This window comes from Erinaceus europaeus, chromosome 1 (assembly GCF_950295315.1).
Source record: "Erinaceus europaeus chromosome 1, mEriEur2.1, whole genome shotgun sequence".
In the NCBI taxonomy this organism is placed as follows: domain Eukaryota; kingdom Metazoa; phylum Chordata; class Mammalia; order Eulipotyphla; family Erinaceidae; genus Erinaceus; species Erinaceus europaeus.
The window spans coordinates 194,845,084-194,989,262 of record NC_080162.1 but is presented as its reverse complement, the minus strand read 5'-3'; the positions used below and the strand labels follow the sequence as shown (position 1 = coordinate 194,989,262).

Genomic DNA, 144,179 nt, shown 5'->3' with positions numbered 1-144,179 from the left:
CCAATTAAAATATCTTCATTTTGGAAAATAAAGACTTTTCTCTGAAAACCTGAAGTACAGTTTTTGCTACATATACATTCATTGACTAATTTACACACAAAAAAAAAACAGTTGTGCTTCTAAAACCTGGAGCCAGTCTGAGACACCATCTGGAAACTGTCACCAAAATGTTAAGATTCACAAGCCAACATCAGTGAACAGAATGGAACTTAATCAGTTCCACTATCACTAAATGTGTCTGTCTGTCCAAAGAAAATGAATAATGGTGTGTTTCAGTCCTGTCACATCACCTACTATCCCCCCTTTCCAACCATATGCTCACAGATGTTTGAATTTATATTTAAACTCAACATCATTTAATGGTGGCAAAATACCCAAGCCAGCACGAGACTGATCCAAAGGGGGACATTTAACATGGCTCTCCACGAGCTCCAGTTCAAAACAGGTAAGCATCAGAATCAAAAATTGTTTGATTTCATGGACAGCAAATAATCTTCCAGGACACATTGTAGCTCCTGATCCAAAAGGCATATAGTAATACTTTAACTTGATTCCATTTCTATAGAAGTTGGTCTTTGTCTTCCCATCCTCATCCAGATAGCGATCATATTTAAAAGCCTACAATAAAAATACAAAGGATACAAGCCTCTAAGTTAGTTTTTTTATGACTTATTTTTATTGCATTTTTAATAAGAGAGATACAGAGTGAGGAAAGACAGCAAGGAAGAAAAAATACCAGGGCACTGCTCAGCTCTGACTTAAAGCGGTTGGATCTGTGACTTCAGAGTCTCAGGCAGGCAGGAACATCTTTTCCATAACCATATGCCATCTATGCATCCCCACCTCTCCATTACTGGTTAAAGGAATTTTTCTCTTTCTGACAGGAAGGTGCTAAGTCATTTTCTTTTCTTATCCAATCTATCCGAAAGATGGCAAATACCACCCCCTCAGTGCTTAGTGATAATTGATGGGAACAGGAACACTTTATTACTTTTCAGTTCCTGCTGGGATGGCCAATGTCTGACTAAAAGTTAGACAGAACGTGACAGAAGGGTTCAGAGACTAAATTAGACATCAATATATGGGCTGTTAAATTTCTGGAATTGGCTGAGAGCAAGCACATTTTAAAGAAAAAAGAAAAGCAACATTTTCATACCAGAAACTGCAAACATAGCTCAGTAGAGAATACGTGATATTAAATATCAGGAATAAAAAACTGAAATGTCAGGTTTCCCCCAGATTTGGAAAAATATTTTTAAAAATATTTAACATAGAGACCAGGCGATGGTGCACCTGGTTAAGTGCACACACTACAGTGCACTCGGTTCAGGTCTATAATCCCCACCTGCAGGGGGAAAGCTTCGCGAGTGCTGAAGTATAGTTACAGATGTCTCTCTGTCTCTTTTCCTCTTTCTCTCTCCCTTCCCCCTCTCAATTTCTCTCCCTGTCTCTATCCAATAACAAGTAAATAAAATTTTTAAAAAAAGATCTGACATAATATTTGTCAAATACAATACTTGACATAACAACCACATCAGTTCTGCTGTAGGACACTTCCTCTTTACTTCTATTTGAACAGATATCACGTGGGTCTGGGTCTTCGAGAATCACTTACCAAAGGGTCTGGGTAAATTTCTGGATCTAAGTGCATTAACTGTGGATAGAGAGCGATGATGTCATCTTTGCGAATATTAAAGGAGCCTTCCTGGAGGTGCAAAGTGAAATCCTCCTTGGCAGTCCTAATGTTGAGGGAGGCACTGGAAAGTCTCAGAGACTCCTTGATGATACTATCTAAATATTTGAAAAGGAAAACGGGGAGGGGAGGGAAGAACAAAGCAAGTATTAAGAAACTACATGCTATAGAGTCTGAAATACTTCTAGCAGGCAACAACAGACCACAACACAAAGGTCAACAGACTGCTGGGAGCCAGTCAGCCAAAACTCCCCAGACTTTTTTCTGTTACCACTATACTGTGGTCAGTGATTCAGTTAAAGATACTTTTTAATCCGATAATCTGAGTCAGCAATGACCTTGGTAGTAATTAAAACAAACAAAAATAGAATATCATATTCTCATTAAATATCAAATTACTGGTAAGAATGATAAAGAGAGAGAGACAGGCAGAGTAGGGTCCCACAGAGAAGTAGTTGCGAGTGTGGGCACGAATCGCGTATCAGCTCTCAGGAGTTTGTGCAGCAAGACGGTAGCAGCACTTACAGGAAAGAGGTCCTGAGTTCAAACCTTGATACTTCTTGTGCCAGACTCATACTCTCGTTCTTTCTCTTATCAATAAATATATAAATCTTTAAAAACATATATTACCGGGAGTCGGGCTGTAGCGCAGCGGGTTAAGCGCAGGTGGCGCAAAGCACAAGGACCGGCATAAGGATCCTGGTTTGAACCCCGGCTCCCCACCTGCAGGGCAGTCGCTTCACAGGCGGTGAAGCAGGTCTGCAGGTGTCTATCTTTCTCTCCCCCTCTCTGTCTTCCCCTCCTCTCTCCGTTTCTCTCTGTCCTATCCAACAACAACGACAACAACAATAATAACTACAACAATAAAACAACAAGGGCAACAAAAGGGAATAAATAAATAAAAAATAAAAAATAAACAACATATATTACCAGGGGAGGAGTTGGGCGGTAGCGCAATGAGTCAAGCAAGCATAGTGTGAAGCGTAAGGACCAGCTTCCCTAACAAGGATCCCGGTTTGAACCCCCGGCTCCCCACCTGCAGGGGGGTCGCTTCACAAGTGGTGATGCAGGTCTGCAGGTGTCTATCTTTCTCTCCCCCTCTCTGTCTTCTCCTCCTCTCTCAATTTCTCTCTGTCCTATCCAACAACGACGGCAATAACAACAATAAAAGTTAGCAACGATAAACAACAATAAAAGTTAACAACGATAAATAACAATAAAAATTAACAACGATAAACAACAAAGGCAACAAAAGGAAAAAAAACAGCCTCCAGTAGCAATGGATTCGTAATGCAAGCACCACGCCCCAGTGATAACTCTGCAGGCAAATATATATATGTAGATATTACCAGGGGCAGGGCGGTAGCACAGCAGATTAAATGCACAGGGCGTAACGCGCAAGGACCAACACAAAGATCCCGGTTTGAGCCCCCGGCTCCCCACCTGCAGGGGGGTCGCAAGTGGTGAAGCAGGTCTGCAGGTGTCTTTATCTCCCCCCTCTGTCTTTCCTTCCTCTCTTGATTTTTCTTTGTCCTATCCAACAATAATGACATCAATAACAATAATAACAACAAGGGCAAAAAAACGGGCAAAAAATGGCCTCCAGGAGCAGTGGATTCGTAGTACAGGCACCGAGCCCCAGCGATAACCCTAGAGGCAGAAATAAAATAAAATAAAATAAAATAAAATAAAATAAAATAAAATAAAATAAAATGAAGATTATTACCACATTGACACTATAATTGGTCCCAACATTCAATGCTAGGTAGTATCTTGACTGCTCTCCCACTGACTTGTTAGAAAAAGCTCACTAGTCACAGAATTACTGTAAGGTCAAATAGACTACTCATACAAAATATTTAGCACCATCTCTAGTCCAAGGAAATGCATAATATATAAGGGTGATTATTTTTAGCGAGACGGTAAATGAACTAGCATAGTATGAGTGTACCTAGTACAGGCATGTCATTTAGTTGCACTGGATTCAAACAAATAGGACTGTGTTCAGAACTGATTTCCTGACCAGCATTCTTTAGAGTTAAGTTCACTTCTTCCATAGCTGCTTTCATTGCTTCAGGACTCCTATTGAACAATAAGAAAAAGGAAAAATGTAGATTAAATAGTTCTGTTTTGTTTTTTCCTACACTGAATGGTCTACTAACAAAAAGGCCTTTCCTGCCTTTAAAATTGGGTGGCTAGTTGCCAGGAAGTGAGGAGAAGGGATACTTCCACATACTAATTACTCTATTTTGGTAACTGTTTTTCAAGACATAGAAATTAGCAAGAATTAGTGCGTTAAAGGGTGTTTACTATATACAAGTATAACTTTGACCAAGTTTTTTTTATATAAGTAAATTTTTCTACTAAGGATTAAATGGTAAAATGTATCATATATATCTAGCAATCAAGAAAGAGCTAGAATATAAGATAGCAATTATAAAGGTCTGGTTAAATTACAAATGGAAATTTGAATTGCCTCACAAAATTCAGACTATGTTTTTAGGTAAAACCCAAAGCTTTTCCACTGATGTTATAATTTATTGTTATAGCACTCTCATTCATGAAATATTTCAAGTTCAGTACTAAGGATCCAGCTCCCCACCTGCAGGGGGAGTCACTTTGCAAGCAGTGAAGCAGGTCTGTAGGTGTCTATCTTTCTCTCCCCTCTTTGTCTTTCCCTACTCTCTTGATTTCTCTCTATCCTTATTCAATGGCTACAACAACAAAAAATAAAAAACCATTATACTTTACAGTGTTTTAAATGAATGCTGCAACCTCACTATAGATATGGAACTTTGTGTCAAGATTTCACAAGTAAGAATTTCGGAAGTAGTTACCCCTTGAGAGAGATTAGTAATTAGTTTCCATACTTTGGACTGTGTTAAAGTACTTTTATATTAGAGCTATAAACTTACTCTTACTTAGTACTTCCAATCATACACAGTAGTAGTTTTATACCTCTAAGATACCAAATATCTACGTAAGGAAAGACTGAATGAACCATTTGAAAGTCAAATTCTCAAAAGACTCTTTGGAAGAAATTAGGTAAAATGTCACAGCCTTTTGTCATCACTGCATTTTGTTGTAACAGCTGTCAGGTGAAATCTAGGTGGTGGCACACTCAGTTAAGTATGCATATTACCATGCACAAGGACCCATGTTCAAGCCCTCGCTCCCCACCTGCAGTGGCAATGCTTCATGAATGGCGAGGCATCTCACCCTATCCATCTCCCTTTCCTCTCTCAATTTCTCTCTGTCCTGTCAAATATAATAGAAAGAAAGAAAAAAAAGAGGAAAAAATGATATGCTGAGAATGGTGGATTTGTTGTGCCAGCATGAAGCCCCAGAGATAACCCTGGTGGCAAAAAATGTGAAATTTAGTTAAGATCTGTTTTTTTAAAAAATGTGATGCTTGATCAATAGCTATCAGAGTTGGTCAGAACTATAAGACAGCAATTAACCATTTTTCTTTTAAATCAAACTGTTAAATGTCCAAATGAACAGGATAGTCACTGCCCTTTTAGCTGTCAGCAAGTCAGTAATTACTTAATTTTATAGTTTTGAAGTTTTCTAATTATGAAGGCTGAATGCATGCATTTGAGGTATCCTAAGGGAGAGCCTATAGTTATGGCAGTGACATCAGGGCCAGCGGCCTGAGTTGACCCCATTCCTTGCCTTAGACAGTCTACTTCTGTAAGATGTATGTGCCAGTGACAGCTGTTGATGTGTGAGAATTGCTCATGTGAGCTGACAGTGTGTTCATTTCAATCTTGAAGGTTCCACAGATATATTTTTCTAGTGAAAAATGTTGAATCTTTGTTTTCACAAAAGTGGATAAGTTGTCAGTTACCTAATCATTTGAAATAAGCTCCAGAAAGTTGCTGGGATGGTATTTGCCAGTGATGCCCAGAGGAGAGCAAGGTGTGACTTGGCCTTCTCCATGTCGTCTAAGGTATAGAGCGTGTCATTCATGAACCTAATAAGTTCTGAGATGTGGTATCTCTTCCCAAGGTTCTGGTTCTTTAAGCCCTCTGCCAGTTTTTCCCGGGCATGGTGGGCGGTCTTGAACACATGAATGGGAAGACCTGCTACCAAGGCTGGAAATATTTTATCAAATTGCTTGAAATTATCAAGGTTACTTAGGATAAGTGTTTTCTGTGCATCTTGCCCTGAAAGATCTCTTCCAAAGAGGGTTAAGTACCCAGCTTCAAACATTACTCGGTAGCAGAAGGAATACATCCCTTCTGTCACCCAGACAGGCATCTTTGACTTAGAAACAACCAGAAGTTTCATGACAAGTTGAAGATTTTCCATCATGACTTCCGAGAGGGAATTCAAGGCATCACCTTGCAAGGTTTTTATGAAAGTTTTGTTTATATTTTCAGTGGTATTTCCATCGCTTGGGTCAATGCTTCTGTGACCAAATGCCTGTTAGTAAAGAAAACCCGTTGAGAATAATTACACCTATCTGATACTCGCAAGTGACTGCAAAACACTACATTATTTCAAAGTTCTCTACTTGTTAAAAAGAGAGGGAATTCAGAACCATGGTGGTGGGAACTGGGTAGAATTGTACACTTATTATCTTGTCATTTTGTAAATCAATATTCAAGCACTAATAAAAATGTAAAAGAAAAAAATTAATTTTAGTCCTAATTTTTTTAATTAAAAAAAATTTAAGAGAAAGGGAATTGGTCTTCCTAGCTACAATTTCACAAAACTATACAAACAGATGACCAAACCATAACCCATGTAAGACCAAATGTAAATCCCTGCTCTTCAGTGAAAGTGAGCTCAACTATTTAGGTCATCTGTTTCTTATTGTTCCTGCCTCACTGCATTCACTGGCATAATCTGCTATCAATCAATATGCTGGGTTTTTTTTTTCCAAAACACTTGGGATTGAACTTGAGTCCTCAATACCTCAGGTATGGAAGAGTGTTTATATTGCCTTTAGTCTATTCCCCCCCACCATCAATAGCATTTTTTAACCACTAATTTTCTTTTTTATATAATTTTTAATATTTATTTATTTCCCCTTTTGTTGCCCTAGTTGTTTTAATTATTGTTGTTATTGTTATTGATGTCATCATTGTTGGATAGGACAGAGAGAAATGGAGAGAGGAGGGGAAGACAGAGAGGGCGAGAGAAAGATAGACACCTGCAGACCTGCTTCACCAATTGTGAAGCGACTCCTCCCCCGCAGGTGGGGAGCCGGGGGCTCGAATCGGGATCTTTACAGTGGTCCTTGCGTTTTGCACCACCTGAGCTGAACCCGCTGGGCTACCAACCGACTCCCAGTATATTCTTTTTCCAAGCATTTCCATGTTGGAGTAATTCATTATAATGTACTCTTTAAATATAACCAAGTGACTTAAATAGAATCACATATCCAAAGGGTGGAAAACAAATGAACAAGATGCTATATAAATGCAAAACTAGTGACCTTTGCAGAAGTAGTGAAATGAAATTTTTTCCAATCAAAGTATTTTCCATGGCACAATACTTTCTGGTATGACAAGGGATTTGTAATAAAGTGAACATAGTTCCCCATGAGTTTGCAGGTGAAAATATGACCATGCTTCTTCTGGTTTGCTCTCAGGAACTCAAGAGGATTGGCACCAAACTGCAGAGCGCATCCCAAGTACGGAACCAGTCCATTCTCCAGAGGTGGTTCACCCATTTGTCTACAGACACAAACATACAACAGATGTGGAAAGAATGACATTACTTATTATTCACATCAAGTTCTAAAACTTACTACTAATTTTAATTATCCAAGTTCTATATCCTTATTTGCTGGAAAGGATCTGCTCTCTTACTAAAATAATGTCTCTTATTAGCTTAGGAACAGGATGTGTTGGTAAAAATGACAATGGCTCCTCGACTGGGAGACAGCATAATGGTTATGTAAAAGACTGTTATGCCTGAGGTTCCAAGGTCACAGTTTCAATCCCCACATTCACCATAAGCCAGAACTCACAGTGCTATGGTCTCTTTCTCTCTGCATCCCTCTTATTAAAATAAAGAAGACATTAAAAAGAGAAACTTTAAACCAACACTTTTTTATGTATGTCCAGTATATGCTGGGGACTTTTCCCAATAATGAGAATAAAAGCATCAACAAGACAGAGGACCAGGAGTCTGCTAGAGTCCCTGGCCATCTGTCTGCAGGGAGCTTCATGGATGTTGGAGCAGTGGTATGGTGTCTCTTCTTTTATCTCTGTTTCTGTCTCTTTCTTTTCTATCTAAACAAAAATAAAAGAGAAGGAGAGTCCACAAGGATCAGTGGAATCATGCAAGCCATAGAGATAACCTTGGTTGGGGAAAAAAAAAAAAGTCAAAGGCTCAGTGAGACCAAAGAACCCTTGTTTTTAGTGTAGAGATAAAGTTATAGTCTAAGACATATAGTTGTAAGTGCATATCTATATATACTTAGGACAGAGGCAGAGAGGGAAGGGAGAGGGAGAGGGAGGGGGAGAGAAAGAGAGGACATAGAACTGAAGCTTCCTTCAATAAGGTGGCACTGGAGTCAAACCTGGGCTGTGCACTTGGCAACACAGCACACGAAGTGACCTATTCTTCTGCCAGCCCATGTTCCTATATTCTCTAAGCATCATTAGCAGAGACGTCTCTAACTGCTTTGTTTTCTTCACAGAATACTACCCCATCTAATAATTATTCTTTCTTCAGACATACAAATAAATAGCTTAATTTAAACTAGTAACTATCAGGCCTAAATTAAAATATCCTAGGGAACAAAAAAACTTGCAAAATGTGGACAAAATATAGTGATCGATTTAGCTAAGAAGATAACTGTCAGTAACTTATCTTTTGGAGGTGACGTAACACAATATTGTATAACCACACCCAAATATTCTTTCAGCTGCTCAGAATTTAAACTCTAGCTGTGTATTTACAATTCAGGGCAGTGTGTAACCAATCATAAAAACTAAATGCAAAGTAAAAGTGCTGTCCCAAATACTTAGCAATTTCTCAGGTCACCATGGTTGGTTCTCATTAAGAGGGACAGACAGACTAATGCAGGATCCAGATCCCTGTTCAAAGTTAAGTTGAGACCATACAGTGCACAAATTACAACATCTTTGCATCACCATGGACATATGACAATAATAAAAATGAAACACCGCTATTGTGCCTTTAGAGCTAATAAAAATAGATGTCACTTTTAAAGCTTAAAATCTCAAAAATATTTAGACAACCTAAAGAAGGCAAAGCAGTCTATACCTCTGTAAGTACAGGCAACTGAGCGAATCGTACAGCAAGGAAAGTTAAAGGACACCTAGTGAATAAACTAAAGCACAATTTAAAGATAAACTTTTCTTACCTTCTCCTCATTCCAAGAATAAGCCACAAACAACAGCACAATACTATAACAACCCCCCATATCAGAGAGATGGTCATCATTTTGCAAATCTAATGCTAAATTCCTGAGGAGGAGAATCGATGCTGAAGAACGATGTTACTGAACAGAGGCTTCGGCTAGACTTTTTATACAGAGAAGTCTTGCTCTCCGGTGACTAAAGCAAACAATTACTTGCTTATCCTATTAGAAAAGAAAAAAAAAAAAAGAACCCTGATAACTGGCCTTGAACTAAGTCCACAGATGTCAGAAGAGGTTCCAAAACAATCACAGATCTGCAATACTTAATCAGTTGAAGGTCTCTGAAATGCATGTTGACTTAACATTAGGACAGAGATCACTCCATTTGCAAGTTTTGTATGTCTATAAAAATGAACAAAACCTGTTGAAGAGAAGCATGCCAAATGTAGATGTAAACTAGAATAATTTAAAGAAAATCAAACATAAGCTACCTATCAAACTAGTGATCTTGATACCTTCTGAAGAATAAATCAATTTAAATGATCTATACGAGACACAGTAGTGAAGTTCAAAGGATAGAGAACTAGGTGAAATGGTTCTGCTGCTTCATGTTTTAGGCTTTCACAAAATCATGGACCTTTTACTATTTATAGCAATACGGTACTGGCTTTGTACCTCAAGAAACAAAAGTACCCTATATAAATAATTTCCACATAAAAGCACAGCTTATTTTAAAGATCAAAACTTGGTCAATCATTTTTTCCCCTAACTAAATGTTTGTTGCTTTCTTAATATTTAGAGTAACATAATTTCATTTTATGTTATTTAAGACTACCAGAAACATAACTTGGTAGAAGGTGCAAGTCAACTGTAATTTGCATGCTTACTCAGAAGAATCCATGATAAACTGTTTGGTTTTTACTCATTCATTCTTTATTTCTAAATCCATATGTATATTAATGGAGTACATTTCTGAACACAGAAATCTTCAAAGGTATTCTGGTTACAGGTGTTAACAAGATAACAAATTGTGATATTAGAGATTGTATTTCACTATAAAGGCTAAACTAAAAGAAGATGTAGAGTTTTTGAGTTAGGAGAAGAACAATTTTAGATATGGTGATCAAGAACTATATCTGCAAGGAAGTGCTATTTGCAATATGACAGTTACCAAATGAGATTAACCAAGTTAAAAAAAAAAAAAACATTTAAGGGACATTCTAGGAAGAGGAACAGCAAATGCAAAGGCCCAGAGAACTGAGTTAACTTGCTGTATCTGGAAACAGAAGGAAGATAAGATAGATCATGGCAGAGTAAACAAGGGAAAAATTCGTTAAGATGCAAAGACAAGGCAAGGGTAGATAGCATAATGGTTATGCAAGGAGACTCTCATGTCTGAGGCTTCTAAGTCCTAGGTTCTATCCCCTGCACCACTATAAGTTAGAGTTGTGCTGCACTCTATTTGAAAAAAAAAAAAGACAAAGAAGAAGTACGCAAGAATTGTTTGTAGACAGATGCATAATAGAGAAGACATGTTTTGGAGTGGAACAATTCAAAATACTATTTTAGACATTTAAAAGTTGAGACCTTGTGGTACGGGAGGTGGCACAGTGGATAAAGCATTGGACTCTCAAGCATGAGGTCCTGAGTTCAATCCCCAGCAGCACATGTACCAGAGTGATGTTTGGTTCTTTCTCTCTCTCCTATCTTTCTCATGAATAAATAAAAAAAAAAGTCTTAAAAAAAAAAAGTTGGGACCATTGTAGTTAGTCCAGGATCAATGTCAAATTGATAGTTGAGCAACAGTCTCCAGTTAGGGTTAAAGACCAGGGTCAGAGCAGAAATCCCAACTTATCAACATGTAGATAGTATTCAGAGACAAAAGAATTTCTATAGTCATCTGGAAAGACATTAGAAAGACATCGCCCAGGAGTCAGGTGGTAGTGCAGCAGGTTAAGCACACCTGGCATAAAGCACAAGGACCGGCGTAAGGATCCCAGTTTGAGCCCCCGGCTCCCCACTTGCAGGGGAGTCGCTTCACAGGCAGTGAAGCAGGTCTGCAGGTGTCTGTCTTTCTCTCCCCCTCTCTGTCTTCCCCTCCTCTCTCCATTTCTCTCTGTCCTATTCAACAACGATAACTACAACAACAATAAAAACAAGGGCAACAAAAAGAAAATAAATAAATATTTTTAAAAACTTAAAAAAAAAAAAAGACATTGCCCTTCCATGACAACCTCAATTATAATCATCAAATAAGTAAAATGCAAAAACCTAAGGTTAACTTAAATCCTAAATCTATTCATTCCCTAACTTGAGGCTAGATTCCATAACCCAATACCAATTTGGATAGAAGAGATATTCAGTGATGTAACAATTGTTAGAAAGTCCAAGGTCGTCAGATAAAGACCTTTCTACAAAAACTTGGAAAGGGCAAGAGAATGGCTCACTTAAATGATGTCCTCTTTGGTCAACACCAGGACACCCTATTATCTGGAGCTCTAGTCAGGGAATTCTCGGATTTCGACATAGATATGATGGACCTAGACCACTAATAGATCCCTCTTTCCACCATTACTGGTCACTCCCATCAGGAATGTCATCATAAGTCCTTTTGCGGGCCTCTACAGGACCTTGCCCTGACTGTAGGGCAGCAATGGTAGGGACTGTCCCACTCTCTGAAGAGAAGTTGGGTCAGCCTACTCTGCCACTGGAGGAAGACTGGCTCTTTAATGAGTACAGCCTAGAATGTTTCCAGCTGTGACCATGGACTGCAAGCTCAGACTGACAGTGACTCAGAGGTCACACAGGCTCCTGTGCTAAATATGAATATATATGGGCCCTAGGTCAGATCAATGGGGTAAACAGTTACTGGTATTTATATACTTACCTCATGTTTGGGAGCTACTCTCTGCCCTAATCCAACTTTCTAGCCCTCTTCTCAACTCTGACACCATCTTTCCAAACAATATTTTCAGTCTACCTGCATGTTAGCTATCAGGCTCTTGCAAAAAATTCTAAAGTCATGGGCCCCTTGGAACAGACCCAGAATAGACTTCCTAGCTTTTCCCCACCTGCTCTCTTCCTACCTTTGGGTTCCTGTTTATTAAATGATTTGTCCTGCTATATATCTTACTGCCTTTCAGCCACCACTTTCCAGATACTGCTATGATTCCACCCTGACTTCCTTGGGCAGAGACTGCATCAATGTGTCCTGAAATCTCACCTCTCCAGAGCTCTATCCCCTTAGGGAAAGATAGAAATAGGGTGGGGAGGGGATCCGGTGGTAGTGCAGTGGGTTAAGCGCACATGGCACAAAGCAAATGGACTGGCACAAGGACCCACGTAAGGATCCCGGTTCCATACCCCTGGCTCTCCACCTGCAGGGGAGTCGCTTTACAGGCGGTGAAGCAGGTCTGCAGGTGTCTGTCTTTCTTTCCCCCTCTGTCTTCCCCTCCTCTCTCCATTTCTCTCCGTCCTATTCAACAATGATGACATCAATAACAACAAAAATAACAACTACAACAATAAAGAAAAAAACAAGGGCAACAAAACGGGGGGAAAGCAAAATTAAAATAAAAAAAGAAATAAAAAAATAGGCTGGGGGCATGGATTGACCTGCCACTACCCATGTCCAGCAGAGAAGTAACTGTACGAACCAGACCTTCCACCTTCTTCATCCCATAAAGAATTTTGGTCCATACTCCCAGAGGGATAAAGAATAGGGAAGTTTCCAATGGAGGGGATGGGACACAGAACTCTGGTGGTGGGAAGTGTATGGAATTATGCTCCTGTTATCTTACAATCCTGTTAACCATTATTAAATCAGTAATAATTAAAAAAGAAGAAGAAGAAGAAGAAGAAGAAGAAGAAGAACACACACTCCCAACAACCTGGAAAAGCAAAGCAGAGAACGGAATGGAATAGGGGTTGGGTGGTGGTGTCCCTGGTTAAGTGGACAGATTCCATGTGCAAGGAACTCAGCTCCAGTCTGAAGTTCCCACCTGCAGCATGGAATGACGAAACAACTGGGAGAGCGTTTTGCAAACAGTAAAGCAGTGTTTTACTCTGACTTTCTCAACTTGCCCAGACACAGCTGTGCAGGAATGATAACAATAACTAAGGCAACCAGACCCTGAACAACGGGTCCAAGTCCCACCCCTTAGCCTCGCAGCCTCTGCCTCTCCAACGGCCCTTTTTGCTCTCAGTCCTGCACCCCCTATATAAGCTCGTGCCACTCCTTTTGGTTGGCGCCAGAGTTAACAGAACGAGCTGAGCTCTTGGCCCGCACATAAATAAAAGATTCCTTTCTTCCTCCACTTACCTTGGCTTCAGCCTGTTGCTGAGGAGTTATTCTGATGCAGTCTCTGCCCCCAGGTTTTCCTATGCCCCGCAAAATCCTAGAGTGCCCCCTTCAACCAATCCTGGCCCTACACGGCACCCCTGGTTGTCGCCCAATAAAAAGCCCCCTCACCCCCCCCCCCTCTCTCTGGGCTCTCGGCTCTCCCTCTCTGAGGTCTCGCTCCCTGCTCTCCCCCCTGGTCAGGTAGTCTGGACGGCCGGCTGGCTCCACGTGGTCTGAACCAAACCCCCCCATCCTATAATAAAGATTTGTGTACCCCTTTGCTCTGGACGTCCACTCTCTTCTCCGCGGTGCAGCCCGACACCAGACCGCCACAACAACATCAGCCATCTTGATTATTAATAGAGTTCCTTAACACTCTCTCTTTTCTTTAACTTTTTATGTTTATTTAGTTATTTTCCCCTTTGTTGCCCTTGTTGTTTAACATTGTTGTGGTTATTGATGTGGTTGTTGTTGGATAGGACAGAGAGAAATGGAGAGAGGAGGGGAAGACAGAGGGGGAGAAAAACATAGACACCTGCAGACCTGCTTCACCGCTTGTAAAGCGACTCCCCTGCAGGTGGGGAGCGGGCGGCTCAAACCCTGGTCCTTGCTCTTTGCGCCATGTGTGCTTAACCCGCTGCACTACCGTCCAGCTCCCAACACTCTCCCTTTCTATCTCTTCTCCTCTCAATTTCTCTGTCTCTATCCAATAATGAATAAATAAATATATATTTAAAAAAACAAAGCTAGGGTTATATTAAAATAAGTTTGAGTATTCGTAAACTGTGAGCACAGACTTACAGGGACTAGGAGGTTATACAGGCTCCTATGCTAAATATAAGTAGGTATGGATGGGTCCCAGGTCAGATGGGCATGGGAAATAGTTCATTGTATTTCTATATGTGATTTATGTTTGGGAGCTAGTCTGCCATGATCCAGCTTTCTAGCCCTATTTTCAACTTTGGCACTATCTTCCCAGACAGTATTTTCAGTCCAACTGCAGCTTAGTTATCAAGCTCCAGCAAAAATTACTAGTCATAGGCCCTTGGGAACATAGCTAAAATAGACTTGCTATCTTCTATCCACCCTAAAGTCCCTAGTCCCATCTGCTCTAGTCCTACTTTGTGGCTCCTGTTCATTAAACATTTTGCCCTGCACCAATTTGACTTCTCTGGACAGAGGACCTCACCAGTGAGACCTGGAAGCCCACCACTCCAGAGCCCTACCCCAGTAGGGAAAGAGAGAAATAGGCCAGGGTTATGGATGGACTTGTCAATGCCCATGTCCAGCAGAGAAACAATTACAGAAGCCAAACCTTCCATCTGCTGCACCCCATAAAGAATTTTGATCCATATTCCCAGATGTATAAAAGTTAGGAGAAGATGACCAGAGAGTTCTGAACTCCAATTCCCTTAGGACTTGGAGAGAGAAGTGGGGGGTGGGGTGATGGGAAGACACTCAGAAGTAGTAGATGTGACTTAGAAAGGAAAAGAAGGCAAGATCATTGAAAAAAATGCCCAAGAATGTATAAATACAGATAGATAAAGAAATAACAGTGAACCCATATCTGTGATCTTGAGAGAACTAATGCAGGTTCCAATGGAGAGGATGGGGACACAGAACTCTGGTGGTGGTAGAAAAAATCTGGAATGATACCACTGTTAGTTTATAATTTTGTAAATCAAGTATTAAATCACTAATAAAAAAAGGTATTATAAAGACAACAACAAAGAGTCTGGGGCGATAACATAGATTTATGCAACAGATACTCATTCTTGGGGCATCAGAAGTACCAGGTTCAATTCTCAGCACCTCCCTAAACCAAAAACGAATTTAAATTATTTTAAGAATTAAGTTTTTGAAAAGAATTCACATGTGCCACCCAACAAAGCCAACATCTAGATATCCTTACAGATAAAGGCATTAGGAATGAGTCTACCTACTCCTGGCTCGTCTACTGGGTGACCTCATGCCTGTGTGCTGCCTAAGTAAACAAAATGGACAGCTGACAAAGTTAAACATGAAGAAACCCTCTATGTCTGATTGCAGATGGGAGATGAACAAAAGGAGGACAGTCTATAGGGAGATTCCCACTGTACTCTGAGTGAAATGTGCTAACCTAATTTGAGGAGTTGTGAAATATACCCCACACACACACACACACATGCCCCAAGACATCCACAGTTCTACAAAACAATGTTATCTCAGCAACAACTTTTTTTTTTTGCCTTCAGGGTTATTGCTGGGGCTTGATGCCTGCACTATGAATCCACTGCTCCTAGAGGCTATTTTTTCCCTTTTGTTGCCCTTGTTGTTTATCATTGTTATTGTTATTGTTGTTGTTGCCGTTGTTGGATAGGACAGAGAGAAATAGGACAGAGGATGGGAGGACAGAGAGGAGGAGAGAAATATAGACATCTGCAGACCTGCTTCACTGCTCATGAAGACTCCCCTGCAGGTGGGGAGCCAGGGGCTCGAACCAGGATCCTTATGCTGGGTCCTTGCACATTGTGCCATGTGCGCTTAACCTGCTGTGCTACCACCCAGCCCCCAGTATCAACTTTTTAAAAAATGGGTGCACTGGGAGTCGGGCAGTAGCACAGCTAGTTAAGCGCAGGTGGCACCAATCATAAGGACTGGAGTAAGGATCCTGGTTCAAGCCCCGGCTCCCCGCCTGCAGGGGAGTCTCTCCACAGGCAGTGAAGCAGGTCTGCAGGTGTCTGTCTTTCTCTCTCCCTCTCTGTCTTCCCCTCCTCTCTCCATTTCTCTCTGTCCTATGTAGCAACAATGACATCAATAACAACAACAACAATAACTACAACAATTTAAAAAATGGGTGCAGCCAGGTAAGCACACAAAGTACTGAGCACAAGGACCGGGGTTTGAGTCCTTGCTCCCCGCCTGCAGCAGACATGCTTCACAAGCTGTGAAGCAGGTCTGCAGGTGTCTACTTTTCCTTTCTTCTAGTCTATCTCCCCATCCATTCCCTTGCAACTTCTCTCTGTCCTATTGAATAAAATGGAAAAGGACAACAAAAAGGGGGGGGGTGGTCACTAGGAGCAGTGGATTCATAGTGCTGGCACTGAATCCCAGCTGATGTGGAAGAAAGAAAGAAAGACGATGCTAAACAGACTTCCCTGGACAAACAACCCCACCAATGTGTCCTGGAGCTCCGCTTCCCAGAGCCTTTCCCCACTGGGGAGAAAGAGAGACAGTCTGGGAGTATGGATCGACCTGTCAATGCCCATGTTCGGTGGGGAAGCAATTACAGAAGCCAGACCTTCCACCTTCTGCATCCCACAATGACCTTGGGTCCATACTCCCAGAGGGATAAAGAATAGGAAAGCTATCAGGGGAGGGGATGGGATACAGAGTTCTGGTGGTGGGAATTGTGTGGAGTTGTACCCCTCTTATCCTATGGTCTTGTCAGTGTTTCCATTTTATAAATAAAAATTTTTAATTTTTTTCTATCAAAAAATATAATAAAAGGTAAAAACAAAGGGAACATAATAAATGAGAAATGCTTCTCTCTCTCTCTCCTCTCTTTTTCTCTCTCCCTTTCTCATGGGATTAAACTAATGCCCTGCCGGCAGGGCGGGTCTCAGGTAAAACAGTGATTATGTAAATAGACAACAGCGTTAAGCGGGGGGTAGCTGGTGTACTGCCCAACAACCCCCAAGTTACATAATAAATCACAGGCAAAACAACAACAACAAAAGGTGTGAACTCTGTCTAAACAAACAAAATCATGGAACAAATTTGTTGATTCTATAGTCAAAAGCTGGAACCAAACAAATGTCCATCAGTAGGGCACTGGTTAATTAAATTGAATTTTTAATTAATGGCAGACTATTGGATAGTAACCTTGATTGGATGTATATATTTATCTTCCATTCATCAATCAATCTATTCATCCACCTACAGGAAATATCTGCAATGTGATATTATTTTTAAATGCTCTTGAAAAAATTAATACTTTAATTATTTATCTATTAGTTATTTCCAAGCCTCTAAAATAGCAGGGGTATAATTCTTCACCACTCCCACCACCAAAATTCTGTGCACCTACCCTCTCCAGTGGTGACCATCATAGTTCTCCCAAGGGTTACAGGTTGAGTTTTCCCAATAGAAATAGAGGGAAAGGAAAATATTCCACTAGCACCAAACTGTACCCATGACGAAACTGACACACTGTCTTGGTGAGCTATTATACAGACCTGCTATTGGAGTTTTCTACCTACAAGTCAAAAAACACCTACATGAACTTGCCAAAGGAAATAAAACCCAAACAAGACAGATGCAAGTAAGCTGTTTGTGAGACTCATGAGAACTATGGTGGTGATCTTTGGGAGGTGTGAGGGTGGGGATACAGAACTTTGGTGGTAGGTGTGGTATGGAATTATAGACATTGTAATTTTACAATCTTGTAACTATTAATAACAAATAAAAATTATAAAATGATAATAATGGTATGCCTCGTCCTATCAGACTCCCTGCCTCACAAAGTGCCCCACATTCCTGATATTATGGCCTTTAGATACAAACAAAGGGGGAGATGTCAGACATTAAGCCAGCTCCCCTTGCTCCACCCTGCATTGCTGATACTATGGCCTATTGACATAATCATTGTTTTGCCTGAAAGATCCCCACCCATTCCACTCCTTTGATCTATCTTCTTCAAGACCCACCCTGCCTGCAGGGCAACATTAATCCCACCAGTTAAAACCATTGCAACAGTTGCTAAGGAAGTTTATACCTTCCCAGCCCACTTTTGCCTTTCTCCACCCCCTTTCCTAGCCATTTCTGTTTCCGACTTGCCACTTCCGGTTCTATCCTATAAAAGTGTTGTCTCTGATCAATAAAGGCTGCATTACCTCACACCACGTGTTTGGTTCCTGAGTCATCTATCTCCTGCATCACTGAGTGAGTAGCAGCACAGGCTGGCTCCAATTGAGTTCTCTCCAACCCAAAGAGTATACGCCTGGGAAAAAGCACCCACACGCTAGCTCAGCATATAGCTCCACACTACACCTACCACCAAAGTTCTGAGTCTCTACCCTTCCACCTCCCAGAGAAAGCCACCACTGTTCTCACAAGCCTTTGAAACAGTCTGTAGTTGTGTTTCATCTCTTTACTTATTTCTCAAAGCATAGTCACCTACAGTTCCATCCAACTTGTCTTTAAGGACACAATATCATCTCTTTTGATTGTAGAGAAGTATTCCACGGAGTATATATCTCCTCACTTCTTTAGCCAGTCATCTATGGATAGGCATTTAGGCTGCTTCCATTCATAGGCTATTGTGAATAATGCAGCTATGAACATAGAGGTGTATATGTCCCTTCAAATTAGTGTTTGAGTGTCCATTGGATAAATGCCTAAGAGTGATATAGCTGGATCATAAGGTAATTCCATTTGTATTTGTTAAAGGACTCTCCATACAGTCTTCCAAAGGGGCTGTACCAGTTTGCATGCCCACCAGCAATGTAGCAGTCTCTTTTTCTCCACAATCTTGACAACACCTGTCATTTCCTGTGTTGTTGATGTAGGCCATTCTTACAGATATGAGATGAAATCTCAATGCAGTTTTAATTTGCATTTCTCTAATGATAAGTGAAGTGGAGCATTGCTTCATATGCCTGTGGGCCATATGTAGCCATCTCTTTTTTAGAAAACTCTGTTTAGCTCTCTGGCCTGATTTTTTATTGGTTATTTTTATTTGTTTTGTAAAGCTGTACCAATTTTGTATAGATGTTTGCTATCAGTCCGTTGTCAGAAGTGTGATGTATAAATATCTTCTCCCATTTACTCAGTTTCCTGGTTATCCTTGTGTAGCTTGCTTTTGAATTGTAGAAGCTTTTTAGTTTCATGTAGTCCCATTTATCTATTCTTGTTTTCATTTCTTTTCTATTTTTATTTTAATGAGAGAGATACAGAGAAAGAGAGAGACCAAAGCACTGCTCAACTCTGGTTTATTATGGTGCTGGGGATTGAATAAGGGAGCTCAGAGTCTCAGGCACAAAAGTTATTTGCATAATCGTCATATTGTTTTCCCGGCCTCTCTTGTTTTCATTTCTTATGAAAACAGTCTCTACTCTCAGAGTATATGAACAATGGACAGGAAGACAAATTCACAGATTTCTAATAAAGGAACATTCTTCCTAGTATGAGGAAAAAGTCAATGCATCAATGTTCTATGCCAAGATCTTTACCTGTTTCTCTCATTCAATCCACAATGAGAAGCTCTGGCTCAAGTCCATTACAGAACCTGCTATGCTGTGCTGTACCACAAAGTGAGTTCCTTTTGCTTAAATTAGAGGCATGCTGAGTAGTACTCAGAATCAACAAGAAATAAGTGACTCTGACAAGTCTCAGTTGAGTCTGAACATTTTGGAACTTATTTCAAAAAATAATAGCTAAACTAGATAGTGAAAAAAAAAAAGTAAGTGATCTGGGAGGTGGCGCAGTGGATAAAAGCATTGGGCTCTCAAGCATGAGGTCCTGAGTTCAATCCCCAGCAGCACATGTACCAGAGCGATGTCTGGTTCTTTTTCTCTCCCCCTATCTTTATCATGAATAAATAAATAAATTCTTTTTTTAAAAAGTTGCTTCGAGCCCCCAGCTCCCCGCCTGCAGGGAAGTCACTTCACAGGCAGTGAAGCAGGTCTGCAGGTATCTATCTTTCTCTCCTGCTCTCTGTCTTCCTCTCCTCTCTCCATTTCTCTCTGTCCTATCCAATGACAACAATAATAACTACAACAATAAAACAACCAGGGCAACAAAAGGGAATAAATAAATAAATATTAAAAAAAAAAAGTAAAAGCAATGGCTCTTTGGTTTCACTGAACCCAGTCAACCTCAGCATGAAGTTAAGAAAGTTCAAGAAGAGAGAGAGGTCATAAAAGGAACTGTGACTTCTGAAGCTTGAGATTGTCTGTCCATCTGATTATATATGTTATAACTTCTTTCAGAATGACTCTTTTTTTAATCATTTTATTGTGGATTAATGGCTTACCATACACATGAGTTCAGTCCCTCATCTTCCTTTGATAGGTGTCTACATAACACTGTCAACCCCATGTTGGCTCCATTTCCACCACCACCTTCCAGGAGCACCAGCCCATCTATATCCCCTCCTTCCCTTCCTTTCCCAGAGGAATAAACCTCACCCAGCCCAAGTTTCACTTTGTGTTTTTCTTTGCTCCCCTTCTTTCTTAAATTCCACCTGTGGGTGAGATCCTTTAGTACTCCTCCTTCGTTTTTGGTTTATCTCACTTAACATGATACCTTCAAGTCCTATCTAAGATGAGGCAAAGTGCCAGACTAGCTTCATGGGAGAGAGACCAGGAACTCGTGGTGGCATGGTAATACAATTCTTTATTCATGTGGTAGCCCCAGAGTTGGGTGTGAGCATAGCAGGTTAAGCCATGCAGTGCCAAACTGCAATGGCTGCCTCCCATTCTGCACATCAGCCCTTCTCCAGGTCGGGACTTGGGAGAAAAAAGAGAGTGAAAACAGAAACAGAAGTGGGCTTTATAGGGTAAAACTGGAAGTGGCAAGTCCAGAATGGAGATGGCTAGGAAAGGGGATGGAGAAAAGGAAGAGCAAAGAGCAGGAAGATAGAAAAGCTTCCGTGGCAATGGTTGCTAGGGTTTTAACTGGCGGGATTAATGTACCCTGCAGGCAGGGCAGGTCTCGATGTAGAAAGAAGATAGATCAAAGGAATGGGTGGGGAATATTTCAGGCAAAATAATGATTATGTAAATAGACCATTGTGTCAGCAATGGAGGATGAAGCGGGGGGGGGGGGGGGGGGCTGGCTTAAGGCCTGACAGCAAAGAAGATAACTTTGTCATTTTTAACAGCTGGGTTTTGTTCCATTGTGTGTGTGTGTGTGTGTGTGTGTGTGTGTATGTATATATATCATCACTTTCTTATCCAGTCCTCTTGTCTTTGAGCATCTGTGTTGCTTCTGAGTTTGGGCTAATATGAAAGATGCTTCTGGGAGTCAGGCAGTAGAGCAGTGGGTTAAGCGCAGGTGGCACAAAGCACAAGGACCTGCATGAGGATCCCCGTTCCAGCCCCCGGCTCCCCACCTGCACGGGAGTTGCTTCACAAGTGGTGAAGTAGGTCTGCAGGTGTCTATCTTTCTCTTCTCCTCCTCTCTCCATTTTTCTCTGTCCTATCCAACAGTGACGACATCAATAACAACAACAACAACAACTACAACAATAAAACAACAAGGGCAACAAAAGAGAATAAATAAAATAAATATTTTTTTTAAAGATGCTTCTGTGAACATAGGTGTCCTTAGATATCTTTAGATAACTTCTTTTGTGTCCTTTGGATGAATTCCTGGGAGAGAAATTTCTAGTGTTCTGAGAAATCTCAGGAAAGTTTTCCACAAGGGTTAGTCCAACTGACATTCCCTCCAACAATGTAGAAATATCCATTTTCTCTTCCACACACTTTTGCCAACATCTGTTGTTTCTGTCCTTACTAATGCATGACATTCTTGCAAATTGACTCTTAAATTAGGGAATGATCTTGGTCTCTAGCAACAATTTTGTTTTCATTATATTGATTATTTCTACTTGTCACATAATTATTAACAAGTTGCAATTATTTCAAAAACTAAATGATAGCACAAAATGAGTTAAATTTTGAGTGTTTTAGAACTGACTCATTTTTTTGTTTTTTTCCTAAACGTATGAATGTACTTGTGGTATGAATCTGAGTGGGTACCCTACTTAGAGAAGTAAGTGCACATACTGCCCTCTAGTGTACACTGACATATGCCCACTGACACTTCCTACCTGGTTAAGAAACTAGAAGGACGCAGCCTTAACTCACTGATGTTAGAATCATCAGCTATAACTCTAAAAATACTGTATACGTGGAACTCATAGAAGCAAACACTTTGTGTTTATTGGTTCATTTTCTTTGGAGTCATTAGAGAAAATTTTCCTGTCCTCTTGAACCATCTGTCTATTTTCAATCTTTCAAGTTTTCTTTCTTTTTAATATGTATTTATTTATTGGATAGACAGAGAAAAGCCGAGAGGAGGAGGAGAATATAGAAAGAGTGACAGAGACACCTGCAGCATCACTTCACCGCTCATGAAGCTTTCCCCCTGCAGATGGGGACTAGAGGCTTGAACCTTGGTCCTTACACATTAGTGTGCCGCCACATGACCCCTTCAGTTTTCTAATATTCTGAGGGTTTTAGGGCCTATTTTAGTTTAATACTGTTGTAGTAGAGTTTCAATATGTTCTTGACAAAATAATAGGGAGATATTCTTTTTCTTCTATAGTGCTATTTTTTTCACTTGAGATTCAGAATACCAATAAACAGATTTCAGATGATATAGCTTTTCAAAATAGTCCCCTGTATTATTATTTTATTTACTAACACTTAAGCAATTAGATATTCTGCTTCTCAGTCACCTTATATTTACATTTCACCCAAACAGTTTCAGAGTTCTGAATTATAAAAAAGAAATTTCAGGGAGTTGGGCGGTAGAGCAGAGGATTAGGCGCATGTGGCGCAAAGCCCCCAGCTCCCCACCTGCAGGGCTGTGGCTTCACAGGCAGTGAAGCAGGTCTGCAGGTGTCTGTCTTTCTCTCCCCCTCTCTGTCTTCCCTTCCTCTTTTCATTTCTCTCTGTCCTATCCAACAACAATGACATCAATAATAATTACTACAACAATAAAACAACAAGGGGAAAAAATGGTCTCCAGGAGCAGTGGATTCGTGGTGCAGGCACTGAGCCCCAGTAATAACCCTAGAGGAAAAAAAAAAAAAAAAAGAAACTTTAAGTTTATGCCTTAGTAGGCACAAAAATATAAAAAGTATCCTCATAGACTAGTTTTTAAAAATTTTTTAATAGTGGTCTAATAATGACTAGCATGATTGTAAGATAAGAGGGGTACAATTCCACACAGTTCCTACCACCAGAGCTCTGTGTCCATCTCCTCCATTGAAATTTTCCTTATTCTTGATCTCTCTCTGGGAGTATGGACCAAAGTTCTTTTTGGGTGCAGAAGCTGGAAAGTCTGGCTTCTGTAATTGCTTCTCTGCTGGACATGGATGTTGGCAGATCGATCCATACCCCCAGCCCCCAGCCTGTTTCTATCTTTCCCTAGTGAGGCAGGGCTCTGAAGAGGTGAGACACACTGGTAAGGAAGGTTGATAGACTAGGGTGGTGGTGTTGTTGTTGGTTTTTTTTTTTTTTTTTTTTTTTCCTCCAGGGTTATTGCTGGGCTCGGTGCCTGCACTATGAATCCACCGCTCCTGGAGGCCATTTTTCCCTTTTTTTGTTGCCCTAGTTGTTGCAGCCTCATTGCGATTATTATTGCCATTGTTGACATTGCTTTGTTGTTGGATAGGACAGAGAGAAATGGAGAGAGGAGGGGAAGACAGAGAGAGAGGGGGAGAGAAAGATAGACACCTGCAGACCCGCTTCACCGCCTGTGAAGCGACTCCTCTGCAGGTGGGGAGCCCGGGGCTGGAACCGGGATCCTTACGCCGGTCCCTGCGCTTTGCGCCACGTGCGCTTAACCCACTGAGCCACCGCCCGACCCCCTGTTGTTGTTTTTTTTACAAGAGCACTGCTTAATTGCTCAGCTTGGGCTTATGGTGGTGGTGCTGGGGATTGAACCTGGGACCTCAGAGCCTCAGGCATAAGAGACTGTTTGCATATCCATTATGCTATCTCCGCCACCCCATAGACTAGTTGTTTTTTTTTTAATCAAACTGATGGAATTTACAGTTAACAATATTTATAGACTTTTCCCATATTGGGGAGCTAGTCTCTTCCCTGATGCAGCTTTTAGTCCTTTTTCTAACTATGACACCATCTCCCAGACAATAACTTAGGTCACCTGCATATTAGATGTCAGGCTCAGGCAAAAACTAGTAGGGTCACGGGCCTCTTGGAATATACTTAAAATAGACCTACTAGCTTTTTCCAAAACAGAGAGCCCAAATCTTCATCTGCAATATTCCAGCCTTTAAATTCATGATTAGTCAACAATTTGCTCTGCTTTTTATCTTAACTCTTTTTCAGCCACCAGGTTCCAGGTGCTATCCTGATGTCAACTTGATTTCCCTGGGCAGAGGACCCCACCAATGTGTTCTGGAGCCCTGCTTCCACAGAGCCCTGCCCCACTAGGGAAAGACAGAAGCAGACTGGGAGTATGGATCGACCTGCCAATGCCCATGTTCAATGGGGAAGCAATTACAGAAGCCAGACCTTCCACCTTCTGCATCCCACAATGACCTTGGGTCCATACTCCCAGAGGGATAAAGAACAGGAAAGCTATCAGGGGAGGGGATGGGATACGGAGTTCTGGTGGTGGGAACTGTGTGGAGTTGTACCCCTCTTATCCTATGGTCTTCTCAGTGTTTCCATTTTATAAATAATTTTGTTTTAAATATCATTTTATTGTGAGGTGATAGCTTATAGTACAGTTGTTGACACATGGGTACAACTTCTCATGTCCCCATGAGAGGTGTCTGCAGAACATTCTCAGCCCCACTTTGGTCCTTTAACATCATTATACAGCAGGACCCCAAAATCTACCTGCTCTTCCCTCATTCTGGCCCCTCCCACCCTCCTTCTCCAGAGTGCTTTGCATTAGTTCCATACACTAAGCCCACGGTTTTTGTTTGTTTGTTTGTTTAACTTTTCAGTATTTTCCACAGGAGCAACCAAAAAGGTTAGGAAGCTTCCAATTCTAGGTCATTGACAATTATATTAATAACGTTTTTGCTCGATACCCTGGGTTCTTTGCAGAGAAGTTCCCAATGACAAGGCACTCTGGAATAAGTAGCTGGCTTTTCCTCAAAGCTCCAGAGGGCTGCTGACAGGGCAGAGGGTCATGGGAGCAGATTGTTGCTTTTGAAGGTGCAGCCAAAAGAATCAGCAGATAGGAAGAAGCAGATGCAAGACCGCACCCACCCACCCTGTCCGCCTCCCCTCCCTCCCAGGGCCCAGTTTCCCCTCGGAGGCCGGTTCATGCAGAGGCAAGCCTTTTGCCTCTACTGATTTGGAAGTGGCAGGGTGCATCTGGCCTGTCTCCTCAGGCTCCACACCCCTGGGACTTGGGCTCCGTTCTATCTGGCATAAACCGAAGTTTTTTTTTTAAGGGTTATTATAAATATTTATTATTTTCCCCCTTTGTTGCCCTTGTTGTTTTTCACTGTTGTAGTTATTATTGTTGTTGTTGTTGATGGTGTTATCGTTGTTAGATAGGACAGAGAGAAATGGAGAGAGGAGAGGAAGACAGAGAGGGGGAGAGAGAGACACCTGCAGACCTGCTTCACCGCCTGTGGCTCGAACCTGGATCCTTACGCCAGTCCTTGCATTTTGCGCCACATGTGCTTAACCTGCTGTGCTACTGCCCGACTCTCAAATACATATAGATTTTTAAAGAAATGGTCCAGGTCCGGTGACATAGCTCACCTAGGTAGTGTGCGGCCTTGTCACGTATGAGACCTAGGTTCAAACCCAACCCTCATCACACTAAAAGAAGCTTTGGTGCTCAGGTCTCTTTCATTCTTTCTTTTGTTGCCTGTCTCTATCTAGAAAAAAAATGGGGGGGTCGGGTGGTAGTGCAGGAGGTTAAGCCCACGTGGCGTCAAGCACAAGGACGGACGTAAGGATCCCGGTTAGAGTCCCCGGCTCCCCACCTGCAGCGGGCTGGCTTCACAAGTGGTGTAGCAGGTCTGCAGGTGTCTGTCTTTCTCTCCCCCTCTCTGTCTTCCCCTCCTCTCTTTATTTCTCTCTGCCCATCCAACAACGACACTAATAACAACAATAATAATAATCACAACAAAGATAAAACAACAAGGGCAACAAAAGGAGAGGAAAAAAAAGGCCTCCAGGAGCAGTGGATTCGCGGTGCAGCACTTAGCCCCAGCAATAACCCTGGAGGCGAAAACAAAAACAAAGAACCAAATCACCAAGCTGTGTCAATTTCTATTGCTTAGAGCAAGCAATAATGATCCGTTCTATTTTTCCTCCATTGTAATAGTTTCTTTACTTTTTTTTTCTGGGAAAATTTATGGTTTGAAATCTTATAGAACTATGTTATCCTAAATAAAAATACATCTACAATACTATCCCTCCCACCCCCATTGAAGAAATTTTTGTAACAAACTGTCAAGAAGCCACAGCTCCCAAGGGCTGTTCCTTGGCGTGTTCAGCTTTACGGCACTTCTTTTTATATATTTATTTATTTATTCCCTTTTGTTGCTCTTGTTGTAGTTATTATTGTTGTTATTGATGTCGTTGTTGGATAGGACAGAGAGATATGGAGACAGGAGGGGAAGACAGAGAGGGCGAGAGGAAGACACCTGTAGACCTGCTTCACTGCTTGTGAAGTGACTCCCCTGAGGTGGGGATCCGGGGGGCTCGAACTGGGATCCTTGCTCAGGTCCTTGCGTTTTGCGCCACATGTGCTTATCCCACTGCACTATCACCCGACTCCCGACAGCACTTCTTATTGTATGGAAATCAACGAGTGTATATTTAGGGCACAGTAAATCCTTGTATTTGGTCATGATTCAAGACAGAGAGGAAAAAGTTGTCCGATTCAGATGCAACAGAGGCTTTTGTGAAATGACAGCACACTGAGCCAGCGCTGTCCTTCACGGGCAGATTTATCCAGCGGCTTAGAGGTCACTATTTACAAGTTCTAAAATGTTCACTAGTTTGCACAACATGTCTCTCCTGTTGTTACGTTTGCTTAAGAAATCGTTTTATGATTTCTTTGTCTTGTATTGACGTTTTGTACAGCATTCGACGACACCATTCTATTTTGGTGTTAAATTGAGAAAAAAAAAAAAAGGTGATCTAGATTTTAGGCTAGTGGCCCCAGTGGTGTTATTTCTGGCTCTTATAATAAGCTTCTTTTCTTGAGGTGATCTGTTTTTCTTCATCCACCAGAGGTGCTTTCCAAAGCAAATGTCTGTATCCTTCAAACATTTTATTTTAGCTTTCTACACGTAGCTGAATGTAATGTTAACCAAACGAAAAACTTTTGCCTTACTTTTAAAGAAGAAATATAATATCATGCATATTCTTTCGTAATTGTAGAGAAAAGAGGAAGCCAGTAAGAAGAGAAATTTAAGACACAGAAAGATAACAACTACAATAGCAAACAATAGTTTTAGAGTTTTAAGAGTGATGTACCCCCTAAAGTCTATCAAAGAGTAAAACATTGCAGTCTGTTCTGTTATCATATGTGTTTCAGCTCTGCAAGTTTGCTCAGGCACAGTTGGTAAGTGAAGAAAATATAAGGAAAACAATGTTGAATTTGTTTTGGTTTATGTGGTTTCCTCTTGGGATCAGGAGAAAATATGATCGTAAATGGTGTTCCTCCTCTCCACTCCTTAAATATAACCACCTACAGATTAACTTCAGATCCACAAGGATACCTCCAATCACCCCTCCAAGACACCAGAGAGAGACTTAAAGTAGGTAAGAATAGGCATTGAAGAATGGTGGTACTGGGGGAAGGGGTGGAGTTGACAGCAGGGAATAGAGAGCAGACAGAACAAAGATACCCATTGTCTTGGGACCAGTGAATCCTGGGACTGTGGAGTGGAGGGACTCCACATAAACAGGGTCCCAGTGAGAGTGAAACAGAGAATGTGCTCCTAGTTCCCTCATCCCTGCTGACATGTGTAGAACAACTTAGTACTAGCGCCCTGAGGTTTACAGACAGGAGGTCTCAGAGGACACCAACACCTGGGGTAACAGTGGGCCACACACAGAGACTAGGCCTCCCCAAGTCTGTTCACAGAAGCAGTTTACCCCCTAGATGGCTTGCTCCTCTCTTCCCCCCAACACAGCAGAGGCAAAAACCACCATTTCTGGGTTGCCTGAAGTAACAAACAAACGCAACTAGCAGTCACCACAAATAACAGAATAAACGAGTGACTTTTAAATTAAAAGGAGTTGGGCAGTAGCGCAGCGGGTTAATCACACGTGGCACGAAGCACAAGCACCAGTGTGAGGATCCCAGTTCCAGCCCCCGGCTCCCCACCTGCAGGGGAGTCATTTCACAAGCAGTGAAGCAGGTCTGCAGGTGTCTGTCTTTCTCTCCCCCTCTCTGTCTTCCTCTCCTGTCTCCATTTCTCACTATCCTATACAAGAACGACGACATCAATAATAATAACAATAATAACTACAATAATAAAAAACAAGGACAACACAAGGAAATAAAAATGAAACAAAAGATAAATAAAAAGGCAATTAAAAACTAAGTAGCTGATCTCTATTTCAAACAAAAGCAGCAGAAATGTTTCAAGACCACACCAATGAGCAACTTGAGATTTCAAAGCACTAGAATGCAAAAGAATGACTACTTTCCAGAAATCAGACCTGAAACATGGAAGTTTGCTACCTAATGCATACAGAATTTTATTTATATACTTGTAATTTATTTTTATTAAATCTTTGGATGGGAACTGACAGTGAAGGAGAGAAAGAGAGACACCTGCAGCACTGCTTCTCCACTCACGTAGTTTTCCTCTTTCTGGCAAGGACACAGGGCTTGAACCCGCGTGCTTGCTCATTGTAAAATGCATAATTTACCAGGTGTGCTACCACCTACCTGACCCCAAAGTGGAGAAAGTATCTGTTATGAAGAAAACAAAGAAGATTAAATAAAATTAACTTGGGAATTAAATTAACCAACAAAATTATTTTAACCAAGTGACTGCAGCTATAAATAAAAAAAACAGATTCAGAATGTGACAGATCCAGTCCATGAGATGAAGATTGCTAATGAGTGCTATGGTGGGTGTGGGAGATAGCATAATGGTTATGCAAACAGACTCTCATGCCTGAGGCTCCAAAGTCTCAGGTTCAATCTTCCACACCACCATAAGCCAGAGCTGAACAGTGCTTTGGTGTTTGTCTCTGTGTCTCCATCTGCATCTCTCTCAAAAGTAAAATAAATAGAATATTTTTTAAAAGAATGCTATGGAAATAGAATAGGTCAAATGGAGAAATGAATTCATGAACCCAAAAGAACCTACAATTATTATTATCTAATCTTACTTCAACTAAAATAGAAAAAGTCCTTAGCAACGTACCTTAAAACAAATCCTACACACGCAGCTTTCTTCAGTGAAAGCAGTGGCCGACTGAGTTGCTTAAGCACATCTGTGTGTTTCACAATAATAAGCTATGTGGTGAAATCATAAAGACAGTTAAGGAAGTTCCCAAAATATTTTCTTCTGTGTTTACAAAAATGATGACTTTTGAATCAGCTTATAAATTTTAACAAATCTGATCCCTTGGAAGCAAATATCCCTATATCTCAAAGAAGAAAGTGAATGGCCTCAAGTTCAAAAGCTGTGCAGGAGGGGCCAGGTGGTGGCACACCTGGTTGAGCGCACATGTTACAGTGCCCAAGGACCCTGGTTCGAGCCCCCGGCCCCCACCTGCAGGGGGATAGCTTCACGAGTGGTGAAGCAGGACTGCAGGTGTCTATCTCTCTCTCCCCTCTCCATTTCTGACTATCTCTATCCATAAATAAAGACAATCAAAAGCTGTGCAGGGCAGGCTACTAGTGGAAATTGTTTGTTTAAAGGAAAAAAAGTGAAGGTTTTAAAAACTTCTTATTATCTTTATTTATTTATTGGCTAGAGACAACCGGATTTCAGGGGGAAGGAGGTGGTGGAGAGTGAGAGACAGGGGCCCGGTGTAGGTGCAATGCACCTGGTTGAATGCACATACTGACAATGCATAGGTCTGGTCCCCACCTGCAGGGGAAAAGCTTTGCAGTGGTGAAGCAAAGTTGCGGGCATCTCTCTGTCTCTCGCCCTCCCTATCTCCCCCTCCCCTTAGGATTTTTGGCTGTCTCTATCTATCCAATAAATAGAGATAAGAAAAAGAAAGAAAGGGAAAAAAGAGAGTGAGAAAGAGACACACCTGTATCCATGCTTTACCGCTTGCAAAGCTTTCCCCCCTGCACATGGAGACTGGTGTCTTGAACCTGCATCCTTGTGCCCTGTAATGTGCACTCACACAAGTGCACCACCATCTGGCCTGGGTGTTTGGTTTTTTATTGTTGGTACTCCTTATAATGTTAGCAGTGTGGTCTACCTCCAGCCACACTCAGCTCATGTGACCGTTACATCTAGCATATGCTATTAAATGCTATTATAGAATGGTAACCATTATATAAATTGGTTTACAATTTTGTAAACAATTTGCTATACTAAGAAAGCAAGAAGAATAACTTCAGAACAAAGTAACAGATAACATTTTTCCTTGCCTATCGTGACACAAGTTCTTCAAAGTTCATGTACCAGACTGCTAACTTCTATCATTTTATCTTCTTTAATCATCTAGAAATATATTTTGTATAATGTGAAGCTTTAAATGTTTCACTTCTACGTTTTATGTCTGAGGGAACTATTAGAAGACACACAAATTAAACTCTCCCAAGAGAAGAGAAAGATGAGGCAATGTTCAAGCCAGAGACTCAGTGGAGGAGTAGTAAGTGGGGTCACAGTGATGGGAAGTCTCTGAAAAACATCTGTGTACAGAGAGAAGAACAAACTGTTCAGATGGGGTTCTGGATGAAGACATTTCAGGAGAGGTCTGAGAGACAGCATAATGATGTACAAAGGACTCTTTTGCCTGAGGCTCTGAAGTCCCAGGTTCAATCCTGGCACTACCATAAGAGAGCTGAGCAGGTCTTTCTCTGTGTCTTTCTCTCTCTGTCTCTCTCATTAAAAAACAGACAAAAACCTTAACACATTTTTTTAAAAGAAATTTCAAGGGAAACAGAACTGAGACTATATTTAATATGCTTGACCAAATGAGAAAGTAGCATCTAAAAATATATTACATATCTGTTAGGGACACCAGCAACAAAGAGCAGAACATGGAACCAATTCTTACTTGATACAAGAAACAACAGATACAACAAAATTTGCAAATTCTCCACCACCACTATATAAATTGCAACTTTTTAATGCACAGACCATAGGCTGAATCTTTGATAGGTTGACTCTCTTAAAAACTTAGACCAGGGAGAACAGAAGCAACCGGTGGCACAACTATATACAAATAATGTCAAAGGGCATAAATTATAGTGATGTTGTATATGACACAGCAAATCCTAACAAAGGGATATTTCAAAAATAACCCAGTTGCCAAATAATGTGATTATAGCAATAACTATCTATTGCCTTCTTAAACCCTAAGACAACAGGAACCTCCTGCTTCCTCTATAGAGCCTATATTTCCCCAGTCCTGGAATGTCTAGGGTGGGGCTTACTTTCTTGCATGCATCTCTCAATTTATACCAAATGATATTGCATCTGCTGATCCCATCCTAAATGAACCCAACGAGTACCACCTCAGCATGCTTCACTTCAGACTGTGTCCAAAGACATCAGGCTGCCAACCCTTCAGCCTCATTACTCGGGTGAGACCTTTCCTTTCATAGTATTCTCTAATTCCACTTTGGGTGGTTCACTTCCTAACAAAGTCCCAAAACCTAGATATAGACTAGGTCCCATGAGATAGAGCATATGTTCACATGTATCCATAAATCAGGGCAAAATATATATCTGAAAGCAAAAGTACACAACAGTCTACAGTGAGTCAGTATAAAGTTCATAATGAAATAGTGTCTACTTAGACTTAGATACCCTCCTCACCTACTTCCTATTACACTTCCCTCACTCACTCCAAAGCTAACCTTATCAAAGCAAGGACTGCAAAAACTGAATAAGGGCAAGAGACTGGCAGACTTTAAGGATGACTCTTTAGTCACTATCAGGCCACCCACCTCATCAGCTGGGACCCTAGTTGGGGAGTCCTGAGATTCCCAAATAGACATGATGGGCCTAGAACTCGAATAAATCCCTCTCTCCATTGTTACCGGTCATCTCTATCAAGAACAGCACAATAGACCCTTTTGTGGGCCCCCACAGGACCTTGCGCTCAACTTGAGAATGCTCCATCCTCCAAAGGGAGGCTGGACAACATACTCTATGCTACATCTGAGTAAGATGGGTCCTGATATTGGGGCAGCTTGGGATGTTCCTACTCATGACCACAGAATGCGAGCTTAGGTCTATAGGGATGCAGGGGTCACATAGGCTCCTAAGCTGAATATGGGCCCCAGATGACATCAGATCTATGGGGTTTACAGTCAACAATATTATACCCTTTTCCCATATTTGGGAGCTACTCTCTTCCCTGATCCAGCTGTCTGGTCCTTTTTCTAGCCATGACATCATCTCCCCAGACAATAACTTGGATTCACCTGCATATTAGATTTCAGGCTCAGGGGAAAAAAAAAAAAAACTACTCCAGTCATGGCCCTTTGGAATACAACTAAAATATGCCGACTAGCTATCTAAAAACAGAGACACCCCCCCCCCCAACTCTTCATCTGCACAATTTCAGCCTTTAGGTTCATGATTAGTCAATAATTTGTTTGGCTTTATATGTTAACTCTCTTTTTAGCCACCAGGCTCCAGATGCTACCATGATGCCAACCAGAATTCCCTGGACAACCCCACCAATATGTCCTGGATCTCCAATTCCCCAGAACCCCACCCCACTAGGCAAAGAAAGAGGCAGGCTGGGAGTATGGATAGACCTGTCAATGCCCATGTTCAATAGGGAAGCAATTACAGAAGCCAGGCCTTCCACCTTCTGCATCCCACAATGACCCTGGGCCCATCCTCCCAGAGGGATAAAGAATAGGAAAACTGTCAGGGGAGGGGATGGGATATGGAGTTCTGGTGTTGGAAATTGTGGAGTTGTACCCCTCTTATCCTATGGTTTTGTCAGTGTTTCCATTTTATAAATAAAATAAAAATAATAAATTGCATCACACATCCCTACATTGGGTGTTTAGGATTTAAGGATTAAATCTTCTAATTACTTTTCAAGATTCAAGTAACCTCAGGCACATTCTGTAGATCAGCATGTGCTAAGTTAACATAATATGTTTTGCTTCTATAGCAGCGACATATCTCAGAGGGCTGCCGTTGGAAATCCCAGTTAGAAAGAGATTATATTAGTCTCTTGTCTGATGTTTGGCATGTGAAGATCTTCTCCCATTCTGTGAGGGGTCTCTGTTTGTGTGATAGTTTCTTTGGCTGTGCAGAAGCTTTTCAATTTAATGTAGTCCCATTGGTTTGTTTCTGCTTTAGTCTTCCTTGCAATTGGGTTTGTTTCATCAAAGATGCCCTTGAGGTTTAGGTGGGAAAGTGTTCCACCAATGTTTTCCTCTAAGTATTTGATAGTTTCCAGTCTGACATCCAGGTCCTTAATCCATTTGGAGTTGATTTTTGTTTCTGGTGAGATAAAGTGGTTCAATTTCATTCTTCTGCATGTTACAACCTATTTTTCCCAGCACCATTTATTGAAGAGAGCCTCCTTCTTCCATGTAATACTTTGTGTCCCCTTATCAAAGGTTAGATGTCCATAGGTGTGGGGGTTTGGATCTGGGCTTTCAATTCTGTTCCACTGGTCTGTGTGCCTGTTTTTGTTCTAGTCCCAGGCTGTTTTGATGATGATGGCCTTATAATATAGCTAGAGATCCGGGAGTGTGATGCCTCCATTTCTGTTTCTTTTCCTCAAGATGGTTTTGGCAATTCTAGGTGTTTTATGGTTCCAGATAAATGATTGTAGCTTTTGTTCTATTTTCTTAAAGAAGCTTGGTGGAACTTTGATGGGTATTGCATTGAATTTCTATATGGCTCTGGAGAGAATATTCATTTTGATGATATTTATTCTTTCAATCCATGAACGTTGGATGTCTTTCCATTTCTTGGTATCAGTTTCTATTTCCTTGAATAGTGACTCATAGTTTTCAGTATACAAGTCTTTCACTTCTTTGGTCAGCTTTACTTGTAGGTATTTTATTGATTTTTCTGCGACAGTGAATGGGAGTGATTTCTGGATGTCTTCTTCAGTTTTAGAGTTTGTGTAGAGAAATGCCACTGATTTTTGTACATTGATTTTGTAGCCTGACACCTTGCTATATTGCCTAATAACTTCCAGTAGTCTTCTACTGGATTCTAAGTCTTTCTATGTATACTATCATATCATCTGCAGATAGTGAGAGTTTGACTTCTTCCCTTCCAATCTGTATTCCTTTGATTTCTTAAAACATAGACTGAGTCTTTTTAATACATAGGCTGTCTTTGATATGTTGACTCTCTCAAAAGCCTAGACCAGGGAGAACAGAAGCAACTGGTAGCACAGCTATATACAAGATGCTGGGTATTATACCCTAAACCCTAACAAAGGGACTTTTCAAAGTTAACCCAATCACCAAATAATGTGACGATAATAATAACTATCCACTGTCTTCTTGAACCCTAAGACAGCAGTGTTGATATGCTTCTAAATTTTGCTTCTAAGACCCCCTTCTGTTTCATTGGTTTAATCCCCCCTGCTTAACACTGTATTCTATTTACATAACCACTGTTAACTAAGTACCGCCCTGCCTCCAGGACATTGGTTTAATCCTCACTGTTTTGCCCGCTTTTTCCTTCTCCATACCCCCTGTCCTATGTACATCCTCTTCAGACCTGACTCTTCCACCTCAGGAGATATAAGGAAAGAATTGTGATTAGAGATAGCTTAGATTTGTGCTGCGTTCCACATGAATGAAGACTGAACTGCGTACCACTCAGCAATGAGTCCCTGGTCATCTCTCTCTCCCGCCCACGAAGCTAGCCCGCGAAGCTAGCCCAACACAGCGGGAACCTCACATTTCCACTATAGAGCCTATATTTCCCCCAGTCCTGGAACCTTCAGGTGGGGCCCACTTTCCTGCATGCTTCTCTCAATTCAAATCAAATAATATTGCATCCGCGGATCGCAACCCAATCAATGCAATGAGCGCCACCTCAGCTTGCTTCACTTCAGACCGTGTCCAGAGACTTCAGGTGTGGAATGACAACCCTTCAGCTTCATCAATTGGGTGAGACCTTTCCTTTCATAGTATTTTCTAACTCCATTCCAGGTGTTCCATCCAGCAGGATGCCAGCCAGACTTCCCTGGACTGACAACCCCACCAATGTGTCCTGGAGCTCTGCTTCCCCAGAGACCCACCTTACTAGGGAGAGAGGCAGACTGGGAGTATGGATCGACCAGTCAACATCCATGTACAGTGGGGAAGCAATTACAGAAGCCAGACCTTCCACCTTCTGCAACCCACAATGACCCTGGATCCATGCTCCCAGAGGGACAAAGAATTGAAAGCTATCAGGGGAGGGGATGGGATATGGAGATTGGGTGGTGGGAATTGTGTGGAACTGTACCCCTCTTATCCTATGGTTTTATTAATGTCTCCTTTCTTAAATAAATAAAAGGCAAAAAAAAAAAAAAAGAAAAGAGATTATAATCTTCATATCTGTCCTACCGGCATAAAACACAGTAAAAAGACCATGATTTTTACAGTGTGTGTGTGTCTCTGTGTGTGTCTGTGTATACACTTATCCAAGTCTGGCTGCCATTCACAGTAATAAGCTTTTTACTTCCAATTTACAGTCTAGCCAAGGATCTTGGGTCTGAAAGTTTACTCTGCTTATTTCACATATATCTTCAACGGTTGTTAGGCTTGTTGTGATGCAGGCCTCTCTTGGGACACTTCATAGGCTCAAGCACTGGATAAGAGGTTAATCCCCAGTGACTAAATACTTCAACTATGTGCATGTTGAGAAAAGCAAACCCCATCTCTTTCTGACATGGCTTTGTTTCCTTTCACTGCCCAGTAGTCTGCTTTTTACTGAGTGGTTTTGAGTTTTCTCCTTCTGTAATACTTTTGAAGATATTTTCAGTGACAATAAGGAATCCAAACTTAAGTTAAAAATGTAACACAGGGGGCTGGGCGGTAGCATAATGGGTTAAGCAAGCACACATGGCGTGAAGTGCAAGAACCGGCATAAGGATCCTAGTTCAAGCCCCCGGCTCCCCACCTGCAGGGGAGTCACTTCACAGGCAGTGAAGCAGATCTGCAGGTGTCTGTCTTTCTCTCCCCATCTTTGTATTCCCCTCCTCTCTCCATTTCTCTCTTTCCTATCCAACAACAATAACAACATTAATAATAACCACAACAACGATTAAAAAAAGGCAACAAAAGGGAAAATAAATAAATAAATATATAACAGAATGCTATGAATGCAAATAATGCAATGGAGGCAACAATTTGTGCCAAGGGTAACTTACGAGTGCACACGAGTAGAAAAATATTCTAAATTTTCACCCCGTGAATGTTTTTTTTTTTTTTTTTGACATTATCAGAAAGAATAATTAAGTTCTGAGTTGTTAAAATGTGGGTCCTGGGAAGAAGGAATTGTAGTGATTCTATATTCAAAAGTTTTCTGTTCCTCATACTTTGTGGCAGATATTAAATGCAGTTTAAAGCTTAGCCACAACCCTAAGGCTATTTCTATAAGGTGTAACAACAATTAATGCAGAAGAAACAGCAAGAATTAAAAAAAAGGGAGTCAGGTGGTAGTGCAGTGGGTTAAGCGCACATGCCGCAAAGCGCAAGGACCAGCGTAAGGATCCTGGTTCGAGCCCCCAGCTCCCCACCTGCAGGGGAATCGCTTCACAAGCGGTGAAGCAGGTCTGCAGATGTCTATCTTTCTCTCCCCCTCTCTGTCTTTCCCTCCTCTTTCCATTTCTCTCTGTCCTATCCAACAACAACGATATCAATAGTAACTACAACAATAAAACAACAAGGGCAACAAAAGGGAATAAATAATAAAAATAAATATTATTAAAAAAAAGAATAAAAAATATTCTGGTTCCTGTAAACATACATGGTCAGAATTGTAACAAAGGATGAAAGGAAGGTGAGGTTAAAGTCAAATCAATACAATCACCCAGTTATCCACACAGAGGAAGCTGAATGAGTAAAATGTTGGGGATTTCCATATGTGCACAGTTTAGAAAGTATGTATTTTCTTGGCTGTGTAAATATAACTAACATGGCTGATTTTTTACCATCTGGAACTTAAGAGTTATGTGTTATTTGAAAACAGCTCTTGGCATCTTTTTAAAGGGTGTATGTGTTCAAAATGTAGGGAGGAATCAAAAGTAGATTCCACAGTGAGAAGCAAAAAAGAAAAAAAGAAAAAAAGAAAGAAAGGAAAAATAACATACTGCAGGAGCCTCCCATGCGGTCAATAAAGACTTGCCAGTGAACAAGAGAAGCCGACAACCCTATGCGCATGCGTTATGAGGTGAGACTGTGTTCAGACTTCACTGATACTACTTCCCTAATTGAATCCAGCTGCTCTTCAAAGTTCCAGATGTTATTAAAAATAATACTGAATATAAGAGACCACAGCATATTGTAGCAGAGTTTTCATAAAACCTGCTGTGAACATTCAGAGTAGAAAGAATTAGACTCTGACCAGAATGGTTCTTTCAATTCTACTACAGAAAAGCCTGGAATCGGGACGCGCACATGGAGCAAAGCGCAAGGATCCTGGTTCAAGCCGCCCGCTCCCCACCTGCAGGGGAGTCGCTTCACAGGTGGTGAAGCAGGTCTGCAGGTGTCTTTCTCTCCCCCTCTCTGTCTTCCCTTCCTCTCCATTTCTCTCTGTCCTATCCAACAACGACGGCATCTATAATTACTACAATAAAACAAGGGCAACAAAAGGGAATAAATATTTTTTTAAAAAGTCTGGAATCCTATCAGTCACCCACATATTTGCTTTTTTTAAGGTTTTTTAAAATTTATTTTCCCTTTTGTTGCCCTTGTTGTTTTTTCATTGTTGTTGTAGTTATTATTGTTGTTGTTGATGTCGTCGTTGTTGGATAGGACAGAGAGAAATGGAGAAAGATGGGGAAGACAGAGAGGAGGAGAGAAAGATAGACACCTGCAGACCTGCTTCACCGCCTGTGAAGTGACCCCCCTGCAGGTGGGGAGCCGGGGCTCAAACGGTGATTCACGGGTCCTTGAGCTTTGGCCACATGCGGTTAACCCTCTGCGCTACTGCCCGACCCAGGTATTTTTTTTTTTTTTTGGCTTTTAATTTTAAAATATTTTAAAAATATTTTGTATTTCAAGTCTCAGTCCCAACTCTGACACCATCTCCCCATGCAATACCTTAGCCCACCTACATGTTAGCTGTCAGGCTCAAGCAAGTATTAATAAAGACATGGGCCCCTTGGAATATACCTCAGAATAGACTTCCTAACTTTTCCCAGAATGGAGAATCCAAATCTCATCTGCTCTATTCTTCCCTTTAGGTTCCTGTTTATTAAACTGTCTTTCTGTTTTATATCTTTTTTTTTTTTTTTAACTTTTTTTCCCTTTTGTTGCCCTTGTTTTTTATTGTTGTTGTAGTTACTGATGTTGTCGTTGTTGGATAGGACAGAGAGAAATTGAGAGAGGAGGGGAAGACAGAGAGGGGGAGAGAAAGACAGACACCTGCAGACCTGCTTCACCGCCTGTGAAGCGACTCCCCTGCAGGTGGGGAGCAAGGGGCTAGAACTCGGATCCTTATGCAGGTCCTAGTGCTTTGCACCACGTGTGCTTAACCCGCTGCCCTACCCGACTCCCTCTGTTTTATATCTTAATGCTTTTTTTAGCCACCAAGCTACATAATGCCAATGTGACTTCCCTGGGCAGACCTCACCGAAGAGTCTTGGAACCCCACCTCTCCAGAGTCCTGCTCCACTAGGGAAAGACAGAAACAGACTGGGAGTATGGATTGACCTGCTAATGCCCATGTCCAGCAGAGAAGCAATTCTAGAAGCCAGACCTTTCACCTTCAGCACCCCAAGATGATCCTGAGCCCATATTCCTAGAGGGATAAAGAATAGGAAAGCTTCCAATGGAGGGGGTGGGAAGGAGAACTCTGTTGGTGGAAACTGTGTGTAATTGTTTATCATCGTTATTATTGTTGTTTTTACTATCATTGTTGTTAGATAGGACAGAGAGAAATGGAGAGAGGAGGGGAAGACAGAGAGCGGGAGAGAAAGATAGACACCTGCAGACCTGCTTCACCACCTGTGAAGAGAGCACCCTTCAGGTGGGGGCTCGAACTGACATCCTTACGCCTGTCCTTGTGCTTTGCACCATGTGTGCTTAACCCGCTGCGTCACCGCCTGGCTCCCTAAGGACCTGTTAAGATCCGGGTTCGAGCCCCTAGCTCCCCACCTGCAAGGGGGTCACTTCACAAGCAGTGAAGCAGGTGTGCAGGTGTCTATCTTTCTCTCCTTCTCTCTGTCTTCCCCTCCTCTCTCCATTTCTCTCTGTCCTATCCAACAACAAGGACAGCAATAACAACAACAATAAAGAACAAGGGCAACAACAACAACAACAAAACTCTCCATGAAAGTGCAGGATGCTGGAAACCAGTACCTTAAAGTCAAACAAATGGCCCCGTTGGAAAGTGAAAAGACTTTTCTCCAAGGGTCATCACATTGCCTTTAGTTTTAAACTTTTCAGTACCCTCGTGAAATATTCCTCTATTATGAAAGAGCTTTCTAAATATGATGAAATTTTTTTCCTACAAAATAAAACCCTCTTCAGGAAAACAAATTTAACACAAATCTTTGGAACAAGAGCAAATGTACTGCAAGTTAGTTTGTCTTCTATTTACAAGTTATGTTTCAATTACTGATTGAAAAAATATATATATCTGCATCATTTCTACCACCCTCCACAGATACGGCTCATAACTTAGACAGACTTTGGTAGAAGTGAATCTGTTAGGTTTGTGTGGTAGTAAAGTGTTAGAGTTAAGAGATGTGAAATAAGTCAAGCAGAGTCTGAAGAACAGATAAAGGAAAGCTTTTAATCAGGGGAGAAGAGTCAAGAGTGGCAGACTCTCCATGGCTGGTTAGGGGGCCTAGAGGGCTGAGACCTAGAGTAGGCTGGGGGTTTCAGTGTATTGTTCAGGACTTATTTGCTTTCATACTGGAGGTCCCTGGAGGTCAGTATTGTCCCAAGTTTTATGGCCCAGTTCTAGTTGGAAATATCGGGTGTAGTCCTTTTGGCCTGGAGGTCAGTATTGTTTCAGTTCTGGTTGAAGATACCCAGCATAGGCAGAAGTGAATTCCTGTATGCATGAAGGGTTTACTGCCAGGCTAGTGTGAGGGTGTTTCTTCCTGGGCATGTGCTCTCTGGGTTGGAGAGAACTCAACCAGAGCCAACCTGGGCTGCTGCTTACTCAGCGAGGCAGGAGAGGAACCAGGAACTCGTGGCTGAGTGGAACGCAATGCAATGCCTTTACTGATCAGAGACAATGCTATATATATATATATATATATATATATATATATATATATATATATATATATATATATCCGGAAGTGGCAAGTGGGAAAAGTAAATGGCTAGGAGATGGGGTGGAGAAAAGAAAAGAGTGCAAATGTAGAAAGTTTCCATAGCAGCTATTTCGAAGATTCTAACCAATGGGATAAACCAATACCCTGCAGGCAGGGCGGGTCTCAGGCAAAACAAGGATTATGTAAATAGACCATAGTATCAACGATGGAGCAGGGCATAATGCCCAACAGTTTACTTTTCCTTTTTTTTTTAGCAAGATAAATTATTCCTGTGAGATTCGGAAATGAGGTCTCAGCATATTTCCTTCATAATCTCTTCACTGTAGCAAAAACATCTACAGTGGAAGAAATTTTTAAATAGATGGCTAAAAATTAAAGTGCTTAATTTAGCAACAGAAGTTGTTATTGTTTACAAGAGGTATTCTATTATAAAAACAAAACAACTAATTACAGTAAGTGCAAACTTGAGTAACACTTACTAGAGAGTGGTTATTTACCATTATAGGTCAGTAGGCTTTACAAAATCACTCCTGTACCCAGAGCTGAATCTTCCTGTATGCATATTTCTACAATTCTTGGGCTGATTTGTTTTCCATTCAGATGACAGACAGACAATAGACCAGACTGTCCCTTGACCCCCTGACACTCCCATAGGGTGCTAGGTCTTAAGTCTGGCCTATGCACAGGGCAGGCTTCCCCAGTAAGCTATGTCTCAGATCTCAAAATGACTTGTTTTGATGATCTTAACTAGGGAGAACCACTTCAACACTCAAAAGGTGACAGAACTGACAAAAGAAAATTTATGTAATTCTCAGACAATTATTGCTTTTAAGGGAGATTCACCAGCTCATCTAGAAACAAATGAGCTCCAGGGAGTTCAGCTGATGTTTTACGTGGTGGCTTCACTGTTCAACAAAACATTATTCATAATTTCTCGGATATAAACCCTGAGGAGGAAAATGTGTTCTGGAATAAAGGTTAGCATTCAAAGGGGTTTTAGGGCAGGCTAGTTTGTGATGTGGCTGAAAGTTTTAAAAGGAAGAGGAAATTACATAATTCAGTAGATGGTCTGTAAGTGACCAATGCTTTTATCTTTAAGGTTAAAAAAATGTTGCTAAATATGGTATTACTAGTAAATATTATTCAAGAATCTTAAAATGAAAAAAATCTTGATTCTAGAAACTGAATAAAGATATCTGATAATTATTTCATTTATTTATTTATTTTGCCTCCAGGGTTATTGCTGGGGCTCAGTGCCTGCACCATGAATCCACGGCTCCTGGAGGTCTCTTTTTCCCCCTCATTTGTTGCCCTTGTTGTTGTAGCCTTGTTGTGGTTATTATTGTTATTGTTGATGTCATTCGTTGCTGGATAGGAGAGAGACAAATGGAGAGAGGAGGACAAGACAGAGAGGGGGTGAGAAAGAGACACCTGGAGACCTGCTTCACTGCCTGTGATGTGACTCCCCTGCAGGTGGGGAGCTGGGAGCTCAAAACGGGATCCTTAAGCTGGTCCTTGAGCTTGGCGCCACAGGTGCTTAACCTGCTGCGCTACCACCCGACCTCATATATCTGGCAATTATTATCATCTTTATTATTGGCAAGAAGTAACATCACAGACCAATAAGAGTTCTACCTTAAGACGAATACTTCAATATGAAGTGCAGGGGCCAGACATGCACCTTGTAAAGTACATACATTGCCATGCACAAATACCCAGGTTCAAGCCAGCAGACCTTACCTGCAGGGAGGGGGGAGGGGAAGAGAAAGGATATGGGGAGGAGGGGGGGGGAAGAAGGAAGGGAAGGGGAAGGAATAAAAAAAGAAATGATGCCCGGTGTGGTGGATTAGTAGTGGAGGCACTAAGTCCCAGCAATAATCCTGGTGGCAATAAAATAAATAAATGAAAAAGCACAGTTACTTTTGACATAATAGATAATACTAAGAGATTTTAGGGCTGGTAAGATAGTTCACCCTGGATGGTGTCTGCTATGCTATGCTTATAACCCAGGTTTGAACTTGAATCTCACTGCACTCAAGGAAGCTTGGGTGTTGTGTTGTCTTTTCTCCTCTCCCTTTAACTCCTCTCTATTTGCAAAGGTCAGCTTAGGGAGTCTAGTGGTAGCGCAGGAGGTTAAGTGCATGTGGCGCCAAGCTCAAGGAGAGGCCTAAGGATACGGATTCGAGCCCCAGCTCCCCACCTGCAGGGGAGTCGCTTCACAGGCGGTGAAGCAGGTCTGCAGGTGTCTCTCTCTCCCCTTCTCTGTCTTCCCCATCTCTCTGAATTTCTCTCTGTCCTATCCAACAACGATGACATCAACAACAACAAAAATAACTACAATAAAAAAACAACAAGGGCAACAAAAGGGAATAAATAAAAGGTCAGCTTAGAGCAGTGAAGGCTCAGAGACAGTGGCAATACGGAAAAAGAGGTTTTGATATGTAGTAATGTCTGGTTAATCATACTGTACCCTGGTAATTATGAGTGGGCTTCTGTACTAGATCAGTAGAAGTCCCAAAGGTAGTAAGTAATGTGTGCTGGCAAATGACTACATCAGTGTCTGTAGTTAACCTGCAGTCACAATTTGGGCCTAAACTAAAAATATGTGACTCTTATTGTGCCTACATAAGTATTTTTCAAAAATGATCAGAGTGGTATGATTGCAATTTTTTTGGTTATTTTCTCCCATTATTATTTTATTATTTCATTCTTTAATACTCTTAAGTTCTTTTCACTAATTCCTTCCACCACTCCCCACCTGCCCCCATCCTGCACCAGCAAGAAGAATCCTTTCCTTCTTGTGGTATATTGATGCCTGTCACAGGGAGGTGTGTACATATACACTCATGATATTTTGCAAATTAATATTTCCCCAATAAAGTGATCTGTTTTTTCTATTGTCAAAAAATAATTCCTTCTTGTTAGAAAGATAAGACACAAATGAGGCAAGTAGAGTCAGGTGTGTAGACGAAGGAACTTTTTAATCTGGTAGCCAGAGGAGAGCTTGAGAAACCCAGCTAAAAGTAGCCAGGGGAATTTAGGAAGTGGCCTGGAAGTGAGAGAGCCCAGCCAGGTTGAGCCAAGGGGAGCTGAGGAGCCCACCCTGGGACAGGCTGGTGGGCCTGTATAGTGTCTTAGCTCAGGGATATTTGTGGCATGAGAACAGTTGGGGTCTTCACAGGATTATGATCTATTTCAGAAATATTTCTGGTTGGATGTGTCCAATGCAAGCAGGAGCAAGATGAAGTTTTTCTGGTGAGGGGTCTGTTTGTCCCCTGCACATCCCCCTTTAGTCTGGTTCAATGAGAGTTATTTTCTTGAGGGTAGGGGTCAGGTGTCAGGTTGCATCGCAGGGGAGAGAGAAGAGACCAGGAATTTGTGGCAGTTTGGAAAATCTTTATTCACACGGGTATTCACATGAGTGAGAGCACAACAGTTTGGGCCACGTGGAGCTAGCAAAATGGCCGCCTCCCGCTATGCACAGAAGCCCTTCTCTGGGTCATGGAAGAGGGAAAAAAGGCAAGAGAGAGAAAGGCAGAAGCAGGAGAGCTTTTATGGGAGAAATTCCGGAAGCGGCAAGTCAGGATGGGATTGGCTGGGAAAGGGGATAGAGAGAGGCAAAAGGCATGCTGGGAAGGTGGAAGCGTCCTAGCAACTAGCAGTACCCTGAGGGGATAACGTGGGGGCAGAGGAGTCACTTTAAAACAAGGCAGAAGATTGATATGTAAATAATAATACTCGCATGGAAATATGGTGGTTTGTGTGTCCTGCCTAACCCAACCACATCTGTACAATATCTCAACAGTCAGGCCTTCAGATATATTATTATTATTTGTCTTTGAAACAGTCCTTAAAAGATCCAAGGTTTTTGTTGTTGTTGTTGTCATAAGGGTTACTGCTGGGGCTCGGTGTCTGCACTACAAATCCACAAATCTCAGTGGCTATAAATATATATATATATATATTTTTTTTCCCTCCTTGTTTTCTTTTTGATGGAGACAGAGAGAAGTGGAAGTGGAAAGGGTAGAGATGGAGAGAGGCCTGTCATACTACTTAACTGCTTGTGAAGCTTTCCCCTTGTAGGTGGAGACTGGAGGTTTGAACCTGGATCCTTGTGCATGGTAATGTGTGTAGTCCATAGGTGTGCCACCACTGGGTCCTCAAGATCCCTGATCTTTTAACACATCCACTTTCCATCAATTTTTAATAGGTTTGCTGCTTTCCAGGGCTCTTGTACACTAATAACCCCAGGATCTCCTTCAATGTTACCCTTTAATAGTTACTGCCTCTCTTGCTCTGAAGCTTCTATTTTGTCAGAACACCATACACTTTTCCTTTTTCATACTGCATTGCTATTTTATTGCGGCAAATGCCTCATTAACGATCTGACAAAGGGAACTTGAGAGAAAACTGTCTAGTTCCTCCTATATGTAATCGCCTTTATTCTATCACACCTGGATATGATGGAGTGCAATAAGGCTTACAGCCAGGTAGGAGAAATGTCGGGCTAGTGTCTCGGGAGGGAGAGATAACCCTGGAAACAAGTTCGTGCTGGTAGCAATTCAAATCTTTATTCATATGGGCGCCCCAGAGTCGGGCATGTAGGCACCTGGTTAAAACCACTGCAATGGCTGGCATTGCCTCCCCCTGCACGCCCTGGCTTCTCCCCTCCCTGGGACCAGGAAGAGCCAAGCCTGACCCCTTCACATAGTTAGGAGAGGGGCAGAGAAAAATGGGAGGGGCTGGAAAGTTAGAACCTCCCTAGCAACCGTTGCTAGGGATTCAACTGGCGGGGAATTAGCAATACCCGGCAGGGATTTAGGAAGGAGACCTTTAGTCATTTGTAAGACAAGGCAGGAGATTGATATGTAAATAATAAAGGGAAGGGCCATACTAGCATGGAAATAAGGTAGTTTGTGAGCCCTGCCAAGCTCAACTACATGTGCACAATTTCCCAACAGAAAACCTTAGCCAGATGCCAGGACTCTGAGATGGGATGCCCTCCGGGTTGAGAGAAAATAACCTGACTACGGTTATTTAAGAAACTAACGTCATAGTTTATCTCAAGAGTCTGGAGGGACAGTACCTAGACACCTCAGAGATGGAAGAATGCCAGGTGTGCCAGTGATCAGATCTCAAGGCAGAGTACTTATTGAAAAACACATCAAAAAGAACAGGAAGATCAAAGATGCTTTTTGGTAAACACAATAGGAACAATTATCAAAGAACAAATTACTTCCAATGTATGGGAAAGATCAAGAATGTGTTAAGCTTTGATTACAATAGTCCTTGGCTGAATGCCATTAGTCAGGTGTAATTTTCTGATGCCTCAAAGAATATTCAGGTCACTCTATTGTGCACAAACCCCAAGCCTTTCGGTAAAGTACCAGAGGTTGGAGTTACAGATACATATTTTGCATAATCTCAAGGCCTGAGGCTGCCATTCTAACTCTCTGACACTTTTCATACTTCGGTTTTAAGGGGGAGGGAGCTGCGATGAAAGGAGTGTCTGAAGCCTTCCTTACTGGGCATCTACTAACATTCAACCAGGCACATACTGTAAACATGGAGGTTCTAGGTAAAATCAATAGAATTTCTTTTTTTATTTTTATTATTTTTAATATTTATTTATTTATTTTCCCTTTTGCTGTCCTTGTTGTGGTTATTGATGTCATTGTTGTTGGATAGGACAGAGAGAAATGAAGAGAGGAGGGGAAGACAGAGAGGGGGAAAGAAAGATATACACCTGCAGACCTGCTTCACCCCGTGAAGCGACTCCCCTGCAGGTGGGGAGCTGGGGGCTCAAACTGGGATCCTTACGACTAGTCCTTGCACTTTGCGCCACGTGCACTTAACCTGCTGCGCCACCACCCGACTCCTAGAATTTCTTTTTTTAATATTTATTTATTCCCTTTTGTTGCCCTTATTTTATTGTTGTAGATATTACTGTTGTTGTTATTGATGTGGTTGTTGTTGGATAGGACAGAGAGAAATGGAGAGAGGAGGGAAAGATAGAGAGGGGGTGAGAAAGACACCTGCAGACCTGCTTCACCACCTGTGAAGCGACTCCCCTGAGGTGGGGAGCCGGGGGCTCCAACCAGGATCCTTAGGACAATCCTTGCGCTTTGCACCACGTGCGCTTAACCTGCTGCGCTACCGCCCGACTCCCTAGAATTTCTACTAACAACAAATATCAAGAAAATTGGGATAAGAAAACTTCTTCAACAGTGCAATACATATAGACATCTAGGCTAAGAATCACTTCCTCTTATAAACTTGAAGGCATTCTTTCATTGTCCTCCAGTTTCATGTATTTCTCTTGAGAAATCTGATCTTCTAAATGGAACTTGTAATATTAAGCTGTAATATTACAATATTACAGCTTAATATTCCCTGTAATATTAACTTTTCACAGTGATATTCCTTATCCTTACTAATTTGTAGAAGCTGCCAGCATTCTTTGGTTCATGACCATATTACTTCTACCTGCTACTGGATCTATCCTCCAAGGATAATCAAGCAATCATTTTTCTACAAAACTAGTCGTTACTCTTCTCAGTAGCTTCTTTCTCTCTTTTTAAATATTTCATTTATTTATTAATTATTGGACAGAGGGAAATTAAAAGGGGGGAGATATGCCCTCTAAGTCTCCCTCCTCTAAATTTCTCGCTGTCTCTGTCAAGACAATAGAGGCTGCAGGGAAAGAGACAGAGAGACACCTGCAGCCCTACCTTACCACTCGTGAAGCTTTCCCTCTGTGTGTGTGTGGGGAGGACCAGGGCCTGGAACCCGGGTCCTTGTGCACTGTAATGTGAGCGCTTAATCAGGTGTGCCACGGGGGGGGGGGGGGGGGGGGGGCGGGGGGGGGGCGGGGGTGTCCCCTTCAGTAGCTTCTCTATATCTCCACGTAGTTCTCCAGCTCATCTCAAACCATTCCTCTCCTTATCGCTGTGTTCTAGTTACAGTGGTCGTTAGTCCCTGCAGCTCAGGAAGCTTCCATTTAACTTCACAGCTTTCTATTTGCTGCTCTCTGCCATTAACACTCATCTTCTTCTTGTCATGTCACGTGGATAACTTATTCTTCAGCTGGAAAGCCAAATTTTCAAGGGTTTCTTCCTCGAAGTTCTGCACTAATTTTGATTCCCTGATATCTTTCCAAGTCCTCTGAGTTTTTAATTTGAGCATCCCGCATGATGCCATTTGTGTGCTTATTATACCTTTCGTTAATAATCTTAGAAATGTTTTTGTAGCTACAGAAAAAAAAATGAACAAGTAGTACAGAGAACTTTCTTATGTCCCTACTTCCTTCAAAAGTTTACCCTACTATTTATTATCATCTCTTATCAGTGTGGTGCACGCTGATAATATTGATGAACCAATATTGAAATAGCATTATTAAATGAAGTTTTTGGTTTAGTGGATCTATTCTTAGTGTGTGTCATTCCATCAATAATTAAGTGGTAAGGGAGGTGGCGCAGTAGTAAAGCTTTGGACTCTCAAGCATGAGGTCCCTGAGTTCGATCCCCGGCAGCATATGTGCCAGAGTGATGTCTGGTTCTTTCTCTCTCCTCTTATCTTTCTCATAAATAAATAAAATCTTAAAGAAAATAATAATTGTTTTAAGAGTAACTAGGCATCCACAGTTCAATGCAGTTTAATTCAACTCCTTCAAAATCAAATTAGTTCGGATCCTACACTTAAAGGACAAAGCCTCCAACTGAGACTGCCCCATTTAAGACAGGAACCACAAATGGGTTCCTTGTTATATTTGCTTTTCTGTTAAACATGACTCCCAATTTTTTTGGGGGGGGGTTTACACAACCTCCTATTCAAGTTCTATAATTAGCTAGAATGACTCACTAAAAGCACTAACTCAAGACTATTTTTTTAAAAGGATACAAATAAACAGCCAGATGAAGAGGTGCACCGAGCAGGGTCTGGAAGAGCCCAAGTTTAGGAACTTCCAGTCTCTGTAGAACTGGGAATTTGTCATTCCGCAAGTACAGGGATACACCCACCAACCAGGAGGTCCCACAGAGCCCTGGTATTTGGAGATATTACTCATTATGCAAACATGACTAGCATATTTATGACCTTGTGCATAAACTCAGTCTGCCCTGTACTTGTCTCCTTGGAGAGAGTGTGACTGAAAAGTCCAGTCCTCTCTCTCCCCAGGACTTGGGCTTTCTAGCAAGCAGCAGCCTCACAGGGAAAGACGGGATCCCCCCTTAGTCATCACAGACATGCGATGTAAATGGTGCAAATATAGACACACAGCAAACTAAAAGGCAGTATACAATCAAGTTCTGGGGATAGCTTCTAAAAAAAGATAATTAGCCCTTAAGAAGCACAATTTGTAAGTTAGGGGCATCAGGATACAGCTATTACTACTGTGCAGTATCCCGCAGAACCAATAGCCAAGGAACCTTTGCTCAAAATATAACAAAGTCAAGAAAGGGGGAAAAAAAAAAGTTGCCACACACCAAGTACACAGGAGTTGAGTGAGGTTAGCGGAGGGAGGCGTGAAACACTGACGCGCGACATCACCAAGGTGGGTTTTCAGGGTCCTCTTGGCTTTGGGAGCGGGAGGGACGTGCACACGGACGCGCACACGGCGAGCAGGTGGCTCCCAGCCCCTGGGCCTCTGGGGGGGCGGGTGCCGAAGAGCGAAGCACAGCCCCAGATTCCGGGGTGTGTGTGTGTGGGGGGGGCGGGCAGCAAGGGCGCCCCCAGGCCCCGCCCCTCCCCCGCGGTCCCGTTACCATGGTGACGAGATCACCTGACCGGACGCCAGGCGCTTGCGCAGGCGGGGGGGGGGGGCGGCGGAAGAAGGGGGCGTTCGGTGACGCTCCTCGCGGGCGGGCGGTGCTCGGCGCGCGGCTCCCTCCCTCCGCGGGCGGCGGGTCTCGGGGAAGTGGCAGCCGGCGACCGAACGAGCGAAGGCGGCGGCCGCGAGCGGGGTGAGCGCCCCCGGGGTTCCTTCTGGCAGGGAAGCGGGTTGGGACGGAGCGCTGGGAGCGGGGAGCCGGGGGAGCGGAGATCGGGGAGCCCGGGGCGGGGAGCGGAGCGGGGAGCCGGGGGAGCGGAGATCGGGGAGCCCGGGGCGGGGAGCGGAGCGGGGAGCCGGGGGAGCGGAGATCGGGGAGCCCGGGGCGCCGCCTCCTCCCGCCGGCCGGGCCCCCAGTTTGCGGGCGCGGGGCTCCGAGACCGGCCGCGGGGGGACCCTGGCGGCAGCCCTCCCGCCCTGCTCGGGAGCCTCTCTCTGGGTCTCTGTCTCTGGGTCTCTGTCTTTGGGTGTCTGTCTCTCTGTCTGTCTCTTTCTCTGGGTCTCGATCTTTTTTTTGTTCTTGCTCCAGGTCTCCGGGCCGAGGGAGGAGGGGCCCCGGGCTGACTCGGAACAGACCCGCTTTGTACTGGGCGGGGGGAGCGCCACTGTGTCCGGGGAGGGTGTTGGGTGAGCGGCGGGGCCTGGGCTTTGCTGGGCGCTTCTTGCGGGAGAAGTTGGAGCAGGAGCGGGAGGAAGAGCTGGAGGAGGAGGAAGAGCTGGAGCAGCAGGAGCAGGAGGAGCAGGAGGAGGAGGAGGAAGAGCAGGAGGAGGAGGAGGAGGAGGAGCAGGAGGAGGAGGAGGAAGAGCAGGAGGAGGAGGAGGAGGAGGAGCAGGAGGAGGAGGAAGAAGCCTGCAGCCGGGTGTGTTCAGGAAACTGCCCGAGACGGCGTGACTCAGAGTTTTCGTTCCAGGATTTCCTGGCAATAGTGGAAAAGTCAAGCTGTGTGTTGCCTGCGAAAAGTTCTCATTCTCCTCCTCTCTCTCTCTCTCCCCTCTCTCTCCTCTTTCCCTCCCTCTCTCTCTCTCTCCATCTCTCTCTCTTCCCCCTCTTCTCTCCTCTCTCTCTCCCTCCCCTCTGTCTCCCCTCTCTCTCTCCTATCTGTTTCTCTCTCTCACCGGTGTGGAGATCGTTTAATCTTGGGATTTTTCTGTTGTGCTGAGTCTGGAAAAGCAATTCGAGGTTGCTCCAGTCCGTGTGTGTTTTATCTCCACCTACTGTTGTTATCTTTCTCTCTTAGGAGGCAAGTATGAAATGTTACTTGGAAGCGGTTAACCAAATTCTTTACATCCTTTTGTTAGAACAATAAAGAAAAGATGAATAAGGGGCATGATATTGAAAGCAGCTGCGGGCTGTTGCCTTTGTCACAAATGTGTGCAAGTGATTCAACTCAAGTTTGTCCGATCTTTTGTACCCTCTCCTATTTGAGTTGAGTACAAACTAGTGAATGTCTTGTCTCTTTTTCTTTCTTTCTTCCTTTCTCTCTGTCTCTCTTTTTTCTCCTCTTTTCTCTCAGGGTTATCCCTGGGGCTTGGAGCCAAATCCACTGCGCCTGAAGGCCTTTTCCCACATTTTTGTTGCCCTTGTTTTTGTTGGATAGGAGAGAAACCAAGAGAGGAGGGAGAGAAGAGGGCAAGACACAGAGGGGAGGGAAAGAAGCACCTGCAGACCTGCTTCACTGCCTGTGAAGAGACACCCACCACCCCCGTTGGTGGGGGCTCCAGGCCCCACCCAGAGCAGGTCCTTGTGCTTCATGTTGTGCTTAACTCCCTCCTTCCCTTCCTCCCTCTTCCCTCCCTCCTTCCTTTCTCTTTATTTCTCTCACTTCTTTTCTTCCTTCTTTCCTCCCTCCCTCCCTTAGCCCTGGTTTATGGTTATGGCGGGGATTGAACCAGGGACTTTTGGTGCCTCAGGCATGAGAGTCTCTCTTTATAACCATTATGCCATCTGCCTCCCCACCCCTGTATTCTATTTTTCTATTACCTACTTTTGAAACCTTTAGTGCTTTAAACAGTACACACACAATAAAATGCCACAGAAGAAAGGGAAATGGAATGGTTTTTAAAGTTCAGAAAATACTTGATATAGTCTAACTTAAACTCAGGCAAGATTGATTTTTTTTTTTTTTTATTTACCTTTGAACATTCTAAGCCTGGATATAAAACTCATGACCAAAAGATGAAGATTTAAAAAAAAAAATTATTTATTAATGAGAAGGCTATAGGAGAAGAGAGAAAGAACCAGATGTCACTCTGGTACATGTACTTCCCGGCATCCAGCTGAAGACCTCCTGCTAGAGAGTCCAGCACCTTGTCCACTGCTCCACCTCCCAGACCATTGAGGAAGAGTGACCCTTGACTAAATCAGTGCTTTAAGTTGAACATGACAACTGTCCGCCCCCCCCACCCCCTCCATTGGATTAGATACCTTCTTAAGCTAGAAATGCCAAGAGTTGTTTGCTTTCATGGAGCCAGGGCCTCATTGCCCAAGACCACGTTTTCATTCAGACAGAGAAGGAACCATCACAGCCCTTGGGGCTTCTTCCATTGCCGTTGCCCTGTCACTTCCCATCTGGAGTCAGTGCTTGTGGCAGGAGAGGCACTGTGCCCGGTGGGCTGGCTCTCCTGGCCGCCAAGAGTTTTTGCTGTTTTCCCAGATAGCTTAAAAATACCACCCACACCTAGTAATAGTTTTACTGGGTCATAGTATTTAATTTCTCCAAGTGCTGCCAACATTTTCTGTGAGTTTGTTTAGTATTTCAGATGGTTTTTCATTTCACATGAGTCCAGTTTGCATCACTGGGGGTACAGTGTAGTCTCCTTCTGTTTCTCCAGCCAAGTGTGTTTTTCCTCAGTGTCAGTTACTGAACGGTTGTTGGGGAGTGGTGACATGTCTCTCTGTGCAAAAATGTATCAAGACTTTTCTTTCTTTTTTTTTCTTTTTCTTTTTTGCCTCCAGGGTATCGCTGGGGCTCGGTGCCTGCACTACGAATCCACTGCTCCTGGAGGCCATTTTTTCCCTTTTGTAGCCCTTGTGGCTTATCGGTGTTGTTGTTACTATTATTGTCATCATTGTTGTTGGATAGAGAAATGGAGAGAGGAGGGGAAGACAGAGGGGGAGAGAAAGATGGACACCTGCAGACCTGCTTCACAGTCTGTGAAGCAACTCCCCTGCAGGTGGGGAGCTGGGGGCTCAAACCAGGATCCTTACGCTTGTCCTTGTGCTTTACGCCACCTGCGCTTAACCCGCTGCGCTACCGCCCGACTCCCAACATCAAGACTTTTCTAACAGTCCAGTGTTTGTTTCTTGTGAACACAAATGTTTCTGAGTAAGTTTTTTTTTTCTGAGTAAGTTTTTTTTTATATCTTTTATTGTGGTTTATACTAACTACAATAAAAAAAAGACAGAAATATTCTCAGAAAGTAAACTTACCATAAACTTACCATCTCAACTATTTTGAAGCCTACCCCTTAAGTGATAGTAAGTACATTTTTTTGTGCTACTATGACCACCGCCAACACTCATAACTTCTCATCTTGTGAAACAAAACTGTGCATTCGATCCTAAGTCACCATTAAGGCTTCCTCAGTCCGTAGAAATTGTCATTATGTATTTAGGAATTTGGTGACTGTAAGTACTCACGTAAGTGGAATCAATCAGTATTTGCCTTCTTGTGGTCAGCACATTTTCACTTTGCCTAACGTCATCAGCTTGCATCCCCGTCGAAGCATGTCGAATCTCCTTCCTCTTCCAGGCTGAGTAGGGTAGCATGGTTCCCATAAACAGCACATTTTGCTGCACTACTCCACTAGTCAAACTTTACCCCTGCAGGCGGGCAGCGGGGACTTGAACCCTGGCTTGGAGCACAAGATATAACCTGTGGGTTCTACCTGACGAGGTACATCCCAGTCCTGAAGCAACTGATTACACAAGCTGCCCATTGACTTCCAAGTTTTCACATCGCTTCGCGTTTTCACTATTCGAATTGAAACTCCTTAGACTTACATATCAATTAGTTAACAGTACATTTCTAATTGATACAGAAATGTTACTTATTTCTTTATTTTGCCTCCAGGGCTATTGCTGGGGCTCTCCACTGCTCCTGGAGGCTATTTTTCCCCCTTTTGTTGCCCTTGTTTTATCGCTGTTGTGGTTATTTTATTGCCATTATTGTTGTTGGATAGAACAGAAATCAAGAGAGGTGGGGGAGGGATAGACACCTGCAGACCTACTTCACCGCTTGTGAAGCAACCCCCCCCCCCCCGGAAAGTGGGGAGCTGGGGGCTCGAACCAGGATCCTTACGCTGGTCCTTGCACTTTGCGCCCGTCCTTGCACTTTGCGCCATGTGTGCTTAACCCACTGTGCCACTGCCCAGTCCCCACTTTCAGAAATGTTATTTTTAAGTGTAGTCGATCACTTAAAAGGAGAGATTTTATCAAACAATATTTTGAGACAGGTCCCTGTATATTGTTTAACTAAAAAGATAATGACCTTTTTTATTTGTTTGTTTCCCCGTCTCTTATAGTCTAATGTAGAGTCTTCTTGATAACTCCTTGTCAGTAGTCAGAGGAAGACAGGTTTTTCAAAGGGTAGTTGGAAGCAAAAATGATAGAGACATTTTTTTTTTTTTGGTGATTTTTATACGTATTTTAGGACCTGATGGTCTGTTTCTGTGAAAAAATGTCTTTGAAATTTTGATAGAGATTGTTGAATCTGCAGGTCACTTTGGGTAGTATGGACATTTTAACAGTATCAATTCTTCCAAAGCAAGAGCACACAGCATCTGTTCTTTGGGTTCTGTTTCTTTTCTCAGTATATATGGGTGTGTGTGTGTGTGTGTGTACACATACGTGTACTTTTTACTCTTGGTCAAAGTTATTCTTACATATTTTGATCTTTTTCAGCTATGGTAAGTGGATTTAAACTATGTCTTGCTCTGATGTTTTGTTGTTAGTGCACAGAAAGACAGTAGGTGTTTTTAAGGCTTCACATTTTGAATTTTTTTAGTTTTCCTATTTAGACAAATGATTGATAGACTTGTTTCTGTATCCTGAGACTTCACTGAGTTTATAGGTTCTGACATTTTTAAGGGTCGTTTGTCTTATATAAAATTATGCATTATACAGGTAGAAACAGCTTGATTTCATCCTTATCAATTGAATGTCTTTTATTCTATTTTCTTTCCTAATTGTTCTGGGTTGGATTTCAAGACTTTCAAGTGGGATGAAAGTGGTGAGGGTGGGTGTCTTTGTCTTGTTCCTGATCTTAGAGAGCTTTCAGGGTTTCACCATTGAATAGCAAGTGACATTAAGCTGTGTGGGCCTAATGACTGTCACTAAGTTGCTGTCTGCTTCCTCTGTTACCTCTGTATTGAACATGCTGCTGTCTTTTCTTTCCTCATTGGTATTTTCGCCTCTCTTTTACTGTTGCTTATCGCACTCACTTGCAGAGTTTGAACCATGCTCATATTCTTGGACTCTGTCCCACCTTATTGTGATGTAACATCTTTTAAATGTGTTGTCGAGTTCACTTTGCTGATACTTTTAAGTACTGTTGCATCAGTGTTCATTAGGGATATAGGCCTATAGTTTGCTTTTTGTTGATGCTGCCTGGCCTCAAAAAATGAACTGGGAAGTGTTCCTTTTTAAATTTGTTTTTCCTTTTAAGAGGTTGAGATGACTTGGTAGTCTTTAAACATCTAGTATAATTGGCCATTGTAACCATCTGGTCTTGGGCTTCTGCTCGTTGGGAATTTGCTAAAATTCCCTCAGTAGTATGTCTGTTCAGATGTTCTGTTTCATGATTTAGTTTTGGTACATTACTATTAGGAATTGCTCATTTCTTCTGGGTTTATTGGCATATACTTGTGGATGGTGGTGTCTTAAGATCTGTTGTGTAAAAACAGAGAGGATCCTTTGTGTTTCTGTGAACATTGCACTGCCTCTTCCATTGCTGACTTTATTAGTTACCCCCTCTTTTTTTTTTTTCTTGGTGAATTTGTCAATTATCTATTCTGACAACTAGCATATCCTAATTCGTTTTTTCTGTTGTCTTTACATTTTTTATATTTTAATTTTTTTACAAGAGCACTGCCCAGCTTTTGCTTATGGTGGTACCAGTGATTGAACCTGGGACTTCGGAGCCTCAGGCATGAGAATCTCTTTGCATAACCAATATGCACCTACCCTCCACTCCTGTTCTTGTCTTTTTTAGTTACTATTGCATTGATTTCCGCTTTGATTTTTTTGTTATTTCTTTCCTTCTAATTTTTGGGCTTAATCTTTTTCTTTTTAGTTGTAAAGTTAGTTATATTTCATGGGTTTGTTTGCCTCCAGGGTTATTACTGGGGCTCAGTGCCTGCACTATGAATCCACTGCTCTCGGAGGCCTTTTTTTTTCCATTTTGTTGTTGTTGTTATTACTATCGTTGTTGTTATTGCTGTTATTGTTAGATAAGTCAGAGAGAAATAGAGAAGACAAGGAAAGATACCTGCAGACCTGCTTCACTACTTGCAAAGCGATCCCCCTGAAAGTGGGGAGCTGGGGGCTCGAACTGGGATCCTTGCGCTTCATGACACATGCACTTAATCTGGCGCACTACCACTTGGCCCCCAATTTCATGTTTCTTAATATGAGTATTTATCAATATGTACTTTTTGCTGCATCTCCGTAGTATGTTTTAACTTACATTTTTATTGCAGAAAAACATTTTGTTTCTCCTTTTATTGTTTGACCCACTGGTTGTTCAGCGGCGCGTGTGTGCATGTATGTATACTCTACTCTCTTTCTTTTTCCTTTTTTTTCTTTTTTTGCCTTCAGGGTTATTTATTGCTGGGGCTCGGTGCCTACACTATGACGAATCCACTGCTCCTGGAGGCCATTTTTTCCCCTCGTAGTTGCCCTTGTTATTATTGTTGCCATTAATGTTGTTGTTGGATTGGACAGAGAGAAATCGAGAGAAGGGGAGACAGGGAGAGAAAGACACCCGCAGACCTGCTTTACCGCCTGTGAAGCAACCCCTCTGCAGGTGGGGAGCTGGAAGCTGGAACCAGGATCCTTGTACTTCATGCCGTGTGCACATAACCCACTGTGCTACTTACTGCCCAACCCCCCTCTAGTTTTTTCTTTAATGTTTATTTTATATTACTTTATAGGACAGAGAGAAATCAGAAGAGGTAGTAGACACCTGCAGCACTTGCTTCATAGCTTATGAAGCTTCCCCTGCAGGTGGGGACTTGGGGCTTGACCCTGGGGCTCGCACGCTGTATCCTGTGCTTTGCTGAGCACAGCCGTCCTCTGGTCTTATAATTGATTCTAGTTTCATACCACTGTTGTTGGTAAAGGTATCTGATATCATTTCTGTCCTCTTAATTTAGTAAGATTTCTTTTGTGGACCTGCATCGTATCTTATCTTGGAGAATGGTCTTTTGTGTGGTGAGAAGAATATGTTTGGGTTGCTTTTGGATGGGCAAGATGTGGGTCTTTATACCTATAAAGTATGCCTGAATGATCTCTCTCTCTCTTTTCATTTAGAGAGAGAGAGAGGGAGATGGAGAGAGAGAGAGACAACAGCACTGACTGACCATTCGTCGTGGTTCTTCAGATACTGTCTGTTGTGTTCTGTAGTGGCAGGGCTCAACTCAGAGCATCACACACATTAAGAGATGTGAGATATTTACTGTCTCCCTGACTAGCATATTGACAGCAATTCTGGAATAATATGTCAGGAGGATAAACTGGGCTTTGCAAAGATAAGGAGTGGTAGAACCACTTCACCTAGATGGGAAATAGCAAATGGTTTGTGGCAAGAACATAATGGTTGGAAAGATACTAGATGAAATGGAGCCAAGAAAATAGTTCCAATTGAGGAAGTCCTTTGTCTTTTAGAAAAATGGTGAGAGTTATGTAAGGTCAACTTATTTGGAACAGACCTAAAACTTTTTTTTTTTTAAGGCCTTAGTGTTGTTTGTTATTTTAAAATTTCCTGTTGTAAAGCTCTTCTCTTGCCTTTCAGTGTATGAGTACAAGTGAACCCAAGTGCTAAGACAACTTGAATTAATATCTCTTTGAAGAATTTGTGTGTGTATGTGTGCGCGTGAGCGCATATAGTTTACTGAGAACTGTGATCCTACAGAGAGGGTGGGTAGAACGGGAATGAAACTAGAAATAGAGGAAAATCAGTGCCGGCATACGTGTGTGAGCCCACTACCACAAGTCATTGTCTCTTGGTTCTGCGCCATCTTCTCAAAAGCCCTGAGGAATATAAGAATTCCCTATCCAGGGAACAAGATACATTTATTAATGAACTTTAGTCAGTGGGTATGGATTGACCTCACCATGAGTGTTTGTTTCCTGGTCTACATATGCAGATTTTCACCTGAGTAGTCGATCAGTAATTCACTTAGACCTGATATCACCGTATCTATAAGCTTAGGTACTGCTCTTCTCCACTGCCACCCCCGCACACACCCTCACGCTCACCACAGCATTCCGTTGTAGTCTCTCAACTATGGTTAACCAGTTGCCAAAGCCTTACGTCATCCTGATGTCTGATTTCCTCTTTAACATTTTAATCTAGTAAAGCACAGTGCTCCATTAAGCCTTATCTCCTGAATGGTTTTCAAGTTAATTTTAAAGAATAGTTTTTATGGGGGAAAAGATTTGTGTGATCACTCGTGGAGTTTGGAAGTGTGTCAAAACTCCTCTAGTTCATTTTTCATGAAGAAAATGGGGTCATGTAGTAAGCCAGTGGAAGACCCAAAACTCAAAGCCCTGACTGGAAATAGAGTACTGGATTACCAGTCAATATTTGTTCCCTTGGATTTTAAGTGCTTTTCTGTATAATTTTGATGAAATGGCTAACATTTTTAGTATCAAATAATATTAAAGGGGGAAGACCGCTAGGGAAATGATCATTTGAGACACAGCTGTCAAGGTCAAGACACCACATGGAGTACTAGGACCCTGGGAGGACACTTTGGTGATGCAAACACCCCTACCCCGTCTGCCCCCCCCCCCCCCCCCCCGCCTCCTAACCCCCGCTTATGTCTCTGTCTGAAAAAATTGGTTAGGGCCAGTCAAGCCCTGGCAACAACAAAAGACCAAGAGTGATTTGTATGGTATGCGTAGCATATCAGTTCGAGAACAGATACAGTTCAACATCTAAAAGGTAGAAACCTTTAGTAATTTGAAAAGTAAAAGTTTAATATATAAATAATTGACTTCAGTGTGATAAGACATAAGGATTGAGTAGTTAGAAACACAGAAAACTTGAATACATGCAGAAGGGCACATTTCAAAGAATGTTGAAATGAGGGGACTTTGATGAGTGGCTAAAAATATCTTGGTATATATACACAATGGAATACTACTCAGCTGTTAAAAACGAGGAAGTCATTTCCTTTGCATCCTCTTGGGTAAAACTGGAGGACACCATGTTGAATGTGAGAAGCCCAAAAGAGAAGGGCGGATACCAAATGATCTCACGTGTTAGTGGGACTTTAATAAATGGGTGTGGAGGGAGAACACAAAGTGAAACATGGGTCAGACACAACACACACCAGAAGCAAAGGACTCTGGGAAGAGGGAAGGTGGGGCCTAGTCTGTGAAGCATTAACACCCTAAAAAAAAAAAAAAAGATGATGTGGCCCTGGAGGTGGTGCAGTGGATAAAGCTCTGGACTCTCAAGCATGAAGTCCTGAGTTCAGTCCCCGGCAGCACATGAACCAGAGTGCTGTCTGGTTCTTTCTCTCGTCTTTCTCATGAATGAATAAATAAATAAATAAATAAATAAATAAATAAATAAATAAATAGAAGAGAAAAAGAAATGAGGGGACTTTCAAAGTACACTATAGCTAGTTTGGTAGAATTAGAAAGGGAAGGGGAAGTACTCTGTTAAGTGTTCCTTAGCCTAGATCTTCTTGCTTTTTCTATATGATTTGGAATTTAAGTGTCTCTCCATCTTAAACATGCTAGGTATATGTACAGTTCAATTTAAATGAAATATGAATTATAGAAAATTATTTATTTTAGGAAAACTGCAAAAATGTCTCTGTATCCATCCCTTGAAGACTTGAAGGTAGACAAAGTGATTCAGGTATGTTTCTGCATTTCAGTAACGTGTGTACATTCGACTAATACTTGACGGGAAGCACGGAATTTAGGTAGCAGTGCATTTGTTCACTTGCACTTCTTCTTCCTCTTATAGTGCATTTCAAAACAACAGAAAAGTTTGTGACTTTCATTTCATTGAATTAACAGGTATTAGATACTGATCTTAAAACTGGATTTCCTCTCTCGAGATAGCTTGATTTTGATTGAATTTAAACTAATTGAAGCACACTTAAATGGGTAAAATACGCTTTATCTTTTTTTGGCATTTGTTAAAACTGGCTAACCTTACCTTTCACCAAACTTGGAAAAAAAAAAAAAAGTCCCGTTTTTCTCTTTGAGATGAAGAAGCACAGAAAGAATAAAGTCATTAAAGCTGATGAGCCATCTGCTTAAAGTTTATCTTCAACTTGATGCCAGTGCTATGCAGTACAGTGGCCTAAATCAAATTAGCAGTTTCATAGACCATTATATTTTTAGTTTTTGACATGACTCCTTACATGAATATGGATGAACTGCTCTCAGACTATTCCATAAAACATCTTTCTTTGTAAAAGAATAATGTAAGTGTAGAATTTTGTAGCCATCATTTGATAAGGCACTTTGATTACAGTCATTAATTTGCAAGCATGCGATGAAATTTTGGTTATGAAGTGCAGAAGCAAGTTTCACTGATAATGTTAATTTGAATATGGAAATATTTTATTTAAAAATACACCGTTGAAACAGCTGAAAATTAACATTTTTGAATAAAACTTGTGTCTTAACTGCTTTTTGGAAGTATTTGAGTTATAATAACATATAAAAATTTAAGTGCATTGACATTAGAACTGGATTCTCTTTTAGGCTCAAACCGCATTTTCTGCAAACCCTGCCAACCCAGCAATTTTGTCTGAAGCTTCTGCTCCGATCCCTCAGGATGGAAGTAAGTTTATACTTGTGGATACACTCTTCTTGAACGGAAATATTTGCTAGACTTCTTTTTTTTTTTTTTTTTTTAGTAAGATAGAGAATGTAAGTTTTTTTTTTAAATTATGCAACATAAAATGGATGAAGGAAGTTCCAATAGTAACAATGTCTTATTTGAAACAGATTATCCTTTAGTCAAGAAAATGAGCTATGAATGTGAAGATGTGTCTTCTGGCATAATGAAAATTGTATCTTACTCCTAGTTTTTTTGACTGACTTATTTATAGAAAAACCTTACATGGGAGCCCCATGCTCCTGTTTTTGAACATCCTGAACTGCCTGCTGGGAGTGGAGAAGTGTGAGAAGAGGTGGCATAGAAATTTGTAACCACCTGCTTTTAATGGGGATTTTATCAAATTCTGAGCTCTCTGTTTTGTCTCCTTTTTTCTTTCTACCATTAGGGATTCAAGACAACATCCCTAAATATTAAAGGCAAGATACAGAGGGTATACTCAGTGGGATTATTAATAGAACTATCTTAATAATTCCTTTAGAAGATCCATTTTAAGTCACAAATGAGTCATATTAAAAAAAACTTTTGGAAATAGTAACTAATTCTAAGTTAAGTAATGCTAAGTTTTAAAATGCACTGTTTGCAAGATTTCATTGGAACTTTGTTAACACCTTGAAAAAGATCTGATTACATTCACAGTCTTGGATTTCTTATTTGCTACATTCACTAAGGAGAGTCATTTTATAGTCAAGTTTATTAAGTGAGTTACAAGTAGTTGACAAGTAGATATCTTGATCAGTTTTCCTGTTTGAGAATCAGTGGCATTCTTTAAAAATTCCTAGCCAAATGGGTTTATTTTAAGAAGAAGGAAAAACAAGATAATTCATTTGGGAAAAAAGACTTCTGAGTATTTGGAAATTTGACGTTGGTAAAGTTTCAATTTTCCTCTTTTTTTTTTTTCAGGTTTTTAATTAAAGGTTTTAATTTTCAAACTTAACTGTTCATCAGAGAGCTTTATCAACTGAAGGCATTTCTGTCTCTAATGGGGGGAGCTAATGGTTGAGTACAGTTGTTAATATAAAGCTAGATGTTCTCGTCTCTCCACAATAGGGTCAGCAAACATTGGCAACAACTTGGGTCATTTTCTACTGCCATAGATAAAAGCCTGTGCTGATGCGTTTTCATCATGAGTAAATCCTACAAATATATTTTCCTTTGTTCATTCACTTAGGTCTCTATCCTAAGCTGTATCCGGAGCTCTCTCAGTACATGGGTCTGAGTTTAAATGAAGAAGAAATTCATGCAAACATGGTCCTGGTCTCTGGAGCACCAGCTCAGGGGGTATGTATAGTGTAATGCATTTTAGATTCTATGCAGTCAGGCTTTATTTACTATGATCTTAGCACTGACCTTTCATTTCAGAAGTCTTAGATTGCCTTCTGGCTGCCACTTGTTAAATACTCTGTTGCTGTCTCTGCTATTACAGCTTTCTTACTTACTCGTTGTTAAAGCTTTTAGATGCCATTAGCTACTGCATTCTCATGTCTTTCCTGTGCAGTCCCAGGAAGACCTAACCAGCCTCCCGTTGTGTGGTAGCTGTCAGTCATTTCAGTGCTCAGAGTAGATGCTCCTCCTAGAACCAGGTCAACAGGGAAATAGTCGGAGTTATCAGAACCTGGAAGCTCGGGAGAAAAGCCCATCCCACACAGCCCCGCTGCTGCCAGAAATTGTACCTCTGAGGGTACAATTATGAGGCTGGGCTGGAGCGTCAGTAAAAGCTAAAGCACGGACTCAAGGTGGCTCTCAGGGTTAGGGGAACAGGAAACACTGTCCGGAAGTAGAAGGAACTAGGTGCTTGTCTCTCCTCTAGGGTGTCAGTTTCCCTTTAATGCCTCTGTGGTAAGTGCTAGCCAGAAACCCACTGGCAGCTATGTAGTTTGTGTGGTCTAAGCTCCCTCATCAGGGAGTAGGGTCTGTAAGGGTGAACCTGAAAGTTGGCATTTAGCTGGTGCTGCCTACTCCATCATTACTCAGTATATATCCTCAGGTATTTGTGGGCACCTAATAGTTTTTACTTAAATTTCATATCACAGCAGTGAAAGCTTTACTGTCTCCATAAAGCATGTAGTTCTTTGTAAAGTTGAGGTTCAGCAAACTTTATTCTTTGTTGCTTACTTTGTGTACATGGGAATTTTTTTTAATTGAGGGGTTAAAGTCAATAGTATAATCTTTTATAGTATGATTATAGTATGACCTTTAATACACATCTTGTTGGTGTCTTAAGAGATGCAACAGGATCCCAGTGTCCCTTCATCTGTCCCTCTCCCTCCTTCCCCAGAGTCCTTTGCTTGGGTGCAGTACGCCACACTCAGCCCAAATTTCCTTTTCCAAAAAAACTTGTGTTTTCTCTTACTGTTCTTGGTTCTTCAGTCCCACCTCTTAAGTGAGGTCTCTTAGTATTGGTCTTTGTCTTTCTGGTGTGTCTCACTCAACATGATGGGTTTTAAATTCTGGCCATGATACTGCAAATGAGATGACCTCATAATTTTTAACAGCTGCATAGTACTCCGTTGTGCATGTGTACCACATCATCATGGGAATCACTCTTAACTGAGGGATGTACAAAATCAAACCTGTCATCTCTGAAACTCGAGTTACTCTTCCCTTAACACCCAGAAGGACTGATAACAGTTATTGGTACCATGCTGCAGGCTGAGGCTCTTTTTCTGTAATTGCTTTGAGTGTCACAGTTCTTACCTAGAGCAGAACATTGCATCTCTTTCTGTGGTCAGTTCTAATGAGAAACTTTCATAAGCTCTTTTCTGACTGTCTTTTTGGTTGAGGAAAGGGTTCACTTAAATTGGTTTTTAAAAGAGTAATGATTTTTTAATCATTTTCTGGGAAGGCTTAATGGCTTATAGTCATTGACACATGGGTACATTTTTTTATCTCCCTGTGAAAGTTCTCTGCAGAACACTCCCACCTTCAACCTTCTTTGCCATCATTGTGCACCAGGACCCCAGCGTTCTCTTCAGCCCCTGCTTCTCTCCCTCCCTCTACTTGCCCACTGTCCTTTTCTCTGATGCAACACAGCATTCTGTGTTCTCCCTCCCGGTCTTTATTTATTAAGTCCCACCTATAGTTGAAATCATTCGGTATTTGCCTTTCTGGTTTTGGCTTATCTCATTTAACATGACGTCTTCAAGTTCCAGCCAAGATGACACAAAGGAGATGACCTCATCGTTTTTACCAATCGGGTGGTATCCCATCATGTATGTAAACCGCGAGCTTTTATCAGGCACATACTACTTAGATTCATGATCAACATGACAGTGAAAACATGGTACCTGTCACGATTCCCTGGTATTCATGTCTTTAATAATCTAGTTTGTACACTTGATTATTAAATTTATTGGTGCTTACTAAAGGGAATGAGAAATAATATTTAGCTAGATGTGCCAGAGGGCTCATACAACATGCAAAGAATGCTATTGTCCTTTTTGTAGAAACCTCGAAAGGTCTAGTAGATTGCTAAAGACAATGCCATGTTAATAGAACCATCAAGGGGAGTCGGGTGGTAGCACAGCAGGTTAAGCACACGTGGCGCAAAGCACAAGGACCGGCATAAGGATCCTGGTTCGAGCCCCCGGCTCCCCACCTGCAGGGGAGTCGCTTCACAGGCGGTGAAGCAGGTCTGCAGGTGTCTCTCTTTCTCTCCTTCTCTCTGTCTTCCCCTCCTCTCCATTTCTCTCTGTCCTAACAACAATGTCATCAATAACAACAATAACTATAACAGTAAAAAAGGGAAAAATAAATATTTAAAAAAACTAAAAAAAAAAAAAAAGAACTATCAAGATATAATACATTAGAATTGAAGACATGCTAAAGTACTCAGGAAACAAATACTGGTGAATTAGGAAGGCCCAAAAAATAAATGATTGAATCTGCCAGAGATGATAAATATGGAATGAGAGATAATTAAATAAAAACCAGGATGGGTCTTATGCAGAAATCAAATTTTCTTTAATTTGCGGATTATTTTTTTGAGAATGACTGTGACTAAATGTATTAAATTTGATTAAGTTAGTTTTTTTTCATGGAGAAAGTTTCTAAGTTTTGACATGTTTTTATCAGCAAATGATAGCAAGACCTTCCAGTATGAACTACATGGTGGCTCCTGTAACTGGTAATGACGTTGGAATTCGTAGAGCAGAAATTAAGCAAGGAATTCGTGAGATCATTTTGTGTAAGGATCAAGATGGGAAAATTGGACTCAGGCTTAAATCAGTAGACAATGTAAGTACTTCTACTAGTCAGTTTGATAAAGTAACCTACAGACCATTAAGTCATCAATGTTAGAATAATTTGAAATGGAAATGCTTCATTTGTTGGCCATGTCATACTCTGAAGAGGCTGAGTGATATAAAAACACTGAATAAATTATTATTTTTCTTTAGTCTTTGTCCTGTGATACATTTCACTGGTCTTCATATATTTTAGTATCATTTGTATAAAATAAAATTCTGGTGTTGCAATAAATCGGCAAATGTGGAAGGAAAACTAACCAATGAAAATGTTTTAGTGTGTGTATATACATTATTTAAATTTTTATTATCTTTATCAGATAGAGTCAGCCAGAAATCAAGAGGGAGGGGGGTTGGTAGAGATGGGAGAGTGACAGAGAGACACCTGCAGCACTGCTTCACTACTCACAAAGCTTTCCCCTGCAGGTGGGGACTGGGGCCTCAAACCTGGGTCCTTGTACATTGCGACATGTGCTCAACCAGGCGCACCACCACCCAGCCCCTGTTCTGTATATTTTTAAAGCTTATGATAATGTAAAGGTTTGGGAGGCTTGTTATTTCCATCTTTCTGTTTTAATTCTGACTGACTTTTTACTTGGCCAGTATATTTGCTTTTTCTATCACCTTATCATACTGAAGAAATTAGATTTTTTTTTTTCTTTGTTTTGTTTTGTCTCCAGTCATGGGGTTCAGTAGCAGTACTGCTTCACTGCTCTTGGCAGCCACTTTTTCTTTCTTTTTTTTTTTTATTTTTTTATTTTGCCTCCAGGGTTGTTGCTATGGCTTAGTGCATGAATCCACTGCTCCTGGAGGCTATTTTTTCCCCCTTTTGTTGCCCTTGTTTTATCGTTGTTGTGGTTATTATCATTGTTGTTATTGATATTGTTATTGTAGGGTAGGACAGAGAGGAGGGGAAGACAGAGAGGGGGAGAGAAAGACAGAGACACCTGCAGACCTGCTTCACTGCTTGTGAAGCGACTGCCCGGCAGGTGGGGAGCCGGGGCTCGAACTGGGATCTTTATGCCAGTCCTTGCGCTTTGCGCCACGTGCACTTAACCCACTGTGCTACCGCCCGCCCCCTTTTCTTTATTTCTTAACTTTATTCGATAAGACAGAAATTAAGAGGGGTGTGGGAAAGAGAGAGGGAGATAGAAACTTGTAGACCTGCTTCACCACTCGTGAAGTCTCTCTGCTGCAGGTGGGGAGTCGGGGCTCGAACCTGGTTCCTGTGTGTGCTTGACTAGGTGTGCCACTGCCCAGCCCCCTGCAATTTTTTTTTTAATTTGGAAGTATTAAGATTTTTTGAAGTACACACTGAGTCTTCATGCTGAGTAATATTTTGACTTTTACTAGATCCCTTAATAACTTTTAAGTCCTGTTAACGAGTGTGTCCCAATTTTTTTTTTTTTTTTTTGCATGGAAAATGATGAGGGAGGCACACCGTGAGGAAAGTCTTAGCAGGCTACTCTTAACTCTGACCTGCTTCCCCAGAGGGCTGCAGAGACACACTTTTTCCCATAATATACAAGACAGACACACCGAGGTGCTGCTTTGAGAGGGCCTGGCTTCCTGCTTTCCTGCCTTCCTCTACTGGTCCGGCTACCTGTGTGTTCCCCTATCAAGATTCCTTTTTCTTGCTGCAGCGTCCTAAAAAGACAAAACCCTATTCATTCGTCATATCCTTTGGCCAAAACCCTATTCATTCGTCGTATCCTATGACCTACTATAGGTTCTCACAATAGATTTTCCCACTTGGCCAGTTTATTGACCTCTGACTCCGTTGTAGGCTACAACCTTGTCTCCATGTACCTTTCTAAATAGAATAGAAAACATGAAAGAAACCACGGCTTTCTCATCTGAGGTTAATGAAAGAAGCGTAACCTTACAGGCATTTTAATTCTTTACAAGATTTGCTCCCTTTATGCTTGTTAACTTACGTTTTGTTCAACAGCTGAGGTTGAATTTATACAAGTAAAAATGTGGATGATTCTAGTTCTTCGTTAAAAGGACAACTACACTGTGGATTCTTTATAGAAACTGGAGTGGAACTGGATGAGCCCACTGATTTTTTTTTAATTTTTTTTTTTAGACTGAAATCCTAAGTCTTACTTGGTTTTACCTAACTCAGCATTTTTCAGGGTCATTGTAATCATTAAATTCTGGACTGCATTCCGTCTCTTACATAATGCAAATTTGTTTTTTTCTTGCCTTGGAGGATGAAAACATACACTAATGTAATTTTTCCTCCCTTAGTTCCTTTGATATTTATTATAAGGATTTCTAGTTTAAGTAGTTCCTAATTTTTACGTTGCTGAATAGCAGAAGATATTTTGTTTTCTTTTTTAGGGTATATTTGTTCAGCTAGTCCAGGCAAATTCTCCAGCCTCTTTGGCTGGCCTGAGATTTGGGGACCAAGTACTTCAGATCAATGGGGAAAACTGTGCAGGTTGGAGTTCTGATAAAGCCCACAAGGTGCTCAAACAGGCTTCTGGGGAGAAGATTACTATGACTATTCGTGACAGGTAAGCTGTCAAATAGAAATCCAGTGCTAATTCTCCATCTTTGTAGATGTTAAAAAGATTCTGTAATACACTGCTGTAGAAAATAGTGACATCAGTCTTTTTACGTAGGGTCTTACAACTGCAAGAGACAGATTTTAATTTTTTTCATACTTTTAAAAATATTCCCTTTTGTTGCCCTTGCTTTATTGTAGTTATTATTGTTGTTGTTATTGATGTCCTTGTTGGATAGGACAGAGAGAAATGGAGAGAGGAGGGGAAGACAGAGAGGGGGAGAGAAAGACAGGCACCTGCAGACCTGCTTCATCGCTTATGAAGCGACTCCCCTGCCGCTGCGCTACCGCCCGACTCCTGACTTCTTTTTTTTTTAAACTAGCATTCTAGTTTGGCTACATCTAGTTTTGGAGCTTACACAATTCATCCTTTTAAGAAAGTACTTTCCGGTCTTCATTTTTCTGAAAATGCATGTTGGAAGAAAGTAACTCCACGATAAGACGGTACATCTGACGTAACCTACTGATTTACTGCTTAGCCATCCATCCCGGGTTGGGGTTGTTCATGCTCAGTTCCTGGGTTCCTGTAGAACTCCTCCTACACAGTCTCTCGAGTTCTAAAAAGTAATTATGCCCCTGTGGGTAGTGAGGTGGCTGGCTGGAGCATTTTGTTGTAGTAGTTGTATAACTTCAACATTTAGCTCAGGAGTTACACACCTCCCTTTCCTTGTCCCAGCCCTCATAGGCCTTAAGGGCAGGTCCATGTTACACTATTGAAATTAGCTTTGAAGTTTTATTCTTCTCAGTTAAACTCCTGTGTTTCCAGTTATTCACACATGGTACACAGTTTGTAAGTGGTTTATAGATGAAAGTCATTTCTTTTACTTTGTACCTAAGAGAAAAGTCTCAAAAGAGCAACTTGAAACATCAGGGTCCATTAACAATGACAAAGTTTCTTTATCATGAAACCCTTGTGACAGCATAATGGCAGGCTGCAGAGAGGTGAGCAAGTGTACAGGCCTGTGAGCTTCAAGACTAGCTAGCCCTGCTATGCTAGTCAAGGAACTCGAGTCCTCTTTCTTCTGTTGTTATAAAGTATAGTGAGTGTATCTCCTATAGAACTTCCATATCGGGAGTTGGGTGGTAGCGCAGTGGGTTAAGCACATGTGGCGCCAAGTGCAAGGACTGGCATAAGGATCCCGGTTCGAGCCCCGGCTCCCCACCTGCAGGGGAGTCGCTTCACAGGCGGTGAAGCAGGTCTGCAGCTGTCTTATCTTTCTCTCCCCCTCTCTGTCTTCCCTCCTCTCTCCATTTCTCTCCTATCCAACAACGACAACAATAAAAAACAAGGGTAGTAACAAAAGGGAAAATAAATAGATATAAAAAAACCCTTCCATATCAAAGATGTGAGTGATATTACAAAGGTTTAAAAAGCATTTTCTAAGAACATTTGCACTCCAGGAAAAAGAAGATAAAATTAATTTTTTTTTTTTTTTAAAAAAAAACTTTCAAGTGAGAGAGAAGCGAGAATTCCAGTGGCACTTGGGATGCTGTAGACTGAAACATAGGCATGTAAGTTCTCTCTCCTAGCTTCTAACGGAGCTGTTTCCCTGGCCACAGCACAATTTCTTTTTTTTTTTTTTTTCTTGGAAAATATTTTTTACTGAGTGAGAAAGCTACAGAGAGTAAGAGCGAGACACTGGAACACTGTGCAGCTCTGGCTTATGTCTTGCTGGAGACTGAAACTGGGACTTGAGAGCCTCAGGCACGGAAGGAAGTCATAACCATTTTACTGTCTCCCCAGCCCCCAAATTCATTTTTGATACTGGTATTTATTCAAAGCCTATTTCATTTTTTAATGTTAAATGACTGATTTTTTAAAATTCTTTTTTAAAGTATTTTTATTTATTCCCTTTTGTTGCCTTTGTTGTTTTTTTATTGTTGTCATAGTTACTGTTGTTGTTGATGTCGTCGTCGTTGCATAGGAGAGAAATGGAGAGAGGAGGGGAAGACAGATGGGGGAGAGAAAGACACCTGCAGACCTGCTTCACTGCTTGTGAAGCGACCCCCCCACCCCCCGCAGGTGGGAAGCTGGGGGCTCTAACTGGGATTCTTACACTGATCCTTTTACCAGTCCTTGCGCTTTGCGCCACCTGCACTTAACCCGCTGTGCTACTGCTCGACTCCCATGACAGTGATTCTTAAGGGAGAAGCGTATTGATAAACTGCATGAATTACTGCGTTTGGCTACATTAATACATAATTACGATAAAGTGTATGGTGTGGTAGAAGAGAAACCCATTAAAATGTTTTGGACCATTATAATTATAGGCCCTTTGAACGGACCATCACCATGCATAAGGACAGTACTGGTCATGTTGGGTTTATCTTTAAGAATGGAAAGATAACATCCATAGTGAAAGACAGTTCTGCAGCTAGAAATGGTCTTCTCACCGAACATAGTATCTGTGAAATCAATGGACAGAATGTCATTGGATTGAAGGTAAGAAACAAACATGAATTTTGTCCTGCCTTTTATGTTTGCAATTGTCATTTCCATTTGCTTAGGATCTAGTCTTTTCCTGTTGACTTTCAAAGGATAGAACTTGGGTGGCTAAAAGTGGGTTACTTGCCGTATTGATTATGCTGTGTAATTGGTTGTTGTTGTTGTTACTTACTGTTTATAGATAGAAATTGAGGGACAAAGGAAATAGAGTGGGAGACAGACAGAGACACACACACACACCGGTAGCACTGTTTCACTGCTTGTGAAGCTTCCCTCCCGCAGGTGGGGACTGTGGCTTACCAGGTCTTTGTGCACTGCTATGAGGTGTGCTCGTAACTGGATGCCCCACTGCCTGGCCTCCTGATTAGGTTAATGTATGAGCAGAGCTTTTGGCCAGTCACAGAAAGTAATCTGGATAATTATCTGGAACTACAGCTCCTGTAACAAGGAGGATAAACTAGGTGATCTCTTGAGGTCTCTCTAGCTAGATGGAGATAAGCATTGAAGATTTCGATGACAGTTTGAATGAATGAGCTGCCCCACTCATTTCAGGCCGTGAATTACAGGAAGTGAGTAGTTCTTAGTCATGTTCCTTTTTAGTTCTTTCCCTCTGCAAATTCGTAGAGGGCTGTTTTCAAGGTCTAATGGCTCTCCCAATAAGGCCTGCTCATTCATAAAACTAAGAATACAGTTAATGAAGAAAAATGGCCACAAACTAAAAATATCAGCGGAATCAATTTTTACTGTTATGTGTGTTTTCAACAGGATTCTCAGATTGCAGATATCTTGTCAACATCTGGGACTGTCATCACTATCACAATCATGCCTGCTTTTATCTTTGAACATATTATTAAACGGTAAGTTGACGGTTCTTCAACTTGGTGTCTGTAGCTGTGAAACACTACAGACAGGGTGATTCCTTTCCATTTCCAAATTTGGCCTTTCTCCCCAAGGGGTGACATTGCCTAGAGTAAGATGGGTGGATGAGCAGAGATAGGCCGGCACCAGTTCAGCTTTCCGTAAAGCCGACTGCAGTTGGATGTATTGCACAGCCTCTGCTCAGTAGAAATCTACTCGGTGTTTCAATGAGGAAGGGTTCTTGCCCATAGGCTGTTAGGAGTAACAGTTTCCATTTGATTGAAGCATCTCAGAAAGCAGCTAGAAGTGTGTGGGGATATGTTAATTTGAATGCTGAGGAGGAGCAGGAAGGGGGCAGGTTTATCATTCCCAGAGCTTTAAAATTCTGGATTCCGCCATAATTGCCTATTTTTGCCAGGCCAACCTTGCATGTAGAAATAAGGTTCATAGGATTCAAGATAAAACAACTTGCCATTTATTTTTTGTTTCAGCGTGTGTGTGAGTACACTTCATTACTGGCTGTGTTAATAGTTGGAGAGTTCTTTTTTTATTAAATCACTATTAGGTTCCCCCTACTCCCATCCCCTACTTCACAGACAGATGCTGAGAAATAAGAGAATAGGAAACACAAAGCAGGACTTGGACTGGGTTTGGTCTATTGCACCAAAGTAAAGGACTTGGGTTGGGGCGGGGGGAGTGTTCAGGTCCTGGAACATGATGGTGGAGGAGGACCTGGGTGGGGGGGTTAGAGTGTTAGTGGAAAACTGAGAAATGTTACACACGTACCAACCACTGGATTTCAACTGTATTTCACCATCAACATTAAACCATTAAAAAAAAAAATCATCATAAATCGACTAGGTCACATTTTATCTGACTTTTTTTAGCCAAGACATGGATGCTCTTTCAAACTGGGAATTTGTAAAGACTGGGGCTGAAAACCTCTGCACACTGCCGGCTTTTTAGGTAGGGGAAGAGAGAAAGGGAGAGAAACACATCGCATCACTGATGCATCTCTCCACGCCAGAGTCCTCTTGTGTGATGGCCTGGAGGCTCAAATCTGAGCGCCCTGCCCGCTAACCCTCAGATACTTTGAAAAGGTCCCCAGTGGCAAAAATGGCGCTCCTGGATAGAGGATCAGCTTTTTCATGCACACAACCCAAGTTTAAACTGGCAGCACCTGAAGAAGCTTCAATGCTATGGTATCTCTGTCCTTCTTCCTCTTATTTGAAAAAGTCAGCCCAGAGCAGTGAAGTTCAGTGACAACAAAAGACAAAAACCTCCCTCTCACCACCACTCCACTAGATGCTGACAGGCACTAAATGTGTACTGGAGTTTGTTGGTTCGGTTTTTAATCAGGGTAGGATTATATGAAAAAAAGAAACCTGGATCTCAGTGCTTACTAAAAAGTGACTCTCTTTTAGGATGGCACCAAGCATTATGAAAAGCCTGATGGACCACACCATTCCTGAGGTTTAAAAGAAAAGGCACAGCGGAAAATTTGCCACAATTACTTCAGTTTACTCCTTGGGCAACTTCGCTATTATGCACACGAAGCTTTCTAGAAGCCAGAGAGCATATGCTGCATGGGGACCTTCCTGTCTTACATGATGGCTGGGAATCTTCATGTTTGATCTCATATCTTGTTCAGAATTCAAGATAGTTGTAGCCTTATCCTGGTTTAACAAATGTGAAACTTTGCAGACTTACCGACTTTGATAGAATAGTTTGTCGACCAGACACCTGGTGTTTTTACAAGCCATTATGATTAGTGTGACTGATACAGACTTAGCTTTGTGTTAGAACTTGTCACTTTTATCCTAGTTATGAAGGAATGCTACTCATCTTTCTTTAATACTATCGCATAGTTGCCTTTTTACTGTTACTATAGCACATTCAGAATAATTCCCTTGGATGGATTTTTCTTCTTCTGTGTGAGTGTACAAAACCTCAAGTCACACTGGTTCCATCCCACGTAAGCATTACACAGGCTGATGGTGTGTTTTTATCACCATTAAATCTGAACTACTTTCACTTAATACGCTTGAACTGCTGCCTTAAGCATCTAGAGTAAAAGCCAAAATGTAATTATCGCTGCCTTTCTAAAGCCCAAGATGCAGTTCTGTTTTAAACTGAAGTTGGCACTAGCCCAGGACATGTCATGGTACATACTGAGCCGCTGCATAGCTGCATAGTTGCTTTTGAGATTTTTCTAGTCGTCGTTTCATGGAAACTTCTGCAAGTTGCCAGTATCGCTTTCTGAGGAATCAATCATTATATATTTAATGTAAAAAATTCTTATACTAGCTAGGAGGACCTTTTGAATTCCTTTTATCATTTGTAGACTCTGTAGACTTATAATCTAACCTTGGCATTTTATTCTTAATATGTAACTTAGCTACCCTGGATCTTAGAATTGCTTTCTCGGCAATTTATTCCATTTCCTGATCACTTCCTCACCCCGCAAACAAATGACAGTGACACTTTATTCTTATACGTTCTTTGTTTTGGGTTTTTTTTTGCCCAGTCTATTTTAATTAAATGTATAAATAAAAAAATTTGTGGTGTTCTTGCCATCATTTGGAAACTGTGGAAGCTTTAATCCGAGACTACGTAATGCTTAATTGACAAAACTGAAGGAAAATTCTATGATCACATTACTCTGATGTTAAGTTTTAGCCCATGCCACACTGCCTTAGGAGATGTATAAAACACAAGGACTGTCATTTGGAAGTTTCATAGGAAAGAAAATTGCTTTTATTTTTTTTAAAGTTATTTATTCCCTTTTGTTGCCCTTGTTTTATTATTGTAGTTACTGATGATGATGTTGGATAGGACAGAGAGAAATGGAGAGGGGAGAAGACGTTGAGAGAAAGATGCCTGTTGACCTGCTTCACTCCCCTGTGAAGCGATGAGCTTAGCGCCACCTGCGCTTAACCTGCTGTGCTATCGCCCGACTCCCACTGCTGTTTATGCCAGTTTCCCTTGTCTGAAGTTTAGAATAGTAACCAAAACAATACTCCCCCGTTACCTGGACTTGTGCCTAAAGATAAGTGATGTGAATATGATTCTAATACTTGTAGAACAAGGCATGGTTCTCTTTTCTTTTAAATTTACTCTTTTTATTTTACTTTATTGGGAGAGAGTGATACAGAGAGAAGACCAGAGCACTGCCCAGCTCTGGCTTATGGTGGGGCTGGGGATTGACCCTGGGGCCTCAGAGCCTCAGGCATGAGAGTCTGTTTGCATAACCATTATGCTTTCTCCCCAGCCCTGAGGTAGGGTTTTCTAGAAGGATCAGCGCTTGAAATCCTAGCAGGTGTGAGTTTTGTTTAAATAAGAAAACAACTGCTTTCATTACAGAAAAATATTTTTAATGTAGAAAAGATGAACTTCAAGAGCTACAATGAAATAAACTGTTCTTGTATACAATGAGTTTACTGCTAATCCCTCCCCAGGTTCCTAGAATCTGGGGACAGTAGGTTTCAGAAAGTCACCACTGCATGAAGACACTCCAAAGCCAGCAGGCAGCGGCTGTAAAGGAGGGGCACAACTGTGACATTTTCTTGGAAAGTTCTTAGTCGTTCAGTGTTTTCTGCACCCAGTTTTCCTAGCCCAGCTGTGGTATGTATCTCCTGGCTGCTGTCCTGGCCATCTGACCTGTTTTCAAACCACCCGACGGCACACTCGGATGACTGTTTTCTTACAGATGATCTCTGTCTGCCTGAGAAGCTGACCGACTAATGGCTCTCAGTGGAGCCACCGTGATTTAGATAGCTTAAAACCACACGTTTCTCAAAGTGGTAGAACTTCTAACTACTATCATTGCACATTCACCAGTTCGAAGTTTGGCTTAAAAATACTTTAAATGGAGCTCAATATTGCAGAGGAAAAAAGGCACTTAATACTGCAGTTTCCAGAACATAACTTGTCTGTCTTCCCCTCCTGTGATGACACTGCTACACTGTTCATTCATCCATACACATGTCACAGCACCTGCACAAAGAGACATTGTAAGGGGAGGGGAGGCCCCACACAAACAAATCCTATCATCTTGTCTCCTCCAGTTAAAAACAGTTTATATCATCTGAAAATAACTCAGTAAATGGGACTTGGGAAGAAGAAGAAAGTACTTAAATGTAAAATTAACAACTAGAAATTATGGATACAGCGCAGAATGTAAATAGACATATGCCTACAACAGATGTCAGAAATTAGTGGGAGGAGGTGGGGAATTAGCCAAAGCTTTCTGACTCATTTCCATTTCTTTTAGAAAGTAAAGGGACAGCCTATTTATATATACATACAAATGCACTGTTTTAGTGAGGGCATCTATCAAGAACCAAACAAAAATGTCCTCCAGTAACTTGGCAGTGAGGAAAGCAAGGTCTTTCGATAAACTTCATTATTGTGTTATTTCTGCTTTACATAGCTGCATGTTTTATTTTAAAAGATAATGGTAAATTACAATCTACTATGGTTTTTAATTATGTTAGTGTCATATGGACACGCACATAAACATTTCTTGGGGGGTGGGGGGAGAGGGTTGAGGGAGGAGTCACATGTTTTGCCAACGAATCTAAAGCCTAAAGGACCCAAGAGATGAAGCTGACCTGGCCAGCCAGGATGCTGGAGGGACTGATCCCCAGCTTAAGAGAACCTGAGGTGTTTGTGGCCTAAGTACACACCCTGCCGCTGAAGTCAAGCTGGCAGTGCTTTAAGAAGAAATAAATGCAAAGCCAGCTACAGAGCCGCTTACCTGTGTGACCCTGTATTCTCTCGCTGATCTTTCCTCCGATGAGGTCCCAAACAAGCAGTTCACCAGACTGACTTCCAGACAAAACATAATTCCCATCCCAGATAAAGCATCTGCAAGGATTTTTTCTTTATTTTAGAATTTATATCAGGGCCAGGGAGACAGACGACTATGACATCTGTCCGGTTAGGCCTTCCTTAAGGGTGATTCGACACATACCTCTGAGGCTCCTCTGAAGTCATAGAAGAAATAAGCATTCCCGTCTGCACGTCTATGACGTTAAGACAGCCATCCTCCCCTGTGCTGACGACGTGGCGACTGTCTATGACACAAAGTGAGACACGGCGTGTCACAGCTTCTGAAGTTTGTGTCAGACCTTTATGACTTCATCTAGTGGCCTGATATTCACTGGCGTTTTCTTTGATCTGTTTAGACTCAACCAATGACTGCTCTCCTGAGTCTTTCTGAGACTGAGGTGGCCTTAGCCTTTGATCATGAAGTCATTTACATCTTAGGAAAGCTCTAGCGAATGGACAATATTCAGTAGAGCTGTTTTACCTAAGGTACAAACAAATGCAAGCAGCCTCTGCTCTAGATAAAACCTCCTGGTTGTTAAAATGTTTTCTTCCAGGTGGCGCAAAGCACAAGGACCGGCATAAGGATCCCGGTTCGAACCCCGGCTCCCCACCTGCAGGGGAGTCGCTTCACAGGCGGTGAAGCAGGTCTGCAGGTGTCTATCTTTCTCTCCTCCTCTCTGTCTTCCCCTCCCTCTCTCCATTTCTCTCTGTCTTATCTAACAACGACAACAACAATAATAACTACAACAATAAAACAACAAGGGCAACAAAAGGGAATAAATAAATAAAATAAATATTTAAAAAAATGTTTTCTTCCCTTCATTTTATTTATCTCAAGGTAGATTCTAAGTCTATTACCTGTAAATGAAAAAGACCATTATTGGGGCCTGTGGTGAGTGCATCTGGTTGAGAGCATACAGTAGCACCCAAGGAGTAGAGTTCAAGCCTCTGCTTCCCACCCGCAGGGGTGGGGAAGCTTCAGGAATTTGAAGCAGTGCTGCAGGTGGCTCTCTTTCTCTCCGCTGCCCCTCTCAATTTCTCTTTGTTTCTATCCAATAAATATATAAATAAAAAAAATTTAAATAAAATTTTAAAAAGGGGCCGGGTGGTGGTGGTGCACCTGGTTGAGTGTACATGTTACAATGCACAAGGACCCAGGTTTGAGCCCCCGGTCCCCACATGCAGGGGGGGCAGTTTTGCTAGTGGTGAAGCAATGCTGCAGGTGTCTGTCTCTCCCTATCTCCTCCTCGGGTCAATAAAGATAAAAAAAAAATTTTTGTAAAAGACTTGCCTGGGCTAAAAGCAGTATCAGATACAGCCCCTGAATGGCACGGAATCTGATGCAACACCGTGGCTGTAGTGAGATCCCAGATATTCACAGTACCCTCTCGGGTGCCTGAAACCAGCAGTGTACTTGCGGCATTTAAGTTGATCGTGTCTACCTAAGCAAGAAAGCACCGTGATCAGTTCTCTATTTCACCGAAATTACCCATGTGACCCTGAGTCAATTCAAGTAAGTGAACTTTAGGATAGATGAAACTTGATTACAGTATATTCTAGCTCATGAATATACATTTCTATTGAATCACCTACTGAATCTTACTTAAAAATGAAATCCTTCATATGCTAGTGAATGAAGTAGTTACAGTAAACAGTGTTTTGTAATAACTGAAGACAGTCTCAGATGACTGCAGGAATAATAAAAGGCACTAAGGTGCCTGCAGATCCATAATTATCTGTGGGGAAAGCAGATCTCTCCAGGCTATATTTACACACCTGTCTTGGAATTATACTCTAAATAAAGACTTCTCAACCTTGGTTAATTTGTCAACCATGCAAACTAGGCAGCTACTGGTGATCTTGTAGAAGAGGCAGTACCATACAATCACAGGCTAAGAGACAGCAAGCAGCGTGACCACGTGGAGACAGAATGAGTGAAAAACAAAAACACTGCCAACCTTGGTCTGCCTCAGGCTGTGTGCCCTTGGGCCAGCCCAGGTTTCGATTCAGTGTCCTCTGATTTTGGATGAGTAATATCCTCAACAGATGGTCCTTTCTATTTTGTGTCAGAAAATGAAAAACACTGGCTCCTATGTCATTGCAACAAATAGTTTGAAGGTATCCAAGTACTAGATGTCCTGGCCAGAAAACAGTATTAGATAAGCCTGGTAGGATGGTAACTAATTATCAGACAAAACAGCAGATTGGAGGGGAAGATAAATGAACGTAAGACTTGGAAATGAAGAGTCAGAAACAACATAGATAGCCTATCGTCTCCAATAACCACAACAGAAATAAAACCAAGAATGGGCTGGCCATCCTCCACCTCAACCACAGACGAGACTCTGAAATCAAGGTTGCTCAAGGCGTGTTTGCTCGTTTTTGCTGATTTTACTCACACTGACTTCGTGCTCCAGTTCAGCTAGCAAATCAAACTGGTGTCTTTTGGTGCCTGGCATTTCTGCAGGAACACCGGACCAGACCTAGGAGGGAAAGAAAACATTGCCGGGGCACTTACAAACATTTACAATGAATGCATTTCAGACAGATCCAGAACCTGACTGTCCAAGTTCCATTTGACATACTTGACCAGTCCAGAGTCCCTTTCCCACCACAGTGGCGAGTGTACTAAGCACAAGCTAACTTATTATGGCTATCTACATTAGTTCCACTGGCTGTTGTTAATCACAGGGTTTAATGACTGTGTGGACTCAGACTATATGAGTTGAAATGGTGCAGTGTTAATGTGTTGAAAAGATTAAAAAAAAAGGCAAGTAGCAGAAAAATTGCTGAAATCAGATACAAGGAAGGAAACATGACAAAAACAATGAGAAAACCTTGAAGGAATGTTAATGATTTAGGTCCTTGCTTTTAAATTGTAGAATTCCCAAGTAAAGGGTGTCAGTAATTGAGTGTATGTAAGCCAAATAGAATGTTAGATGGGTGTGTGTCTGCTTTAACTCGAATGGATCATATGTTAATGATTCCTTACTTTAACTTGAGATTTTTCTGGTCAACTAGTAATTTAAGTCATACTATAAGAGAAGGTAGCTACTTTAAATTTAGCTATAAACTCTCTCCCTCATGAAAAACCATCCAATTCAGTCGAGACCACAGCACACTTAACAATTAAATACGTATAGTAAAAACAAAACAAACAAAAAACCAGACAACAACATTCAATATCTTTGTATATCATTCACACATGCTCTGAAATACCATGAAGTGAATGAACAAATGAACAATAGTTACAGGTTGTGAGTGGTTTACAGTGTTTGCACTACGCACGTATTTTTCAGCTAGAAACGTTCTATGAACCTTAACTGTCGAGTCCCACGATGCAGAGTACAGTCTGTTATCTTGCCAACATATCTTACTAACCGCATCATCATGTCCCATTAATGTGTCTTGACGTCTTCCGAATGCTATGGAATAGAAATAGCTAAACATAAAAGAAAATGAGGGCTATTAAAAGACCATTCCAGCTTAATTTTAAGACTCTTAAACACCTATTGAAGAAATACCAGATAGTTTCATTATAACTTATTAAGGCTCACTACTAGAATTACAGGAATCTTGCAGTCGTGCTACTAGACCAATCATTCAAAATCTGAACTGAGTGTTCTGGGAGATAGTGCAACGGATGAGTTGCTCAACTGTAAGGCCTGAGGTCCTGAGTTTGGTTCCTGGCATTGTGTTGCCAGAGTGATGCTAGGATCCCCTCCCTCCACATCTTCTATACTCTTTCTATAATCTTTTAAAAAGTGCTTTTCTCCTTTATTGGGGGGGGGTATTTAATGGTTTACAGTCCACAGTAAAATACAGTAGTTGCTACATGTGTAACATTTCTGTTTTCCACATAATAATCTAACCCCCACTAGGTCTTCCTTTGCCATCGTGTTCCAGGACCAGAGTCTTTTACTTTGGTGCAATACACCAACTCCGGTCTGAGTTCTGCTTTGTGTTTTTCCTTTCTGTTCTTATGTTTCAACTTCTGCCTGTGAGTGAGATCATCCCATCTTCATCCTTCTCTTTCTGGCTTATCTCACTTAACATGAGTCCTTCAAGTTCTATCCAAGATGCAGTGAAGAAAGTGAATCCACCATTTTTTTTTTTTTAAACTGGAGCACTAATCATCTCTGACCGTATGGTGGCGGTACAGGGGAATGAACCTGGGACTTTGGAGGCTCAGGTATGAGAGTCTCTTCGCGTAACTATTATGCTATCTATCTACCCCTGCCTGTGAAACCAACATTTTTCGTAGCTGAGTAGTATACCACAACTTGTTCAGCCACTTATCTGTAGTTGGACACTTAGATTGCTTCAGGTTTTGGCTACTGAAATTGTTCTGTTACAAACATAGGTGTATACAGATGTAAAAAAGTTTCTGAATTAAAAACTAGTATTTTGCAGATTGACTCATTTATGTTTCTACCTCACTTTATTCTTTTAATTAAAAGGAAAAACCTTAATTGGAGAGAAACTGATACAGAAGATACAGTAAGAAAGACCCTGCTCAGCTCTGGTTTATGGTGGTGCTGGAGATTGAACCTGGGGCCTCAGAGCCTCAGGCATGAAATTCTTCTGTGAGACCATTACGCTCTCTCCCTAGCTCTAACTTTAAAACTTGAAGGAAACAAAACTCAAATAAATTATTAGAGTCAAATGATTATATTTAAATCTAGCTATACCATCCTCATCTCCAATATTTGTCCTTTTTTTTGTGTGTGTGAACAACGATGTCCTGTCAATGGAAGAGACGTCCTTTTCTGCCTCAAATTCACAAAGGTATACAGGTAGTTACAGAGAAACATGCAGATACGTACACATTATTATCCCATGAAGAACTGATGACAGTGGCATCTCCTGGTAAAAGTAAACAAGATGATAAAGCCTGAAATACAAATGATTGAACATTAATAATGTAGTTAGTAAACCCCTAATGTGGAAGCACTGCCTTTTGAATTCCCCTCAAATGAATGCTTTAAATTTACTGATTTTGGTGTCTACACATTTACCCATCTTTATTATTATTATTATTATTTTGATTTTCACCTAGCTAAGCCCAGATACCTACTTTCTTCCCAAAATATAAGGAATGCAGTTAAAGTGTGTCGAGTCGACTAAAATCTGTGTTAGCCGAGGAGATCGGGCGTGTTCAGGGTGGTATGGCCACAGGTGAATTTGTGTTTTCAGGAAGGCTGTTTCTACTCTGGGCTTGAGAAACCCCTGTTAATACTGACACAAATACACTGTAGGGGGTGGTGAACTGGGGAGTGAGCCTCAAGGATGCCTGCATCTCTGGATTCTTATATAGATTAAGGAAATGTCCCAACATTCTTTAGGGGATTCCAAATTGTTTGGACTATTCACATTAACAGTAGTTTTTATTTTTGCCTACATTAGACACTCAAGCAACTCAGAGATGTTTACAGTAACAGACATTTAGTTTGACAACTTGAAAAAGAATCAAATAAAAGAAATGGTTGAATAAAAGAGCATTCCACTGGGTAGCTAGCTCTACAAGGTTTCTAGGATGCAAATGCAGTCACAATATGGCCAGAAAGAGGCAGCTGCAAAACCACTTTGTCCTATTTCTGATTCTTTAATGTTTAACCAGAGGACTGCTTACCTGGAACTATTGCTGTCACCAAGGATTAAACCTGGAACCTCCCACATACCAGTCCTGTAACTCCACACAAGTTCTAAACTCATAAACTCAACTGTTTCGGGACAAGTGGAGAGAGGGAGAGGGAAAAGGAGAAGCAGACAGGGATGGAGGGAGGGAGAGAGAGATTGGAAAAGGGAGAGGAGAAAGACAGAGAGGGAAAGAGAGAGACTGGCAAATAAAAATTTTACACTGATTTAAAATCAACTCACCATATTTGAAAATGATATACTTCTTTGTAGCATTTTGGATTCTTTAGAAAACATTTTCAGCGTGGAATCTAGTTGAATAATGAGAAAGCAAACATAAAACTTACTGATGCTGGCATATACAAAGAATGATTGCCTTTCTTGTTTTTGTACAGCAGTAAAGTCCTAGTGACAACTGGGCTTAATTATAATTGGTACCACAAGGCCTACAGCCTTATCCAATAGGAGAATTTCCTGACCTAAATTTCATGGCCAAGATATAAATCTAAATCCCAATAGAGGCAAGGTCTGCCACTGACATCTCAGTAAGACAGTACAAACTGAGTCTCGTTTAACTGATATAAATTAAATGTCAAAGAAGAGTAAAAATTAAAAAAAAAAAAGATTTGCCATATAGGTGATTTTTAAAAAATTAAATTTTTAAGAATTTATTTATTTTCCCTTTTGTTGCCCTTGTTGTTTTTCATTACTGTTGTAGTTATTATTGTTATTGTTGTCGTCATTGTTGAATAGGGCAGAGAGAAATGGAGAGAGGAGGGGAAGACAGAGAGGGGGAGAGAAAGATAGACACCTGCAGACCTGCTTCACCGCTTGTGAAGTGACCCCCCTGCAGGTGGGGAGCTGGGGGTTTGAACTGGGATCCTTATGTGGGTCCTTGCGCTTTGTGCCACGTGTGCTTAAGCCACTGCGCTACCGCCAGACTCCCTCAGGTGATTTTTTTTTTTTAAACACCAGCTCAAATATGGCGTGATATCCTTGTACTGAATGAGCATTTACAGAAGAGAATTACCACCTTTCTGAAGAATAATAAAGTACAAAGTAGAAAAGCCAGGGGCAGGGCAGTGGCACAACTGGTTGAGTGTATGTTACAATGCACAAGGACCTGGGTTCAAGACCCCGGTCCCCACTTGCAGGGGGAAAGCTTTGCAAATGGTGAAGTAGAGCAGCATCTCTCTCTCTCCCTCCGTTTTCTCTCGATTTTTGGATGTGTCTATCCAATAAATAAATAAATATAATACTAATAAAAAATAAATCAGAAAATCTAAGCTTTTCATTCCCTTAAAGTATTCCCAAATTACCTCTTAAAAACCAAAATTCACAAATTATGACATGTTCCATACATCCCCTACCTAAAATGTGTGACAGTATCTTTCTTAATCTGTAGACATATAACACAATGAGTGTCGGAGTAGAACTTCAATTTCTTCTGCACAGTAAAGTTCAGTCTGATTTTTGTAACCACACATAGAATAATTGAGATTGTATAATCATGAGTCTGAATAAAGCATTCTCCAGCATGAACCTGAAAATAAAACCGAAGGATGACTCCATTGCCACCTGAACTTTTCCTTGTGGGATATAATTAACCTTGATATTCCCCCCCAACGTTGCTTTGATTCCAACCTGTCTTTCAGGTAGTTCTAAGCATTCACTACAACGTTTACATAAATTTATTAGTCTGTGAGATCCTGAGGAAAACTGTAAGTCAGCAAAAGTGGTACGTAAATATACTTTTAAAATATCAGTTTTGAGATTCCGGGTGGTAGCGCAGCGGGTTAAGCGCACATGGTGCAAAGTGCAAGGACCAGCTTAAGGATTCCAGTTCAAACCCCCGGCTCCCCACCTGCAGAGGGGAGTCGATTCACAAGCAGTGAAGCAGGTCAGCAGGTGTCTTATCTTTCTCTCCCCCTCTCTGTCTTCCCCTCCTCTCTCCATTTCTCTCTGTCCTATCCAACAACGACGACATCAATAACAACAGCAATAACAACTACAACAATAAAACAACAAGGGCAACAAAAGGAAATAAATAAATATTTTAAAATATCAGGTTTTATGTCTTTCAGTGATCCTGTCAGAATCTGTTACAATGACAGCTTCAGAGGTGATGGGGCCCAGTGAATATCCACCTCTCTACATAGATTACAGTTTTCAGGAAGAAACCTAGTGGAGATAATCAGGGTATCCACAAGTCAGAACTATGAATTTTTAAAATCTCAAAAAGAAACAACAACAACAAAAAACCTTTTGAAAAAAAAAAACCAAAAAACTTGGCCCTCTTTAAAAAAAAAATCACCATAAAAGCAACACATTGTTTAATAATAACCCTTAGAAGTTTAAAGCCTTGATGATTCTAAAACTCATGCTTTCTGAGGTCATGCAAGTACAATGAACTGCAGGATTTAGTAAGTCACATTAGACTAATCCGGGCAAGAACATACACAGGCTTTGCTTAAAGATAAAATATTCTGTCTGGTATTAAAATGCTGGCACAGCCAGAAGGTGGTGGGGCGGGGAAGGGCCTGCTAAATCATGGGCTGTTTCCTTCCGCCAGTGAATCATCTGAGTGACTTCAACAGGGCCCCGTGTCCACAACAACTTGCTTAGTCTACAGTGGGGCCTTTTTCCAGGTTTTGTGGGAAACTGTTAGGAAACCCCAAGATGGTATTTTAAAGAGAAAGGAAAACATGCTGGTTACAGAATGTGACTGGATGGGCACCATCTCTGAATGTATAATCTATTCAAGATTAAAAACGGGAATTGTATATGGTAAGGACAAACAAGTAACTTCAAAACACTGTTAAAATCAGTCTCGTTAAAAGCTAGGCAGGAAAGTTAAGGCAGTAACTTTTTTTTTTTTTTTTTGTCTTGATGCCTGCCTTCCAGAGTGCCTGTCACTGTGCTTTGAACAGCACAGGGTAAGATATGCTGTAATGAGCCACACACTATGTAGACCACCAGGAAGGAAACCCTGTGTATATCAAGGAATGTTCTATTATTATTATTATTATTATTTGGATAGAGACAGAGAGGAATCAAGAGGAAAGGAGAAGACAGACATATAGATACCGGTGGATCTTTCCCCTTGTAGGTTGGGATCAGGGGCTTATACCTGGGTGCTTGTGAATTATAAGCATGTGTGCCACCCTCTGCCCCACCAAGAAATGTTTTATGCATTGCCTTTCTTTTAAGATTACATGCCAGATTCAAATGTGTCGTCAAAACACTGTCACAAATCTTTTCAGCTACACACTACAGGAGCTTTCAAAAATTTGAACAGGCACATTAGCAAAGTATGACTTATATTTCAAGCTTAAACCCACAAGAAACACCCTGGCACGTACACCAAATGGCAAACAAGTCGAGTGACGATCTTCCTTTTCATGTGTTAAACCACAGCGTGCTGCCTGGTGTCCCATGTGGGCTTCTGCCATTCCTTCCATCCTGCTGTATTCACAGACCCCCTCAGCAAACAGACAGGCCTCACCTCCCAGCGGTGGAAAAGACCATCACTAAGTGAGGAGATGGGAGATAATCTTTTTCTGTCCCACCCCTTCAGTGTGGGAAAACCTTATCAGCAACAGAAAGACACTTCTTTATTGTGAATGAAATCGTATCCATCATGCCACAGAGTAACTGCTCAAAATTAACTGACCAGCCCGTACAGCCTTTCTTCAGAAACAGGGACATTTTATAGTTGGCGGTAAAACACTTTTCAGGTAGAAAAAAAATGTGGTATAGATACACAATGGAATACTACTCAGCTATTAAAAATAGTGATTTCACCGTTTTCAGCCCATCTTGGATGAAGCTTGAAGAAGTCATGTTAAGTGAAAAAATTCAGAAACAGAAGGATGAATATGGGATGATCTCACAGGCAGAAGTTGAAAAACAAGAACAGTAGGGTTAGGGTTAGGGTTAGGGGTTAGGGTCAGGGTCAGGGTCAGGGTCAGGGGTTAGGGTTAGAATAAAAATAAAAGAAAAAGAAAAACAAGATCAGCAGAGAAAACACAAGTAGAAGCTGGACTTGAGTTGGTGTATTGCACCAAAGTAAAAGACTCTGAGGTGGATGGGGTAGGCTGGGGTGCGGGGAGAGTCCAGGTCTTGGAAAAGGCTGACAGAGGACCTAGTGGGGGTTGCATGGTTATGTGGAAAACTGAGAAATGTTATTCATGTACGAACTACTGTATTCACTCTCAAATGTAAAACATTGATCCCCCAATAAAGGGGAAAAAAAAAAAGAGAAAAACGTACCTTGGGATGTTGTGAAGACTGAAGACCCATTGCCAGAGACGGCTATTCCTGTAATTGCCCTGTTTAAAAACAAGGTTTTCTAGATTACTTCCAACTGTGTATTATGATAACGGACTGTTTCAGTTCTTCGATGTGGTTTTACCGAATAATTTCTCCAAAGCTTTGTGGCGGATCTGTCTCAGAGGCTCTCCATTACCAGACCATCACCTGGCGACCTCTAGTGCTGTTTTGGAGATAACCTGTGGCTAGAAGACATTCTTTTTTTTTTTTTTTTTTAATATTTATTTATTCCCTTTCGTTGCCCCTGTTGTTTTATTGTTGTAGTTGTTATTGGTGTTGTTACTGATGTCGTCCGTTGTTGGATAGGACAGAGAGAAATGGAGAGAGGAGGGGAAGACAGATAGGGGGAGAGAAAGAGAGACACCTGCAGACCTGCTTCACCACTTGTGAAGTGACTCCCCTGCAGGTGGGGAGCCGGGGCTCGAACCAGGATCCTTACGCCGGTCCCTGCGCTTTGCGCCACCTGCGCTTAACCCACTGCGCTACAGCCCGACTCCTGTCTAGAAGACATTCTTAGGCTTATCTCCTCCCACATTCAAAGTTTAACACAATTCTGAAGATTAACTGGAAGTCAGTAGTGCTGCTTCAACATTATCATCCTTCAGATTCCCTCCAAAGCTGCTAAAAATATTCTTTACAATTCATTTGCTTGCTTTATTACTGAGCAGAAATTCTCTGTCTGCTCAGTGATGGGAATCATTACTGACTGGGATACTTACAGATGAATTTATGTCTTCACTGTCTTCGTTATCACCAGGAAAAAAATAATGTTAGTCTCTTTTTAAGGAGACTATGCTCCGATTTGGGGTCAGTCACCTAATGTGCTGGCATGTTCAGTTCAAGTCACAGCATCAGACAGGATGGCTATGGTCACAGAGCTGGACAACAGGTCCCACTTCTGTGCCTTGATGTTCCTATCTCTATTGGGATAAACCAGGTATGTTTTCTGCTTCTTACCTGCTTCTACCAGTGTGTACATGGCTACCCTTAATGGTAGAAGACAGGAAACTCAGGGAGTCGGGCGGTAGCACAGCGGGTTAAGCGCAGGTGGCGCAAAGCACAAGTACCAGCGTAAGGATCCTGGTTTTGAGCCCCCGGCTCCCCACCTGCAGGGGAGTTGCTTCACAGGTGGTGAAGCAGGTCTGCAGGTGTCTGTCTTTCTCTCCCCCTCTCTGTCTTCCCCTCCTCTCTCCATTTCTCTCTGTCCTATCCAACAACAATGGCATCAATAACAACAATAACTAGAATAAAACAAGGGCAACAAAAGGAAACAAATAATTATTTAAAAAAAAAATCGGAAACTCTCAGAACATTTCTGAGCCTAACAGTGAGCCCAATTTATCGGAGGGATCAGAGCTATTTTAAAAAAATTCATGGGTATGGCGGGAGTTGGCAATAGCGCAGTAGGTTAAGCGCATGTGGCACGGAGCACAAGGTCCAGCATAAGAATCCTGGTTCGAGCCCCTGGCTCCCCACCTACAGGGGAGTCGCTTCACAGGCGGTGAAGCAGGTCTGCAGGTGTCTGTCTTCCTCTCTCCCTCTCTGTCTTCCCCTCCTCTCTCCTTTTCTCTCTGTTCTATCCAACAATGGCATCAATAACAACAATGATATCTACAACAATAAAAGACAATAAGGGCAACAAAGAAGGAATAAATAAATATTTTTTTAAAAATCATGGGGAGGGTTTATGTGTCAGGAGATAGTTCAGTGGCGAGAGTACATGCCTTTCCATGTGGAAGGCCCTATATTTGATCCCCAACACCAAGGTAGAACTCCATGGATGGTGGAGCAGTGCTGAACTATCTCTCTCTCTCTCTTCTCTTTTTGCCTCTCTCTCTCTCTCTCCTGTTTCTCTTTAGTTTTCCAAGGATACAGAGCAGACAAACTGAAGCAGCGCTGACTATCCACAAAGACACTGGCTCTGTCTTTAGCGCCACAATAAAACCAAACCAAACCTAAACGTTGAGCTTTGTAATGTACTCCTTCTCTAAGTTTCTGTGTTTGTCATTAAAAAAAAATTTTTTTTTAAATATTTATTTATTTATTTTCCCTTTGTTTTTGCCCTTGTTGTTTTATTGTTGTAGTCATTATTGTTGTTATTATTGATGCCTTCGTTGTTGGATAGGACAGAGAGAAATGGAGAGAGGAGGGGGAGACAGGGAGAGAGAAAGATAGACACCTGCAGACCTGCTTCACCGCTTGTGAAGCGACTCCCCTGCAGGTGGGGAGCCGGGGGCTTGAACTGAGACCCTTATGCGGGTCCTTGTGCTTTGCGCCACCTGCGCTTAACCACTGTGCTACAGCCCGACTCCCCATGTTTGTCATTTTTAAAAGATGTGTATTAAGCCGTATGGGGAATGTAGAGCATTTTTCTCCTAATGCTTCATCAAAGACTTGAGGAACCTGGAAGCCCATGTTGAGAGGAACAAAAAAATCTGTGCGCAGACCCCATCTTGTGCTTGGGAATTACAGACTGTGATGGGCTGTTGAAAAAAATCATGGTGCATTTTTGCATACAACAATATAGAAAACTCAGTTTCTATATTGTGACTTTTTTGGACAGCCCAACAGAAACGACAGCACCGAGGGTCCACACAGATTCATTCTGTGGACTCTCCTTGGTTGAGCAGTATAGACATTTGGGGTGTGTGTGTGTGTGTGTGTGTGTGTGTTTGGGGGAGGGTGGATAAAAAACAAGGTAACACTGAAGGGGATTCTTCACCTCTCCCTGCCCCAGTTTAAAAGATTCGACCTCGGACTACATCCTCGACTTCTGTGAAGATGACACAGAGACATTCTTACTCTTTGTGGATTTTGCAGTGCTCATGTAACTGCAGTTTGGTGATGTTATTCCAGGCCAGGGTTCTGCTTTCTTCAGTTAGGTCTTCAAAAGACTCTTCACCTGGGGAGACTGAATTGCTGCTAAGTGAGTCAACTCCATGGCTGGTAGGCATCACAAGCACAATACTCTGTCACTGAAGTCAAATGAGCAGGAAAAAAACAAAATACCCCACCAAAACAAAACAGCTTTGAAATGTACTTATTTGCTATCCTCAGGTCAGTCAAGGAAAAGCCAATAAGATCTATAACTACGTAGAATAAAAAATAACTCGGAGAAAGATCTAAAGGCATCTTTGAATGTTACAGTCTTTTCATACTTTTATTGACGCCTGTGAAGTTTTCACTTGGCCTCTACTTTAGAAACTTCAGGAAACAGAAGACTGAGTAACCACTTCCTTGTCAGTAATATGTGCAGACCCAGAAGCCCCCTAAGAACCTAACCATTTTGTTTCTGTTTTGAAGGGAAGAGATGAAATCAACAGTGCTTCTGGATAGCGAGTTAAGTTAATCACACATATTTTAAGAACAACTGGAACAGTAACCCTTTTTAGAAATTATTGTAAAACAGTGGTGTGGGCCCAGTGACTAAGCACAGTGTGGGCTTAAGTGGCATCACAAGATAATCCTGTGGTATTTATGACGTAACTCTGTGGCACATGATTTCTTAGAGACAGACCTTCAGTTAGCCCTGGGTCACTGACTCCAGCAGATTATTCCTTCATGCTTGAGAGAGTGCTTAGCCAGAACTACCTAAAAAGACTGTAGTAGGGCAGAGGGAAGCTCGTTGATGGGGCTACAAACTGAGTGAGCAAAAAAAAAAAAAAAAAAAGACTGCATACGTCCTGAACAGATAACAAGAGTCAAGAATAAGAAGTCAGGGGAGGGGTAGATAGCATAAAGGTTATGCAGAGAGACTCTCATGCCTGAGGCTCCAAAGTCCCAGGTCCCAGGTCCCAGGTTCAATCCCCTGTACCACTGTTGGCCAGAGCTGAACAGTGCTCTGGGAACTAATAATAAAAATAAATAAAAGATAAATTTTTAAAAAAAAGAGAGGGAGTCGGGCAGTAGCACAGCGGGTTAAGCGCACATGGTGCAAAGTGCAAGGACCGGCGTAAGGATCCCGGTTCGAGCCCCCAGCTCCTCACCTGCAGGGGAGTCGCTTCACAGGTGATGAAGCAGGTCTGCAGGTGTCTATCTTTCCCCCTCTCTGCCTTTCCCTCCTCTGTCTATTTCTCTCTATTCTACCCAACAACGACGACATCAACAACAACTATAACTATAAAACAACAAGGGCAACAAAAAGAGAATAAAAAAAAGAGAGAGAGAGAATAAGAAATTGGATGAGTTTACTCCCAAGATTCCAGGTGATACTCTATGCCTCAGAACTTGTGGTTTGAAGCTGCCTTATGTGAACCATAAAACGTGAATTACTGGATGAAGCTGAGCGCTCCCCACCCCCACCTTTCCAACGACTGGGCGTGAGAAGAGGGCCACGTTCATTTTAGCACCTAGCACATGCTTGGCACAGAACAGATTTGAATAAAAGAGAGAACTCTGATTTCAAGATACATGTATGTGGTGACAGGAGAGAGGAGAATTAGGGATGGAAGAAGGCATTTTAGAGGCAAGGCAAGTATAGATGGTGACTATAGCAGCAATGATAACCAAGATGTATCAACAAGAAAAAGAACAGAGGGGCTCTCTCTCTCTTTCTCTCTCTCTCATTGCCACAGGGTCATGGCTAGAGTTCCTGGCAGCCTTTTTATACAATAGCACAGACGGAAATTGAGAGGGTGAGTGAGTAAAAGAGCGAAACTTGCAGCCCTGCTTCAATACTCAGGAAGCTGCCCCACTCTGCAGGCGTGCGGCCAGGGACCTCAACCTGGGGGTCTTTGCATGCGATAACATGTCTGCTCAACCAGGCACCCACCACCCACCACCCAAAAAGCTAAGACTTTTAATACCAGCTTGGGGAAGAAAAAAAAAAAAAAACCACAGAAAGGAAAATCAAGACGATAACCAAACCCTACCAGTCATCTTAATAAAGCTACCAGAAACTGGAAGTGGTTTGATTAGCTTCAAAATCAATAGTGAAAGACAAACAACATAACAACAGGTGTGTTTTTTTATTTCAGAAAAATATTGAAAAAATAAAACACAATCATCTCTGCTTATCACAATAACTCATGTTTCATCTGTTCAGAAACATCTTAATCATGAAAGAAAACTAGGCAAGGAGATAGCCCACCACTAGACTGTACTCTTACCATGCTCAAGACCCTGGCTTTAAGCTCAAGCGCCACACGGAAGCACCGTGGGTGATACCTGGGTTGCTCCAGGGAGGATGAGGCAGTCCTCTCTCTCTATCTCTATCAAAAATGAAAAAAAAGCGTGCTCCCAAGGTAATTCAGCAATATCACGTTTAAAACCTTTAAGTTCGCTCCCATACCACACTGCAAGAAAGACAAGAGAGAAACAAAAGTGGCATACATGTATTCTTTTTATAAGATTTACCTGGAGAGTCTGCTATGGAAGTATTATAGCTGGAGGTCTCGGACACACTTTTAAACTTTGGGGTGATTCTCCGAGGGTGTGGTGTCACAAACAGCTGTTTCGGTGTCTGGCCAAATTCCAAAATTTGGGTTAGCATGGCTACCTTCTCGTCAGTATCTTCGATGCTTCAGGACAAGACACAAATAATACAGTGAACCACTAGGCTTGGGAGCATGCATGTCAAATGATACATACCAGTAAGTGAGATACATACTCAAATACTGAGAGAGAGATAGGCCTCAGATACCGACAGCAAATCTAAACCTCATCATAGACCTTCAGACGAGTTTCTGCGACTTAGGCAACTTACGTAATGGTGAAAGCAAAGAAGAGTTCACTGTAAAGCTCCCACTGCTCAATATTATCGAATTAACTCCACTCATCATTTAGTTCATTGTTTAGTGTGTCACTCAAGTAGAAATGATCAACACAGATGTACCTGTTCAAGTCTACTCCTCCTTCATAGGTCAGAGGATGAAATACTGGGAGGGGGGGGGAGGATAAAAAGAGAGATGTGTGAAACACTATTGAAACGTGCTGCTCAGTTATAAAATTTATTTGGAATTAACAAAGTTAAACTTTTACTGGAAGAAAGGATTTCATTTTATAAATCAACTGACATCTAACTTCAGTAAGGTCCATTTGAATTATCTATTGCTGAGTAGAAAGGTAGTTAGCAGATTACCTTCTGTTATGTCTGTGTGAACACACACACGAGTTCTCTCTCTAGCGCGCGTTCTCTCTCACCGTCTCAAGAGAAATACAGACCAACTTCACTGCTATATGAGAAAGCAGACATGGCCACCTAGCTTCTTCTCCCTGTCACCCGTGCTAAGAAGCCAGGTAAGGGGAGTCAGTCGGGTGATAGCACAGCAGGTTAAGCGCACGTGGTGCAAAGTGTAAGGGTCCTGGCTCGAGTCCCTGGCTCTCCACCTGCAGGGGAGTGGCTTCACAGGGAGTGAAGCAGGTCTGCAGGTGTCTATCTTTCTCTCCCCCTTTCTGTCTTCCCCTCCTCTCTCCATTTCTCTCTGTCCTATCCAACAACGACGACATCAATAGCTACAACAATAGAACAACAAAGGGCAACAAAAGGGAAAATAAATAAATAAATATTTTTTAAAAATCCAGATAAGAAGTGAAACTGAAGGGGAAGTCGTATCACTGTTAGCTTCTCTCTTCTTTTCTTTCTGCTCAATGAAAGGGCAACTCAGGTGCCTGTTCTATCAGTTTTGATCGAGACTTCTTGAAAGCATTGTTGAATGGGGTTGAGGATACCTGCTTAAAGTATAAAGCTTTAGGAAAAGACCTTCTGGAAACACCTATCTGGTTAAATATGTGTTCTTTTGGCTAAGTAATTCCATCTTGATACTCAGCGTCCAGTCCAGGCTCCCTTACCTGCCCATCCCCCCTCCACACACAGTTTCCTGATAGCGGGTGTTTCTGCTGAAGAAATGAACTCTGATCGCTCTGGCTTCAGTGTCTGGTCTGTCTGTGCTTTTATCAAATACAAATGGGGATTTCAGTGTCACATACCATTATGGGCCCCAACGGCATCACTTCCCCTTTGTTTGTAGCCGAATATTAGGTCGATCCACTCATGAAGGTGTTCCGACACGTAACTGCTTTCCAGGGCATCTTTACTCTTCTGGAGGAAGTCCTCAGGACCTGCCACATCAATCTTAGTCAGAGCTGTGTGGAAGGGGCCGGCGGTGGGGCTACATCCCACAGACCACTCCACTGCCTGTGCAGCATTCCTTCTGAGTGTGCAGCTGGGAACTTGTGTCTTGGTCCTCACACACGGTAACTAACGTGAGCTGTCTTCTGACCCCTGAGGTGTGTGTCCGATGTGTGAATTTATTTATGTTTTACCAGAGCGCTGCTCAGCTCTGGCTACTGGTAATGCAGGGGACTGAATCCTACACCTTGCAGCCTCTGGCAAGAAAGTCTTTCGCATAACAGTTATGCTATTTCCCCAGCCCTTCCTCTTAGCCCTTGCATGTGGTCATGTGTGCCCAGCCCTCACATATTTCTTAATGAGGTTTTTCCCCACGTCATATAATATATAAATTTGGAAATGGGGAGGGAAGTCACAAAAATCATTTTTTCACAACAAAGACCCATAGGATATTTCTGATCTGGACTAAGGCTGCTATCACCTTATTGAGGATCATATTGCTGTTTTTTTTTTTTTTTTAATCTAGGCAACTGAAGAATTGATCATACCGAAATTACACTGGAAGGCAAAGTCTTTGATCCAAATCAAGGTACTTACTCCTTGCCCAAGGCGGAAGCCCCACGTCATCCACCATCTGCCCTCCTTGTCTCTTTCCCAAGTCCAGTTTCAGACTATTGACTAAAAAGCTGACATCGTCACCATAAAATTCCGGAATCAACTGAAAGTTAAAAAAAAAAAAAAAAAAGAACAGCATAAAGGTTTTTTTTTTTTTTTTTTTTTTTGTAGTTAAGAAAGCACAAGACTGGTGAATCATTAGCTTTTTTTTTAACTGCTTACTTCTTTAAAATCTGTTGCACCATCCAGACAGTTTTTCCAAGTCTCTGCAATGCTAAATATGAAAAAAAAAAAAAATCAATCAACAAATGAAGTACAGGCAATAGTGATAGTGGAATGTTCTCTGAAGCTCAGTGTGGCTCTGCCTTTTACTTCAATTAACTCCTTCTCTTCATGAACTCCTAACTCTCAGTTCCCAGGGAAGAATACCCTCCTACAGAAAAGGACATTTCCTCTGTCGTCAAAGAGGGAGTGAGCCTGCAGTAAGGACTTGGACTGAGTGGGGATGTTTCTAGATCTATGAGGAACACACACACACACACACACACACACACACACACACAGCTTCATCTAAGGGCTGATGGGGACAGGTGTTTAAGCAGTGAAAAGGTAACACCAAAAGGAATTATAAATAAACGTGTGGCGCTCAGGAAAAGATTGGAGAAGACTTCCACTAAAATAGTGATGTGAACGGAAGTATCTCGGTGTGATGAGACGCCAAGTGAACTTCATCTTCTTCTGTGAATTTTCCTTCTGGTGTGAAGGCAGCCCTTCTTTTTCTTTGCTTTTTCTCCAGCAGGGTTATTACTGGGACATGGTGCCTGAATAACTCCCACTACTCCCAGCAGCTTTTTTTTTTTTTTTTTTAGATAGAGGCGAGAAACAGATACATTGAGAGAGGGGTAGAGGGAAAGAGAGAGGTGGAGAGAAGTGACACCATAGCACTGCTGCTCAACCTTCTGTGAGGCTGCCCCCTTGCTGGCGCTCCCTGTGGGACTAGCGGCTCGAAGCCCAGTGCCGTGTGCAATGACGCAGGCTCTCTTCTGGGTGAACAACTTCCCAGGCTCCTGGGATGTGCTACTTGAATGGTAATTATAAATAAGGATAGCCCCCAACTTATTTCTACCTTTGTATGATACTGTGTTCAATTCATAGCAGAATCACGGAGAATAACAAAATGCTGAAGATAACCCAAATATCCATAATAGTGAAAAGAAGTGACAGTGTCCTGCCTAGATGACCGGAAGCCTTTAGAAATGGTAAGTGATTAATGCAACAAGTGCCACCCCAGCATACTTCATTTCAGACTGTGTCCAGAGACTTCAGGTGTGGAACGACAACCCTTCAGCTTCATCACTCGGGTGAGACCTTTCCTTTCATAGTATACTCTAATTCCATTCCAGGTGTTTCACTCCCCAATAAAGGCCCCAAACTTAGATACAGTCCAGGTCCCCTGAGACAGAGCATAGGTTCACATGTGCCCATAAACTAGGGGAAAAATATATACCTGAAAGCAGAAGTACACAAGAGCCTGCAGGGAATACCCCCCAACACTTCATCTGCACTATTCCAGCCATTAGGTCCATCGCTGTTGAACAATTTGTTTGGCTTTGTATGTTAACTCTCTTTTCAACCACGAGGTTCCAGATGCCAGCATGATGCCAACCAGACTTCCCTGGACAGATGACCCCACCAATGTGTCCTGGAGCTCTGCCTCCCCAGAGACCCACCCCACTAGGGAAAGAGAGAGACAGACTGGGAGTATGGATAGACCAGTCAACGCCCATGTTCAGCGGGGAAGCAATTACAGAAGCCAGACCTTCCACCTTCTGCATCCCACAACGACCCTGGGTCCATGCTCCCAGAGGGATAGAGAATGGGAAAGCTCTCAGGGGAGGGTATGGGATATGGAGATTGGGTGGTGGGAATTGTGTGGAGCTGTACCCCTCTTATCCTATGGTTTTGTTAATGTCTCCTTTCTTAAATAAAAAGAAAAAGAAAAAGAAATGGCGAGCGAGGCGCTCCGTGTCAGACCTGTTGAACATCCGATCTGCGTGATCAAATCTTCCGTTCTGGAGGCACAGCATGTACTCTGGTGCTGGGGGGTGGGGTGGCAGGGGGAGAAACAGTGTCACTAAAGACTCCACAGGAAATTACACTGATTGGAGAAGGACAATCAAGAAGAATCTTACCAATCCTGACGAGATAGAACAGCACATAACCAGGGGAGGAGTAGTGACTGCCGTACATGAACCTTGGCTCTGGCATCTCCTTGTAGCGTGTCTACAGTATTTGGGGAAAACAGACAAAGAAACACTACTAAGTGCTGGCTATACAGTTAATCAGATGGGGTGGGGGCAGCAGGGCGGTAGCACAGCGGGTTAAGTGCACATGGATCCTGGTTCCAGCCCCCAGCTCTGAGCGCACCTGCAGGGGAGTCGCTTCACAGGCGGTGAAGCAGGTCTGCAGGTGTCTGTCTTTCTCTCCCCCTCTCTGTCTTCCCCTCCTCTCTCCATTTCTCTCTATCCTTTTCAACAATGACGACATCAATAATAACTACAACAATAAAAGAACAAGGGCAACAAAAATGGGGAAAATGGCCTCCAGGAGTAGTGGATTCATAGTGCAGGTACTGAGGCCCAGCAATAACCCTGGAGGCAAAAATAAATAAATAAATAAAATAAAACAAATCGGATGCCAGTAGTCAAAACACTAAGAAACCATAGCATGTGTGCGCTTAACCAGATATGCCACCGTCTGGCCCCTAGATTTCATGACTTGGTGGCAACTATACTGGGGTAGGATTAAGTAGAACAGACTTTGTGCAACACTTGTAGTTGATCAGAGTGTACCTGCATAAAAACAAATCAGTGGCTTTGTAATCTAGCCAGTTTCTTAGTTCTTGAATTGTAGGCAAAAATGCAGGTTAAGCAGATTAAGTTTACAGGGGAACGAAAAGGGGAATAAGAAAAATGAAGATACAGATCCCTGGGGAACTGTCGATGTCCCTCCTTCTTAGAGGAATAACTTTAAGTTACTATCAAAATAGGACGTGGCCTATGAAGTTATCGTGAAGAATTCCTAAAGCCACATACCAGCAGTCTCTCCAGCCGTTCCTTATTTAGGGCCCCTACTGGTTTACTGAGATCCCGGAAGGTTCCTGGATTTGACAAATCTATATGAAATAGAGAGAGACAGAGAAAGTTTCCACTTAATAGCATCAGCCTTCTAACTCATTCATATTCACACTTTTATTTCCACAAAGTAAACTGCTGTTTAAAGACTAAAATAACTAAAATTATAGCATTTCTGTTTCTTTACATGGTTGTAAAGATTAGAAGGTTTTTTTTTTTTTTTTGAGTTTTAAGTTATCATTAGATATTCAAGAGTACAGCTCTGATTTGAAAATTCCTGAGTGCTAAAACAAGAATAGGAAACAAAAAGACAAAAAAAAAAAAAAAAAAAAAAAGCAAGCAAGAAAGAAAATCTGTGAATTAATGCAGTATTTTTGCTTTCCTGACCTTGTGGTAACAATACTAGGGCAGGAGTCTTTCAAAAGACTGTTAACGAGTAACAATTTATTTCAAGTCAAACAATAATCATAAAAAATAAGGAAATCTTAAAACCCACTATCCCATCAAGATTTACTGTCAAAAGTTAAGTAGAAGATTGGTTTGTAATGGGAATCGTTATCTTGTGGTAACAGCATAATTTGAGAACTAGAAATAAGAATATTATTAGCAACATAAATTATCATGTACCAAAACATCCGTAACTACAAATATATCAATTCAATTGACAAACTGTCCAAATCGTTTTTAAATATTACAACTAGCCGGCCAGGTGCTGATGCACCTTGTAGAGTGAACCCACTGTGAGGACTAGAGTTCAGATGTGCTGGAGTAGTTCTGCATGCGTCTCTCCTCTAGGTCTCTCACTCTATATGTCTCTCTTTATCTCTCACCTCTGTCAAAAAAAAACTTGCAAGGAAAGAGTGGTACAGGGGGTCGGGCGGTAGTGCAGTGGGTTGGGCGCACTTGGTGCGGGGACCAGTGGAAGGATCTCGGTTCGAGCCCCCGGCTCCCCACCTGCAGGGGAGTCGCTTAACAGGCGATGAAGCAGGTCTGCAGGTGTCTGTCTTTCTCTCCCCCTCTCTGTCTTCCCCTCCTCTCTCCATTTCTCTCTGTCCTGTCCAGCAATGACGACATCAGTACCAACAATACTAATGACCACAACAATGGTAAAACAACCAGGATAACAAAAAAGGGGAAAAATGGCCTCCAGGAGCAGTGGATTCGTGGTGCAGGCACCGAGCCCCGCCAATAACCCTGGAGGCCAAAAAAAAAAAAGAGTGGTACAGACACCTACCCCCTGGTGTCAAAATAATAACAACATGAAGTGTTACAAATGAAATTACAATAGGATCACATTTTCACTAAAAACAGTTTGAGAGAAATAAGTACTTTTATGGCAAACTTAACATGGTCATATCTCAGTAATGTAACTATGGATGACTCTTCTTCCTGAAGTATTTAAGTACTCTCTGCTTTGTGCTAAACAACTACGATGATTAGTGATCACATTTACAAAGAAGAATTTAAAAATAGAATGACAAAACTAGGGTATAACTTCTAAGATGAGAAACTTGAGCATTTCAAAATGAGGTATAGATAGCATTGACAACGTAAGATTAAAACCATTTCTTTTTTTGTTCCTTTGCTTTTTTACCAGAACACTGATCAGTTATGGTTTATGGTGGCACTGGAAGGATTGAACCTGGGACTTTGGAGCCTCAGGGATGAGTCTTTTTGCATAGCCGTTATGCTACCTAGCCCTGCTCTAAGGCTGTTATTACCAGCATATAACATACAAATCTACTAGTAACATATGGCTGAGGATATATGCAAAACGAAAACAATTTACATAACGCTTAACCGGTCTTTGGAAATGCAAGTTAGTGATCTTAGGCAAAAATATCCAAACGGGTTCTAATTTGCTCCACACATGCCATTGAGATTCTAAAGCAGAACTGATTCTCTCCCTTAAAAGCTCATCTCTGTGACACTTACCCAGTTCTGAGCTGCGATAGTCGCTTATGATCCACGGGAATACGGGATACTGGGAGAGGTCGCTGCAGCTGCGGTCGGCCAGGCTGTTGAGGTGCAGGAGGTACTGCCGGTTGGACAGGTGGCCGCGTTGCCACTGCAGCGTGTAGCTCTCGGCCGTGCGCTCCGCTACGTGGTGCTCTGCCAAGGACAGAGCCCACAGGTCAGTACTGAGCAGGCAAATGCTGGCTGACACTTACTTAGCATAGGAAAGTCAGAGGCTTTCAATAAAAACCTGTCACTGAATTTTTTTCTTCTCTCTCTCTCTCTCTCTTTTTTGCCTCCAGGGTAAACGCTGGGGCTCGGTGCTTGCCACTAGGAATCCACTGCTCCTGGAGGCCATTTCCCCCATTTTTGTTGCCCTTGTGGTTTTTATTGTTGTTATAGCTGTTGTTGTTGATGGATAGGACAGAGAAAATCGAGAGAGGTCGTGAGGTAGTGGGGGAGAAAGATAGACACCTGCAGACCTGCTTCACCGCTTGCGAAGCGACCCCTCCCCCCCCACTGTAAGTGGGGAGCTGGGGGCTGGAACCTGGATCCTTACGCTGGTCCTTGTGCTTTGGCATGTGCGCTTAACCCCCTGCGCTACTGCCGGGCCCCTGTTTTTTTTTTAAAAGACATTTTAAGACAACGAAAAGTGGGCTTCAGTCACCAAGTAACTATTAAGTGAAATATGAATATCTCCAAGATCACTGTGAGGTAACTATTATAGATATGTACATATATGTACTATTACATATATATATATATATATATATATATATACACACATATATATGGCATACCATATATACTAAATGTTTAAAAGCAATATGAAAGTATGGAAAAAATATCAAGGTGGTCAGAAAAGTCAATGCATTTTTGCATGGAAAAGTACGTCATGACTTCTCAGACAGCCCAATATATATAAATATTACATGATACTGCTATTATCTGTTGACCTGTTTTCATGCTTACAAATTTAAGTACACGTCCAAATGCACTTCAGTCTTCATCCTTTCTAGAACCCACTACTATTAGTGAAAGCTTACTTCTTCCATTTTTAATACGACTAAAACACAATTAACTTTTGCTTTACATTGGGTGATGTGCGTCACTATTTATATTTTTAATGATCGTGGATTGCTTATGTATGTGAGGAGTAAGGGAAAGAAAATAGTTGTTAAAGTCAAAAGTCAAAGGACAAGGCATTTGGCAGGAAGATAATGATTTTTCAAAGTGGGAGAAGCGGGCAAAATCATTCCGAAATATTTCAGGGAAATATAATCACAGCTATATGGCGTCACTAAAGACTCTGCTTACTGAGAATATGTAAGATGATTCAATTTCTCTATTACGGTCAGAGATTTCTGTCTTCCAGTTTTATCATACGCACTTGGCCAATCATATAACTTGCTTGTCATTCTGAGTGGACCTGGCAAGTTTTCCCTCCGCTTGGCTATGAGGAAAGGGTGTGAACAAATCAAAACCTTTGTACTCCTCATTTCCCATTCTTAAAATACCTCAGAGAAAGTCTGAACAATCTTAGGAACAGACTCAGAAACAATGAACACTTTATAAAAAGAGATTTTTTTTTTTTTTTTTTAGGTCATGAAAAACTTTTTGACTTGAGGTTTTTTTTTTGGAGTCACTGTCAGAGTGTTTTTTTTTTTTTTTGATGATCTTGTTATAAATGGAAAATGAAATTAATACAATTAAGTCAGAGGGAGATTACAGCAGAAAATGTGTACTAAAATTATACATTAGTTATGCTAAATGGCTAAATGTGAGCGGGAAGTATTAAGCAAAACATACTTTAAAAGAAAATGCATTTATTTATTCACTTATTTATTTACTGTGCCTCCACGGTCATCACTGGGCCTTAGTGCCAGCACTACAAAGCCACTGCTCCTGGTGGTCGTTTTTTCCATTTTTCATTAGATTGGATAGACAGAAATTGAGAGGGGAGAGGGAGACAGTGACGAAGAGAGAAAGACAGACACCTGCAGACCTGCTTCACTGCTTCTGACGGGACCCCCTGCAGGTGGGGAGCCGGGGGCTTCAATCGGGGTCCCTGCGAGGGTCTTTGTGCTTTGTACTATGTGCACTTCATTCAGTGCGCCACTGCCCGGCCCCCCCAAAATGCATTCTTTATGAGATAAGTGGTTGCTACTTGAAGGGAAATTTCATTTCTAAGGGAGGATAGATTACATCACAAGTGTCATAAATGGGTTCACTAGAAATGGGTAACAGCAAGTGAAGTTGAAATAATATTAATAAATCTGGATAGCTTTTGAAAACAATTCGTCTTCAACTCAGTAAATAAGAAAAATTTAACTATACAACCTAAATACTTTTATGCCTGAGAAGAAAAAAAAGAGGTGTTCTTTCTGACAAATCTGAAAAGACTCAAATTTCCGTGATAAATCGAGTCAATAAAATGAAGGCAAATCAAACGCATCGTGTGCTATAGAGTATCGGTTCCATATTACCTTTGCCTTCCTTCTTAGCTCTGTGATGAAGTAATGGTCACAGGCATGGGACAACTTGCTGCCTCACGGTAAGAAAACAAACCAAGTCTCTGTTTTCACAGGCTAAGAAGAGCTGACTAGGCGTGACAGTAAACAGGAGAGTTCTTTATAATCCACTCGATTTATAGGAGACCAGGTGGTGGAGCACCCAGTAGAGTGCACGTGTCACCGTTCCACTTGGGGATTATCATGCAAATATTGAAGCATCTTCACCAGGAGTCTCCAACACACAGAACTGGAGTGAGTCATTACCAAAACTCACTTAACGTGAGCTATCGAAACACAGGAAGGAGACCTATCTATGATATGTATTTTTTTCTCTATTATTTTGTATAGCTGTGGCTTTGAAATTAGGAACTGTCTTCATACAAGCAAATACAATCAAGGATGAGGGCAGGGAGTCAGACGTAGCACAGCAGGTTAAGTGCAGGTGGCGCAAAGTACAAGGACCAGCATAAGGATCCTGGTTTGAGCCCCTGGCTCCCCACCTGCAGGAGAGTCGCTTCACAGGCGGTGAAGCAGGTCTGCAGGTGTCTATCTTTCTCTCCCCCTCTCTGTCTTCCCCTCCTCTCTCCGTTTCTCTCTGTCCTATCCAACAAGGATGACACATCATCAACAACAACAATAATAACTACAACAACAAAACAACGAGGGCAACAAAAGGGAATAAATAAATAAATTTAAAAAAAAAGGATGAGAGCAAACCTAGGTATGTGGCAAGGTAGAAGTAGAGGTCATCTCTGTCTTGAGGTTCGTAGAACTTTAGGTAGATGTCAGAGCAGAGATCATCTTCTGTGCAGAACACTTCCAAGCCCTGTGCGTGCAGGGAGGATGGCATAAAACAAATAGCATGTTGCTCATCTTTAGACTTAATATAAGCTAAATAATAGAGCACTTTAAATGAAATGTTACATCTTCAATTTGCATATAGTTTACATTCAAAACTTCCAGCTACAAATTGGATTCAGTGATCAATATAGACATATACGCATAGGTATGTGTGTGTGTTTACGTTTTCCCTGAGAACAAGCTATATATACCAACTAGTTTCTGTAAAATTCATTTTGGTGCTGTTTTTACTCACAATATCTTTGCACTTCTTCAAACACACGCATTCAGTTTCATTTTATAGGTCAGGGATAATACTTTTTTGATCTATCAAATTATCATTAGATTATCCTTTCAATTAATGAGTTGCTACTTTTTTAAAAATAATATTCATTTCTTTTGTTTCTTTCTTTTTTTTTTTAGATAGGACAGAGAAAAATGGAAAGAAGAGGGGAAGACAGAGAGGGAGAGAGAAAGACACCTGCAGACCTGCTTCACTACCTGTGAAGCGACTCCCCTGCAGGTGGGGAGCCAGGGGCTCGAACCAGGATATTTATGCCTGTCCTTGCACTTCGTGCCACGTGTGCTTGACCCACTGAGCTACTGCCTAACTCCATTTTTTTTTCTTTTAACTAGATTAGACTGGCTTACTTTGTTCCATCATATGCCCGGAATCCCTTAGAACACAGGAGTGAAAAGTACTCTAGTCTTCTTTTGGGTCCAAAATTTTTGCAAGGGCAGCAGGACTCGGATTCTGTTTGCTCAGAATACAGCATACTCGAGGGCCAGTTAAATACACACACTGCCATATGCAAGGACCAAGTTTTCTTTCTTTTTAATATTTATTTATTTTCCTTTTTGTTTGCCCTTGTTGTTTTATTGTTATAGTTATTATTGATGTCGTTGTTGTTGGATAGGACAAAGAGAAATGGAGAGAGGAGGGGAAGACAGAGAGGAGGAGAGAAAGATAGACACCTGCAGACCTGCTTCACTGCCTGTGAAGCGACTCCCCTGCAGGTGGGGAACCGGGGGCTCGAACCAGGATCCTTATGCTGGTCCTTGTGCTGGACCAGGTTTTGAGCTCCTTTCCCCATTTGCAGGGGTGGGGAGGAGGCTTCACAAGAGGTGGAGCAGGTCTGCAAGTGTTTAATTGTTCACACTCTTCTTTTATCTCCCCCTCCCTTCTCAGTTTCTCTGTGACCTAGCAGAGAAAATAGAAAGATAAAAGAAAATAAATAAATAAATAAACAGCCACCGAGAGCAGTGGATTCTTAGTGCCAGCACCAAGCCCCAGAAATAACCACGGTGGCAAAAAATAAATAAATAAATAAATCCAAAAAAAAAACACCAAAAAGAACAAAACAGTACGCAGCATATTTGTACTTTTCAGACATGCCATAGTTATCTTTAAGTCAACCGACCACTGATGACACGACAGCTGTGACAAACAGCCGCCTGCACTGATAGTCACCGGAACTTACCAAAGGCATGAGGCCGTGTCTTCTTTTGTAAATGCGACGGACATCCTGGAGGGCTATCTGGACGACGAGTTTCTTTAAAGGTAGACATATCAAAATTCACACATCAACATTCTTACCTCTGACCTGGCTAGAGAGCTGAATCAGGAAGGAAGGCGACTAAATCTTGCTTTCTCTAAGCATCACACACAAGCAGAAAGGAAGGTCTTAGCGACAAGGCACAGTTTCTTTCTTTCTTTCTTTTTACCTCCTTTTGTTTCCCTTTCTGTTTTATTTGACAGGACAGAGAGAACTTAAGAGAAAGGGGTGAGAAAGATAAGACCCCCGCAGACCTGCTTTACCACTTGTGAAGCTTCCCTCTGCTGCTGGGGAGTGAGGGCTCAAACTCAGGTCCTTGTGCCTGGTGACTTCTGAGCTCAACCAGGTAGGCTAACACCTGGCCCCCAGGACAAGGCATATTTGACTTGAGTTCTGATCGGCTTTTTCTTTTGTTTCTAACTTTATAAACACAGAAACCCCCCCCCCCCTCCTTCACTATTCAGCCCTAACTGGTACTCAAGACTCAGGATACAGAAAATAATCTTTCAGGTTATTCCAAGGCTGTTGCGTAAGGAGGCATATTGAACGGCTGGTACTGAATCGCTGTCAGGTAATCCGCTGCCCCTTTACAGACCAATGATCTGCAGAGCACTGACCCACAATTTAAAAATAAATTTAACTTCTTAAAAAGTTTATCTGATAGGACAGAGTGAAATTGAGAGGAAGATAAGGAGAGGGAGAGACAGACAGACAGACAGACACTGGTGCAGCTCTGCTTTACCATGAGTGTACCCAGGTTCTTGGACATAAGTAATATGTCCTCTCAACCAGGTATGCCACCACCTGGCCCCAGAATCTTTCCATCTACTTAAATACTATAATATACTAAGGCTTGTAAATACCCATTTCTTAAAAGGGGAGCCTCTAAACTTTTCCTCTTTTTCCAAGGAGGAAAATTTCTTACTTCTCCAGAGTCCTTTAAAAAACTCATGAAAGGTGGGGGAAACATAACGGTTCTGAGGGGCCAGGTGGGGCACACCTGGTTAAGCACACGTGTCACCATGCACACAAAGACCTGAGTTCAAGCCCCAAGTCCCCACCTGCAAGGGGAAATATTCACAAGTGGTAAAACAGTTGTGGGTGTCTCTCTGTCTCTCTTTTGTCATCCTCCCAGTTTCTCTCTTCTATAAAATTAAATATGTAAATAACATTAAAAAAAAAGGATAATGGTTATGCAAAAAGACTCCCATGCTGGAGGCTCCATAGAGGTTCAAAATGCCTTCCCTCCCATATCCCAGCAAGGTAAGCCAGGGCTGGACAGTGTTCAGGTAAACAAAAGAACAAAACTGGTGAAAGGAGTGAGGTCAAGAAAGGCACTGAGAGGGGCTAACTTTGCTGCGCTCACCTTCTGCCTCCTAAGTGAGGAGGAGAAAGAGCCTGCAGAGGCGAGGTCAAGACTGGTCAGGTTCTTAGTTCACTGCGCTCAGGAGACAAAAAAAAAATGCTTCCACTACAGTTCCTGAGCTATGAAAAAAACTCAGACCAAAAAAAAAAAATTAACCCAAGCCTTAACAACAGTGACGGCCACGTCAGTGGACCATTAGCAACTGCGTAGTTGAACTGGGAGGCAGTACAATGAAGAAACTGCGCAGTTACAGAAATGTGTGAAGAGGCTACTGGAAGGCCGGGCGAGTGCACTCCACCACCTGGTGGCCAAAAATGTTATAGCAACATCTCTCACTTGGAATTACACTAAAAGACAGACTTGTCTAGGGACTTCCTAAGGTATACCTTTCTTTCTTTTCATTTTATTTCTTTACTGCTGGATAGAGACAGAGAGAAATTGAGAGGGGGAGGGGAAGAGAGAGAGAGAAGAGGGACAGAGACAGAGAGACACCTGCAGCCCTGCTTCATCGCTCACGAAGCTTTCCCCCAGCAGATGGGGAGACCAGGGGCTTGAACCAGGGTCCTTGGGCACTGTGATGTGTGCGCTTAACCAGATGCGCCACCACCTGGTTCCCGTGAGTATAGCTTTCTACCATAGAAACGTCCTGTTCTTTAAGCTGTCTTACAAAATGACCCAACTGTGCCCAGAGCATACTAGGGTTCTGGTTCTTTCAGAAAAGGAGTCGGGTCTTGGTAACCAGTAAACATTTACCAGCCTTAGTATAGAAATATGAATTTGTCTTCATGTCCTGACTTAGTGAGCCTCAAGTCAATGTGGAAAAGAAGACTGCTTGGTGGAAGAAGCTTCCAGGTGCCAAGTTACAGCTGTTCTATTACCAGCTGAGAAGGACCTAGTTTCGTCACTTCTTTGGAAAGGAAGATTCAGACCTAATGAACTTGTTTGTAGTTAAAGAGAAGGAAGAAATATCAACATACATGTGCAGTACAGAGAACATACTTCTTTCCATATGTCTTTTGTCACATTCCAAAGTGCCTACCAACAGAAAGCTCTAACTCAACAATGACCGTTTACCAACATAAGGGAGGGTAGGATTTCTTTTCAGAAACTGAAATCAGGGACAAATGAAATGATGATAGAGAGCCTATCTTGCCACGTGATCAGTGTGTGTTTGAGGCCCCAACCCCCCACGGCAGCGCAATAGTGTCAGAGGAAGCTTCCGTGTTGTGGTATCTCTGTCTGTCTGTTTCTATCCAAACAGTTGGCTCAGAGCAGTGAAATTGTTGGTGTGTAAGGTGGCGGTAATGCCAGAAAGTAAAAACAAAGAGAGAGAAAGAGAGAGAGAAAGAAAAAGTTAAGAGCAAGTAACTTCTGAAATGACTGAACGTCAGAATTATGGCACTTATGAAAATACCCAGGTCCTGGAGAAAATAATCACAGTCTAGATCCTCACCAAACGTACAAAGTTCATAGGTGAACAGCTTAAAGCTGGCTACTGCATGTATGCCACAGTTCTCCACTTGACTCCACCGTCTGTACTCACTGGGTATCCGTTGAGGGGCTGGAAATACAGGTTGGTGTCGGTGATGCATGCGTGTCCAGGGTTTGTCACTAGGGGTGTCACCATTTCTGCTTTGCATTCCATGTGCAGCTTTTCAGAAACACTTTGGAATCTGAGAATTTATATTTCAAAAGAAGCAAGAATATCAGAACGCTAAACCACTTTCTAGGTGAAGCTATAGCTCTTGAGAAACTACAGAGGGTGGCACTGTGTGTGTGATTCGACTCAACACTCCTTACTTAGATAATCAGACAAAGCACAAACTTGATTCTGAAAGCTACCATTTTCTCTGGTGATAAAAGCATCCAGACAGACTTCCATTCCAGTAAGGATGCGAAGACCCTCAGAGTTCTTTCTCTGCCAGCAAAGACCACCTAAATAATCTACATAGTCTCCTTTCTTCCTTCCTCTCTCTTTCTTTTTTAAAATTTATTTATTTCCTTTTGTTGCCCTTGTTGTTTTATTGTTGTAGTTACTATTGTTGTTATCACTGCCATTGTTGTTGGATAGGACAGAGAGAAATGGAGAGAGGAGGGGAAGACAGAGAGGGGAAGACAGAGAGACCTGCTCCTGCAGGTGGGGAGCCGGGGCTCGAACCAGGATCCTTCGGCCGGTCGTTGCGCTTGGTGCAGTGGTGCACTTGCTTAACCCGCTGCACTACTGCCTGACACACACTCTCTCTCTCTCTCTTTCCCTCCCTCCCTCCCTTCCTCCCTCCCTCCCTTACGTCCTATCTCTCTCTCTCTCTCTTTCCTTCTTTCTTTTAGGTAGTGACAGAGAAGCAGAGAGGTAGGCAGGCAGGTCGGGAAGGAGAAAGAATGAGAGACCACATCTAACGCTTCCTTTAATAGAGGGAGCCGGGGCTCAGACTTGAATACAAATGCGACAAAGCAGCACACTCCTCAATGAGCTATTCCTCCAGAACTCATTATTATTATTATTATTTTTCAAGTTCATCAGGAAGCTGAAGAGACAAAGTAATACAAATTAAAAGGCCACTGTTTTAGTAGCAGAAGGAACAGCCTTCAGTGAATAGGGTAAGGCTACAACACAGAGAGGTAGGTTTTCAGAGAAGTTCAGAGCCAGAATATCTCACAGAGTAACAGAAATGGATTATTATTCTGGTGTAGGAAGTAGAGTCAGATCGTTCAAAACTCAGAAAGTGGATGACTCAGCTGTGAAGTACAATGATCTCTAGAATCCAATGATCAGATCCCGAAACTTTACTGAGGATTTTTTTTTTTTTGCTCCAGTATCCCACTGCTCCAGCTGGACTGCCTTCTTCCTCCCTTTCCACTTTCCCTCCCTCTCTTCTAAGGGAGAGACATAAGAACAAGAAGAGATGCGACAGTGCTGCCCCACCACTGAAGAGGCTTCCCCGGTTGCCGTGAATGATGCTGACACGCAGTGACTGGGTACTGGAAACCAGGTCCTCACTCAGGATGAAGTGCTCTGCTAGGTAGGCCATCTCCGTCTCGTCTCCTGGTCTCCTGGTTCCAAGGAAGGTTTTGATCCCTTCTCAGTGGAGCTGTAGATAGTACTGATCGAATTTAAATGCAGCCCCAACAAAGACTCAATAAAAGCAGAAAAGGAGCCAAAGCTCTAATCCTGTTAAGAGTGCTCTTACCCAGTCAGGAATAACACAGAACTTCCTCATTCCAATAAAGAACTCAGCAAAACTCTTTCTTCTAAGATCAAAACCAGGCTAGAAATTCAGTTTCCACCACACCTACTAATTAAACAGTACAGTGAAACGGAACTAAAAAGTCAAGTGGCCAGGAGGCACCAGCTCAATAGGTAGGGCGCAGCCTTAAGAGGCCCAGGGTTCAACTCCTGGCGGTAGCACGTGGGAGTGCATAGCTAGCAGGGGAGGAGAGTACTTACATGTCTCTCTTTGCTCTGCTCTCCGTATGCCATCTCTCTGTCTCTGCGTGCCCCTCCTGGCCCCTCTCCCCATAATAAAAACACTGGGCCAGGGAAGTTGTTCATCAGTACTGCACGTGTAAGCCTCAACCACACGTTCTCCCGCACAACATTAAAAAAACAAAAAGAAAGAAAGAGAAGTGTATAGGGTGCTGCACTACTTCAGACACACAAGGGTCGAGGAAGTAGTTCAACTTCCAAAGGGCCAAACTTGCTTCAGAGGCAACAGACTTAATCCCCAGCACCACCTTATGCCTGCGCTGAACTGTCCTCTGGCCCTCTTTCTCTCTCAAAAATCAACACGTCTTTAAAGAAAAGATTGCCTTAATGCTACAGTAACTAACAAAATGGAGACTTGGATATAGACAAAAAGCCCAAATCTACTTAATAAGAAAATTTACTTAATAAAAGGCAGGTAAGAGACAAGGAGAACAGACAAAATACTGAGGTGTGATTATTTCAGAAGAAAACACTGAATACTCAAAATAAAATAAACTCAATGAAAAACAACAACAACAACAACAAAACATCAGAATGGTAACACATTGTCTTCTGTCTCCTCTAGGCCACCTTAGGGAGGGACTTAACCACAGCTGAGCAGGGTCAAGAAAGATGTTTCGGGAAAACTGATAGCACAGGTAAAACCAGAAAGATAAATAAGATGCAGGTCTAAGAGAGGAAGGGAGTTGAGTATTCTAAGGGAAGGGAACACAGCCCAAAGCTGCAAGGTTAAGAGTCTCGGCGGCGTACCCATGCAAAGTGCATACAAGGCGAAGAGCAGTAGCATCGAATGCAAGAAAAGCAATCAACCCATGGCTGACAGGAGCAAACCACTGCTAGCACAGACATGGTCTGTGTGCTGCGGCGGTAATGTGAAGGCTTGGTCCTGAAGACAGTGGGAAGACTTGAAGAGTTTTAAACGCTCAAGTGAAAGACACAACTAAGCTAGAAAGAACGTATTCCCAAAAGCATAGTAGGTATAGTGGGGGAGATGAAGACTAGTCACAGACAGGCTAAAAGCTGTTCCAGGACCCTGCAGGTGCAAGCAGTAACAGAGGAAAGACAGTAGCAGTCAGCTGAAAAGGTTGTAGGCAGTAGGGTCAGTCATAACGCCTGACAGACAGCAGGATGGACGTCTCCATGATTACTCCTGCAGTAAGGGCGGACCATTCCTATGATAAAGAGGTTCTTGATGATACTCTCACCAATTTTGGGCGTGCTGAATATAAATGAAAAGGTTCAGTGATTCTATACTCAGGAATCAATAAAATAAAAAAAAAAAAAGGAAAACTAACTCACCTGTTTTTATCAAAGGATGTCCTAGCCAAACGTGACTGCAAAATAGCTGTTATCTATGAAAAGAGGATCATTGTTAAAGTATAGATAGAAGTATTTGTGAGTAAAATACCAATGCAAATTAACTCACAATAAAGATACAGGAATTTCTTTGCTTTTTCTTTTTTTGCCTCCAGGGTTATAATAGCTGGGGCTTAGTGCCAGCACTTACGAATCCACTGCTCCTGATGATCATTTTTTTTTTTTTTTTCTGTTTTACTAGACAGGACAGAGAGCAACTGAGAGTGGAGGGGAAGACAGAGAGGGGGAGTGAAAGATAGACACCTGCAGACCTGCTTCACTGCTTGTGAAGTGACCTTCTCCCTTGCAGGTGGGGAACCGGGGGGAGGCGACTCGAAGTGGGATCCTTGTGCAGTTCCTTGTGCTTTGTACTATTTGTGCTTAACCTGGAACACTTAACCCCGTGAGCTACTGCCCAACCCCCTAAAGATAGAGATCTTCAGGAATACATACCATCGCAGTTTGGTCCCCTAGTTTGTCAAGGCAGGATGCTCTGTGAAGCTACAATATTATAAATAACAGGAAGTTAATTTTTCTCTCAGATGATCTGAAGACATTCCTTAGAAGCAGTAAAGAAAAAAAGACCCGCCATTCTGTCACTAAGTAACAGTTAATATTGTTTCTAATGTTATCTGTGACTTCTAATACGCAGCTTTCAAATCCAGTTGTCATTTTTTTTTCCATGTCAATATCATAATATCACTTTGTTGAGAAAATACTGTTGTCATGGGCACAGTTCCTTCCCTGTGTCCCAAGATGGGCGAGTCAGTGCACTTCACTTCCCACCAGATGGCCACTCTCCTGCAGCCCCAATCCTAGAGTCAAGGAAATTTGTTTCACAGTTTTAAAAGATTTGGGTGTTCATAGAATATATAGCTGTGATTTTTTTTAATGTCTCCCTTAGTTTATTCTTTTTAAAAAAAATTATTATTATTATTTATTTTCCCTTTTGTTGCCCTTGTTATTTTATTGTTGTTGTAGTTATTATTGTTGTTGTTATTGTTGTCGTTGTTGTTGGATAGAACAGAGAGAAATAGAGAGAGGAGGGGAAGACAGAGAGGGGGAGAGAAAGATAGACACCAGCAGACCTGCTTCACTGCCTGTGCAGCGACTCCCCGGCAGGTGGGGAGCCGGGGGCTCCAACTGGGATCCTTATGCCGGTCTTTGCGCTTTGTGGCATGTGCACTTAACTCGCTGAGCTACTGCCTGACCTCCAGTCTTTTTTTTTTTGCCTCCAGGGTTATCGCTGGAGCTTGGTGCCTACACTACAAATCCACTGCTCCTAGAGGATATTTTTCCCATTTTGTTGCCCTTGTTGTTACTATTATTGTTATTGCTCTCATTGCTGCGGCTATTGTTGTTGGATAGGACAGAGAGAAATGGAGAGAGGAAGGGAAGACAGAGGGGGGAGAGAAAGACAGACACCTGCAGACCTGCTTCACCACCTGTGAGGCAAACCACCTGCAGGTGGGGAGCTGGGGCCTTGAACTGGGATCCTTGAGCCAGCCGGTCCTCACACTTTGTGCCATGTGCGCTTAACCCACTGTACTACCACCCACTCCCTCCCTTAGTTTCTTTGAACTTTCTACCCAGTGATGGTCCGAGTAAGGTAAAAATTTACCTGGGGTGGGGTCAGGCAGTGGTGGCGCACCTGGTTAAGGGCACACATTACCATACGCAAGGATCCAGGTTCAAGCCCCTGGTCCTCACCTGCAGGGGAAAAGCTTCATGAGAGGTGAAGCAGGGCTGCAGGTGTCTCTCTGTCTGTCTGTCTGTCTCTCTCTCCCTGTCTCCCACTTCCCTTTTAATTCCTTTCTGTGTCTATCCAACAATAAATAAATAAAACATAAAAAAACTTACCTGCAGCAATGTTTCCACAACATCTTCCACTTTCCCAGAAACATCCAATTCAAAGACATACTCAATGTTTCCCTAACGAAAAAAGGAGATCAGTCAAAACAAAGGAAGCGATGAAGCAATGAAGCATGACAAATCATTTCACCTGAAGAACATCAGACACACACACACACACACACACACACACACACACACACACACATTAAATTCTGCAGACATCTTGTCTGGTCTAGTGTGTCCTCCTCACCACTCCATCCAGAAATGGGCATTCTAAGGAAACAGAGGCTATTGGTTTTTCTGCTCTATGTAGTATCTCCATTCTTCTGTTTAACTTTGGTGAGTTTAGTTTGCTGTTTAGTTTGTTTGTTTGACCAGAGCACTGTTCAGACTGGCAGTCTCAGGCATGCGAGTCTTTTGCTAACCACTATGCTATCTCCCTGGCGATCCTGGTTTGCTGTTCTTCTCCTAGTTTGTAGAAATGTGCAATTAGGTTTTAAATTTGACATCTTTCTCTTTCTGTAATGAGGCTTTTATTGTAATAAATAACTCTTTACTACTTTTGTCACTTCCTGTATATTTTGGTATACTGTCATCTTGTATCTATTTATCTCAAGCTGTTAAAAACATTTCCTTCTTGACTTACTGCTTAATTTCAACATACCTGTGGGTTTTCCTTTTATTATGCATTTCTAGGTTCGTTTCATTTTGGCAGGAAAGACACATGGGACAGTTTCAATCATCTTAAATCTGTTAACATTTGTTAGCTGACCTAGTGTGTGATTTATTTTAGCTGGGCAGATAGCATAAAAGTTACGCAAAAAGTTTCAGCCTGAGGCTCCACGGTCCCAGGTTCAATGTCCAGCACTAGAAGCCAGAGCTGAGCAGCGCTCCAGTAAAAATAATAATAAGTGAATATTCTAAAGAATATTCCACATGCCTTTTATTCCCCCTTTAAGATCTCTTCATTGACTTGTAGTTAGAGAGAGAGAGAGACAGAGAGGAGAGAGAAGTATAGCATCAGTCTGTATATGCAGTGCCTGGGTTGGAATGCAGGACCTCACATGTGCAAGTCTGAGACTCTACCCAGCTCACCACATCCCGGATCACTGTTCCATGTGTCTTCAGAAGACCATGCGTTCTGCTGCTGTTGGGAGGAATATTTTGTATTTGTCCGCTAGGGTGATAATGTTGCTTCAGTTTTTGATGATACTAATTGATTTCTCTGCCGGCTTGCCTACCCACTATTCAAAGGAGGGTATTTTATTGTGTTGCTGTCAATTTCTCCCTTTATTTCTGCCTGTGTTTGTTTCATATGCTTATATGTGATATGTATTTGCACATTCATCCACTTAGTTGCGAGTCTGCGTAGTAGCAGAACACTGCCGGGTTACACGGTATAGTCTACTGCAAGGTTTCTGAGACATCTCCCGTTTGTTTTCCGTAGAGGGTGCGCTAGTGTACATTTCCACCAGTCGAAAAAGAGCAAGAGCAGTTTTCTCTACATCTTTGCCAACATACGTGTTTCTTTTCAATAGTAGCCACTGGAACAGGCATGAAAGTAGGAACTAGTGTTTTGAGGATGCTTCTGGGTGAAATCAGCCTGTGGGCTGATAGATTAATAATAATCGGCACGTTGCCCTTCTGGGTGGGATGTGGGTACGTATAATTGTATTTGAGTTGCAACAACTATCTGACAACAACTGTCTGCAACTTAGTTAAATGACATATCCTTGAGTCTACAAGGTCTGGCTGGGCTAGTGGCTCCTCCTGTGGACATATCCTTGAGTCTGTCAATTATTTTTATCTCCTTGATCAAGCCTTCTATTAACTCTCTGGGAAAAAAAATTTTACTTTAGTTATAATATTCTTCCATTATTTCCAAAATGTGCTGGGGTCCTTTATGTTTTTCTCTTTGTTGCAATTCTCATTTGATTCATACATTGCTTTCTTTGGCTCACTCAACAGCACATTTATGATTTTTTCTCTTTTTCTTTTGGAAACTTTATTTACTTATTGGATAGAGGCAGAAATAAATCTGAGAGTAAAGTGGAGGAAAGATGGGAGGCAGAAAGACACCTGTAGCACTGCTCTGCAGCTTGTGAGGCTTCCTGCCTGTAAGTGGGGACCAGGAGCTTGAACCTGGGTCCTTACGCTCTGTGATCTGTGTGTTCACCAGGACTGGTGAACTGCCTGGCCCCATGGTGTCTATTTTTAATCCTGTGTCAGATAATTTATAGACGTCCACTTCTTTCTAATCTTTTATTTATTTATTCCCTTTTGTTGTCCTTGTTTTATTGTTGTAGTTATTATTGTTGTTGTTGCTGGATAGGACAGAGAGAAATTGAGAGAGGAGGGGAAGACAGAGGGGGAGAGAAAGACAGACACCGGCAGACCTGATTCACCACCTGTGAAGTGACTCCCCTGCAGGTGGGGAGCCGGGGGCTCGAACTGGGATCCTTACACTTTGTGCCACCTGAGCTTAACCTGCTGACTCCCCTTACTTTCTTTTTTTTTAAATTATTTTTCCCATTTGTTGCCCTTGATGTTTTTTATTGTTATTGTAATTATTGTTGTTGTTGTTATCGATGCTGTCATTGTTAGATAGGACAGAGAGGAAAGGAGAGAGGAGGGGAAGACAGAAAGAGGGAGAAAAAGATAGACACCTGCAGACCTGCTGACTCCCCTGGAGGTGGGGAGCTGGAGGCTCAAACCGGAATCCATACACTGCTCCTTGCACTGCAGTCCTTGCACTTCGCGCCACCTGCACTTAACCTGCTGTGCTGTCCCCCGATTCCCCTAATCTTACTTTCTAACTTGTTACTTCAATTGAGTTGTGTTCCCTGTTTCTGTGCTGGTATCTACTCATGTATTAAAAAAAAAAAAAAGAGGTTCCTCTCTAGGTCTTTATGGACAGGCTGCAAACAAGGAAAAGATCTTAGCTCAGCTAGAGACTCGAATGCCCCTTGACTCATTCCTGTAGATGTGCTCGTCTCTGGACATACGCCTATAGATTATAAACCTGGAAGGACTTGGTGGTGGTGGTGGTGGGATGGGAGTGGGGGCACTCCTGATCTCTTTATTTCCTCTGGCGTGGTGGATTGGTTCCACTGCGCATTCCCTGGAGCTGCTCTAGACTATCCAGAGTGGGCCGGGTGCTCTGCAACCAGTCCCTCCAACAGTTCCCTGGGAAAGCTGCACCACGGGACACAAGTTCCGCTCTTCTCTTGCCCCCGAGGAAGAGTCTGCTGAGTTGTATTGGCCTCTGTCTGCTGTGTGGCAGGTCAGGTCATTGGGAAGCGCGGCACAGTGCTTCCTTCTCATTCCAGTGGGTTTCCTGGCATGTGGAGGATGTCAGGCCCCGGTGGCTCTCTGAGGCAGGTGAGACAGAAGGCACTCCTCTGGGCAATGCCCCCAAAGCTCACAACAAAGGACAGAAAATTTAATCTTTTTCTCCCTTCTCCATGGAGACGTTGGAGAATTCAGGAAGCTAAGAATGTCCTGCTAGTGACATGGTTCTGTGCTAGTGGTAAGGACCAGTGTGAGAAGTTGTCATAAATTTTTCCTACTAGATTGGGTGCAACTGACTTTATGCTCCCTTAGAAAGGGAAGGAGGAAAGGAGGGATGGAGGGAGAGAGGGAGGGAGAGAGACACAGAGAGAGAGAGAGAAAGAGAGAGAGAAAGATCACATTCAGTAATCTCTTAAAGTTTCCATATTTTTCATAAAGATATTTGGTCCATGCATTTTTTTTTTTTTTTAACCAGAGCACTGCTCAGCTCTGGCTTATGATGATTCAGGGGATTGAACCTGGAACTTTGGAACCTCAGGTATGAGAGTCTCTTTGTGTAAACGTTATGTTCCCTACACCAGTATGCTTTTTATTTATTTACTTATTTATTTTTAGGCCTATGCATTTTGTTGAATTAGTATCTCTGTGAGGAAAAAGGAAGGTTGGGCTTCCTATTATGCTGTCTCTCATTATCAGCACAACCCTTTTAAATTGAAGGATCCTTTGGGGTTCTCATTCACACTGCCAACAAAAGAACATTTCATTGTCTAACCAACCTTACTCTTATTTTCTTTATGTTTTCAACTTCAACTGAGTATCCTGAGAGCCTTTGGAAGAGCACCCCAGGCAGTTGTGCTCAATTTAGGTTTGCGTGCGTGTGCGTGTGCGTGGCTGGAGAGAACACTGTAGTCGTTGATTAGTGGTCCTGGGCTGTAATGTGAGGCAGTAAGAAACTATCCTGCCCCAGACATCAGCAACATCGCCTGAGACCAGCTCAATCTCAGAACTTGCAGGTTCTGCCAAGCTCACACAGGCTGTGTTTCCTGTACCTACAGCAGACAGGTCACTGCGTGTACTTTATAGCTCCCACAAAGCTGCTCGCTGAGAAACCACAGGCAGACCTGTGACTGAGACTGAGTGAGATTCAGCCTGGGGGATTATTTTCCCAGAAAGGTATTTAATTTACAGAGATGTCTTTATCAGAAGCACAGCCTTGTTCCTAGATAAACTTTCTTAGCTGAAATTGTATATCTCTCTCCTTAAAAATCAGATACTCTTAGAGAATGGGAAAGCTATCGGGGGAGGGGGTGGGATATGGAGATTGGGCAGTGGGAATTGTGTGGAGTTGTACCCCTCCTACCCTATGGTTTTGTTAATTAATCCTTTCTTTAATAAAAAATAAAAATAAAAATAAAAAAATAAAAAAAAGAAATTACATAATCAAAAAAAAAAATCAGATACTCTTTAAGTTAATATCCCCCAAATTAAATGAAGAGCAGAATGGCTGATTGTATAATCTCTGTTTACGTAAGCCCTGGAAAACAAGATAATGGATTCAGGTCTACTCAAAGTTTCTATCCAATTAAGAGTGTTTATATATTATTGTTGAACTATCAAACAAGATTTTTATATTATACATAAATATTGCTCAACATTAAAAAGTAATTATCAGTAATAATAAATAATGTTGTCAAATGATGCATAATTTGCTTTCAGTTTCTAATGTAATCATTACAGCTTCTTCTCTTCACATTGACATTTTTCTCCAAGTCAAAAGTTAAATGAGATATCTAAAATTAAAATCTGTGGTTCCTCACCTTTTCAGAGCCCTACCCCACTAGGGAAAGACAAAACCGTCTAGGGGGATGGGTCAACCTGCCAACATCCATGTTCAGTAGAGAAGCAATTACAGAAGCCAGACCTCCCACCCTCTGTGCCCCATAAAGAATTTTGGTCTCTGGTCCAGAGGGATGAAGACTAGGGAAGCTTCTAATAAAAGGGGATGGGATACGGAACTCTGGTGGTGGGAACTGTGTGGAATTGTATCCCCTATTAACTTTCAATCTTGTTAATCATGATTAAATCACTAATAATTTTTTTTAAATCTGTGGTTCCTTTAGGTAATTCTGTTATTTCTTTCATGTAACAAGCTTTTAAATATGCAGTTATTATATTTGATTCAAGATATTTACAGAGTCACAAAATTCTATAGTTTGAATTATTATATAAATTCCTGGGAGTGAACTGAGAGTTTTACTTACCCTTTCTATTTTATATGGTGCGATGATGTTGTGTTCTTTAATGAAATACACCTTAGACAGAAAATAGATACTTGTAATATAAAAACTTTGGAGTTTTAAGTAAATATAATATTACGATATTACAAATCTGCTTTAAATGATTACTACATAATCACTACTTTCTTTTTAAAATTTTTTATATTTATTTATTTATTTCCCCTTTTGTTGCCCTTGTTTTTTATTGTTGTAGTTATTATTGTTGTTATTGATGTCATTGTTGTTAGATAGGACACAGAAATGTAGAGAGGAGGGGAAGACAGAGAGGGGGAAAGACAGACACCTGCAGACCTGCTTCACCACCTGTTAAGTGACTCCCCTGCAGGTGGGGAGGTTGGGAGCAGGGGCACGAACTGGGATCCTTAACCAGTCCTTGCCCTTTGCGCCACGTGTGCTTAACCCCCTGCACTACCACCTGACTCCCAATCACTACTTTCAAAAGCATCTGCATTAATGCTAGAATGGTCTTTAAATTCTGATAGTAAAATAACATTTGGTATATAATGATTACCTTTTCTTTTTTTTTTTTTCTTTTGATTAATTATTGGGTAGAGACATAAAGAAATCGAGAGGGGACTGGGGAGATAGAGAGGGAAAGAGACAGAGAGAGACCTGCAGCCCTGATTCACCATTCATGAAACTTTCCGGTGGGGACCAGGGGCTTGAACCTGGGTCCTTGTGCACTTAATCAGGTGTGCCACTGCCTGGCCCTATGATTACCTTTTCTAAGTGTCATATTTTTGAAATACTATAGCCAAATAAAAAAAACAGTAAACACAAAAGATGCATTTAAAAGTTTTTTTTAATATTTATTTTCCCTTTTGTTATCCTTGTTGTCTTTTTTTTTATTGTTGTCGTAGTTATTATTGTTGCTTTTACTGATGTCGTCGTTAGACAGGACAGAGAGAAATGGAAAGAGGAAGGGAAAACAGAGAGGGAGAAAGATAGACACCTGCAGACCTGCTTCACTGCCTGGGAAGTGACTCCCCTGCAGGTGGGGAGCGGGGGCTTGAACCGGGATCCTTACGCCAAAACTTGTGCTTTGCGAGTGCTTAACTTGCTGCGCTACCACCTGACTCCCAAAAATTGCATTTCTAAACTCTTCTCATTTATGTCAGTTAAAAAATGTGAAGTCAGTGTGCAGTGGATAAAGCACCAGACTTGCATGCTGCCAGGTCTGGAGTTCAATACCCAGCACTGCATGTGCCATGGGCAATTCTCTCGAGCGTGCGTGCAAGAGAGAGGCACAGTTAGGTAGATATGGTTAGGTGGACTGACAGAAAAGGAGAGTATGAGGGTCGGGCGGTAGCAGCCGGTTAAGCGCACGTGGCGTGAATCCGGCTGGATTCTATCTTTCGCTCCTCTTTTCTGGCTTCCCCTCCTCTTTCCATTTTTCTCTGTCTGATGCAACAACGATGACATCAGTAACAATAACAAGGGCAATGAAAGAAAAAAAAGTTATATATATTATAAAAAAAAAAAAAGGAGAGTACTACTCTGCCAAATGCAATGCCGGGGATCAAACTTCATGCCTCTAAGTCCCATGCTCTAGTCTCTGTTTTACCTCCCTGGTCACAGAAACTACGTGAAAAGTAATTTCTAAGGACTCCTTACCTGACAGAAAATGAGGGAAATCCACCCAGATTTTGTCCTAAAATGTAGACAAGAGTCATTAAATAATACAACTTTTTGGTAGATATAAAATTCAACAACCAATGACAGTGACATACTTTACAAAGTGTCTGCTGGCTCCATTTTCTCCATGTCTCCCAATTTTTATACAGTCTCTCAGTGGAATCTGGATAAAAAGAATTGAGAGACATAGCTTAGTTTTAAAGGTAAAGATAAAAGGAAGAAAATATATATCAACACTTTAAATGCATTTACCTTAATGATGGGTTCAGATATTGCATCTGGCTCAAAAATAACTGATTTTGAGCATATTTTAAAGGAACCTCTGACTTTCCTAGGGATCAAAATACAATGGGTTACTGCCAAAGCACTTAACAAAAGTCATGCACATACACACACATACACACACACACACACACAATCACACAATCACAATGTATTTTATTTCTTAAAATTATTTTTAAAAGTATTTTGTTTTTTAAAAAGTGCTTCAATTTATTTTATTTTAACGAGAGAGACACAGAGAGAAAGGCACAGAAAACACCAGAACACTGCTCAGCTCTGGCTTATGCTGGGGCTGGAACCTGGGACCTTGGAACCTCAGGCATGAGAGTCTTTTTGTGTAAACATTATGCTGTCTCCCCAGCCCCAGGATATATTTTAACTAGAAAGTAGACAACAAAAGCATCAATTAAAAGTACAACAATTAAATTAAAGAGGGGCACAGAAACAAAATAATTTTCCTTCTCTGTCATCTGGAGGCTAACAAAATTATGGACCCATTTCTTGAGCACTATCCAACACACTTATTTATTTATTTATTTATTTACCTCTGCTGAATCTCACAACTATCTGAAAGGAAAAACTGAAAAACTGATTTTTGTTGATTCAAAGTTTTAACTTGTTAGACTTAGATATGTACCTCTACAGTTTAATCTGATTGACAATTTTATAGTCTGAGAACACCCCCCACCACCACCACCACCAGACTAACATTCCCTACTCTTTTATGGACAGAAAATACTCATGGGGGCCAGGCAGTGGTGTATCTGGTTAAGTGCACACATTACAGTGTGTGAGGACCCAGGTTCAAGCCCCTGGTCCCAGCTGCAGGAAGAAAACTTCACAAGTGGTGAAGCAGGGCTGCAGGTATCTCTCTGTCTCTCTTCCTTTATCTGCCCTCCCCTCTCGATTTCTGTCTCTACCCAACAGTAAATAAATTAAAAAAAATTAAAAGCAGGAAAATATTTACTTTAGCTTTGAGTCTTGCTCAATATATGTATAGTTACTGAAAAGATTTGAAGTGAGTACTCAGCATGCTGACGGTAATGATTGAATTTCCAATTTTTTCCCCCTCAAAATATTCTTGAAGTTGTTTGTTTTATATCATCATTTATTTCATGCTAGTCTACTAGTCATACTCTTTTTTTTTTTTTTTTTACAGAACACACATTGTTCTTTATTTGATCTGACAAAAATCTGCGTTATTAAAAGACAGGTAACAAAATTTTAGCTCATATTGAATCTGACAAATTAAATTCTATAGTATCTAGAACATTACGTAAGAAATATCAATGGGGTGGGGTTGGGTGGGATGGGGTGAGATAAAAGCATCACATGCAGATGCTCCTGGCAAAGGGGAGTCAACATCTGCGTGTGAGGTCCAGAGTGTGCAGAGCATAAAAAAATCTTAAGAGAAAATGCAGCTGATTTACTGGGGTGAAGTGTTTCTTCCTTCTGGTGGTGGGGGACGAGGTGGCAAAGTGGGGAAGGAATTCAAAGGCATATGCAGAATGGCTTCTCCATTTCATAATGGTAATAAAAATATTTCGGTCATGGCACAAGGGCACCTTTGAGGAAAAGAACACCTTAACCAGAGTAGGATCATTGCATAATTCTTTAGTAAAATGTGTAATACTCTTGGTAACAATGAAACTGCCGTAGTAATAGCTAGGCACTTTTTTTTTTATCTCCACCAGGGTTTTTGCTGGGGCCTGAAGTCTACACCATGAAGTCACTGCTGCCAGCAGCCATTTTTTTTCCTTTTTATTTATTTTAATTAATTTACTTATTTATTCCCTTTTGTTGCCCTTGTTTTTTTATTGTTGTAGTTATTATTATTGTTATTGCTGTCATTGTTACTGTTGGATAGGACAGCGAGAAATGGAGAGAGGAGGGGAAGACAGAGATGAGGAGAGAGAAAGATAGACACCTGCAGACCTGCTTCACCGCCTGTGAAGTGACTCCCCTGCAGGTGGGGAGCCGGGGGCTTGAACCGGGATCCTTAGGCTGGTCCTTGCGCTTTTGGCCATGTGTGCTTAACCTGCTGTGCTACCACCCGACTCCCTCCTTTTTATTTTTTAAAATTTTATTGGATAGGACAGAGAGAAATTGCGAGGGGATGAGGGGAAGATAGAGAGGAAAAGACAGAGACTCCTGAAGACCTGCTTCACTGATTATGAAGTTCCCTCCTGCCCTCCTTGGGTGGGGAGAGGAGGCTTGAACACAGGCCTCTAAGCAACAGGGTGTGCCAGCACCCAGCTCCCAGTGAAGTACTTTTAATGTCTTTTTTCTTTCTTTCTTTCTTTCTTTCTTTCTTTCTTTCTTTCTTTCTTTCTTTCTTTCTTCCTTTTTCTTTTTCTCTCTCTTTCTCTCTTTCTCTCTTTCTTTCTTTCTTTCTTTCTTTCTTTCTTTCTTTCTTTCTTTCTTTCTTTCTTTCTTTCTTTCTTTCTAACAGAGCACTGCTCAGCTCTGGCTTATGGCAGTATGGCGGACTGAACCTAGAACTTAGGAACCTCAGGCATGAAAGTCTCTTTGCATAACCTTCATGCTATCTAGCCCCGCCCAGTACTTTTAATTTCTAAACAAATACAAGTAGCAGTATCGATCACCTTGTTTCTCCAGTAGTTGACATACTATCTTTCCTGTTTTGTGTAGTAAACCTTCCCTCCAGAAATCCTCATGAGTCACAGAGGAAACCCTAGTACATCATGCATTTCACTTGCTGATACTTTTAGCCTGACTGTCTATAGGTCATTTAATAAATGAACTGCCATCAGCATGTCCTAAACAAGCCTAATTCGGGGCTAGGCGGTGGCGCACTGGGCTAAGCGCACATAGTGCAAGGCGCAAGGACCGGCACACACAAGCGAAGTGCCACGCATGATAAATAGGAAAGCCCACTGGGAGTTTTTTTTCGTGACGAGTGAGCATTGTTTGGGTAGTCTGTGACTTGGATTGAATCTCTTCTGTGAATCTAAGCACTGCACAGAACCTAAAGCTGAATGAATTCAATTAAGAACAACAAAAACAATATATATAAAGATATCAGGTGCATTAGCCTAACATCTCCATAGACAACTGTCATTTAGTCTGGTGGCCAAGACATGTGCAAATATATACCTACGGGGGGGGGGGGGGGGTGTCACTTCACAAGTAGTGAAGCAGGTCTGCAGGAGTCTATCTTTTGCTCCTCCTCTCTCTTTCCCACCTCTCTTAATTTCTTTCTGTCCTATCCAGCAACAGCAGCAAAAATAACAACAACAATGGGAAAAAAATGGCCGCCAGGAGCACTGGATTTGTCGTGTCGGCACCAAGCACCAGCAATAACCCTGGAGGCAAAAAAAAAAAAAGTCTGATTCCTTGATGTCATCAAATGTACAGTCAAATTTAAATGTACAACATTCAAATTTTTCTATTTCAAAACCCAGTGACATTTTATGTTAATTTGATCTCACATCACTGGCATTCAGTGATCATGATCTTGGGCTTGCTGCTACTAGGCCGTTTCAGAGAAAAACGTTAGAAGATACTTTCTCTTAGGAGAAATGTGTATGAGTTCGTATAAGTTCAAGTGAAAGATTACAAAGATTGTCAGTTAACTCCATTGCTAGTTGTGTTTTTATATTGAAAATATCAGTCTTGGTTTCCACTTATTGATCTAACATTATAGCCCAAAGTGAATGTTTTTGACAAAGTATCACAACAATATTAATTTTATTAGTAAAAATTTTACTGCCTAAATAAAGTTTATAATGTGTTTGCAATTCTTTCCCAACTTAGGACTTATTATTCCATAGAAAAAGTTAAAATACCGTTAAGAAGTTGTCTAACTTTTTCACACAATTAACTAACCCCCACCTTTCCTTAATATATCTTATTAGTTATAATTCATCTTCTTTTTGATTTTGAAATGGACTTCTTTTGAAATTTAGTTCTATCATACACATATATACAAAGATATTCTAAAAACAAAGTTATTAAATGAAGAACAATCAGGGAAGTCTAATCTCTCTATTATTATTCTCCTGACACCTCTCTCTACTGTTTAGACAAGTCACTTATATTACTTTTTAGTTTATGAATTCTAAAATGTATGTAATGTAAAAAAAAAAACAATAGACTAAATGATAACCCCCTCTCATTTGAAGGGTAGTATATACGACATAATATTCAGCCTCTTGCTTTTTTTTTTCTTTTCTTTAACATGCCAGAGAACACTTTTATATAGAACTTGTTTGTTTCACTGTTATAGCTGCATAGTTCTCTGTTATGTGGACATTCCCTAGTTTACTACATAAGCTGCCTATTGGATTGCATCCAGTATTTTGCTATTACAAGAATTAATAATCTGTGCATATACCATTTATTTCTCTGAGTTCCCAGTATTTCTCTGAGTTTATTCCTATAAGTAGAACTGCTGGATCAAGGGGTTAATTTGCATTTCTGTAGTAAGTAGTTTCATAATAAACAACTTTATACATATATTCATTTACTTGCTTTTAGTATGTCACTGAGATATTCCTGTAAGGAGCACTGCCAGGTCGAAAGGTTATTTCTCAGTGCTGCTAGGTATCAAACTGACTTCCATGAGGTTTTACCATTTCACTCTAATAATAACTTAGAAATTACAAATAACAAATAGGTCCCAGCTTATGTGTTTTTTTTGTTTGTTTGTTTGTTTTTTTGCCTCCAGGGTTATTGCTGGGGGCTCAGTGCCTACACTATGAATCCCCTGTTCCTAGAGGCTATTTTTTCTCCTTTGTTGTCCTTGTTGTTTATCGTCTTGTCGTTGTTGTTGCTGTTATTGTTGTTGGATAGGACAGAGAGAAATGGAGAGAGGAGGGGAAGACAGAGAGGGGGAGAGAAAGATAGACACCTGCAGACCTGCTTTACTGCTTGTAAAGAGACTCCCCTGCAGGTGGGGAGCTGGGGGCTCGAACCATAGTCGCTGAGCTGGTCCTTGCACTTTGTGCTATGTGCGCTTAATCTGCGGTGCTACCGCCTGAACCCCCCCCCCCCAGCTTGTGTTTTACGTATAAATGCTTTATTTGGAGCAAGAAATTGTTGTGCTATAGAACAGAGGGTTATGGGAGAAACAGAAAGAGTACCGAAGTAGGAAAGAGACTATGAGCAAAACACTAGCATGGTTCTATATCAAGGAACAGTAACTGTCTAATTTTGTTGCATGTTTAGGAAATAGATATGCCCTGACAATTTGAAATAAAAAAATATAAGTGATATTCATTTGGGGTTGTGCTTAAAAAAAAAAAAACTACATGTTTTTTAATTTTTCCAGAAAAAAAAATCCAAAGTATGCTAAAGGTGAACTGTTTATCTGACATCAAAGTATTTTCCGATTTAGGACCACTGCTTGTCAGGTGAGAAGCCAGCCCACATCATTAGCAGAGATGTTTTTGTTAGAACAGCACTGATCATAGTTAATTCCAAAATGAACACAGGAAAGTCATCTTTGTGTGTGGTTTTCAAGAAAATGCCATATGACCAAAGAAACAGGGCTATTTCTTTATAATGTTAAGCAGAAGTTGTTAAAATAAAGAGAAATGAAGAGCTGACATGATAGTCCAATAGATGGGACACTAACTTGCCTGGCATATGGTGCAGACTTGAGCCCAGGCACCACACGGGGAGTGTCATGGCGCTGGGGTAAGCTCTAGTACCATGGAGTCTCTCATTTTCTCTCTCTCTCTCTCCCTGGATGAAAAAGAGGTGTGGAGTGGCTGAATCACACACGTGCAAGGAAGACGCCCGTTCTTGAAAAGAAAGAAGAAAGGAAGAAATGGAGGAAGGAGAGAAGAGAGAGAGAAGAAAGGGAGAGGGAGAAGGGAAAAGTATGGAAGGAAGGGAGGGAAGGAAGAAGGCAGGGAGGCAGGCAAAGTGAGGGAAAGAAAGGAAGGAAGAAGGGAGTCGGGCGGTAGCGCAGCGGGTTAAGCGCAGGTGGCGCAAAGCACAAGGACCGGCATACGGATCCCGGTTCGAACCCCGGCTCCCCACCTGCAGGGGAGTCGCTTCACAGGCGGTGAAGCAGGTCTGCAGGTGTCTATCTTTCTCTCCTCCTCTCTGTCTTCCCCTCCTCTCTCCGTTTCTCTCTGTCCTATCCAACAACGACAATAATAGCTATAACAATAAAACAACAAGGGCAACAAAAGGGAATAAATAAATAAAATAAAATAAAAAGAAGAAGGAAGGAAGGAAGAATAAGGAAAAGAGATCAGAATTTTTTTTTTTTGTTCAATTTATTTTGAAATGACATTTTCTTTTTTTTCTTTCTCTCTCTCTCTCTTTTTTTTTTTTTTTTTTTTTTTTGCCTCTAGGGTTATTGCTGGGGCTCGGTGCCTGCACCACGAATCCACTGCTCCTGGAGACCATATTTTCCCCTTTAGTTGCCCTTGTTGTTTTATCATTGTAGTGGTTATTATTGTTGTTGTTGTCATTGGATGGGACAGAGAGAAATCGAGAGAGGAGGGGAGACAGAGAGGGGGAGAGAAAATAGACACCTGCAGACCTGCTTCACCACCTGTGAAGCGACTCCCCTGCAGGTGGGGAGACTGGGAGCTCGAACCGGGATCCTTATGCCGGTCCCTGCTCTTTGCGCCACGTGCGCTTAACCCACTGCGCTACCGCCAGACTCCCTGAAATGACGAATTTTCATATAGCTTTAGTGCTATATGATCATTTGGTCACTACTTTGTAAGAGCCTAACCCAAATAATTGAGGGTATAGTTTACAAAGGGATGCCAGGGGGGAAGTGATGGCACAAGTCAGTCCTATCTCTTGCCTTTAAGACACCTACCACCTCAGAGAAATTAGAACACACTGTTTCTGAGTTTTGGAAAACATTTGTAGTTTCTAACATGATTTTTTTTTTTTTTTAGTAACTTATAAGTCCCCTCTTCTCATTTCTTTCCATAAAAGATAGAAAGAGGAAGATTGAGAGGATAACATCTTTAGTTTTTTTAAACATGAGGCATCAAAAAGGTTCGTTAGCACAGTGAGATTAAAACTTGTCCTTACCTTTCATTCTGACTACCTTTGTGCTGAATGTGATTAGCCGTGTGTTGCTCAAAGTAGAACTCCTCCAAATTAAGCAAAAGCAAAGAAAACCTACATTTTGGAGGGGGAAAAAAATCGTGTTTAGTCGTAGAAAATATAAGAATGTTACATGAATCAGTGTTTAACCCTTTCATTGATTCAACAAGTAATTCTTAAACATTTAATATATGCCAGGAAAGTCCTTTTTATTTGGTGTGGAAAAAGCAATGAACAGATCTGCGCTGTGGGTCTAATGACCACCATGCCAGTAAAAGAAACTGCCTCTTAGAATAGCGGATCTATGATCATGCCAGTAAAAGAAACTGCCTCTTAGAATAGCGGATCTATGATCATGCCAGTAAAAGAAACTGCCTCTTAGAATAGCGGATCTATGATCATGCCAGTAAAAGAAACTGCCTCTTAGAATAGCGGATCTATGATCCCTTTTACAGAAATCCTGGGTCTCATCAAACTAAACTTATTCTCATGCACACGCTGACTAGCAAGGTTCTCCCTATCTTATATGAAGTGATGAAGTCCTTAAAAAATTAAGGGGGACAACACAGTTGGGGAAATGGTTCAAGGTAGGAAAGAGCAAAGAAAGCAAGCCTTGCGAGCCCCAGGTTCTGAAGAGTTTGGTCCCTCCGACCTCCAAGTTCTAGAGTGCTGCTCATGCTTTTCCTCTCCCATATGAAACCCTGAGCTCATGAAAAATAAATAATATACTCTCCCCCCTCCCTAAAAGTTTAAACTCATTCTTGTCTGAGCAAGGCTTGAGGTGTTGGTCTGCTTCTAAATTCTGCTTCTAAGACCCCTTCTGTTGCATTGCTTGACGCTGTGGTCTATTTACATAATCATTGTTTTGAGTTTTAATCCCACACTGGTTTAATCCCCACTGGTTCCCATGCTTTTTCCTTCTCCCCATCCCTATCCTACCTATAGCCTCTTCTGAAATGACACTTCCACCTCAGGAGATATATACGACAGAATTGTGATTAGAGATTAGATTGTTGAACTGCATCCCCGCTCAATAAAGATTGAACTGCCTTCCGCCGCGAAGATAGCCTGGCATTGAGGATTACTCACCTCTAGCATTTTAGCCCTGTGTTTCCAGAGAGAGCTACAAAGGGCCTTCTCACCTCTGATTCCCTCCCAAACACCCACTTCAGATGTCATGTTCCAGCACTATTTTGATTTATCCTGGTACTTTCACAAGAAGCAGGTTTTAAGATAATCTCTCATCGTAAAACCAAAACAAAACAAAACACCTAGTGCTTTTTTAAAATTTATTTATTTACTTACATTCCTGTTTGTTGCCCTTATTGTCTTTTATTGTTGTTGTAGTTATTACTGTTGTTATTGGTGTCATTGTTGTTTGGATAGGACAGAGAGAAATGGAGAGAGGAGGGGAAGACAGAGAGGGAGAAAGACACCTGCAGACATGCTGTTCACCGCCTGTGAAGCGACTCCCCTGCAGGTGGGAAGCCAGGAGGCTCAAACTGGGATCCTTATGCCGGTCCTTGCACTTTGCACCACCTCTATTGTACCAGTCACTTACAAATGATGAAGATGGCCAATTTTATATTATGTGGCTTACATGCCATAATAAAATATATAATCATATATGCTATGTTTTAAAAATAATTGTTACTTATAAAATGGAAACACTGATAAGACCACAGGATAAGAGGGGTACAATTACACACAATTCTCACTATCAGAACTCTGTATCCCATCCCCTCCCCTGATAGCTTTCCTATTCTTCATCCCTCTGGGAGTATGGACCCAGGATCACTATGGGGTGCAGAGAGTGGAAGGTCTGGCTTCTGTAATTGCTTCTCCACTGTACATGGGCGTTGACAGGCTGATCCATACTCCCAGCCTGTCTCTCTATTTCCCTAACAACAGAGACATATGGGATGATCTCATAGATGCTATTTTAAACCGGAGTATTATTCTGGTAAACAGAATTATATCCTCCTTAATTAAAATATTTAGTAAAAGGATATAACCAAATTACATTATACAAGATAAATCATTACGGATTTTTAAAAACATGTTTTTATTAGTGATTCAATAACAGCTTACAAGACCATAAGACCACCTGAGAACAGTTACACATTGTACCCACCACCACAGTCTGTGTCCTTTCCGCCCCAGGACATCCCTTCAGGGATCGCCACCAGAGTTTACACAAAGTGATGATAAAGGAACTTTTCGGAGTCTTTCTTTTTATACTCTAGCATGCAACTGTACATTTATATATACATTTTAATTTTTCTGTAAAAATACAATATGGCTCCATGATGTTATGAATAATCAAATTACATTCTCTTTTCTCTCTGAACTAATGTGATCCTCATCTCTTGAGTACTTTCTCCCCCCTTATTTATCTATTAACAGATAAAACTTACCATCTTCCCCAACTTGCCTTCCACACTCGCCCTCTTCCCCTCTTCCCCTTGAAGAGCCTTAGTTCTCTTGTCAATCAGTAGTCATGGTTTATTTTTGATTATTTCTTTCGGTTGGTTCTGTTACACACATGGAACCACCCAAAAGCAGCCTTTTAAAAAATACTTATGGGGCGGGAAGGTAGCATAATGGTTATGCAAACAGACTCTCAAGCCTGAGGCTCCGTCAAGTCCCAGGTTCAATCCCCTGCACCACCATAAGCCAGAGCTGAGCAGTGCTCTGGTAAAAAATAATTAAAAAAATAAAATTTTTTAAAATACTTATTTTGCTCCCCATTAAATTACATTCTATGGAATAAAAGGCTCCATGTATTAAAAAAAAACAAACCAAATCACATTTATAATCTTATGATCTGTCTTACTAGTATTCTAGGAGACTACTGACTATTTTTCAAGGAGACTCCTGGCTTTGCCCTCTCATTCAGCAGCTCAGCTTTTCTAAAGACACTGTTCTATTCTCATGTCACTGAATTTTTCTTTAGTGATTTAACAGTGATTAACGAGATTGTAAGATAACAGGAATACAATTCCACACAGCTCCCACCACCAGAGTTCCCTGTCCCCTCCCCTCCATTGGAAGCTTCCCTGTTCTTTATCCTTAGGGGAGTATGGACCAACCTTCTTTATGGGGTGCAGAAGGTGGGAGGTCACTTAAGTTTTAAAGCATACAACTTGAAACTTAGCGGACAAGCTAAAATTATTTCATTCGCTGCCAGTCCCTGTTCAGGGCGCCATTATGCCGGGCTATCTTTGTGGGCGGGAGACAGACGACCAGGGACTCATGGCTGAGCTGTATGCAGTATCTCTTTATTCATGTGGAACGTAGCACAATCTAAGCCAACTAAACTAAACTAAACTCTAATCACAATCCTGTCCTTATATATATACTCACCAGGTAGGGTGGAAACAGGATGTGACATAGAGAGGGTGGAGCGAAAAGAGACTGGTGGAAATCAGGGTGTACTACGGAGAGGGGGCGGAGCAAAAAGGCGTCCTGAACCAGTGGGGATTAAACCTGGAGGCAGGGCGGTGTTTAGTTCACAGTGGTTATGCAAATAGAATACTGTGTTAAGCAGGGGATTAAACCAATGAAACAGAAGGGGTTTTTAGAAGCAGAATTAGAAGCAGACCAACAATTCGCACGGTGCTTGTGTTTACGACCACTCAACAGTTACTCAGTAGACTGCTGAAGAACAGTATTTACAATGGACTTAGGAGATTTTGCTAATCAGTCACTCCCTAGATTGGAAAAAGGAACAGGCGGCGCCGTTTTCAGGAGGGCTGTGATTGGCACAGTGAGAAAAGGTGCACGGTGCCTTAACCATGTGTTCATAGGCATCTAAAGGGCACAAACGCCGGGCCACTACCATCTCTACTCTGAGAACCCAAAGACCACCCTTGGCTTAAGCTAGCCTGCAACGTCCCTGCCATCTACGAAATTGATTTAATTAATCTGGCACTTTCATAAGCTTCTTAAAATTGTTTCTGAAATAAGGAAGAAATTAGTAACAATCTTGTACAAGGGTAAAAATACAGTCATGTATCCCACCTTTAGAAATACACCCCCGTTTTGGAAAAAGCTAGTAGGTCTATCTTAAGTATCCAAGGGGCCCATGACCAATCTCCATCTGCAATATTCTTGCCTTTAGGTTCATGATTAGTCAACAATTTGTTCTGCTTTCTATCTTAACTCTTTTTCAGCCACCAGGTTCCAGATGCTACCATGATGTCAACCTGACTTCCCAGGGCAGATGACCCCACCAATGTGTCCTGGAGCCCCACATCCCCAGATCCCTGCCCCACTAGGGAGGTAGGGAGGTAGGGAGGAAGGGAGGGAGGGAGGGAGGGAGAGAGAGAGAGAGAGAGAGAGATAGAGACAGGTAATATGGATTGACCTGCCAATGCCCATGTTCAGTGGGGAAGCAATTACAGAAGCCAGAGCTCCCACCTTCTGCACCCCATAATGACCCAGGGTCCATACTCTCAGAAGGATAAAGAATAGCAAAGCTATCAGGGGAGAGGATAGGATACGGAGTTCCAGTGGTGGGAACTGTGTGGAATTGTACCCTTCTTATCCTATGGTCTTGTCAGTATTTCTATTTTATAAATAAAAACTTAAAAAAAAAAAGAAATGCACCCCCCCGTGATGTATTAGACAGCAACATCTGGATTAAGTCATTCAACACATACTATCCCATTTAATTATACTAACATTGTTTTCTCCTTCTCAATTGAGCTCTTGAGAATTTTCAAAAAAACAAGTCTCATTCTCACCCAGGTTCAGATGAAATAAATCTATTCTCCCAACCTACCAGTTGGAACTCTTTCCAAAGAGATCAGATCAGCACGATAGGGTTGCATATTGAATTCCTGCTGTAAAACGGATGGCAACTTCTTCTATGAGTGGGTGATAAGTTGTTTGTCTGATCGAGAATCAGCACTAAACCTGTGTATGTGCCCATGTTCTTTCTACACCTCCCTGAGTTCATAGATGACTGAAAGGATTCTCCCAGGAGCTTATGTTGGGAGACACAGCACATCTGCCTCTTCACTCATTTTATTTTTAAATATTTATAAAAAGGAAACACTGACAAAACCACAGGATATGAGGGGTGCAATTCCACACAATTCCCACCACCAGAACCCTGTATCCCATCCCCTCCCTTGATAGCTTTCCTATTCTTAATCTGTCTGGGAGTATGGACCCAAGGTCATTGTGGGATGCAGAAGGTGGAAGGTCTGGCTTCTGTAATTGCTTCCCCACTGAACATGGGCGTGGACAGGTCGATCCATACTCCCAGCCTGTCTCTCTCTTTCCCTAGTGGGGTGGGGCTCTGGGGAAACAGAGCTCCAGGACACATTGATGGAGTTGTCTGTCCAGGCAAGTCTGGTTGGCATCCTGCTAGCATCAGGAACCTGGTGGCTGAAAAGAGAGTGAACATATAAAGCCAAACAAATTGTTGACTAATCATGAACCTAAAGGCTGGAACCTAAAGGCAGATGAAGAGTTGGGGGTGGGGGGAATGTCTCCGTTTTGTAGATAGCTAGTAGGCATATTTTAGCTATATTCTAAAGGGCCTGTGACTATACTAATTTTTGTTTGTTTTCCCCTGACTCTGAAATCTGAAATGCAGGTGCATCCAAGTTATTGTCTGGGGAAATGATGTCATGGCTGGAAAAAGGACCAGAAAGCTGGATCAGGGAAGAGAGTAGCTCCCAAATATGGGAGAGGTGTATAGAAATTGTTGACTGTAAACCCCATCGACCTGATGTGCTCTTCACTCATCTTACAAGTATACTGTGGCACTTTCAGTCTGACAGTGTCAATAACCAGGCTACAAAATAAGAGTTCCTTTCTGTGTTTAAAAAAAAAAAATCAATTTTAATTAGGCTGAAACCTAGATTAACAGCTTAGTCTGACACACAGTTTAGAAGATTAAATTTAAAAAACAATTTTTTTTTTGGTCGCTTTCTCAATGCTACCACTCATTTGAAGCTTTAATTTTCTTGACTATAATTATGAAGGTTTGGGAAGGTCTCTTAATCTGTCTTGGTGTTTTCCTCACTGGCATTATACATCTTTTTAATTATAAATGCAGAGGAAGATTACCAGTGATTCGATTTAGTTGTTTGCTTGTCAATTTTCTGCAACTACACTATTTGGATTAGACGTGGTGAATAGTGATTTTGGCCGTTTCACAAAATTCCTGGGTCAACAGCCTTTCTGGACCACCCTGTAAGGACAGTTATTTCTCCCCCTTAGACTCTTCAATACCTGTTTTATAAAACTCTAGATTTATATGTGATAGAATCCTTCTTAATACCCCTGGTTTTCAACAACAGATAACCTGTTATGACTTGCTTTTTCTGAAGGTTTCTGTCATTGCTAATTGGGTAAAGATATATCTTTGATATGATATCCTGAAGTTTTCAAGTACTCTAAGATAAGCTGTCAACAGGGCAAGTCAAGCAAATAAAATGACACCTCACTAGGCGCTGACTAAGTAACGTCTCCAGTTGTTTTCTGTTGCCACTTCCTGTTTTCAGTTGACATCAGGTACATATTGGCCATTTTTTCCACCCACTTTAGTGGCCTACAGCAAAGGAGCACAATTACACTATTTCTGTTCCTTTTTCTAATAATTCTCTGATGGTCCGTCCCTTTGTTTCAGTTTCCTGCCTGTGCATATCATCACGACATTCACAACTCTACCTACAGGTCTCGCCTTTTAGCTTTTTTAACATTTTAACTTTGAGCCCCTAACAAACTTTATGACCTTCAAAACCCACAACCCCACCTCTGAACAGGTCTCCTCGGCTAGTTTTTTTAGCTTCAACTGTGACTCCCTCACCAACTTCAGACATCCACAACACATATTTATCCTCTTTCCTAATAAAATTTGACTCATTTTGTAATCCTGTTCTACACATTGGCTTAGAGACTTATTATTCACAGACATTCTAATCCTTGAACCAATTATCTTCTCATGTAAATTTCAGGTCTCTCCTCTTCAGCCACCTCAGGAGTTGATAGTCTTACTACCGTGTAACCAGTTTCACTGTTTCCTCTGGCCTTGGAGTCCTTCCTTTGGGAATAACTTTTTTTAAAAAATTATTTATTTATTCCCTTTTGTTGCCCTTGTTGTTTTATTGTTGTAGTTATTGATGTCGTCGTTGTTGGACAGGACAGAGAGAAATGGAGAGAGGAAGGGAAGACAGAGGGGGAGAGAAAAACAGACACCTGCAGACCTGCTTCACCGCCTGTGAAGCGACTCCCCTGCAGGTGGGGAGCCGGAGGCTGGAACTGGGATCCTTAGGCAGTTACTTAGGCTTTGTGTCACATGCGCTTAACCCCCTGCTCTATTGCCTGATAGTACATAAATATTACTTATGCTCTTAAAAGCTTTCATGCAGTCACAGTCATTAAGTCTCATGTGCCTTCACCATACTACTGAGAAGATAAGGCAGTGGCTAACTGGGTTAAGTGTACATAGTACAAAGAGTAAAAAAACGTTCAAGGAACCCAGTTCGAGCCCCCCCGCTCCCCATCTGCGGGGGGTGGGGAGTGTCACTTCACAAGTGAAGCAGGTCTATAGGTGTCTATCTTTCTCTCCCTCTCCTCTCTCAATTTCTCTCTCTCTCTTTTAATATTTATTTACTTTCCCTTTTGTTGTCCTTTTTTTTATTGTTGTAGTTATTATTGTTGTTGCTACTGATGTCGTCACTGTTGGATAGGACAGAGAGAAGAGGGGAAGACGGGGAGAGAAAGACACCTGCAGATCTGCTTCACCGCCTGTGAAGCGACTCCCCTGCAGGTGGGGAGCCAGGGTCTCGAACCGCGATCCTTATGCCGGTCCTTGCGCTTTGCACCACGTGAGCTTAACCCGCTGCACTGCCACCCGACTCCCCTCTCTTTTTTTTTTAAACCAGAGAACTGCACAGCTCTGACTTATGATAGTGCAGAGGACTGAACCCAGGGCTTTGGAGACTTAGGTATGATAGTCTCTGGGCATAACCATTCTGCTCTCTAGCCCTGATCAATTTCTCTATACTGCTATCCAATGAAAAGGGGGAAATAGCCACCAGGAGCAGTGGATTTGTAGTGCAGGCACCCAGCTCCGGCGATAACCCGGGAGCAAAAAGAATTGACGAGTCAAATAAGCAAAACTCAAGATGCAGGCTTAATCACTATCATCTAGAATAGTGCTTCTCAAACCGTAATGTGTGCCCCGTCACCTGGGTTATCTACTAAGGTTCTAGCGCAGTAGGTGTGGGGTGGGGCCCGAGAGTCTGCGTTTCTTTTTTCTTTTCTTTATTGGGGAGATTAATGGTTTACAGTCAACAGTAAAATACATTAGTTTGGGGAGTCGGGCGGTAGCACAGCGGGTTAAGCGCACGTAGGGCAAAGCGCAAGAACCAGACGTAAGGATCCGGGTTCGAGCCCCCGGATCCACACCTGCAGGAGAGTCGCTTCACAGGTGGTGAAGCAGGTCTGCAGGTGTCTATGTTTCTCTCCCCGTCTCTGTCTTCCTCTCCTTCTCCATTTCTCTCTGTCCTTTCTCACAACGACATCAATAACAACAATAACTACAACAACAATGAAAAACAAGGCCAACAGAAGGGAAAATAAATAAACATAAAAAAGATACACTAGTTTGTACATGTGTAGCATTTCTCGGTTTTTCACATAACAGTTTGCCTCTCCGTTCCTCTGTCTCTATCCAGTAATACAAATATTTGTATTAAAGAAGGGAAAGTCTTAGTAGTGAGAAACACACATTGGAGAATTTAATCTGTGAGCAGCAGAGAGCCTGAGTTCATTAGGACCTTGCAACTCCAGAGGCCACTCATTACAACAGGCAGAAACAGCTGCATGGAAAGACCCGCCACAAAGCTTCACTTTCCTTAGTGAAAGTGAAGGGAGACGGTGGGGACTTGCCTCTCACTTGGGGCAAAATAAGCTTCCTTTTCGAATCTAGACACCACAATCCTAGTGTGTGACACATTTTGGTTAATGCTATTTAAAACAACAAAAAAATGAAATGAAACTAAACACTCTACACGAATTAATGTAGTATTGTAATCTCTTCTCTCAACACCAGAATGCAAAAACTTTCTAAAAAAAAAAAAACTTTAAACCCAGGTATCCAAGAATTCCCAATCACAACTTCCAAAGAACAAGAATTCCCAGCCACAACTCAAAGAACAAGTGAAGAATTAAAACTACAGAATGAAGGCCAGTAGGAGTGGCAGACTAAATCATGTTTTTTTATCTGTTCACTCCACTAGACCTACTCAAAGAAGTAAAAAGACATCAAAAGCAAGAAAGCAAATATCTCTCAAAAAACTGCCAGTGCTGTTAAGCACATGTGGTACAAAGCACAAGGACTGGCATTAGGATGCGGGTTCGAGCCCCGGGCTCCCCACCTGCAGGAGTTGCTTCACAGGCGAAGCAGGTCTGCAGGTGTCTGCCCCCCCCCACCGTCTTCCCCTTCTCTCTCCATTTCTCTCTGCTCTGTCCAACAACAACTATATCAGTAATAACTACAGCAACAAAACAACAAGGGCAACAAAAGGAATAAATAAATAAATACTAATTATAAAATCTTTAAAAAAGTAAAAATTAATATTAAAACTGCCAGTGCTGAGAAATGGTTCAACTAGAACTAGATATTTAAAAATTCAGTAACAGGGAGTCGGGCGGTAGCACAGTGGGTTAAGTGCAGGTGGCGCAAAGCTCAAGGACCAGCATAAGGATCTTGGTTCGAGCCCCTGGCTCCCCACCTGCAGGGGAATCGCTTCACAAGCGGTGAAGCAGGTCTGCAGGTGTCTGTCTTTCTCTTTCCCTCTCTGTCTTCCCCTCCTCTCTCCATTTCTCTCTGTCCTACTCAACAACAACAACAATAATAATAACTACAACAATAAAAAAACAAGGGCAACAAAAGGGAATAAATAAATTAATATATTGTTTAAAAATTCAATAACAAACACTAAGATTTAATCAATGGAAGAGGCTGTACACTACCACTACGTAACATGAGAGAACATCTATAAATTGAAGACCAGTTTAAGCAACCCATAAGGCAGCAAAGAAAACTGAAGCGACCTAACAAGAGAAAACTGGGGGGGTGAAGAACTAAGAGTTAAAGACTTGGTTCCACATTTTCCAAAACGGTTTCAGTGTTAGAAACCTCAATCATGATAGAGGAATAAAAATAAATTTCTAGAAAAATAGCAAAACACTACCAAAGAGATTTTAAATGCAGTCAGAAGAAAGACCACCATCACCACCACCAACAACAAAAAAACTTCTTAGACAACTTGCAAAGTCCCATGGAGACATGCTACAGGTCTTGGGTTTCAGGCAAACCACCCAGCTTTAGCAGGAAGTTTGGCTCCCAGTGTCTTGTGTTAGAAGAAAGTGCCCGTGGCTTCTAGTGGGGCTGCTGGCGGCACATCCAGTGAGTGTGCACAGTACCTTAAGCAAAGGCCTGGCTTTAAGTCTCTGGCCCTGCCTGCTGAGAGGAAGTTTCAATAGCAGTGGAAGCAGTGCTGCTGACATCTCTCCCTGTTTCTCTTACCCTCCCTATCTCTCATCCTCTATCAAAAAGAAAACGGGAAAAATGGTCACGGGGAGGAGTGGAGTCATGCGGGTACTGATCCCCACCAGTAATCCTGCTGGCAAAAAGAAAAGAAAAAAAAAAAAGTGCTGGTGGTTCCCAAACCAGGAACACTGACACGATTTTTAAAAATATTTTATTTACTTTATTTATTTTTTTAATTTAATTTCCCTTTTGTTGCCCTTGTTGTTTTTCACTGTTGTTATAGTTATTATTGTTGTTGTTGCTGATGTCGTCACTGTTGGATAGGACAGAGAGAAATGGACAGAGGAGGGGAAGACAGAGAGAGGGAGAGAAAGACAGACACCTGCAGACCTGCTTCACCGCCTGTGAAGCGACTCCCCTGCAGGCGGGGAGCCGGGGGCTCAAAATAGGAACCTTATCCTGTCCTTGCACTTTGCGACAAGTGCACTTAACCCACTGCGCTACCGCCCGACCGCCTATTTATTTTTACGAGGCGGGGAGAGGGGCAGGGAGAGGGAGAGACAGACATACCAGAGCACAGCTCAGCTCTGATTTACGGTGGTGCTAGGTAGGGATTGAACATGGGATCTCAGAGCCTCAGGCATGAAAGTCCTTTTGCATAACCGCTATGCTGTCTCAACACTGATAAAAATCTTAGGCTCATCCTGACATATCCTGAAGGTCAAGGAGAAGGTTTAGCCCTCACTAAAATCGGCACAACTCACTGCCACAAATCATGAACTATCAACAGATATTGAACCATCAACAGCTATTCAGAATAGCTGAACTATCAACAGCTATTCTGCAGCACAGAATAGCTCTGGGGCTGTGATTTCTCCTGAAGCTTGAAGCTGCCCCCTGCCATCTAGTTAAAAGAATCAAATGCCACACAGATAGGAGACATCTGCTACTAACCTTTTCTCTCTTGTGTTTCCCCTATTAAACCTCTTTTAGCAAGGGTGAGATATATTCCCTGGCCACTTGTACAAACTTTCAAATGCTTAGAGAATTATACATTGAGCAAAAAGGATTTGCAAGGAAAAAAAAAGTGACGTTAAGACCGTGTTTATACAGACAACATAATCAACTACTACTAGTCACACACAAGGGGGAATTTCTAAAACAAGTCTATGAGGAAGTGAAGGCAGTTCTAGAGGGAAGATACGATATGCGGGAAGGAATAATGAGTGAAAACAGTGGTAACTATGCATGTCTAACTGTAAAACCCTTGCTTAGTATGGCAATATCTAATTTACAGGTTTGAAGCAGACAACAATCTGCAATTTAGGAAGGGACAATAAGAGTTCTGTATTTTTTTTTTCCTCCAGGGTTATTGCTGGGGCTCAGTGCCTGCACCATGAATCCACTGCTCCTAGAGGCCATTTTTCCCCCTTTTGTTGCCCTTGTTGTTGTAGCCTTGTTGTGGTTTTTATTGTTGTTGATGTCGTTGGTTGTTGGATAGGACAGAAAGAAATGGAGAGAGGAGGGGAAGGCAGAGAGGGGGAGAGAAAGCGAGGGGAAGAGAAAGATAGACACCTGCAGACCAGCTTCACCGCCTATGAATCGACTTCTCTGAAGGTGGGGAGCCGGGGGTTCGAACCGCGACCCTTACTCCAGTCCTTGCACAGGTTTTGCGCCACCTGCGCATAACCCGCTGCGCTACCGCCCGACTCCCCAGTGTGGCTACTTTAAGTTTGAGACTCAATAAAGTTGGTTTACAGTATTTTTGTCTTTCAGAATGTATTATAAAATTTACAAAGAGACTTTCTGATTTCTAATTTCAAGTTCATCTTTATGGACCACATTCTGGCCAGTGAATGTCCATTATAGATCACAGGATAGAGCATTAGAGAATTTGGGTGTCAGCAAGCAAGACTGAAGTAAGTGTAAAATAAATGACACCGGCTTTTCCAGGTTACTACAGCTCAAAATAGTTTCTACCGAGAGTCGGCCGGCAGCGCAGCAGGTTAAACGCACATGGCGCAAAGTGCAAGGACCGGCGTAAGGATCCCGGTTCGAGCCCCCGGCTCCCCACCTGCAGGGGCGTCACTTCACAGGCGGTGAAGCAGATCTGCAGGTGTCTATCTTTCTCTCCCCCTCTCTGTCTTCCCCTCCTCTCTCCATTTCTCTCTGTCCTATCCAACAATGACAACATCAACAATTCAAAAAAAAAAGTTTCTGCCTCTTCATTGATAAATAAAGGGTTTTTTTTTTTTTTGTTTTTTGTTTTGCTTGTCAGAGCTACACTTATCTTGGAGTGCTGCTGGCCTGGGCAGTCTGTCATATTGTATGATCAATGGAAACATGTAGGTGCAGACTAAGGTCTGTGCTGACATTGCAGAACTGTACAAGATTAGCAAGTCAAACACAAATTACCTCCATTAAACAAGCGGCAGCTAGAGAGAAAACTAGTCTTATTTCATATCGACCAGGCAGAATTGTTCTATGGGACTCAGATCACAGAACATGATGGCAATTCAAATGTTTCAGAATTCTTACACTATAAATCAGAAGTTTTTCTGTCTAAAAAAGGATCAGTTCTTAATGTTGAGGGTTAAACAAGTGACACTCTTTTTTTTTTAAATCTTATCTTTTTTATATTTATTTTATTTATTCCCTTTTGTTGCCCTTGTTGTTTTATTGTTGTAGTTATTATTGTTGTTGGATAGGACAGAGAGAAATGGAGAGAGGAGGGGAAGACAGAGAGGAGGAGAGAAAGATAGACACCTGCAGACCTGCTTCACCGCCTGTGAAGCGACTCCCCTGCAGGTGGGGAGCCGGGGTTCGAACCGGGATCCTTATGCCGGTCCTTGTGCTTTGCGCCACCTGCGCTTAACCCGCTGCGCTACAGCCCGACTCCCAAACAGTGACACTCTTAAAACAAGCTTTAGAGATATACCTAGAAGACTCTAAAATTTGAGCAGCTGTGTTTATGGTCCAGTTATTATTTAACGAACAGGTTTTTATGTGTCGAAAACCTAATCACACTACCAAAAACATTCTTGGAAGTCTTATCTGAGATGTGTATTTTGATATATCTTATTTTCTTTACAGGATGAGCATGAAGTTTCCAAATATGGCTATCCTGCTCAGGTCAACACAAAAAACTAGAGAGATATGAATGTTTCAAGTGGGTATAACTCAACAGCTCTGAAAAAAAGTGTGCTGAAAAATTACACAAACTTTATGTCTACGTTTCTATTTTTAAGTATAGCCTGCTCTGTTAGTAAACACTGTAAAGAATTTCATTCAGGGAGTCGGGCGGTAGTGCAGTGGGTTAAGTGCATGTGGTGCAAAGCACAAGTCCTGGTGTAAGGATCCTGGTTCGAGCCCCCAGCTCCCCACCTACAGGGGAGTCGCTTCACAGGCGGTGAAGCAGGTCTGCAGGTGTCTGTCTTTCTCTCCCCCTCTGTCTTCCCCTCCTCTCTCCATTTCTCTCTGTCCTACCCAACAACGACAATAGCTACAACAATAAAACAAGGGCAACAAAAGGGAAAATAAATAAATAAAATATTAAAAGAAAAGAATTTCATTCTGGTGAGTACGAAGGTTGCCCAGTGGGTAGTGGACAGAACACTGGACTAATGGTCACAAGTCCCGACTTTGATCATATATGCTAGAGTCATGCTCTGGCTCACTCTCTGGTTAAGTAAGAATGTAAGTCTAAAATGGAAATGGATCATGTAAACTGGAGAAATCTCAAGCATGTAATCTTCAAAAAAAAAAAGGCAGAGAAAACATAAGAGTTAAGAGAGATTTAAAATTCCCACTAAATGCTTGATCAAAAGACAAAGAATTTAGTCTTGTAGAATAGTATGTGTATGGGGAATTCTCAAGGCTAGTCGTCGTCGTATTTTTTTTTTTTTTAATTTTAACAAATTTTAACTGACTGAATGTGTGCTCTTTTGCAGTTCCTTCCAGAAATACAGTGTATCCTAAACCTAGCCTCAACAGATTCACCTTAAACTTGCTAAAATGTCCATGTCTGGAATTGTAATTTCTCCTTCTTCTTTTTTTAATGTTTTATTTTAATGGAAGAGAAAAAGAGACCAGAGCTCAGAGCTCTGGCTTGTGCTGGCTTGTGCTGGGGATTGAACCAGGGAAACTCTGAGCTTCTGGCATGAAACCTTTTGCATAATCACTATGCTGTATGCCCAGTTCTGTCAACCACCCCCCTTCCCTGGAATTGTAATTTCTCCAATATGCCCAAACTTGTTTTTTTAAACAAGTTTGACTTTGCCTCAGTTTACCTCTTTTTAAAGTCAACACCAATGATCAGACAACAACTAGCCAGCTAACAACACTCTTACATAACAGGCTCCCACAATCAAATTAGCACTGGTAAAGTGGTTCATTTCCGGTTCCTTTTGTCACCTGTGGCAACAGACCTCAAGTACACCAAAATGTCTCCACCACTATAAATGCATTGGGAAGCCTGCTTAGAGCAGAAGTTTTCTAGTGAGAGCTCCCTAGGAGACTTGAGCACCAGACAATGAATGATGTCAGACCCCAAATCCTTACCCAGATGCTAGCGACAATGTCTATATAACCACACAGGGCTCTCCAGAACCCTTGAGTAATACACTTAGGATGGAGTCGCCCGATGGGAAGCAAAGCTGAATTTTTAAAAATACATATTTACTTATTTCTCATTGGACAGAGACAGAGAGAAACTGAGAGAGGAGGAAACAGAGAGGGAGAGAGACAAAGAGACACCTGCGGACCTGCTTCCCCTCTGTTTTTCCCCTGCAGGTGGAGGCTATGGATTTGAACTTGAGTCCTTGACCACTGTCATGCCTGCGCTTAACTAGGTGCGCCACCACCTGGCTCGGATATTTTTATTTCTTTATTTTTTTTAACCAGGCTTCTCTTGTGATTCTTCTCCCAGCCTGCGGCAGGGTGATAATCAAGTATCCATTTAAATCTGAAGAAACTGGCCACCAAAAAAAAAAAAAAGAAAGAAAGAAAGAAAGAAAAGAAAAAGAAAAAAAGGCGCGGAGCCGTGCGGCTCCCCATGTGGACCCGCGGTGCCGCTGGAGTGACAACAGCGCCGGACCCTGAGCTGCGACCCGCAACGGGTGAGCCCGGGCGCGGAACGCGGGTCTCGGCCAAGCGCGCTGACCCGCAGCCCAGCTGCGTCCCGGGACCCGGGACCCGGGCGCCCGCCGCGTCCCCGCGCTCCGGCTGCGGCTCCGGCTGCGGCTGCGGCGTCCGCGGGAGGGACCGGCGGGGATCCGCGCGGCCTCTTCCGGGTGAGCCGGGCCGCCGCGGCCCCTGAGCGGCGTGGCGGGGCGCCTTCTGCCCGGCCGACGGGCCCGGAGCCCGGCGCCAGCTCCGGCCGGGCTCCCGCAGGTCTCTGTCCCCACCCAGGCCCCCCGCTCAAGGACGCGGGCTCTGGGCTGCCGAGGCGCCCGCCACCGCGCTCTCCACCCGGGATCCCCGCGCCGGCTGCTCGGCCCCCGGCGGCCCCCCGGACCAGCCTCCGGACAGGCCCCCCGGGCGGTGACTCGGCCCTGCGCGCCTCCCCGGCTGGGCCCGCAGGCCGGCCGCTCACCGCTCTTTGGAGTAGAGCTGCAGCTGCTGCTCCCGCTGCTGCTTCCGGATAAACGCCATGGAGGGCGCGGGGCGCGGCTCAGGTCTCGGCCGCCGCCCGCCTGGAGGCCCGGAGGAGCGGCGGGGAGACCCGGGCGGGGAGCGCGGCTGCCGGCCTGGCTTCGCGCGCGGCGCGCAGAGCCCGATGCTGCGTCCCGGGGCCCTGAGCGTCCCGGCAGCGCTCAGCGCCGCATCTCCGCGTGGGGACTCGGGCGGCGCGGTGACTCAGGCCGGAGGAGGGAGGAGGGAGGGGCGCGCGGTGACCCGGAGCCAGGTGCTCGCGGGGGCCCGGAGGCTGCCAGGAGGACCCCGCACCCCCCCACACACACTTTACCAGCCGCTGCACCGGTCCACTTTTAATATGATTTGCTTGAAAACTGATGCTTGTCCTTGAGCAACCCCCCCCCCTTTTTTTTTTTTGGCCACAAGTACTGGTAATAGTTTTTGGACTCAGTCTCTGGGAAGTTTAGATAATGACTACCTCCTCCCCCTCCCCCCTCCTCCTCCCCCTCCCCCCTCCTCCCCTCCCCCTCCCCCCTCCTCCTCCCCCTCCCCCCTCCCCCCTCCCCCTCCTCCTCCCCCTCCCCTCCCCCTCCTCCTCCCCCTCCCCCCTTCTCCCCCTCCCCCTCCTCCTCCCCCTCCCCCTCCTCCCCTCTCCCTCCTCCCCTCCCCCTCCTCCCCCTCCTCCTTCCCTCCCCTTCCCCTCCTCCTCCCCCCTCCCCCTCCTCCCCCTCCTCCTCCCCCCCTCCTCCTCTCCCTCCTCCTCCCCCTCCTCCTCCCTCTCCTCCTCCTCCTCCTCCCCCTCCTCCTCCTCCCCCTCCCCCTCCTCCTCCCTCTTCTTTCTCATCCCTCCTCCCCCACCTCCCTCCTCCTCATCTCTCCTCCTACACCTCCCTCCTTCCCCTCCCTCCTCCACTTCCCTCCTCCTCCTTCTCCCTCCTCCTACTTCCTCCTCCCTCCTCCCCTTCCCTCCTCCACTTCCCTCCTTCTCTTCCTCCTCCCTCCTCCTCCCTGCTCCTCCACCCTCCACCTTCCACCTTCCCCTCCTCCCTCCTCCTCCTCCACCTTTCTCCACTTGATAACCCACGTGCCAGGCAGTTCACCCATTTGAAATGTACTCATCACTGCTATTGAGAAAATTCAGAGAGGCACTATGATTGTGGGTTGTTTTTATTATCTCAGAAACCTGTTGGGCAGCCCTCTGCTCTGCTCCATCGGTGGTCTATTTACATAATCATTGTTTTTGCCTGAGACCCACCCTGCCTGCAGGGTATTAATTAGTCCCACCATTTAAAACCTTCCCAACAGTTGCTAAGGGAGTTTCTACCATTAGCCCCTTTCCTAGCCATTTCCTTTTCCGACTTGCCACTTCCATTTCAAAAGATATAAAGGCGTTGTCTCTGATCAATAAAGGCGCAATGCTTTCAGCTCTGCCAGGAACTCCTGGTCCCTCTCCTGCATCACTGAGTAAGCAGCAGCCCAGGTTGGCTCTGGTCGAGTTCTCTCCAACCCAGAGAGCATGCGCCCGGGAAGAAACACCCTCATGCTAGCCCAGCAGAAACCTATTGTCTTTTTAAAAATATTTATTTTATTTTAATGAGAGAGAAAAAGACCAGAGCACTGCTCAGCTCTGGCTTATGGTGGTGCTGGGGATTGAACCTGAGCCTCAGGCATGTACATTTTTTGCATAACCATTATTCTGTCTCCCCTGCCCAGAAACCTATTGTCTTTACTACCCCCCCAATAGACATCCGTACCCTTTAATAACACACACCCCTCAAACTCTAACTTTAGCAAATGCTAATCGCATCTTTATCTCTATGAATCTGCCTATTCTGAACATTTCACATGCAGTAAATTGCCTTTTCTGTCTGACTCCGTTCAGTGGCAGATTTTTTGAGGTTCATCCATTCATCAGTGTTTCCTTGCTGTTGCTGGAAAGAAATCCACCATACAGTTTGCTTACCCACTGAACAGTTGATGAATATTTCTGTTTGACTATATAAATAATATGGTTGTGAATATATGTGTTTAAGGTTATATATATGGACATATGTTTTTTCTTTGTCTTAACTATATACCTAGGAATGGAATATCCTGGTTAGATAATAACTCTATGTTAAAATGTTTGCATAAACTGCTGAACTGTTTTTTTAGTGTCTATACCGATTGACATTTCTACCAGCATTATGTAAAGTTTCAGATTTTCT

The 144,179-nt window shown here is 42.2% G+C and overlaps 3 protein-coding genes across 4 annotated transcripts in view; 1 reads left to right on the top strand and 2 right to left on the bottom strand.

Annotated features, from left to right (window-relative positions):
• The window catches only part of LOC103116786 (cytochrome P450 7A1), a 10,066-nt gene extending 840 nt beyond the window's left edge, over positions 1-9,226 (bottom strand). The window contains exons 1-6 of the mRNA XM_007526731.3: positions 9,042-9,226; positions 7,140-7,380; positions 5,544-6,121; positions 3,645-3,775; positions 1,616-1,791; positions 1-618 (exon numbers count right to left, since the gene is read on the bottom strand). The exon at positions 1-618 is cut by the window's left edge and continues 840 nt beyond it. Of these exons, the coding sequence (XP_007526793.1) occupies positions 319-618; positions 1,616-1,791; positions 3,645-3,775; positions 5,544-6,121; positions 7,140-7,380; positions 9,042-9,121 (1,506 nt within the window). The 5' untranslated portion in view covers positions 9,122-9,226 and the 3' untranslated portion in view covers positions 1-318. The remainder of the gene's footprint in view (positions 619-1,615; positions 1,792-3,644; positions 3,776-5,543; positions 6,122-7,139; positions 7,381-9,041) is intronic.
• A 40,361-nt stretch (positions 9,227-49,587) lies between these two features.
• On the top strand, positions 49,588-73,496 carry SDCBP (syndecan binding protein). The gene is made up of 9 exons (XM_060200988.1): positions 49,588-49,648; positions 59,546-59,609; positions 60,470-60,548; positions 61,777-61,886; positions 64,680-64,841; positions 67,196-67,371; positions 69,693-69,864; positions 70,633-70,724; positions 72,150-73,496. The coding sequence occupies exons 2-9, from the start codon at positions 59,559-59,561 to the stop codon at positions 72,202-72,204; spliced, it is 897 nt and encodes a 298-aa protein (XP_060056971.1). The 5' UTR covers positions 49,588-49,648; positions 59,546-59,558; the 3' UTR covers positions 72,205-73,496.
• A 581-nt stretch (positions 73,497-74,077) lies between these two features.
• NSMAF (neutral sphingomyelinase activation associated factor) lies at positions 74,078-142,331 on the bottom strand. 2 transcript variants are annotated; one of them, XM_060200981.1, is made up of 31 exons: positions 141,932-142,326; positions 125,805-125,894; positions 118,746-118,824; positions 118,589-118,656; positions 118,473-118,509; positions 116,823-116,873; positions 111,277-111,348; positions 109,870-109,917; positions 109,360-109,412; positions 106,120-106,249; positions 103,136-103,207; positions 101,532-101,640; positions 98,281-98,457; positions 96,307-96,386; positions 95,404-95,494; positions 95,246-95,309; positions 93,434-93,485; positions 93,194-93,314; positions 92,455-92,586; positions 91,361-91,403; positions 90,883-91,046; positions 88,330-88,438; positions 85,468-85,526; positions 81,439-81,506; positions 80,385-80,452; positions 78,877-79,000; positions 77,958-78,041; positions 76,846-77,000; positions 75,701-75,799; positions 75,485-75,594; positions 74,078-74,721 (listed from the first exon to the last, which is right to left on the bottom strand). In XM_060200981.1, the coding sequence occupies exons 1-31, from the start codon at positions 141,988-141,990 to the stop codon at positions 74,627-74,629; spliced, it is 2,763 nt and encodes a 920-aa protein (XP_060056964.1). In that variant the 5' UTR covers positions 141,991-142,326; the 3' UTR covers positions 74,078-74,626. The 2 variants fall into 2 exon arrangements, with proteins under 2 accessions (XP_060056964.1, XP_060056968.1); XM_060200985.1 differs by lacking the exons at positions 74,078-74,721; positions 75,485-75,594; positions 75,701-75,799 and having other exon boundaries at positions 76,853-76,996; positions 141,932-142,331.
• Between the last annotated feature and the right edge of the window lie 1,848 nt (positions 142,332-144,179).

Excerpts from the sequence above, each read along its gene's own strand:
- SDCBP (XM_060200988.1), top strand. The coding sequence starts at position 59,559 with ATGTCTCTGTATCCATCCCTTGAAGACTTGAAGGTAGACAAAGTGATT. Across the intron at positions 61,887-64,679 it reads CTGGAGCACCAGCTCAGGGG|CAAATGATAGCAAGACCTTC; the intron begins GTATGTATAGTG and ends TGTTTTTATCAG. Across the intron at positions 64,842-67,195 it reads GGCTTAAATCAGTAGACAAT|GGTATATTTGTTCAGCTAGT; the intron begins GTAAGTACTTCT and ends TTTCTTTTTTAG.
- NSMAF (XM_060200981.1), bottom strand. The coding sequence starts at position 141,990 with ATGGCGTTTATCCGGAAGCAGCAGCGGGAGCAGCAGCTGCAGCTCTAC. Across the intron at positions 106,250-109,359 it reads ACATCCTTTGATAAAAACAG|ATTCCAAAGTGTTTCTGAAA; the intron begins GTGAGTTAGTTT and ends ATAAATTCTCAG. Across the intron at positions 103,208-106,119 it reads AGCCCCTCAACGGATACCCA|AAACTCGTCGTCCAGATAGC; the intron begins GTGAGTACAGAC and ends CTACCTTTAAAG.